Here is a 141,998-nt window from a genome sequence, read left to right on the forward strand (position 1 = left end):
ATATTTTTCATTCTTCTTCTGTTCTGAATACTGTTAAATTTAAAATATTTGTTGTAGGGTGAGGGGAACTAAATAAGCTGTTTATATTTACAAGTATTTTAATACACATATGAATTACATAAATTTATGTAGCCTAATTGTTTGCAATTACAAGGTTAACGGCTGTTTTTGGAGTAAGATCAATTTCTGTTTTAAGGGTGTGATATTCAAATGACGATTGTTTTCTGCCGCCACATTTATCAACGTGTGATCATTCACACATTGAGATTGGTGGCATACTTATGTTTCATGAATCACACGTGAACTCTGTCGTACTGTAAGTTGACTTGTTTGCACGAATCTGTGTCGTTTCTACGTTAGATTGATAAATGAGGCCAATTGTGTAGACAGCGAAACCGCCGTTTTTGGCTGGTGACATCGGAGCCAGTGCTGTTATGTCCCACTAATTGAAACTTTTTCAGGCTTCTGATTGTTCAACATGGCTTTACGGCTGAGATTATATCACCACCTGTTGGTCTGGCATGCTCTTGACAGTGCATCATAGCATGCATTTGCATTTTCACGTGGATGGAGATGTTTTTCAAAATGGAAGAAGGAAAACTGTTTATAAAAATACCCATGTGCACTCCACTGATCTATAATATAGACTCTTAACACTCTTAAAAATAAAGGTGCTTCAAAAGGTTCTTCACAGCAATGCCATAGAAGAACCATTTCAGGTATCACAAAGAACCATTCAGTTAAAGGTTCTTTAAAGAACCATTTGTTTTTTTACCTTTTTAGGACCTGAAGAACCTTCTTTCGTCAACAAAGAACCATTTGTGAAACAGAAAAGTTATTCAGATGGTAAAGGTTCTATTAATAGGTTTCAGTCACGTGACCGGCTCAAAGACCTGGAGGGCAAAACATCCATAGAACTGCTGCACATCAGTTTTCCATCTGTTTTACAGCTGCAAATATTTAGATCACCTCTCAGAAGTATAAAACAAAGGTGAACAAAATGCCAGTTTACATACAGGTAGGCAGATGAGGTCAGAATATGAATGCAGTCTGCTTAATGGTTCGGTATTTTCCTAATCATTTTCTATGGGAAACCATTTAACATGAAACTTTGCACATTGTGTTTATATTCTGGGTTCATATGCTTGCTTGTACAAAATATACATTATCAATAATGTGTTTACTGAATTTCACCTTTTAATATCTGCATATAAACTACATTACTACTTCATGCAAACTGTGTAAAAACAACTGGCGGTTAGTGAAGCAAAGTTTCATTTTGCTCTCCAGATTGGCTTTCCTGACGTCACTTGAAAACTATTTTAACTACCATTTAAACAAAAAGGTTCTTTAATGTCACCATGAAGCACCTTTATTTTTAAGAGTGTATGTGTGGACATGATCTAAAAGCTCTTAAAGTCCAGTATTTCTGGAAAAGATTCACATTATGTTTCTTCTGGATGTTACTGCAGTTCAGAAGTAAATTGCTAAGTTGTTGATTATATATTTATAATAAACTGTTTCCTGTGGTACATTGATGACTAAGAATTCTTCAGATGTATTCAGGTTAGGACACAAGTGTGAAATCGGCATAATCTCATGCTACTCTATTTTTATTGCAGTATATATCTAAGAATGTCCCAGCAACGGATCGAGTAGTACGACACGGAACAGAGACATCAGGCAATTTCTCGGGCAGCCGAATGTCGTCACAATCCCACCATACCTCCACAGCTTCTCATGCTTCCAGTCACCGGTACTGACTCTTCTGACCCTGACTGATTCATCTGTCAATACATCCATATATAGATCCTTTACATATATCATCGGTCCATCTGTCTGTTCATTTACTAACCCAACTAGTCAATGTTGCTTATATATATATGTGTACTTTGATCAATACATTTTTTACAAAAATATTTGAAATACAAATCTAACATTATACATGTTTTTCCGTATAATTACTTTATTAAATCCCTGCTGAATAAAGGTATATTTCAGGCCAGTTTCTATATATATATAGAATGCTTCTCACATTTCTCACATTAGTATTCTTCACTTCGTGTTGTTCCTGCCTGTCAGGCCAGAGGAGCGCACATGGAGTATGGAGCGGACGGACAGCATGCACTCTGACTGTCAGTCAGGGGCGCTCTCTTCCTCCGTTGGCACCAGTAAATGCAGCAGCCCGGCGTGTATGGAGGCTCGTGCCCGCCGTGCAGCATACTGTGGTTATCCTGACGCTACACAGTGCCCCCTACAGTATGGAGACTCTTACGATTCCCTGCGGGACTCGCCTCACAGTGACAGGTGAGTGAAAAAGGAAACAACAGCATAAGAAGACCTTCACAGAAAAAAAGAAACTGTGTATATTTGTTGTCAAATGAAAGCATGCTTACTGTCTTGTTGGTTAAATAAGTTTGTAATCTTTATTTTACCATGATATTTGGTGGGGATTGTAATAAAATTTGTGTGGCAAAATGTTTACTTGAATGCTTTTACTTTATTACGGTTTTCTAGGATTTCTTTTTTTATATATTTGGTGTAATTTATGTCTTTAGATTGAATGTCATTCTAATTGGTTGATTCATAATAAATAATTGATTCAAAAGCCCTATTTGCTAATAAATATTGTATATAAATATATTTATATAAATTATAATATGCAGTAGACATACGCTACCAATCAAAAGTTTGGGGTCAGTAAGATTTTTTTTTTTTTTAAAGAAAGTAATACTTTTATTCAGCAAGGATGCATTCAATTGATCAAAAATGACAGTAAATACTTTTGTAAGATTTCAATAAATAAAAATATATATATATATATTTTGAACATTATAATCATCAAAGAATCCTGAAAAGCACTAAGATTTTTTTCAACATTGATAATAAGGAATACAAAAGATTTCTATTTCAAATTAAAAAAGCATTTTGGTTTGTTTGTTTTTTTTTTTGTTTTTTTTTTATTGATTAAAATATCCGGGAAAAATGTTTTTGCACAAAAAATATTAAGCATTAATAATCAGAAATGTTTCTTGAGCAGTAAATCAGCATATTAGAATGATTTCTGAAGGATCATGTGACACTGAAGACTTGAGGAATGATGCTGAATATTCAGCACAGGAATAAAATAGATTTTTAAAGTATATTCAAATAAAAAAAACTGTTATTTTAAATTGTAATAAAATGTAACAATATACCTGGTTTAAATGGAATAATTTTGATGTTTTGATTAAAATGTCCCACCTCTCACCCCATGTTTTTCTGCATCTTCGCAGGTATGTGTCTGCTCTGACCACGCCGGCGCGTCTATCTCCTGTGGAGTTTCACTCCTCACTGCCCTCGCAGGTGCCTACCTTTCAGATCACCACGCCAAACGCCAGCCACGCCCTCTCCCTGCCACCCGCCGCCTCGGCCATCGTCATGGCAGCCTACTCCCCCGACGATGACCAGCCCCTCCTGCACCACTACCGCCGATCCCGTAGGCCATATTACGCGGCGGAGAGCACGGGCTCCCTCCCTTCCAGTCCGTACCGCTTTGTGGATGATGAGGATTATGAGACCACGCAGGAGTACATGTCCTCTCGAGAGCAGCCGAAGAAAAGCAGCAACGGCCGGCGTTGGCGAAGGAGGTCACGGGTCAATGGCCACGTTTCTCAGCGTACACCAGGCCCCAGGGACTATAGCTCTCAAAGCTGCCTGTCGGACAGCGAGTGGGAGGACGATGAGGTTGGCGACCTCGGCCACGGCGAGAGCACGCCGTTTCTCAGTATGCATAACATGAATGCCATTGAACCGGCCACAATCTACCAACCCAATGACACACGGACTTTCAACAACACGGGACGCTCGGCCTCCCGTGGCAATGTGCAGGCCAACAAACTGTCGCAGTCGTGGTCCAGACCGGACAATGCACCCCTTTAAAAAAGAAAGATGAGAGCAAGGATGAACAAACTTGCGTAGGCGCGAAAAACAAATGATATGCTATAGACCTGCACCTATGAGAAATATTTTTTATTTTATATAACAGACAGATATTCTAAACAAATGAAATATTTATTTTCATTTCAGCAAAAATTGTCTACTAGCTAGCAGCAAAGACTTTTTTTATAGGGGGAAAACTATTTATATGTAATTCCTTATTTTGATTTACAGCGTTACGAAGAATTATGTGCCAATTTTTTCACAAGTTAGAAATAGAATAATATTGTGGTGCCTTTTGCTGTTTGCCGACGAGGGAGGTTCAGTTGAATTTTTGTAGCCTTTCTTAAAAACAGACTCTTGGGTTTTATAGACACGTCTTCTTGTTTTTTTCTTTGTTCGTTAGTTTCATTTCTTCAGGATCTCCCCATTTTAACTGTGATATTTTTCAGACATCATGCAATATCGAATCACTTCTGTGTAAGGTGTTTGTTTACATGTCTAGGATTCACGCGCACATGTAACCGACGTCAAATCGCATCGGATGCCGATTCGTTCAAGCATCCGAGGGCAGTTTGCATTCAATTTTAGTTTCTACGTTCTAAGTTTTCTTTACTCTCAACTGGTTGTTGCATATTGTTTCCATAGAAAACAGAGGTACACAGGAGTTCACAGGGCATGGCGCTGGGTCGCAGTATTGGCCCTGGTTCAGGGTTTTCAAAACGGTGGTCTGTGCATCCAATGAATGTGTTTACACTTCTGTCCGTGTGCGTGAGAGTATCATTGAACCTCAGTGTATACGTACGTGTCTTTGTGCACGTGGTTTAGTGCGTGAACGTGTTTCGTTCATGCGTTCGCGTTGTGTTCGTCTTCAGGTTAGCGTTTCGAGCGTGTGTGCGTGTTGTGAGTTTCGACGTGCGCCTGTGTGTGTATACGTATGCTTGTACTCTTTTTAGGATGTTGGCTTTGTCGAAAGGGAGCTCTATTACGTCGTCAGGTACACGCTAAATGGTTAAACCTGAACCCCTTGTGGTGACACGAGCTCATTGCACTGTAACCTTCCTTCCTAGTGTAGTCATTGGCCTGCGGAGGAACCAATCCAGCCTGATTCTAGCCTACACGGACCTACATCTCTCTCCCACACCTTTCCATTCCTATGCCAGCAGCTTTAAGCCGCACTGTGTCTCAGGACTTTTCATTGAAAACTGCATTGTCCATTAAAACAGATCCATTACTGCCCATCGTGTCTGCATCATTCTGGGAAGACAATGAAGAACGATACGACCAGATGTTTGTGCAAAATGCTCCATGTTTTGTAGTTTTTCCTTTGTTTTTTTTCCCTTTTCAGTGGGGTCATTCCCAGTCCGTGCTTTCTCTTTTTGACACATATGTATACAAGTTGGAGACTTGCTTGAAGCAATGCGTGTTCGGCTACTAGACGTGCTACTTTAGATGGATTACAAAGTGTTAACCCCTACTTCCAGAGCCCAACAACCTACAACGACATTTGAGAAGATAAACCCTCCACACACACACTAACACCTTATACCACATGCAATGTACACACTTACACAAACACAGACACACATGCTCAAGATTAATTTTGTGTGCACACAGTCATTTAAAGCGCCGCTCGTCTCGCTGATTGATTTTCTTCCTGTCTTTCTCTCTGTTTCTTCTGTTCTTCCTCTCTGCCTGTGAAGGCGTCCCTCCCTCTGCATGTTCTAGTGGTTCAGATAGATGAGTGCATGGTAACCGCAGCAACTGAGTCGTATTCACATGGTGAAAGTGTAGTTTTCATTTGACATTCAGCAATAAATCCCCTTTTTTCATGTTCATTCTTGACTTGGAATATGCTAGAAATTTTTGCAAGTTTTCTCAAAAAAATAGTACTTGTAAAAAAAAATACAAATGAAATAAAACCACTTGTTCATATGGAAAAAATAAATCTTAATTCCTACCATTTTAAAAAATGAATTCATCAGAATGTATGTCTGTTTCTTGGCATGATGGTGACATGATATATGTTTTCAGGGCACCAGCAGTTTATTCTTTCCTTGACAGAACTTTGACAGAGATGTATCAAGGATGCAGCCATGTTTTCAGTTTTAGTTGGGACTGGAGGTAAAAATCTGACAACTGGACACTTAAAACGTATATTGATCAACAACTAATTTTAATATCAGACAGTATGCATCCTCTGTCTCTATGGTGATTACAGGTTTGGATAATATCATAAGTCACTTTTTCCTTGATTTTTAGAAATTAAAGTGCTTGAAAAGTTCTCAATCTGAAAAAAAGCATTTATTGAAACTAATTAGAAAAAAATTTGACATCAGGTGAATGCACTGAACACATGCAAAAAGTACACTTTCGTAAATGTATAGGTAATAAGCATGGGTAACTCTTTACAATAAGGTCACATTAGGAAACATTAGTGCATTAACAAAAAATAACTCAATGAGCAATATGTTTGTTACAGTATTAATATATTACATTTTCATTACCTAAACTTTAAATAAATAAATTTAAATAAACTTTAATTTGAATAAATGTATTAATAAATGCTTTAGAAGGATTTTTCATTGTTAGTTAATCTTAACTAATGCAGTTAACTAGTGGTAACTAATATGACCTTATGACCAAGAAAAAGAAAGAAAGAAAAGAAGTTCATATCTGCATCCATTATTTCTTAATTTGATTTTTTTTTTTATTATTATTATTATTTTTTAAACGTAGTGTAATTTTTTTTTCATCATATAAAGCATGAAATATTTTTCCAATATAGTAGGTATAGTATTTTTCTTAAAATAATAGCACTATTTTTTATGTCGTAAAACAAAGATTATTGAAGTACATTTTACAAGAAAAACAAAAATTTCTATTTCACTATTTAACATTTAATTCAATGTTGCTGTTTCTTTGTAACTAATTTTGAAAATTTCTAGCAATTTCTGATTTTTTTTTTCTTTTTTTCAGTGTACTTTCAGTAGTAAGATTACTTGATTAACTGTTAAAAACCATATAATGAAGCAAGACAGAAACAGACAGTTCCCCTACTTAACCAGCTCGAAGCGTCTGACCAATACTCTGTCGAGGGTTAGTTCTTCTAGTGGGGATAGAACACATTCATCAACAAGCAGCCTGAAGACAATACGTTTGTGGGCGAGCTGCCTGCATGGGGAGAAGATGAGAGCAATTTAAACAGAAGGTCTGGTGAGCTCACATTAATATCATCATCACAATGATGAAATACTTGATTATAATCTATTCTAGATTCTAATCAACATCAGTGATGCTGATATTGCTTTGTAATGCAGAAATCAACTGACCTTACTTGCTGAAGGGAGTAACTTGTTATCTGTGGGGCTTTCAAATGGCTTTGTAGTACACTGACAACTCACCATACTTGTCAAACAGGTCTAAGTGAATGAAACTACAAAAAAAAATAAAATAAATGGATGTGTGTTTTTGTATACTGATAATAAATAGGGGACAACAGGGCTCGGTGTCACAAGTGGAGGTTGTTATAGGCCTAGTACTTCAAAAATATTCTTAGGTCAAAAGATAGGTTTGATATTTATTTTACCGGTTTTAATAATTTACCTTTATTTAACCAGTAAAATGACTCACTGAGTTTAAATAATCTATACATATTATCTATACAATATTCACTAGAGTAAAAAAGTGTGACAACTAGCCCCGATCTCCTCTTTGTTACGTCACAGGTGAGTATATCGTGGGCGCGGCCTCGAGCGCTCACACCTGAATTTCACAACCGATGTTATTTGACGTTATCCACAGTGCACGAGCGACAAGGGGAAAGCGAGTTTACTTTAAAACAGTTTATTATTATTATTATTATTATTATTTTGTAAATAAGACGTTTCCACATATTCCATGTAACATGTTTGTCTTTTAGCTTGCGCATACATTTTGAGAATTATGTGAATGACTCGAAATTCATCATAAACTACATCACCAGGAAAACGTGGTAAGTTTAAAGCGATTTTAGTAGTTTAGTAATAGCAGTTTTCTTTTCATTTCGTTGTTGGAACAATAAAATAATGATAAAGATAAAAAAAAAAATCATCTAAACACTTATCAGCTCAACCTTTCTGAGTAGCACAAGTGAGAAACTGTAGTCTCAGTTTACGAGTTGGTTCGTTAAAGTTTTGAATGAAAAGTTTTTGGTTTGATTTATTTTCAATTTAATTATTTGTAAAACTAAAATAAAAATAATAATAAAGTTATAGAAGTATTTAAGTAGTATGCAGGTTACTCCATTTTATGGTAAATAATTTTATATCAAGTCTTATGTAAATAAGATGCTTATGTATATATAATATAATATGGACTTACAAAAATATTCCCTTACAAAAACGTACTATTCCATTTTAGTGGAGACTAGGGTTACGATGGGGAATTTGTAAAGATTTTTGCTGATGTCTGAATAATCTGCAATGCCTGCGTTGACATATATAGAAGAAAAAAAACATATTTACATAAAATACTGATCTGTTTAACATTCTTAATCTTTCTTTCCTCAGTTTATGGCTTCCTGTCTGTGTCGATACCGCCGGCAGATCTTGTTCTTCTGTTCGCCGTGCATATTGCTGCTCCCAGTCTACATATATGTCTCAATTGCTTTGTCCTATGTCATGAAGCATGGGGCACCTGGTGCACATGTTGTTCATTCTGTGCTGCCGACACATTTCACTGCCAGCGGTCTCAAACACTCCAGAGATCTGGCTCCTCATCCTGTCAAACCCTTCTGGAGAAACGAGCCAGATAGTAGCGCTCTGTGGAACATCATCCAGTTCAAGACGGATCTCCAGTATAACCCTATCCTAAAGCCTCATCTGGCTGCAAAAACATCCAGTGTTTCTTACAACACAGAAACATCCAGAAGGACTGGGGTTGAATGTTCTCCAAATTATGAGATTAACAATATAATGCATGATTATGCTAATCTACCAATCCAGATGAAGAATTTTGTGACCACTATGCACTGTCGAGACTATCCGCTGCTCATAGATCCTTTAGATGTTTGTGATGCTCAAGCAAAGAAAACGGCACCGTTATTGCTCATGGCCATCAAAACTCAGACTGCAAACTTTGATAACAGGGAAGCCATACGAGAAACTTGGGGGCGTTCAGGAAGATTAAAAACCAGAGGTGGACGGCAAAGGCTCGTTCGCAGGGTCTTCCTTCTGGGGAGGTCCAAAGACTTGCAAATTGAAGAGAAATTGCATTTGGAGAGTGAAAAGTATGGTGATATCATCCAGTGGGACTTTATGGACACCTTCTTCAACCTCTCCCTGAAGGATGTGCTGTTCTGGGACTGGTTTGCAAGATGCTGCCCACATGCCCATTTCATTTTTAAGGGTGATGATGATGTATTTGTGAGGACACCTGCTGTCCTGGACTATCTTCTAGCTGAAGCAGCAAACCAAAGCTTCTCAAATGGATCCAGGCAGGCAAATAAAATGGAGACGTTTGTTGTGGGGGACGTGATAAGCAATGCCGCACCTATACGCTCTAATGGAACGAAGTACTACATCCCAGAGAGTTTCTATAAAGGGCTGTACCCTTCATACCCTGGTGGAGGAGGGATGCTTTACTCTGGTTCTCTGGCACATAGGCTTTTAGAGGTGTCACAGAGGGTTCATCTGTTCCCCATTGATGACGTCTACCTGGGTATGTGTCTTCAGAGACTGGGAGTTTACCCTGTCCACCACCCTGCCTTCCTCACCTTTGACTTCCCCAAAGATGAGCCCAAGGAACCCTGTGCGAATCACACCATCCTGCTGGTGCACAAGCGAAGCCCAGCTGAGATGTTCCATCTTTGGACTGAAACGTCGACACCCAGCACTGAATGCAGAAATGCAACGCTGAGAGTCAAACCTAGGCCTGTCTGAGAGCCACAGACTCATCTTTTTTTTAAAGCAAGCTCTCATTCTTACTGAACACTTGAAAACTGATGTTATGCATTGTGAGGTATATTGTATAATTTTTTGTTTGGAATATTTTTTACTTTTATATGTTGATGCAATAACTGCCTAGAAGTTTTATAAACAGGGTTTCTGCAGGTTTTATGATGGTAAATTTAAGACCTTATTTTAAGACCAAGTAAAGAAATTTAAGGAATTAATTGAAATGAATAACCAAGTCTAGGGAGTTGTATTAGCGACATATGAACATTTAAAAATACAACTTTCAACTCTGCTCCCAAAAAGGTATAATAAGAGTATAATAGTCATAACTTTTATTGTACGTTTTTCAGTTTGCCGTTTTAAGTATAAATGTCTAAAAATCGAAATCTCATCTAAAGTCTTGTTTTAGGCATAATCACATTTAAATTTGTTAGATTTGTCAGAAAAAAAAGACAATGTTTTGATATATTTGCATTGTTTAAAAAAATTAAATAAAGACAAACTGAGACAACAGTTTATGAACTTTTTAAGGGCTTCATTTGCAGAAGGGTGAATTAAGACTTTTTAAGACCCACAGAAACTCTGATAAAGATAATAAAAATCCTTTCATGCTGACTTTGTCTATGATTTTACTTCTGACTTCAGTGTGTTACTGTAAATGAGTGTCGAATTAGCTCAAACTTGTGGGAAAAACGTCAAGTGTACAAAACAAAGTTTATTACAACACCCTATTTACAAGAATTATAATATACAATGTTTCTTTTAATGAAACAAAATGAATAAGAGATTTGAAACAAATTAAACTTAGGCAGAAACTTCTGAAAGCCATCACAGAGAAATCATTCAATGCAATGATAGCTCAGTCTCAGGCACCAGTGTAGTTTGTCCAGGTTTTTAAGCGTCCTAGAAAACTGTTTTTGGTCATGCTGTGGTGGAAGCATCTTCCAGTGTCATGCAGTTTTTAATGCTCTTCCTTCATCATCATCTTCCTCCTTTTCATCCCCATCATTGTCACCCTCCTCATCTTCATCAGTCTCTTCCTCACTCTCACTGTAGAGAACAGTGGCACGATTGGTGTTTACAAACAGATCACTGTCGTCATCCTCAGAGTCGCTGTCACCCTCTCCTTCCTCCTCCGTTTTTCTTTCACTTCTTTCTTTCGGTTTTTCCCCGTTCCTCTCACTGGATGCGCCATCCTCCTGGAATCCTTCTGGCCTGTGTGAAGTGTAAAACTATGCTTTACTGTTTACACATTTCAGCTTTGTTTTCCTGAACACATGATAACAGGTTTTAGTAAATAAGACCTTCAAAAATACTTAATTTCTGCTATTCCATCTATGCATGCTTATATTATCAGCTGCATTTTATTGCATTTAACATTGTGTTTTCCCACTTTTCTAGAAACTGCCGTGGCTGCAACATTTTTGTTATTGAAAACCTTTTACTGTTGAGTAATACATATCACATCAGGACTAAGTTCAAAGAGACCTCTTATCCGAAAAATGAAAATGTTGTAATTTACTCACTCTCCAAATTATATTTTAATAGTGTAAAATTTTAAAGAATGTAAACATTTTTGGTTCCCATTGACTTCCACAGTATTTTTTATTTTCCATACTATGGAAGTCTATGGGGACCATCAACTGTTTGGCAACAAATACGTTTTAAAATATCTTCTTTTGTGTTCAAAAGAAGAAAGAAATTCATACAGGTTTGGAACAACTTGAGGGTATCATAATATTCCATTTAAATAAAATATATATAAAAAAAAACAATGGCCTTACCAGACACCAATTTTTCTCAGGTACTGAATATGGTCCCTGTAAAGTATGAAACTTATTTCTCCTTTCACCTTCCCTCCTTCTTTAATGGGATCAACAATGACAAAGTCTCCTAACAAACATAAAAGACCATGAAAACATTTAAGTGTCTTTAATGTATTTTATACATGTTATATATATATATATATATATATATATATATATATATATATATATATATATATATATATATATATATATGAAAGGTTAAACAAACTCACCTCGTTTGATCCATATGTTCTTGCGGTATTTAGGAGGCATACTGACGAGGAAGCGCTCGCCGCTGCCAGTCACCGCTTCATGCAAGTTATTGCCATTACTTCCTAAGACCTGTGATGTGAAGGAGGCATATAATTATTAGTAGCTTGGTATAATGTGAATAATGAGTTCTCATAGCCTTAGAGGTCCCAAAATCTGGTGAATGTACCCTCATGATATGCTGGTCTTCAGTGGGTGCCACACAGTCCTCGAGAACTTCTTTGACTACGTGCTTACGTTTGGTTGCCTTTGACATGATGGATATAAAACTGGCGATTCTGTCACCTGGATAAAGAAAATATTTTGTTTTAGTTAAGAGTGGAGCATGCGGACTACAAAAAATAAAGCCGCTCTCAGGGAAACACAGTTTACGTTAGCTTTAAAATGCAAAACTGTACACATCGTGGCACCTTGCTAAAACACACATAACTGGAAACCCGAGGCGTGTATATCATAATCATTATAAATCCTATAATGTAGTATATTCAGATAAGCAAGTCATCTGACATGATTACGCTATTAGACTTTTAAAATTTTAAAGCATGGCACATAAACGTGGCCTTCATGCTATGTTGGTCTGGACAAATAAAACCCTTCGACGTCTAAATTTATTTAAACTGTAAAAGCTCATTTTTCATAGTCACCTACCTATAAACCGTATATGAAACTAGTTGTACTCTGAGTTGATTTACTAATAGCATGGAGATGAATTACTGGCGTTAACTCGAGTCTTCTTTACAGAAGTGTGCACTGTGAAGCGAAACGCGAGAGACGCAGCGGGTTTTGAAGATTACAAAATAAAAGCCACAATAACACAGGTGAGGGTGAGCGCGATTTGTGTATGACGGCCTGTTTAATGTATAAATTATTAGTTAAATCATTTATTTAATAATAATAATAATAATAATAGTAATAATATGATATATTTTATAGAGTACTATTTTGCAGACCTTTAATTTTGAAATGTTTATCACGGTTCACATTAATAAACATCCACAGCGAGCCAGGTTGATAAAACACTTTAAAATATTTGATGAGAGAACCAGATAGACATTAAAATAAAGATGTGGAGATTAAATCTGGCACGGAGAGACGAACAGCTCATCAGTAAGAGACTCCTGCAGAGTGTGGATGAGGAAGAGGAGGAGGATGAAGACTCCGAGGAGAGACTGGCTCCACCCCTCTGTCACCTGAAGAAATGCTCAAGGGTCCGTTTGCATAAACTTAGCCTCTATTTTAAGGATGTGTTTTAAGATTTTGACCAACTAGCAGTTATCAAAGGGCTAATCTGTCTTATTTTAGGGTTCAGGTTAGACTAATTTATGATTTACTGTAACTGAATAAAAAATAAAAAATATGGCCAGTCTTAAAGAAAATTGGATGACTAACTTGTGAGACTAGTCTACAACTTTTATGCAACCATCCCCAGGTTTATTTCTGTACTGTTTTTATTATTTACAGCACTTCATCATCTTTTTTCTTCTCATTTGTATTAAATTAATATATTTTTTATTTCAATTGTTTTATTGTTATTTTTATTTCCTAATCATCTTTTATGATTATTTTATGATTTTTTGCAATCCTTTTTTACTTAAGCACTTTGAATTACCATTAGGTATGTAATGCGCTATATAAATTAACTTGCATTGTGTTATTTTAGGAGGTCTACAAATTATATTTTATTGTGTTTATGTTTGGGTAAAAAAAATAAAAACATATTTCATCCCCAAATTTAACAGGAGAATATGTACATTCCAAGATTATTTTAGGAATATTATTTTTTTATTATTGTTTTATTTTAGTATTATTTTTTGCATTGTGCTTCATAATTGAACAATTTAATGACAGTTAAGAAAATGTCACATTTGCGCATTTTTCATTGACATTGAACATAACAACTATATTTATAGTCCTTATTAATTATCTTATAGTAAATATAATATACTTATATACTATTTACTTGTATTTAATATTTATCTATTTTTATTGCATATATTTACTTATTTTAAATTCTAATAATATTTATGTTTTTGTATTTTAATAAAAAAAAATGCAGAGCATAAGACGCTTTTTTCAAAAATATAAAAAGAAGATAAGATACTGCATTTACTAATGAAGTGCCTGTGTTTTTCTTCAGATCAATGGTATGCGCATGTTGATCAGACAGCTCAGCTCTCATAATGGGGTGCTGTCTGCATGAGCTGTCTCACTCCACTCACCCAGGTCAGGTCTGTCTGTCTGTCGGCCCGTACCTCCTCACTTAACTTTCCGGTCAGAGCACCAAGCTAACGGTCAGTGGGGTGTCACTTTAAAGTCAGTGTCAGAGGCATGCAATCGATCAGTCCTCATGAATTTGTCTCTTTTGTCTTTTCCTTTAGGAACTTTATACACTCTGGGAAATCTGTGTCCTGACAGTGCTGTGGTTAGAAGGGAATAGTTTCAGCACTATAATGGTATGTATCTGAATGCATTCTTACAGGCTGAGTCTCAAAAAAAAAAAAAAAAAAAAAAGTTATATTTCATCCCAAATCAAAAGAAAGAGACAAGAAATTACATTTTGCAAGACAAATGAAATAATAATAAGATCTTTTTTTTTCTTTTAGAAAATTTTTCTTTCTTTCTTTTTCTTTCTTTTTAATCTGAGGTGGAATGTGACTTGGACATGTTCTTGAGATCATGAAATAGTCATTTTCTTTTTCTAGAATCAGAGATTTAAGACAAATAATAAATTAAAATATGTCCTTTTATATTGCTTGGACAAACCGCTGCACATTTCTTTATGAATCTGAAATATATAATATGTCAAACTGTAAAACACACTCCGAATCTAATAAATAGGCTATATAATAGAATTAAAAGAAAACTCTTCATATTAACAAACTTAGGCTTTGCCTGTGCTCTTTTCATTTAAAATTAGAGCCAAACATTGTATTTTAATCACAGTCCAAACAAAGATGTTGCATGCAGCATGATAAGTTTTTTTAATCTAATAAGATTGTATAATTTCAAAATTTTAAGCAAATGCAGAATCTCGGGGTGCATCATTAAATCCCTACAAATATTAGGATAGTTATCACAAATTTTTCTATGCTTGTATAATTGAAACCCCAGAGCAGCTTCAGGAACATAGTCCCTCATGTGATCTCAGCTTTGACTCCAGATCCTGAGTCTGGTTATGGGCAAAGGATTGAGTGCACGTGGTGTTTGCACTATTTAGTCAGCGCGGTGTGGACTTTTCTCCTTATATAATAACTTACTGAACAATGACAAGACTAATGGAGAGTTGTGCTAAAAACCTGTTTAGTGACTGTTCTTCCAGATAGCATGCATTCTCTTTTAATCTCTATCTGGAACAAAAAGAGGCTTTTCAAACATCAGCTGAATTGTTACATAATAATATTGTGGTTTTGCAGTATTTGGGATAACTCGATGCTGATCGCTGAAGGCGCCCTCTCTCAGTGCAGTGCTGCTTTGAAAACACTAGGAGGCGCTGTTGCTCAAGGAAACATTGCAGCAAAACATTTTCTACCCACATCACGTGCAAACTGCACATCTGGGTTAAGATGAGAGTAATTTTGAATTAGTGTGTTCACTGAATAGAAACATTGCCTATTTATAATTAAATTCAATTATTTATAATTCAGTTGTTAATGCTTTTATAATCATTGCTTACTATTGGATTATTTTATGAAATTCACAAAACACAGATTTTTTGCATTGTGGCATTTTGCCCTCTGATAATGACACTGAATATAATAACCATATGTATAATCTTTATTAATAAGCTTTATTATATATTATTCTTAAATAAAAGACACCATACTTTGGAATTGTGTGTTACAATTAAGATTTCAGTTCTCACATAATTATTATTGTTTGTACAAGGCACTGAGAGTTCTGGGTAATATCGCCTCTCATGGCACAGAATGTTGTGTTAGTTTGACACAATGGGGGCTGCTGACCGCCCTCTGTGCCACACTCAAGATGGCACTTCATTTTACATCTTCGATCTTTGTAAGAAACAGGCTTAGAATCAGACAACAAAAACACATTTAACGTAAATTCTCCTGCGTATAACAGGTTGGTGGAGGAGTGTACAAGGTTAAATTGTGTCCCTCTGATGGAAGCCATTCAGTATAACATTTTCGATCATCACCTCCCTTCTTTCTTTGAGGTCATTGCATTTACCTGCTTATATTTATGGACATATTATATGTGCGGACTCACCATGATCAATCTTCTCAATCTTTTTTCTTTAAGGTGGAGAGGTTTTCATCATAACATATCCAGTGACAGAAAAAATATTTTCTATTTTAAATTTTCAAAGCAAACTGAATGGACTTAAACTGAATGAATACCTTTTTTACTGCACTTGTGAAGCATGTTTGTGTGTTTTTGCTAGCTGTTGATCTGACTGACCCCTGGTTGCACAGAACAGCTATTTAATGGTTTTGTAAGTATACTGAATATATCTGAATGTTGCCATTTCTCCAAAATTCACTAGGAGTTACACAACCCTCGCATGTGACAGCGGCACAAACATAAATACTGCTTACACTTTATGTATGTTGAATGGTAAAAACATACATTTCTAATTTGTTTGCAATCCTAAAACAATCTATGTTTATTTAGGATGATATTTATTCACAAGGTAGTCCACTATTTTTCCTAAAAATGCATACTAAAAGTAATACATAAAGTAATAATAAAACATTAAAAAAATGTTTTATTGAAAGTAAAATTTTTATTTTACGCCTTAGATTAATTCATGTCTAGTTCTCTCTCAAATGTACAGTTGTACTGTAGCAACACAATTATATTATTAATGTGAATAAAGAGTAACCCAGTGGAAACAGGTAAACAGTTGCTGTATGTCTGATATGCAACACTTTGTCCTTTATGTAACAAGCGTTATGAAAGCAGCAGAACATGACAGCAGATCTGCGCGTGTCCGTCAATGAAGGTGACGCCGATATTTGTGTTTAATCCGCTGATTTATGTCTCACTAATGAGATTTACAGCGAGTTTGAGCGGTGTTGGTGTGCAAAGCTGCACGCTTCCTTTAACTTTGTCGTTGTTGTTGTTGTTGTTTTTAGCATTGCAGCTAAGCTAACAGCACAGAAAGTGCATTAGAGTGTCACATAAACTGATAAAACACATTAATCAGTCGGTTAAATAAACTATTTGTGAACGTTTTAAGGTCGTGTCCTATTTGGGATGAAATTACACTTTAGATTATTAATGAACAATTACATTAGCTACCGTTACCGTGTGATTTCAGTTTCGCTGGCTGTCTCAAACCTAGTGAACTGACTTCTAGCTGCTCACTGTATTTTGACAGCTGCCAGATTTATTATTTATTAGTCATAGATTCCTGGTGGACTTGCTGTCCATGTTTATGATGTTAAGTTAATGTAGATGTTTGGATAGGAAACAAATGCATTACACTGAATTACACTGTGTGTGCTCCTTGTTGTTGTAAAATCCTGATGGGGACCAGACTTGATAACTAATGTCTACACATAATAACTATAAATAAGTCTAACCCTAACCCTAGATCAATAATTAGATCAATTCATGAATTTCAGATGTTAAAGAGTGGCCTAAACTATTGTATAAATTGTGTTTGTTTGTGTAATCTCTCATGTGCATTCAGGATCTCCTGCAGAGCTGCTGACCGGCTGCATTTCAGTGGGCTCCTGCTGAGCGGTATGTATTCGCAACAAAACTCAACGTGCATTCAACACGTAAAGCTCCAGTCAAACAAAACGTGCATTCATTATGATAAAACCTAACTCAAACAAAATGTGCATTCAGCATAATAAAGCTTTAAGCTAAAACAACATGCACTGAACACGATCAAACTTCATCCAATCACAGCATGCATTAATCATGATAAAGATTCATCCTAACACAACATGCATTCAGCTCGCTAAAATGATTAAGCCTCACCCAGACAGTACACATTCAGAATGCTGAAACTTTAATAAAACAGGATGCATTGAACGTGCTGAAACTGCAGCAAAAACTAAAACAAAACATCCAGAAAATCTAATGGTTATCTCTATAATAATCTCCATTAATAACATATCTCAACCATTCTTTAAATTCTCATCTGTATTATAATTTATTTCTACTGGAGCATCATGCTGTTGGAGGCTCATCTTCATCTCTCTCCGGGTTGTTTGTGGTTCTGTAAAAGTGCTCAGCGGCTGTTCTCACTCTGTACTGCGCGTAGGTATGCACGACCAAACTTTATTTATGTTCCAAAACCAAAATTGTTTAGCTCAAATGCTTAAAACAAATCTGAGTCCCTGTGTTTTCTGTTACTCGAGTCTTACTCTGTTTTTCTGGAAGCCCATTTTTGCCACAGAATAAAATATAAAAAAGGTAATTGTAACGTCTTATCTCTCAAATCTGACTTTTGGAAGTGTATGTGTGTGTGTGTGTGTGTGTGTGTGTGTGTGTCTGCGTGTGTGTGTGTGTGTGTGTGTGACCCTGGACCACAAAATCTTAAGTCTTTAGTCGCTGGGGTATATTTTTAGCATTAGCCAAAAAATGTCAATTTTTCCTTTATCCCAAAAATCATTAGGATATTAAGTAAAGATCATGTTCCATGAAGATATTTTTTTAATTTCCTACTGTAAATATATCAAAACTTAATTTTTGATTAGTAATATGCATTGCTAAGAATTTATTTGGACAACTTCACAGGTAATTTTCTCCCTATTTAGATTTTTTTGCACCCTCAGATTCCAGATTTTCAAATAGCTGTATTTCGGCCAATGTTGTCCAATTCTAATAAACCATACATCAATGAAAAGTTTTTTTTTTTTCAGCTTTCAGATTATGTATAAATCTCATTTTAGAAAAATCGACACTTAAGACTATTTTTGTGGTTCAGGGTCACATGTGTAATAACTGAGTTCATGCTGAAAAAAATCTGTCAATGATGTTAAAATATCAACTAAATCTGAATGTAAGCTGATATTCTTTGAAATGTTAACTATTAGTGCTGATCCAGAACAATTATGTAAATGCTTTCTTCAGCGCTGATGTTGTCATCTATAGACCAGAATATTATAGAGACATAAGTGTTGGATTAATTTGACATAATTGTTAAATCTGTTTTTGACTTATTGTTCTAATCAGGCTGTTATATCAGTTTTCTAATTAATTACATTTTGTAAATTATCATCAAGGGCATGAGATTATGAGATTTGGCTGCAGTCATATTTTTGTACAGTGACTGTTATTGTAGAGTTTTATGAATCTTGTCATTATGAATACAGTGTTGAGAAATTATGTTTTTATTTTCTCTTATTCTGTTTATAGGTCATCAACCAATTACTATGAACTTCTTGGGGTGAAACCAGATGCTACACTGGAACAAATTAAAAATGCATTCTTCGACCAATCCAAAAAGGTTCATTTGTAGGCATTATTATTATTTTGGTTAATGAGTCCAGTGTTACGATCACTTATATTAACCAGAACATTATCATCCCCCAATATGGACACTTTTATAGTTATTCTTGTTTTTTATCATCAGTTGAACTAATTTTATTTCAATTATTTTTGCCATTTTTTTTTTTAAATGTTTATTTGTTTATTCTGTCATCTGTACGCTTTGACAATGGAAAAGCAGGTAGTAATATGCGTATGATCAAAGCATTTTGCATTAGTTTAGTTTGTCAAAAATTGAAGCAGATCCTCAGAAGTTTTTGCTCTCTTGAAAAATGATGCCTATTTTTTCACCTCCTAACCCCTAGATGGAGCTGTTCGGTTGTAGCAGAGAGACCGTTGTCTGTTCCCATATTCTTAAATTCTTAAGCACTTATTCTTGAATTTTATCCCTGATTCGTTTCATCTTCGAGTTTACTAGGCACATTTATTTTGTTGGATAGTCAACATGTCAAAAACTAAAGCAATTAAATAAGTTGGTGAGACTGTATCAGGGGACGCAAGCGAAAGACGTGAAACAATTTTGCAGAGAGAAACACATCTGTTTACAGATGAAGGAGGCGGTGTGACGACAAGATAGGACCACTGCATGCCTGTGTGTGTGACAGGAGATGAGGGTACAAACTGGGGATAAGGGCAATTTGTTTCCAAGTCAGAAGCAGATTAAAGCTTTATGAGTGATGTGACTTACAGAACAAGTTGGAGTAAAAAAGGTGAAAAGGTCATAAAGATGAGGCTTGTGGTATTTTCTGTTCACTGAATATGAGACATACATTAATCTGGTGCTTTTATGAATTCAATGCATTAAGGATAATAAAAAAATTGTGCATGTGTAATTCATGTTCTTGGAATTGTTGAAATTGATAAATGTATATATATAAGTGTAATGTCATTGTCTTGATATGAACAAAAATGTCCGTCTTCTCATGTTCAGTTGCACCCGGACAGTGACCCCTCCAATCCCGGTCTGCACAGTCAGTTTGTGCAGCTGAACGAGGCGTACAGGGTGCTGAGCAGAGAAGGGTCCCGACGAGATTATGACCTCAGGCTGAGGTACCAGTATGCTGCAGGGCCGATCTCCAGCTCTTCCAGCAACCCCAGGTAACTGTTAGCGCCATAATCAATCAACCTGATCTTATTAAATGGGATTTTATTGAATTAGTAAAAGTGGGCATTTTAAACCAAAATGAAGGTTATAATATTTGATCCCAATTTTCATTAATTTTATCCTATGTCAAAAGTTAGGAACAATTCAGCAGAAACTGACCAAACAACCACTCAGAACACCCTAGCAACTCCAAGCATCTTCCTAACAAAGCCCTAGCAACCACTCAGAGTCAGATATCCTTAGCAGCTGCATAGCAATATGCTGAAAGCACCCAGAACAGTTTAACAACTGCATAACAATGCCCTAGCAACCACTCAGAGCATCCTATCATCACGGTGACAAGATTTGACAAGCAGCAGTCATGTTTTCTTCAGAGTGTGTAAAAAAAACAATTTTTTTTTCTGGTTAATATTAATATTCTGGGTCAGGAGAAAAGTAGAGTAATTTCAAAAGAAGGTTTATACATTTAATGTAATATTATAAATGTGAAAGCAATTTTTGTTGAATAATATGTGCTAAATATAAATATTTTTAAGAAAGGTTCATGTTGACTGATCATTTTAGGTATATTTGCTAGATTCTTAAAAGTAAAGGTTCTTTATTGGCATTAATTGTTTCACAAAGAACCTTTCCAGTGTACAAAAGATTCCTAAAAGTGTGTAATAATTGTGTTTTCACAAAGTTCTTCTAAGCACTGTCCACTTAAAGGCTCGAGGAGCCTAAATTTGTTCTTCTATGGCATCACTGCTAAAACCCCTTTTTGATTTTTACTTTTAAAAATAATTGATATTTTTAAGAATCACGTTTTAAAAAACGATTATGTTTCAGTGGCAAAGTGACGAGTGTTGTGTCTCTGTGTTTGTCAGTGTGGAGGCTGCAGAGAGCATGCGTTACTGGGAGCAGTTCAGACAGGCCCAGCCTCAGGAGAACACGGCCGAGGAGCGGGAAAAGAGAAAGAAACGCAACATGCGATTGGTTGGCTACTGCATGCTAACCATGCTACTCAGTCTCTCCGCACATTACTTTGGGTTCAGGTGAGCCCTAAAACATATCAGGCATACACAGTATTGACGTCAACATGCACAGTGTTCCAGCCTAATATTTTTCAACACTCTCTGAATGATGCTGCGCGGATAAGTGAGTGTTTTGCAACTGTTTGAATGAAACGCAGAGCAAAATGTTTTCGTTTGTTCATACGCCGGTTTTCTGATGAGTGTGTGATAACGACGTTTTGTTTTTGAAACGCATTTTGTCTGTCACATAGCCAGACAAACCCCAGTAGTGTGTGTTCACTTGGTTTCCCATAATCCCTGATGTTTGGTTATGCTTTCCAGTATCAGCTAAATGTTTTTACACCTTGATTTAGGCAACTGAGATTAAGTATCTTCTACAAACAGATGCTGCTTGGTTGAAGCGTAGCAGAAGTGCACTTAAAATGTTTTGAAAAATGATCAAATGTTTTATTGCCCTGTCAGTAACCATGTGCCCTTTTAAATGTGACCCTAAAGTTATGTGGGCACATCGTTGATGTCTGTTTACCCCTCCAAATACATATGTTGGCAGTAAATCTGTTCACCTTTGACCTCTGGGCTGGTCTGTCAAGCAGGAAACTGGAAGAGGTCCATAATAACTTCATGGATGAGAAGGATAGAGTCATCACTGATATCTACAACAAGTCCAAAGAAAGAGCCAGGTGGGGACCGCTTTGAAGTCGCACGTGTGACACATCATAGGCTTTGAATACAGAAGCTGGAGTGTTTGAAACCATTAGGGGACATGTTGTTAACATGTAAAGGAAAGATAAAGTAAGATGATTGTAGATTCATCTCATGTTATTAGACAGCCTTTATGGATTTGTTCTTTATTAGCAACTTTTTAGACCCCCTAATGAGGATGAAGAACTGAAGGTTAATGTAATTTGAAAGTCACTTTGGATAAAAAGTGTCTGCATTGGATAAAAAAAAGGAATTAGAATAATGCTAAATTGCATGATGGCACCATATAAAAAAACTTTTGTCAGCCAAACCCGATGTAAAATATTTACTTGAAGCACTCCCTGAGATTTTAAGTAAATATTTCAATATTTCAGTCAATGGTCACATGACATAGAGGTAACTAGTTTAGTTATTTAATAATGTTTACCCTTTTATTTTGACATTGTAGCTGGACTTTGGTGAGTTCATTATTAAACATTAACAAGAACATTATCTCATATTTCTAGCTAAGAATACATATTAACTAATGATCTGTTAAGCATTATGTAATTGTTTTTTAAAGAACTTTAAAAAAGATTCAGAACTCTTTTTAACTGTGATATAGTTTCAGTCAAAGATACATTCACAGTGTAAGAGATTGGCTGTGCATTATATATGTAAATATCAAATATGCATTATATGCAAATATGTAAAATAAGTAAACCTATTGCATGTTGCCTTCCCAGATGAATGTGAAACTCTCAGAGCATGCAGAGATGGCATGAACACTGAGACACTGAAAACACTGGATCATGAGTTGCTCGCATTTGCACTAAACACAGTGCTGCGCTTCCCTGGGTAACACACATGGACTATAGTTAAGAAATCACAGCCTGTGATTTGATAATTGCACTAAAATAGATCAGGATTATCTTGCAGCCTTATTATTTTTTTTTTTTTTTCATTTTACATTTGTTATAATTATTAGCTTTTCATCAACCCTATGCAGTTCCCCCGGCAACCCCTCGTTTGGTAAACCATGCCCTTGCATAATCCCAATGAGTTTCGCATGGGATAGCACATTCAGATTTTCTTCAGAAATTGTAAAAAAAAATGTATTTGATCAAGCTGCTGTCTGATTTTCCTCAGAGTGAACGGCTTTAAGAAGCAGCAGGAGATCTTGAGACAGAAGCACGCTGAGTTCCTGGAGAGATACAAGATCCGCAGTGATGGAGAAGATAAATAAAGCAAGGAAAAGACAGAGCTAAACCCACATCGCACAGTTATGGAGAGAGTGCAAGCTGTAGATGAATGTTGAAAAGTGAATAGTATTTTAGGGTAACAGTGTGTTAAATATAGGAATGCAGCGATATTTCAGCCAAAACTCTTTTTTAGCCCAGTTCTGTTTTTTCACCCAGCTCCATCAGATTAAGGTCACAGAGGGTGCAAGGCAAATCAGGCTGATTATAGGCCAGCATGGCTCCTCGTGAGGTGTTTTAAACACCTGTACATTTACTGTATTGCCTGCATTTACAGGCGACATTGTAACTGCACCTGGAAAGGGTGTTATGGAAACATTGCATTCCTGATAAAGTAGTGCATCAAAACACTGAAACCACTGTACATTATGCACTTTGTTAAGCTCAGTGTGTGTGTGTGTGTGTGTGTGTGTGTGGGGGGGGGAGACGGTTTCTCATGGAAGAATGTTATACAGATGGACAGGTCAGTGCTGTCCAGTGTGAGTTTTATTTCAGGTGCTGGTTATTTTCAAACTATATTGAGTGCAACATCAAATAATCTTATCTTGAATTTCTTTCACCCACGTTACAGATCTAGGCTGCATTATAAATGCGTTTCCTACATGTTATTTTACAGCTAGATTAAACAAGTCTCTTGTGCTGGAACCAAACTCTTTGCAGGCCTCTGCTGTCACAAGGCACAGATCCCAAAATGAAGTCTTTTTAGATATACAAATAATTGCATTATTTAAAGAATGGAAAAGTAATTTGGGGGTTTGAAATTTAATCTAAATTCTTCAAAAGATTCAAAGAGCCTTCATCTTTATAAATCAAATATTGATTTAGTTTCAAATCACTCTAATGCAAGCCCTAATGTCACTGGGTTTTGAAGTGATTAATAATTCAATATTTTATGGATCTCAGTTATGTAAAGGTTTCCATCTGCACGAATGTGTGTGTGTTTCTGTAGATTTTTGCTTCTCCGCTTTTCTTAAAACCATTTTTAATGTCATTGAAAGAAGTCTCTTATGCTTACCAAGGCTGCATTTATTTGATCAAAAATACAGTAAAAACACATTTTGTGAAAAATATTACAGTAATAACATGCCCCGCTTTTTAACTCATCAACAAACAAATACCTCTAACTACGTCATTCCCAATTTGCAATGTTCTTTCCAGACATTCTGGAATCTACTATAGTAGACGAATGTAAGAGGAGCCTCACATTACCGAAGCCTGTGCAGATGGTGACGATCTGGGCTGTTCAGTGACTCCACGTCCTGGGACTCAGTCTGATGTGGTTTACTGATATGGCATGGGCCCATATGCAGGTGCTCCTCTATGCTCAGATCTGATCTTGGAGATACCAGCTTTCAGGAATGAGTCAGGGATGATAATCTGCTTTTCTGTCTAAGAGCAATTTCTAAGTTTTAAAACACTTCAAGGGCATCGTCTGAAGAGTCTTCACTACTTCGGTACTAACAACACTGCCCACAGTTAAGCAGTATTGATGGGGAAATCTTGTGACCTTGGCCCAGTTTGTTTATTTGGATATGTGATGACTGGACCTTCTCTCCTGACCACTCTGGGTTTTCCAGAAGGCCTTTAGAGAGTTATACTCTGAAAGGGCTATTTGCGGTTGTCAGCTTTAATGCTGCTAGCAGTCCAGGAGAGATAGAACAGCCTGCATTCCTGAAGCCCACATGAATTTTATTTATTTTTTGCTTGGTATAACCCAAACATACCTGTGGCTGATGTTGAGGGTCTTCACATGCAAGCAAAGTCTAGTGGGTTCAGGTTTGTTAGTTTGTTAAATCAATCAGTTCAGATGCTGTTCAACTTATTTTACATCTGAATAGTAGTGACTTCTAAGGATGTGTTGTTTATAATAGAATCATTGCTGTTGATGAACAGAAAAGTCTTAGATTGCTTTACAAAATGGATTTAAAACCATTTTTTTCTATATCCAATTTATTTATGTTTATTTTTTTTATTTTTTGCATTAGCAAGCGAAAGTTTGTAATCTTTGACTATAGTTGGCTGTTGTTAAGCATGACGCACAGCAAAGTGTTAATTGCTTTAGAAAATGGTTTTAAAACAGGTTTTCTTTTCAGTGCTTCTATGTAAAAGTTGAGGGGATGAACTGTCCCTTTAAGTTCCATTCTTCCGCGGGAAAATATAGTCCCTGTTGACAGTATGGGTGCCGCCAGGTGAACAGGTGTTTCGCGTCATATTCGTTTTTACACTCTAAAAATGTTTTCTATGGTAGCCTAACCTTGAAATGTGATTTAAGTGTTTTTTTTTTCCAAGTCAACCATGAGGTTAGATCTACTCGGGTGAGATTTATATCCTTAAGGAAATAGCCGCGCAGTTTCGCTTTTAACTGTTTATCGCTGCTGTATGTTAACCAGTCCACATCCAAGAACGAAACTAGCTGTTTTATAATTATCACTCTCTCTAAACCCTTTGTAAAATGCACGTCTCCTTAAAAACGCCATGACAGGGAAAAGCACTGAAAAAAAGACGGGGGACGTCGGTTAATAACTGTTCCCCCTCGCGATGAGCGAGCATTACACCTGTGCCGGTTTACGCGCGAGCAAAGTCTGCGCGTCAGGAGGAAAAAAACAGAAAAGTTCCACGAGCACAACGGTGACGCGCACCGAGAGTTGCGGAGCGTGCGAGTCCTGAAGGGCAAAAAAAGAAACGACCTTAACCATATCAAGGTGCATTTCTCTAATTCGTATTTCATTTTAGGCGCACGTGCATTGCATTGCGCATGTTGACAATGTAGATTATGTATATGTAGAACATTTTAATTTGTATGATCTTCTGTCTGACAAGCAAAGCGTCATCATGTGTTTTGGTGGGCATGATTTCACTGGTGACCTACAGAAGCACAGGATGCGCCGCACAAAGCGGGTCTGAAATGCCGGATGGGAGACGCAGAGACCTTCAGGAGGCTCTTAACATCGATTCTTGAGGATATATTTATTTGTCACCGGATATATTTATCTGGACCATCAGGACGCACTCTAGTGCCACCGGGAATTTTGCTGCGAGGTAGCCGGTATTAATGAAATTCATGGAAAACTCTCCAGTAAAAGAACATATTGGGATCTATTGTAGCTATAGAGCTAGTTATTTTTAATAAATACACGCCACGACCATAAGAATTTCAAAAGCCTGTTTTTATACTCAAGGAGTCCATGTTGTGTCTATTTCTTAATTTACCTAAACTTAAGATATTTAATTTGTGTCATTTCATTTCCTCATTAAATCATGAAAGGGATGACAATTGCCTTGTTTTTTGAGAATCTACTGAGTAAATTATCACTGTATGGATCAAAGATGTTGGATTCGGATGTGAAAGTGGAATAATCATTCATAGACAATTATCAACTTTAAGGACTGGACGTTGGACCTGCTATACCTATATCATTTAGACAACTATTTCTGACTTTTCTTGGTGAACTCAAACAATGGGGACCAAGCTGCGAGTTATTCTGGGAATGTTTCAGTTCGTCTCATTGACCAGGATACCACCAACACAATGTGCCAAAACACCGGTAAGAACATGTTTTTAATTATAATAATAATAATATATTTTTGTTATCATTTAAAAAGTTGGACAGTAGCATAACAGTGCTCGTACAGTTACAGTACTTACTGTTTATTTAGCTGTTTTAAAGTGTGTGTTCTTTATAATCTTTAAGCTTAAATTTAATTAAACTACTCTGGTCTTCTTGACTTTTATCACATCAGATTTGATAAGTATCTTTTTTTATAGCAGATTCCTCTCTATTGCTTGTAAAATGAATTTTGTAGAGTTGAGTTAATGCACAACACACTCTTCTGAGCATTTTATGTGTTGAAATAACCTGCCGGTCATTGACGTTTGGGAGCATGAAAAAAGTGCTGCTTTTAAAGATGTAATGCTGTAAAAAAAAAAAAAAACACCAAATTAGTGATCACAACAGTGGACGTGTTTTGTATTTAGTGTTGTCTGAGAACACATTAAAGCGACCTTAGGGTATTCAAAAGCACATGGGGGTGTGTCCTCTATTATAATGTGATGCATTAAAATAATATTAGCCTAATAATATAACAATATAATATAACGCTAGAAGATTTTTAATATTTTTTTTAAATATTAATTAAATATATGTAATTTAATGTGTTTAAAATGTTTTATATATATATATATATATATATATATATATATATATATATATATATATATAGTAGCGTATATATAATATTTTATAGGCTAATATCTCGTATAGTACTAATGAGTGTTAAATAATATCTTATTAAATATGGTATTTGTATAATATTTTAATAAATATTTATGTATTGTAATATTATTATTTTTTTTTTTTTTTTCTGGGTCTCAGAAGGACAGACAGTGACGTACATCTTTCCTCATCTTTATCTTTAATTATACGAGCTTTTGTCAACAGACACCTATTGTTAGCACCAATAGCGTTGCGAGATGAATCTGAAGACTGGATGGCAGAATGCACTGAATTCGCGCATCTCCGTTATTCGTAAGCGCAGGGGTACGGGGTCGGTGTACGTGTGACCGGAGCTCTGCTTTATGGATGCATAACATAAGTCTTCGTAATGATGCAGCTTCACTCATCGTTTTTCCTGTTGTGTTTAGCTGTAACTTCGTTTATTTCTTTTAGCCTGCAGTTTGACTCTAGTATATTCGATGATGCTGAATGTGAAATGTAAACCTTCCGAATGTATATTTCATTGCATGCTGCTATTTGTAAGTGCACCTGAAATCTATGCTGAGGTATGGCATGATTTTCAAAAGTATAACCCTTTGACCTTTAGGTGTTTCTGTGTCACGTGTGCAGTGATGTTGAAGTTGCTATTGCCAGGTGGGCAGTGATCAGGGTTGCCAGGTCCCAGACAAATTTTCATCCCAAAGCTGACAACTCTGCCGAAAGGAATGAAAACTACACTGAAAAAAAAGTTTTCGTTTGTACACATCTTCACAATGAATACTTTATGATCTTTTCTTTTTTAATCGCTCTTGGCTCTTCTTTCCACAGTCAGTCTTATTTTGTCTTCATACAAGCATCGTTATGCAGTTAATGCCAAACTCAGTTAAACTGCCTTAAAGGGATAATTCACCCAAAAATCAAAATTATGTCATTAATAACTCACTCTCATGTCGTTCCAAACCCATGATACCTCCGTTCATCTTCGGAACACAGTTTAAGATATTTTAGATTTAGTCCAAGAGACACGGAAGAGAAGACAATGCTGAATAAAGTCGTAGTTTTTGCTATTTTTGGAGCAAAATTTATTTTCAGTGCTTCAAAAAATTCTAACCGACCCTCTAATGTCACATGGACTACTTTGATGATGTTTTTCTTACCTTTCTGGACATGGACAGTAGACCGTACACACAGCTTCAATGGAGGGACCGAGAGCTCTTGGTCTAAATCTAAAATATCTTAAACTGTGTTCCAAAGATGAACGGAGGTTTCACGGGTTTGGAACGACATGAGGGTGAGTTATTAACTACATAATTTTGAATTTGGGTGAACTATCCCTTTGAAATCCAGTTCCTGATGTTGGTGAAACTCATGTAATCTGTAGTTTGTGAGATGACATCAAACAGGACCCCCATCTTTTCTCTTGCGGTCCTTGGGTTCAATACAGGATCAATACACTTATAGTAAAAATAGCAAAACATAGTACATAATAAAAAAAAAGCTATTTTCATTATTCTTTGTCTACAGACAACATTTTACAACATATCCCAAAAAATCTTTTCCACAGCTGCATTTTCAAAATAGACCAATTGTGTGGGAAAACCAAGACCCTGGCAACACTGGCAGTCGCTGGTGTCTAGAATTTTCTGTTTGCAATCCAGAAAGTGCAGTGCAGTCCAGAAATCTGAGACCACTAGTGACAACGCACCTTTTTGCTTTTATTTTATTGTATTCTTTTTATAATATCACCCTAATAATGTTCGATTAGTGGCATAGAAATACAAAGTAAAAAAAAATATGTCTGCGATTCATTTAATTTGAAGTAATTAAACAGATTACTAAAGTATCTTTTAGAAAATACAATCTCTTTCTTTCTGCTTGAGTGTTTCATGTTCATTGTGTTTCTTGTTGTTTCTTTGTAATCCTTTGTGAATTTTACTAGCCATTTTTGAATTAACTTCATTCTAAATAATATCCTAAACCAATTTATTTATTTTTTTCAGTGAGGTGCGGAATCGTAAATATTTTTCTTCATTTTACATCATAATTTTTCTATAGTTTTAATGCTTGAACATCCTAAAACATTGTTTATTTTCAGGTTTAAAATAAGAAAAATCCCAGATTTTTTTCATGTGATCACGGATGAGATAGCAGTGCTTCAGACCTGCTGTTCAGATTGAAAACCTCAGTTCTTAATGCTCGAGTCCATTCACAGATGCCAGACTGATCCATGGGCTGCAGGTAGAGGGGAACTGTGGGAGAATGAGGCAGCTGAGCTGATGATTGGTGCTCAAACTCAACTGCTCTTAGAAAGAACCATGATGCAGCCAAATCCAGCCAACTGCTGCAAAATTAAAAAGCCTGGAAGAACTATAATTGTAGGTGTATGTGCATTTCAGAAAGAGAAAGTGAATGTTAATGTGTCTCCATGAGTCAGCTCTGAGCTGGCTGCTGTATTTCACAATGGCACCAAGGGAGGAGGTAGACGAGGAATAGACCGACTCAAACCTCATATTGCAACATGCAATCTGCGGACCCCTGCCTGCGTGCAATGATCTGCCTGTTTTCTGATAAATATTGCATTGAAACTTTATTTGATGCCATTGAGTCAATGTGAGGGTATTAACTGAATGTGATGGCCTAGAAAAACTACCCACACTGTAAGAAGTCAGACATGGTGCAAGGAAGCAGTGCATGTGTGTGTTGTTTGCGCTGCAGTGCAAAGTCTGCTTTGTCCCTCAACAGTGACCTTGTTCCAGTGCGTGGATCTCGCCGTATGAGAGGCATGTTTGTGTGAATGGTGCTGACATCCACCTTTATGCTGCTCTTGCACAAATAAACAGTAAAAAAAAAAAAAACATTATAAGCAAATGTTTTCAGCATTATGTTGACTGGAATCAGCCCTTCATGGCACCATATAGAGTGTGCGCTTTTGTTATTGTCTCTGCTGTATGTTGCATCTGACGCTTTGTCTGTTTCCTTTCCTCTAGTCAGACCATTGGGTGCCAACAGAAAGCCACAGAGCTGGAGAAGGTAGTGAGCCTTGCTTTCTTATGTTGTCTTATTCTCATAGGTGTACTACTAATTTAGTGAGGTTATATAATATGTAATAAAACGGAGTATAATCAAATGAATCATTCTGGTCCTCAGTGCTCATGGAAAAACACCTGTTTGGCAGATACTGTGTCATTGCATTGCACCCATAAAGGCCCATACAGTACAGTACACCTACAGTTTCTTTTTACAGAAATTAATATTTAAATTCAGCAAGGATTCATTAAATTGTGAAAGCAAAGATATTTACAAAAGATTTCTGCATTAAATAAAAGAAATCTGAAAAAAAAACACTGAAAAAAAAAAAAATGTCTTCCACAAATATATGCTGCTGTTTTTAACATTAATAATAATACAAAATGTTTCTTGAGCAGCATATCATAATTATTTCTGAAGTAAAGGTGGCATTCAAGACAGGAGAAAATTCAGCTTTGACATTTTAAAAAATATTCAGATAGAAACAGTTATTTTAAATTAGAATAATATTGCACAATATTACTGTTGTTGTCTTAGGGACTTTTACAAGGTAAAGTGTTAACCTTGATTTCAGTGATTATTTATGTTATTGGAAGTTCACTGTAAGAATCTACATAATAATGTTACACTTTAATCATCATATTTTATGTAGCAGTATATACTGTATATACATATATACATACTGTTTTTAAAGTACAAGCCACAAGATTTGAACATTAAACATTCACGTGAGACTGGTGTGTCATGATAGAAACAAATCTTGAGAAAAATCAAGCAACGGGAATTCTGTTGAGAACACATCTACACAAAACAGATATTGCATCAATAATTCAGATCCTTGCATCAATATTTATGTGTATATGTGATGTATAACCCATTTATGCGCATGTATAATCTCGTTTTCATATCATTATGAGGCAGGTTTTCTAATTAAACTTCCAGAATGTGTTAATGTCAACAGAGTCTTATACAACCGCATATCACAGATTCTGTGTCCAACCTGGAACTTTCCATAAAGAGTGAAGAGTAATTCAGTGTTAATCATATATTCTCTCTCCCTCAGTGGTGAGGTGGTTAGATGTGTATCAAAGAAGCGGCTGTCATCCCAGGGAGACGCTGGTGGAAGTTTGGCGGGAGTTTCCGTGGGAGACACATCATCTGTTCCTGCCGTCGTGTGTAACGCTGCGCCGCTGTGGAGGCTGCTGCTCCGATGAAGCGCTGGAGTGTGTGCCGTCTCAAACACACACACTTGTCATGGAGGTACACACACACACGCACACACTAATGCAGAGTTAACACTGGTGCATGTTCCTCAAAGATTTTACATCCAGTGTCTTTCTATCTTCATTTTGAACATTATATCTATTACTTTGCCATTGATAACCCAACAAAGTTATTTCTGTGAAATATTTTGCTTGAAAAAAAAAAAGTTCTTGAGCTACTGTACACAGTATGTCTTTACAATAAATGCTATTTGTTTTGTTGTCTAATGCCATGGCAGTAATACATTCTTAAATTTGGTTGAATTGTCCAAATACATTTTAGGGACCTCTGTATATCATTACATACACGATTGTTCAAAAGTTTGTGGCTGGTGAGATTTTATTTAATTTTTTATGTTTTTTAAAGTATTTTATGTTCACCAAGGCTGCATTTATTTGATCCAAAATACAGTTAAAACAGTAATATTCTGAAATATTATTACAATTTAAAAGAACTATGAATATAATATAATTTAATGCATATAAATATATATATGTAATTTATTCCTGTGATATAAAGCTGAATTTCCTGCAGACTTTGCTGATCCTTCAGATGTCATTGTAATATGCTGATTTGCTGCCCAAGAAACATTTTATCTTATTATAAATGTTAAAAACTGTTGTCCTGCTTGCTGACACCAAACTTTTGAACGGTTAATGTACAGTAAAATGCTCTTCATTTCACCCCCACAGAAACACTCATAGAAACCTTTCACACATACATCATGTACTATTTTACATTCACGTGCTTAATGTGGTGATATTCAACACTCACAAGCTTGTATTTATACGTCCACAATGAAAGATTGTTAGAGGCAAAGTACTTCCACACACAAACACACCCCGTATAATGCAAGATCTCAAACCTCATGGCTTAGAATGGTGAATAAAACATCCAGAAATAGACACACACACACACACACACACAGAGGACAAACAGCATGAGTTAATCATACATATTCAATGTGGCTAGATTGAGTCTCTAGTGTAATGGATCAGGTTGGATCCTGGTCACGTATTGTAAAGAGAGGTTGAGGGATAAAAGATGGAGTCATTACTATGTAGAACAGACTGTGCATCTGAGTATGTGTGTGTGTGGGGGGGGGTTGGTGCATTTTAATGCTGACTCCTGCTCTGTTGAACTCCACAGCTCATGAGGACCTCATACATGAAGCATGAACTTGTGCAGCTGCCTTTTATTGAACATAACCAGTGTGAGTGCAGGTGAGATACACGCTTACACACACACACACACACACACACAAACCTAGCAATGTCAATAAGGTCAGCATACCATAGACTTATATTATTTTAATATAAAGCTAATTATTATGACTTACAGACTAACCCAAACCCTAAGGGGGGAGTACACATATCTAGCTCTAGTGGTAAAAAAATTATTGAAGTAGCACTTTGAAATGGAATGGTAAAAGTTGAAGTGCTTTTAATTTAATGAACCATCTCAAAATCGCTGTGCCTGTGGTAGCAAAAACTGAAAAACTGTGATGCAACATCAAAGACCAAAGCATCTGAGCAGAAATGTAAAAACTGCAAGGAACGTGAGAACATGTTCTGAGTGAACGGCACCTAAACCTTAAATAAAAAAAATAAAAAATAAAAAAAAATTGCATTTGTAGAATGATAAAATAAATTATATGTACATCAAAATCCTGATTCCTAGTAAAGCAGATCATTATAAAAACCGAAAAACTTGAGGGAAAAGTCTTTGAAATAGTTAGGTTCTTCTCTGGTTTTGATATCAAAACATGCTGAGTAAGCAAAGGTTTTTATGGTTTTTATGGTTTATATATATATATATATATATATATATATATATATATATATATATATATATATATATATATATATATATATATATATATATATATATATATATATATATATATATATAGAAATGAATGCTCTTATTTAGCAAGGGTGCATTAACTTGATGCATTGAAGGGTCAATAAAGAGACAGTAAAGACTTTTTAATTGTTATAAAAAAATGATGCACTGAAAATATAATAGTTTTAAGTATATGGGCCCTATCTTGCACCCAGCGCAATTGACTTTGTACACCGACGCATGTGTCATTCCTATTTTGCACCCGCGCAAAGCGCGCTTTTCCCTCCACAGAAGCACGTCGCTAAACTAGTGAATGAACTTGCGCTCCCTGGGCGGTTCAGCGCAAAAAAGGAGGCGTGTTCCGGCGCAAACAATCCCTGGTGCTATTTTGCTGTTCCATTAAACAATTGCGCCACTGACCAGAAAAAACCTAGTCTAAAGTCAGTGGAGCGTTGCGCGTTGTTCATTATGCTATTTTAAGGGCGCATGCTTGACCATAATGTATAGCGTGCACAACGCGCATACACTTTGCTCATGTAATCTACACAGATGCAACAGTTATTTTTGCATATCATAAATTGTTACACTAAAAAAATATTAACACATGAGATGACGGAAATCATTGTGGTGTGCCACGAAGATGTGAACAAAATAGGCATAAATCTAGCTTACAAATTATTCAGGCTAATTATTCTCCCATCCCCGTACAACACAACTTCTCTGTCTTTCACTGCTCTTACAAGAACATCAGTCTCCTCGGCTGTGAACCGCTCCTGGCGTGCGCCTGGTAAATACGCCATAATAATAGCAACCCAAAATTGCAACTTGCGCACCTGCTTTTAAAGGGAATGCTGGATGACGCTCTGATTGGTTTATTTCACGATACGCCCAAACCACACCTATGAATAATGAAGCTGCTTCAGACCAACCCACTTTAGATTTGCGCCGGGCGCAAGAGCCATTTATCCCGCCGGGAAAATAGCAACAGCGCCGAGACCCGCCCACAAACTTACTTGCGCTTCGCGCTTTGACACTTGCGTTTCAGATCGTTAAAATAGGGCCCTATATGTTTTAAGTAATATTGAGCAGCAAATCATCATATTATTATGATTACTGAAGGATCATGTGACACTGACAAGACTGGAGTAATGATGCTGAGAATTCAGCTTTTCATCACAGGAATAAATGACATTTTAAAATACATTCACATAGAAACACATGTTTTAAAACACAATAACATTATTATTATTATCATCATGATCATTTGTTTTGATTAAATGAATGCAGATACTTCTTTCAAAAACATTTTAGAATATCTAACTGACCCCAAGCTTTGAACTGTAGTGAAACATGGAGCGGAACGGTTACTTGTCAAAAATCAATGTTTGATAAATGAGCACAGTTTACATGACCTTATTTATTATCAGCAATATTTATGAACAATTTTACCCTTAAAACACACTCAGAAAGAAGGTTTTGTCACAGTTTGCCAACTTGTGGGGGGAATTTCATGCCCTAAGAATATCTAAATAAACCCAACCAACCCACACACCCACACACACACACACCAATCCAAAGCCTATCTGACTTTCAGATCCCCCCTCTCACACAAAAGTGCACTTCCACCCAGTTTGTCACATGGGGAATGACCCCATCTCCCCACGGACTACTTCCTGAACCCAGTCACAGAAAGTTGTCACCCTCAAAAAACACTCTTCTGTTGGCGTCTAGCCAAGCTGTCAACATCAGCTCTTTATCGGGTCATTGTGAAGTTCTCCTCAAAAGCCTTTTCAGAGGTTGTGGGGTTCGGATTAAGGCCAGGGGTGAAGCAGAGCGTTCGGTAAGAGCATTCACATGTGCTCGCCTCTCTATCCTCTCTTTGTTATACTGATCTGCCCCATACAAACTAAACTCACCACTGTTGACCAACCCCGAGTTACTTAAACACCCACGCTAACCACACAGGCAACCGGCCAACATTATTAACTGTATCCAGTCTGATTCTTCCACTAAGGCTCACGTTATCATGCAATAAAACATTTATGTTACTCATAATGTGTAAACTCTCACATGCTAGGACCATTATCTTATGAAAAATGTATATGCACAATTAAATACTACTGGCATTTACACAATTCTGACATTATCTCATGCGAAAGTATGCAGAGTAATACATATGAATAATGTTTTGTATGGTTGTTATGCGGTTGCTTAAGCATGAAGCATTACTGTTTACCATTACTGGTCCAAATCATATCTTAAAGGAGTAGTTCATCTGAAAATTAACATTTGCTGAAAATGTACTTATCCTCAGGTCAGCCAAGATGCAGTTGAATTAGTTTCTTCACTGCCACAGATTTGGATAAATTTAGCACAATAATCCACAAGTAATCCACACAACTCCAGTCCATCAGTTAATGTCTTATGAAGTGAAACACTAAGAAACAGATCCATCAAAGATCCTTTTTAACTTTAAACTGTTGCTTCTGACCAAATCCATAGCACTTCCTCTAGTGAAAACCTCCATCCTCTCATGTTCTTTCATATCAAGATCCCCTGACATATTTGTTCAGAACGGTCTTGGACTGTTTTCACTTGTAAACGATGCTTGATGTGTGAATGTTTATCTCTTGATTCAGACAAGGTGACTTTTTCACTGAAAAAAAAAATATATATATTATGGAAAAAGTTTAATACTAATCACTAGGGGTTTATTTAAAATGATATATAAGCAAAAATAAATATATAATAAATAAATAAATAATAAATAAATAAGTACTTGAATATCCATGTGTATATGCTATGATAATGTTAAGATAATTAATTGTAAATTGTATTATCATTTTGTTTTTACGGTCTGTCTTTTCCATACAGGCTAAAAGCAAATCTTTATGCAGCAGAGCCAACCAGGTAAATTGTTTATTTGTGTGTGTGTGTGTGTGTGTGTGTGTGGGAGAGAGAGAGAGAGAGAGAGAGATGTGAAGGTTCAGTGTGAACAGCATTTGCCCGTGCTTGCCTTTGCCCCACTGCACACACGCAAACATGCACACACACACACACACACACACACACACACACACACACACACACACACACACACACACACACACACACATTAACTCCATGGAGATGGTTGCATGGTGAGTTAATTGTGTGTGAAAGGCAGAAGGTGTTTACTCTGTTCTGCTATGATACTAGTTTACGCTGATCCTAATGTTAAAGAGAACAGCTACTGCTTCTTCTAAATATCTCTTTCATAGTCCTGTTCAAGATCCTCCAGGCAAAAAACACAAATCTGATTGCTTTGAAAAGTGAGTCAAATCATTTGAGGCGTCATTTATGTCTATTGCACAAACCGTGTGCCTAGCCAATAAAAGTGCAACATGAAAAGACGTACTGATCAGTGCGACATGTTATGGAGGCGAAAAGAACTTAAAGGAATACCAGTATATGGGATTTTAAAGGAATTTATTGTCATCACATGCCACCTCCTCTTCTTTTAAAAAAACAAAAAAACATAATTGCCTTTACTATATTATCTTGCTCTATTTGTTTACCACTAGTGCATGCTGATGACATTTTTTTTCTATACTAAATTGCATCATATCTTAAAATTCGATATGTGTCATCATCGCACAATATATATATATATATATATATATATATATATATATATATACATATTATATTCAAGTAATAGATCTATGTGGCACAGTCACAGTCTGTGGAGGGCATAAAACACTGCATTTGTAATTTGCAAAAAAGATGCCTGACTTCTAAAAGACTCAATCAGTTGCTTTGGTGTATGTGAGTGAGTGTGTGTGTGTGTGTGTGTGTGTGTGTGTGTGTGTGTTTGTGTCCAGCTGGCGTGCGTCTTGCACTGTTGGAAGGGAGTCAGAACCTAGAACCCTCCTTTGTTGGGAAACGGAACAGAACATTTATTTTATTGTTTCATTTGGCCACTGGCCCCTGAGGAGCCTCAGAGAGACCAGGGTTAAAGGATCACAAGAATTAAGACTTGATAAAGTCATCTCAAGTCTCTCCGAATTAAATCTCTGAAGCAGAAATGTAAATGCAGTTTAATACTTTTTATGTTGACATACGACGTTTGTGGAAACACATTTTAGCTGAACTGAGTCATGATGATGTACTTTATCAATTTTTTTAGGCAAGGACCACAGAAAACAAGAAAAGGCAGAAAGCGACAAAGGGGTAAACAGAAACGAAAGAAACACATAGTAAAAAAGCTGTAAGTTCATAATTTGTTAATAGAAAAAAATACTGTGATGTAACATATTAAATATGTCCTAATCAGTTTTTTTCTTCTTAATTTCCAATAGAAACATCTGAATGTTCTTAAAACAAGATAAATGTACATGAGAAGCTAAACTGTGAACAATTTTAGGATGTTTTCAGAAAATATATATCCTGAATTAAGTTAATTAACCTCAGTGACAAAATGTAATGAGGTTTAACATAAAAAAAAAATTATTGATATTGTACTCAATTTTGCTTCTCAAATTAATCTTATTTTTGAATAAATAATAATAACTTGTTTTTATATTTTTACTTGGAAAAAAATAAAAAATAGAGATGAATTTATATTTGTTTCCTGAATTTTGTTTAAGAGCTACTTCAGTATGGAATTATTAACATTTTAATTTACCATAATATTTCAATTTCCACTTTAAGTTTCTTCAAAGAAGAATAACATGGCACATTTTGGTACCTTTTTGCCATTGTAGAAATTACTCTTGATGGACATTAAATAGAAGCTTTGCCTTCATTTATTTACTACCATCAATATTATTAAAGATTAAAACCTATTTTAAAGCAACAGTGTACATGAATCCCATGGATGAGTTTCTGGTCAACAAGACCTGAATATTTTCTTCGGGATCCCTCTTTTTTCAAAATTTGCACGTTTATGCATGCAACATTGAATTCTACTCAGACAACAATTAATTAATTCTGGTCAGGGAAAGAATTCAAAAGTTCCCCTCCATCCTTTTCTACTTTTCCCCCTTTGTCATTGTCATTGGTGAGGGCAAGTGGAGGCCACTTCTTTTGGACTTTCTTTCCTTCCCTGCTATCCATCATCTCCTCCTCCATGGATGGAGTCATTGTGAAATCAGGATCATTTGGCAGCCAGAACGCCCCTCCCTTTCCTCGGCCTCCCCTCCACTGGCTCTATCATCCTCTCAATCCACTTCCACACAAAGATTGATTTTCTTTCTTAATTAACTCTCAGCCATACACTTGTCTCCAGTTTTGGTTTAGTTAAACAAAAAAGGGGGAGAGGTAAAAAAAAAAAAAAACAGCCCCACCAGCCCACCAGAGATATCACAAGTGAGTCATCAAAGAACTGGTGGCCACAGACACTATCCAGAGTATATCTGTGGTGTGCCATCCAAAAAGAAGATCAGGGCTGGTGCATGATCAGAATGCATTATGGGTCTTTTAGTGCTTGCTACTGAATTTAATTTCAAGTCTAATGCGGAGATGCAGGCTTGGGTCTGGTTTTGCAAAGTTAATGATTGCATGGACCAACATGCTCTTTGTCCATTATAGCAGTTTTACATAATTCTCTTGGAGCTGGATTTGTCAGAATCAGTATTATAATCAGAACTGTGTTACTCAATTACTTGGAGGCTTTTCTTACTATTTTAAAATTCTTTGTGACTTTAGGACCTTTTCAAAGTTTTCACCACGTTAAACTGAGCTTAAAAATGTTTTTTTTATTTTTTATATATGTATTTTATGTTTATTGGAATCTCAGAAAAAAGGTACAAAAGCCATCAGTGGAGTGGTACATTTTCAAAATGTTCACCTTTGTACAGTATTTACCCCTAAAAGGTGCACATTAGTACCTTAAAGGTACATACTGTACAAGTACATATAAGTACAAGTTTAACACTTAATAAATAAAAACAAAATGTTTATATTTGGTATAAATTAATGTTCCTTTAACAGCTGATTTTCTGTCTTCTCGTGCCAACAGGACTCTAGTGCCAACTTCACCCCCTCCCCCTCCCCCTCCCACTCTACCACCTAGCTCCGCCCCTCCTTCACCTGTCAGAGAGGCGTGTCCTCCATGCCCCACCCACAGGATGACATCACAGCTTCCTTCTTGTGAATGCAGGTGCAGTTTAAGGGAGATGAGCTGTACAAAGAGAGGGAAGACACTTAACCAGCACAGCTGCCGGTACACACACACACACACACATAGAGTATACAACTTATTCAAATGTAGCTCATGGTACTAAAAGTGACATGCCCTTCATCAGGAAGTTTATTGCACAAGAATGTGTTTCTCCATTAGTGACCCGAAAAGAAAAGAAAAGGCAGAAAAGTTAAATAATTTATAATTTTCAGTCTGTGTTCATTAGATTTAAGGTTATCTCGTATGCTAGTGCAAACCAAGTTATCAAAATGTATTTATTTATTTATTTTTCACAATTTGATCTTTCTTTTCTACGAAAATGAATTTAAAATAATGATTGACTTTTCTATACAGCCAAATACAGAATTTTTTCATTCAGTCAAACTATGTTTAAAATGAGAATGCCAAGCCAGTTCTTTGGGACTTTTTAAATTATATAATGAATTTATATAAATGAACACTTCAAAAGGTGATCAAAAGTATTTAAGGTTTAAAGTTATCTCTCTGCTTCTTATCTCTATGATTTTTGATACAATCAAAGTTTGTTTAGAATGAGAATGTCTCGCCTTTTCTTATGGTTTTTAAATGATAACAAAATTAACAGTATCCACAGAAAATATTAAGCAACACCTGTTTTAAACATGGTTAATAATAAGAAATTCTTGAACAACAAATCAGTATATTAGAATAATTTCTGAAGGGCACTATGGAGTAATGACTGCTGAAAATTCAGGTTACCATCACATGAATAAATAACATTTTAATATAATACAATTGAAAAACAATTATTTTAATTTGCAATTATATCAAACTGTAATAAAATCACGTTTTTTGCTGTAAAATCAAATAAATGCAACCCTGGTGAACATAATAGACTTCTTTCAAAAACATTTTAAAATGTTAACACTCCTTAACTTTTGAATGGTGGTTTGAGTATTTTAATGCATTATCTTGCAGTTACAATTGTTTATGAAAGACTTCAAATAAGTGTTGCTCAGCATTTTCAACACGAGTAATCTCTTTCCTCTTCTTATTCTCTTTCAGATGTGAAACCCAAAGCGAATAGTGAAATCAAACCACCCGTATAATCCACTGATCAAACTTTGCACAGCTTTGAGGAGGTCAAAGGTTTGCTTATTCTTTTGTCATGGACTCTGAAGTTTGGGTCTTATCCAGAAAGAGGGTTTGCATTCAGGAACAAACCACAAGCCCACCCTCTGGCCCATCTAGCTATGTCCCCCACACCATTACGGCAGTATTAGATCCATATTCATGCCTTCTGCACTGTTTATCCATGTCTGTGCCATGTGTGCGGAATATCATCAGATATTCAGAAGCTTTTTGCCACTATGATCCAAACTTCAGAGCACCTTTAACCATTTGACACTGTATTGTGGACATTGAGTGTGTCAAGCATATCGCTGGAATATTTAATGCTCTAAAAGTACCATAGAGGTCTCATTGAGCTTTATCCAAAACCATTTTTGGGATTCTGTTCAGCTTCATTGGATCCTCCTAGGCACGGACACCCAGCTAGTGTGAGGCTACGGATGACGAGTGCGCTGAGAACTTTCAAGGGGAAAACTAAATAAGGAAGGAGTCTTTTTTCTACTAAATTACTTAAAGTGGAGAATTTTTGATGGGATGGATGTTAACAGACCATCAGAGTTGACAGAGCTCAAGTGTTTCGCCACACAAACAGAGTATCTCATCCTGAGAACATCCACAACATCTCCTGTGACCCTCCGCATGTGATAAATGGATGGATGGGTCAATTAGACGGATCGACGGGTGTCTGTGTGCTCTGAATTGTGCATTATAAGGATCTGTGCGTCTATCCTAATTTATTCCTGACCTGTATGAGTCCTTATAATGTGGTTTCAGACTATATCAATGAGTCCTTTTGTGTTTGTTTGATTTGTTTTGTTCAGTTCCTTCCTTCTTGGATTTGAAAGCTTTTCCCACTGGTTAGCCAGTGAGAGGAATGGCAATCGTATAGAAACCTGGCTATATTCCACTGGTGCTCACCAAACACAAGTCTTCTCTCTCCCACACCCCCCGATCACACTCATTTTTCATCTCTTTCTTTATCCCTTTTCACTTTTTCGTCTGTTGTTCTTTCTCCCTAACACACACACACACAGTCATGCGTACACATACAAATGCAGGCAGGTAAATATAAGCTTTTCTGTGTTGATACTGAAAGAAGAGTTTATCTTATTCATTCTGTAAAGATTATTAATGTTATTGTAGTATATTTTGTTTTAAAGGATGTTTTGTTTCGTGTATCTCTGTTAATCCAACCTATAGAGTCGGGCTGGTTGGCCGAGCGTGTGTTGAATTTGACTGAAGAAGCTCTGAGAAACTCTTCGGGAAAAGGGAAATGCCCAATTCTGTGTGTGTTAAGTCAAGTCTTAATCATCTCATGGGGTTGGGACTATGATGTATTTATTTTTTATATTGAGATGCATTTCTTTTGGGACATTTAATCTGCTGCTGCTGATGGTTTCGAGAATATTCAGTATTTTTGGCTGATTTCTACGGAGTCATACAGATCAGAAAATTTAGCTCTCAGTCAATGTTGAGGATTGTTCATTTCCATCGATGTCAGAGGCTGCGAACATGAAAGAATCACTCATTGTTTTTTAATGGTGGTCATTTAACCAAACACTTCTTTCCACCATATATGTAGCATTATTGAATGAAATATGATTTTCAAGAGCAAGGCTGACCTCACTTTAAGTGATTTCTCAGATTATTTGTTTAGTCATTATCTGCAACAATGTAAATTATAAGGATCCCTCAGCACCCTTTCACGCCTGATGTAAGATATCCAAGTGTTATCAGCATTCACAAGCTTCTGATCTTTGTTGAAGTCAACATGAAATGTCATTTGCAACCCAGAAAGAAAGACTGAAATATTATTTTCTTTAGAATGACAAGCATGTAGAGCATTGTCATTCTGTGTGAACCGGTCAAAATGCTGTCCTGTTTCCTCGTTTGTGATGACCGGCTTTACTTCAGATCTATTGCCGCTTTTAAATATCCTGTGCTATAAACGTAGCCTTTTCTCTCTCATCAGTGACATGCATCAACTACCTCTGTGTCTGTAAAGTTAAAGTAACTATCTTCGTTCCAAGAATTTGTGCATAGAACCGTATTTGTCTGTATGTATCCAGGTAGATCAAGACCCAACAGAAACCAGTCTATCACAGTCTATACACGATATAAGCTTTGAGTGTCTGTTTGAACGTAATTGTAATGGTTATTGCTGCTATACCATCTGTGCCCGATTCTCCTGTGTGTGGATGTGTGTATAATATTTGTTACAGAGAGACATAACCTGCTTTGCTCTGCTCTGTCTACAGTGTGTGTAAGTGTATAAATTCCAACGTAGGTCTGATCACACATACAGTATATAAAAAACACTACAGCCATAAAGCAATGTGCTATATATTCATATAAATAAAGTGAGATGTCTTATTTTTGAGATAGATTTGTGATGATTTGGTAATTCTGAAGTGTCACTTGCAGAAATGCTGCAGTATTACTGGGTGAATCTCACAAAAACCTTTTAGAAACATGTCTGGGTCATATTTCAAATCAAAGTTCTTTCAAAATCAATTTTTAAATCAAAAGAAAAATCTCAATGCTTTATATTGATTTTTTTATTGCATTATTTTCATGACACTGAAGAACATTTCTTCACCTTAATGCATATTATCATGACTGTATTGCAAACATATATATACTGAAAAAAAAAAATTATAAATGCAACACTTTTGTTTTTGCCCCCGAGCTGAACTCAAAGTTCTAAGACTTTTTCTATGTACACAAAAGGACTATTTCTCTCAAATATTGTTCACAAATCATTTATCATCGTAATGTGATTTCAGTTAGAAAATATGGAAAGTGTTAAAATAATATTTATAGTGCATAAAATCTTAATGGTCCTAAAAATAGACTTCATCTTTGTGGTGAAATGAGACCTGGACATGTTGTGAGATTGAATCTGTTGGAAATATGGTCTATAAGTGGACGTGTAATATGATTTGAGGAAGACCTTGACCTTGGAGTATCATGTAAATATGGTATATGTGTATAGTTATCTTTCACTGCCATTGTATAGGCCTATGCACATCGAAATACTAAAGTATTACCATCTGATACCATCACTATACCCTGATAATTCAACAGTTCTATTCTGTAGGGAATGCACATATTTGCTTTAGTCTTTGTTTTATTCTTAATTCAACCACCCTGTTTTGTGTCGTCCACCCCTTCCCTTCTCTTTTCCTGCTGTTTAATGATAATGAAAGAGAAACATTGTGATAATTATCACCTGGGTCTGGGAGTCTCGGGCAGAGGGCCGCCAGCACCGTAATGATGTGAGAATAATATTATCCCTCTCCCTCCTCTCCCTTGACTTCTGCTGAGTCAGAGTCACACACACAGAGACACACACACACTGCTTACTGCTAATGCTAATGCCAGCCCAGCACCTGTAGAACAGCACAAGCCTCACCTGATATCTCCCGTCTGATGATTCACGGATACTTGTTTTATTCTCACTTCGTCTTCACATAGGCCTTTAACAGAAGTGATAAAACCAATAATATGCCTCTAAAAATAATACATGCAGTGCTACCAGTGAATCAATCCTTCTCACAAAGAAATGTCTGGCTCAAATTCCCGAAATAAAATAAAAAATAAAGAAAATGAAGTCTGCTTTTATAACCAATAACAGTTTTCTGCACATTTGTTCTATTAATTAATAAAAGATTATATTTGATGATAGTGACGATGATTATTTTTAATACTGTTAAGGCAGTATAACAATAATAATTTATTATCAATAATATATATATATATATGTGTGTGTGTGTGTGTGTGTGTGTGTGTGTGTGTGTGTGTGTGTGTGTGTGTGTGTGTGTGTGTGTGTGTGTGTGTATAAAATATATATAAAAAAAAACAAGAGTGCTGACAGTTTTGTAAAGGTCAGATTTTATCATGCTGAGCGGCGCTTTTATTCACTATCTGGTCCCCTTATTAAACTCTCAAATGGGATTTTGTATTAATAGAGAGCCAGACATCTGATTCCAGTGACATTATCAAAATAGAACATCCTCTCCAGCGTTCAAAATGTTTGATGACTGTGCTTGATGCAGTGAGGTTGTGTGTGTGTGTGTGTGTGTGTGTATGCAGCAGTCTGTCTGTGTGGATTTATATACAAATTCAATGCTTGACTGTTTCCAAATGTGTGTTTGCAGTGTGTGAGTGTGTGAAGACTCATTTTAAAGCTGATGCTGGCCTATCTGTCTGTCAGGGCTCAGCGCCAGGACTAAATTTAGCAGTCTACCCACAAGATTACGAAAAAACGGGAGAGGGAGAAAACTCAGAGTGACTCATCCGTCCAGAAGATGGAATAAATTTTCTGTTCCACTTTCTGTCTTTCTCTCCCTATCCTCCCTCTATTTCTATAGGCAATATAGAAGGGATATTTTTCCAGGGCCGTCCTCTTCCGCTGTCAGACTCACCACTTTTTTTTCATTTCCAGCTAAAAACACACAGTCCTGTGTTGTTTTCCTGCTCTTGTGCGTATGAGTGTGTTGATGCCCAAAGTGGCACTAATGATAAAACATCAGTCGTGTTTTCCTTGCATCTCTTTGTTGAAGCAGCTGTGTTCTAGCAGGCCTGGGTGCTATCTGGATGACATGAATATGTGTGCATTGTGATGCTATCTGGCAGAGACAACAACATTGTCTGAGCGCAGCCTGTATGTATGTGTCAGCAAAGACAAAAATGTAAACCTTCACAATTTGGTTATAAAAGTGGTTTTCTAATGGGTTTTTATGAGAATTTCTGCTCTAAGGGGAACACTGATACTAGTGAATCTTGTTTTAAATGGACTGGGTCATCAATCTCAGTCCAAAATATTGCAGATCCTGTGATACGTTACAGGGTTTGCTGGATTCAAAGTGAAGTGGCTGATCCACACAAAGAAGATAAGGAGCACAAACAACTCTTACGCTGAGAGGACATCAAACAGGTTACATGCTGCTTCATGTTAAATTGCTGAGAATATGTATGTGTGTGTGGGTCTGTGGAGACCAAATGTTCACATAAGGATAGTAAAATCTAAAATGATCTACATTGTGCAAATCAGCCAAGGTTACAAATGGATAAGGAAACATGCTAAATGTTTCGATGAAAGCCCAAATATGTTTATGTGAGGTTAAGTATAGGGTTAGGGATAGAAAATGAAACAATAAGAGTCAAAGAAACATCCCAATCATAAAAACAGATGAGTGCATGATTGCTTTCTTCACTATTATGTTTCAAAAGCATTTTTGACCAGTGTCACTTGACCTGGTGATGTGTGCACTACGACCAAGTCTTATTGCAGTTTTAATCAGTGTGCATGAGTAATCTTTTAATCTTTAAATATTCACGTCAGAAAAATTATTCTTTTCATTGTTTCAAAGTTTCTCAATTTCAACTTTTTTGGCGACATCTGCTGGTCGTGTAGTGCTTTGAAACGTTGACCTACCTTTTTGCTAATAAAATTGTTGTGTCTAAAATGCCATAAAATGCACTTTGAACAAAATAAAAGATATTTATATTAATAAATAAACAACAACAATAATAATTATTATTTTGTTAAATAAAAATGAGAATAAACAGTCGAACAAACTAAAACTAAAATCAATTCTATGGCTCCAACTCTATTTTAAATATATTATTTTAGTTTTCATTTATTATTTAAAATCACAGATGACCTTTGGTTGGGAATATTAAAAGCATCAATAGATCGATGCATGAAGTGAATTTATAATAATAATAATTATTATTATTATTGTTATTATTATCATAATTATTTTATTATAGAACTAAAATAAAAGCGTAAACATGCTAGGTCTAAAACTTAATTTATGCAATGAAAAGTAAATAAAAAACGTAAAAATTCTAAATGCTAATAAATATTATGTAAAATTAGAAAATAAAGTGAAGTTTCAAGATGCACATCGCACGAAACTGATCTGCGTCACAAATCACGCTCGTGAGCATGCGCAATCGTGGACGTGGCAGTGACGTTACGCATACCGGAAGCGGTAAGGAGTGGAAGTGAAACCCCGACCTCCGTTTCATCGACAAGCCGGGAATACTGTGGGAAAAAACGACGAAATGATACGGTAACCGTAAGTAAAAAATTATAAACGACGTTAAGAATGTCTTAGCTAGTGGTTTAAGCTCAACTGGAGTGATTATGGTTTAAATTAAGACGGTAGTTGTCGAGTTTTGAGCCAATTAGCGCCCAGAGAACTGCGTAACGTACTGCTGGACTGAAGACGGCGTCAGACGTTATACTAACAAACAAACATAGCTGTAAACACCTTGAAAGATAGGTTTAGTCTTTAAAACATGTTAGTAAAAGCTTGTAATATATCTTCGCGAAGAATTCGTTTCCTTCATTGATTTGTGTTATTACGCGTCAATCTGTGAAGCCAGAATATTCTCGGTGGCCTATAATCCGATAGCATCCGAGTTCAGTTTAACGTTACCTCTCTGCTCAGATGACTGATGGTCCAGTTACCTGTACACCTCGTCTAGAGTGGGGTTCCTTATTCATTTTATAAAGAAGGTTGAGCTGAGGTGTTGGGATCAGTATATTAGTCAGTTATTACTGGATGTGGGAGTGACATCCATACCAGTGTTTAAATGACCTGCTTATTTTACCTGGATTCACAGCAACCATGTATCTATAGAAATGTCTAAGAATATCTTATGCATTATTTGTTGCCATTATCTGTGTTATTTTGTTATCAAGCGCTGTAGTATTTATAGTATTCGCGAGTGTGTAAGTACTTCTTAGAACATTGTTTAGTCTCTTCTCATAAATGACAATCAAAGTTCAGGTCATTGATTGATTGATTCTGTGATCCTCAGATGATGTGCGGAGTCGCTGGAGAACAGTCAACTCTTCCAAGCTTTTAGTAACATCTGAAGTCTGAAGTGTTTGCTTTGGCCTCATAAAGGCCCCAGCAGAGAGTTTCACAGCAGCTGGTTCCCCTCCGATTCACTGTCACATAAACACATCCTGATACTGTTGAGGGAAAGAGGTTCTGCTGCATTATCATGACGTGTCGGGACCGCACAATTGAGTTCCAGTCGGCTTGTAAGTCACTGCAGGGGAGACAGTTACAGGTATGACAATATTAAATACATTTGAAACTATGGTGTCATTTGTATTGAATCCACAATGCAGTGTGGTTTCCACAGATGCTTAAACTATGTGTTGCTTATTACATATTATTTTAGAGGATAGAATATCAGCACACTTTACTTTTAAAGTTTTTAAACTTCACCCAACAAATACATATTTTTGTCATGATTTGCTGACCCTTTTTTTTTGGTCATGAAAAATTATTTATACTAGGCAGAAAGTGAGATGCTCTTTTCATGCATCGAAAAAGTAAAAGGTGATTGATTCTACTAAACTTTAGAAAGGCACTATGCAAGCTATATAAAAGCTGTCTAAATCCCCATACACTTCCCTTGAATTAAAAAAAAAAAGGAAAGCTTTCTGCACTAATCCTCATTTTCTGTTTTATGCAAGTAAATTTTTATTATATTTGTAGCTTTTCATGTTACACTTTTGTTATTGGCTCGATTTACTCACTTTAAGGCCATAAAAGATTTTTATTTTTATTTTTGGAAATTATTTAGAAAAATCTAGTAATAAACTGGGGGCAATATTTATTTGGTCCCCTGCTGATTTAAGTTTGCCTACTCACAAAGAAATGAAGGGTCTGTAATTTTTATGGAAGGTTTATTTTAATTGATAGAGACAGAATACCAACCAAAAAAAAAAAAACACACACATAGACCGTTTCATTGGCCCCACGCACCTGGCCCTAAGTTAACTTCTGGTCTATGTTTGTTTCTTACACTGGCTATAGCACCGTCTACAAACACAGTTAAAGGTTAAACTTAAGGTGATGAGTAGACTGAAGTTGGGCTCAGTTGGTTGTGCTGTGGGATCTGTTTCCCAAACATTTATTTATTTGTAGTGCTCACAATATCAAAACTGACTGATTTTCCAAAAGGATTTGTTGGAGAAACATGAGCACGTACTGCAAATTTATAAAATCTAAATGAGGCATGGGTGTTTATATCACTATATTTCTGAAGGAAGACTATCTTTAATTAGTCTGTTAAATGTTCAATGTCATTTTCATTTTATCTTGCATGTTATATGCCTTCTAAAGTAGTGTTTGTAAGCTCAGCGCTCTTTTGTGTACAGCAGTTATTGGGGAAACCTCTGTTTCTTCTGCTTTAAAGCACCTCCTGCTGGCAGAATTAATTTACATTTTCAGTAAATCTGATTTATGCTCTAGAGGGACTACTTAGTTGTTGTTATTGATTCTATTTGGAAGTCTACAGGAAGTTAAATTAGGGGCACAAAAGCATGCATGTGCAGTAATGTTTGTTGTTGTTGCTGCCATTGAAACTGTCTAATATAAAGGTTAGAAATTGATTTGCATTTCAGTGAGTGAAATAAGTATTTGTTCCCATACCAACACTCAAGAATTCTGGCTCCCACAGATTGGTTATATGCCCATGAGGAGCACAGATTAGTCCTGTCACTTTAAGAAGTTACTCCTAATTTCAGCTCGTTAGGTGTATAATACACCTGTCCAAACAATCTGTATCTTCCATTGCAACCTCTACCACCATCATGGGCAAGACCTAAGAACTGTCAAAGGATGTCAGAGACTAGATTGAAGATCTGCACAAGGCAGGAATGGGCAACAAGACCATCAGCAAGAAGTTTGGTGAGGAGGAGACAACTGTTGGTCTGATTATTCGGAAATGGAAGAAATACAAAACAACATTCAATCGGCCTCAGTCTGGAGCTCCGGCAAGATCTTGTCTCATGGGGTAAAGATGATCATGAGAAAGGTGAGAGATCAGCCCCGAAATACACGGTAGGAGCTTATTAATGATCTTAAGGCAGTTGGGACCACAGTCACCAAGCAAAACACACTTCACCACAGTGTACTGAAATCCTGCAGCGCCAGCAAGGTCCCGCTGCTCAAGAAGGCACATGTTCAGCCCCATTTAAAGTTTAAAACATCTAAATGATTCAGAAAAGGTTTGGGAGGAAGTGCTCTGGTCAGATGAGATCAAAATTGATTAACTCAACTCTGTGTTTGCAGCGAGAGAAATGCTGACTATGACCCCAAGAACACCATCCCTACAGTCAAGCACGGTGGTGGAAACATTATGCTTGGGGACTGTCTTTCTGCTAAGGGTAAAGGACGACTTCACTGCATTGAGGGGAAAATGAACTGTAAAATCTTGAACGAGAATTTTGCTAGAACACTGAAGATGGGTCATGGATGGGTCTTCCAGCATGACAACGACCCGAAACATACCTACGGGGGAACAAAGGAGTGGCTCAAGAAGCACATTAAGTTCATGGAGTGGTTTAGCCAGTCTCCAGACCTCAACCTGTAGAAAATCTGTGGTGGGAGCTGAAACTTTGAGTTGCCAAATGACAGCCAAGAAACCTTAAGGATTTAGAGAGAATCTATAAAGAGGAGTGGATCAAAATCCCTCCTGAGGAGTGTGCAAACATCCTGACCAACTACAAAAAAAAGTCTTACCTCTGTGGTTGCCAACAAGAGATTCTGCACCAAGTAATAAGTCATGTTTTGCTTGGGGATCAAATAATTATTTTTTTTTTCTGGATGTTTTGGTTGGCTTTCTATCTCTATACATTAAAATAAATCTACTGTAAAAATTACAGACCCTTCATTTCTTCGTAAGTGGGCAGGGGATCAAAACAAGTCAAATCAAATCAAGTGGGCAAACTTACAAAATCAGCAGGGGATCATATAACCCCCCCCCACACACACACACACACACACTTTACAGCACTTGTACATTCAAAATGTAAATGAGTTTGTTTCTTGATGGGAACAAATTGAGAAATTTAGCATTACATCACTTGCTTACAAATGGACCATCTGCATTGAACTAAACCTATATATAATATATATATGTGTGTGCGTGTGTGTATGTTTATCATTTTTGGCTGAGTTATTCTTTAATCTCTTCTATTAGTGGAAATTAAATTCGATACATATAAAACATTTTCCTCTGTCTTTTCAGAATGGGACTCACAATAAACCTGCCATTAATGCCATTAAACAGCGCAGTGACTTCACTCTTATGGCCAAGTAAGAGTTCAGATCCATCCTATTTGGTCTTTGCCCACAGTTCTTTTCACTTCAATGTGCCTTGTCCTGCTTCCTCGAAACTTTGCCCCCCTGAAATGTTTTGTTTCTCTGTAACAGGAGAATTGGGAAAGACTTGAGCAACACATTTGCCAAGCTTGAAAAGCTTACAATTTGTAAGTAACGTGTCAGTAATACTAATAAGATTTAAGGATGCTCTTATTTTTTGTCATATTAGACTCTTGTTATGGTTGAAAAATGTGTATTTTAATTTTTAACAGTTCTGATGCTCACTTGTCCATTATTTGGTGGCTCCCTAGTTTACTTCGAGGTCTAATATAGAGTTATCTATTTCTGAAGTACACTGTGTGCTCTGGTGTCATTATGAACTTTTATTCTCCCCTTCACTCCTAGTGGCCAAAAGGAAGTCTTTGTTTGATGATAAAGCAGTGGAGATTGAGGAGCTAACATACATTATTAAACAGGTTAGTGATGTCTGTGTTGTCATTCTCCATATCAGTCATATGAAATCATATTTATATGAATCTCTGTACTTGCTTGTAGAAGTTACCTGTAGGAATCTTGGTATCTGTTTACCAGAATCCTTCAGCATACTGTGTAAGAGCAACTTCTTGATATATATTGTCTCTCCTCAGGACATCAACAGTCTGAATAAGCAGATAGCGCAGCTGCAAGACCTCGTACGATCCCGCAGTGGGCAAAATGGCCGTCACATCCAGACACATTCCAACACAATTGTTGTATCCCTGCAGGTACAGCATCTATCTGATGTTCCTTTAGTTCACAGATATAACAAACTCTCCAGGAAGCATCATCTCAAATATCCCCTGCTGTAGACAGTAGGGGTGGCTGATCTGGTTTTGATTGACATGATGACTTGACGAGCCACCACACCTTTCATTTTCCTGCTGTGATATAGTACATGCTGTAAACGGTCTTATCTGTAAATGTTTGTGTTGCAGTCCAAGTTGGCATCAATGTCAAACGATTTCAAGTCAGTCCTGGAAGTGAGAACAGAGGTGAGTTTTTATTTTATTTATTTTTTATGATCAGTGCCACACTTTTATAACATCCTCAATTCTGTGTCAAGCAGTTGTTAGACTTTTAAATATTTAATCGTAGCCTTAGCGAAGCAAAAACACACAAAGTGTGCTTCCTGTGCATCATGGTCCTATGAAACTATCTGCTCTTTCTTTTGATTTTCAAACTAGTTCCATGTAGTTTTCTGTTGTTTTAATAACATTTAGTTCAGTTGTTATTAGCGAACAATACTTTGTTTTAACTGAGGCATGTCTGTCCTGTTGTGTGTTCAGAATCTGAAGCAGCAGCGCAGCAGAAGAGAGCATTTCTCCCAGGCCCCTGTCTCCGCCTCTCCTCTGCTCACCAATAACTTCAGTATGACACCGCTTTCACCTTGTCACATTACTCAAATCATATATGGTTTTGTATGCACACTTGGTGTCTTTACTTTGCCTTTAATAGTCTTTTTCATTTCTTGGTTCTGGCAGACAGCTCAGTTCTGATGCAGGATGAGTCCAGGAGTCTTGGAGGAGAGGTGGCCATCGACATGGACTCTAGAGCAAACCCTCTGCAGCTGCAGCTCATCGATGAACAGGTATCAGTCCCTCAGGAAATTTGGAATGGATTGTAGTCTAGGCTGCTGCATGTAGCTGAAGGTTTGCATGTATGATAAATGTTGAATGTCCGTTTTCATTACGATATGTCCTTTTGTTATGTTTACGTAGGACTCGTATATACAGAGCCGGGCAGATACCATGCAGAACATTGAGAGCACCATTGTGGAGTTGGGCTCCATCTTTCAGCAGTTGGCACACATGGTCAAAGAGCAGGAAGAGACGATTCAGAGGTCAGACTACACACCACATGAATCAACATACTGCAAAACCACCGACTCCACAGTACATGCTGTAGAAACCACACACAAACTTTTTTTTACTAGTCAGCATCGATGTCAGTGCCAGAATTTCACTTGCATTTGTGTCTAAAAGTTGATGTGTGCAAACTGTCAAAAATGTGTTTAGGTGTATTTGTGCAAAAATAGTAGGCGCAATGTAGCTTAATGTGATTGTGACACTTCAAAAGCATTTGTGGAGAAAAAAAAAAAAAAAAGAGTAAAAAGTCAAAACATTTATTAAGACTGATTTAATCATGATGTTGTGGTCAGAGACTGTAAAGTCATAATCACTGTCTGATTCTGTTGATGACCAGGATCGATGCCAATGTGGAGGACACCCAGCTGAATGTGGAAATGGCCCATACCGAGATCCTGAAGTACTTCCAGTCCGTCTCCTCTAATCGCTGGCTCATGATCAAGATATTCCTTGTTCTCATCATCTTCTTTATCATCTTTGTGGTCTTCCTCGCCTGAGAAGGACATACCCGAGCATAAGGAGGGATGAAAACGGAGCCAAAGGGTTTGAAGGAGGGTGGATGGACTTATGGACTTAAGTCCACAGGCAATGGACTTATGGGCGAATGTGCAAAATCACAAGTGGACCGGACTCTGGGTTGAGTGGGGTGGGGTGGGGTTCTGATGCTCATTAGTGGGTTAGTCAGAGTATCTTGAGTCAGATGTTAATTCTGTCAACTGTCCGACTTCAGCTCTCTTACTCTGGAGGGAGATGGAGGAGGATGGTGATGCTGATGAAGGTGGAGATTTACAGTGTATTTAAATAGAGAGGAGGGTGTTCTGATTCACTCTGTTCTCTTTAAGCTTCATCTGCATTAACATTCAGGCCTTCGTTTCTTATTAATAATCGCATATTAAAAGAGAAGGCTTTTTCCCAAGTGGTTTGATTCTCCAAACTGGTTTAGTTTGTTCCTCTCAGACAGTGTTGTCCATAATCAGCGATAACATTTTTACAGTAAATTAAATGAGACCTGATTCTCCTTATAAAATAAGCCTGATAATAATACTTCCCCATTACTCTTTATTAATGTGTTTTTATATCTAACGCATGCCATTTATGGGTGAATCTCTAACAAATAAATATCAGAGTCCTATTTCACCCCAAAGGATGCAAGGGAAAAGTTATTTATAATTAATATAATTTATAATTATAAATTATTTTATAATTTATAATTGTATAAATTATTTTATAATTTATAATTGTATTTTTATAATTATATTTGTAAGACAAAAAGTGATGTCTATTTTAGGACCATTATGTCATTTTTTCATGAAAACTAAGTTCTTATATGTAATGTGAAATAATTGCTGTATAATAATGATAATGATTATATCTAGTGTGATCATTTTTATTATTAGTAACAGTATAAATTAAATTCATTACAACTAATGCAATCGTATACTCACCAATGTTCTTATAAATGAGTAAATTTATAATTTTATAATTTAATCTGTAAGTTTATCAACATTCATGGGAAATTTGGAGGAAATAGTGCTTAGTATTGAAATAATTGAAAAAAATATGTATGTATATCTTAATGGTCCTAAAAAATACTTATTTTTTTCCTTTTTGGGTGGTAAAATAGAAGTATGACATTTTCTACCATTTTCATGAGATTCTCTCTTCTAGTATTGAGGCCTTCTGATCGCAGGCCCTGTTAATATGGGGTCTGTAATATTATATATGGTTTAAAAACTTTCAGGTTCTTCTTTTTTAAGTTTGATTCTGCCAAATATACAAGGAGTTAGAAGTTGTTGCCTGGTCTTGTGATTTTGCTTAGTCCAGGAATAAACAAGATGCGAATGAAGACCAGTGTTTTATACAGTACTATAGCATTAAAAACCAATCGGTACTTCGAGAAACTGGATGCGTTTCCTTCGGCCTGATGAACTATTGGCCACATGCACACAGAACTGAAGATCAGCGATGCTGTGAATAATGAAGCCGGAGAGGGAGCTGGCAGAGATGATCTTTTCTTCATTTAGAAGCTGCATTTTCAAGGTCAAACTCTCGTTTTGTAAATCACAGACTTTCTTTCTCCCACACACGCCACATAATCTCAAATCAAACTCATGAACGATGTACAGTGTATTATTTAATGAGCACTTTCTACGAAGACTCTTGTTTCCAGGCTTTTTTAGCTGAACGGTCTGCATCTCTTGTATAAACTGGACACTGTTGTAATGTAAGGACAAACAGTACATATTAAAACACATCTGAGAAACGGATTATGGCTAATGTTACATTTTTTTTTGCAGTGGCTGTAGAGATTTTGTGGAGCGAAAAAAAAAAAAAAACCCTGCCAAAAATATGTTTCAGCAAATTAAAATAAAATGTTTTGTGTTAATTCAGCACTTTTCATCTCTTGATGGATTTATTATTTATTTATTTTTTTTATGGTCAAATTGTAGTGCTTAAAAATAATAACAAAAAAATGGTGTACGATTAACCAGTTGTGTGTTTGCAGTAAAATATAAACGTTATTTTATCTACGTTTTCCCACCACTTTTTGTGGTTTAAATATAATTTTTTTAAAAATCTTAGTTTGTTCCCTTATTTTAGAAATCCCCCTTCTTCCCCGTATGACTGCCCCCACCCCCTTTTCTCCAGAAATAAGACCTGGTCATACTCTGTATGTATTTTGTGAGCTCCACATACATTTATGCCAAATATTCACATCTATATTTACATCCAAATATTCAAAATATTTAAGCACACATTAGAAAGTAAAAAGGCTGTATATGTCTTACATATGCCTATACCCGTGTTCTTTGGTTTAAATAACAAATGAGTGTTTGTTTTACAATCAGAAAGCATAAGCTTTAGTCTTTCAGGATGTCTCCTAGAATCCGATTTTTCTTCCCTTCTCTTTTCTTCCTCTTCATTGGCAGCTTACCTTGAAGGCTGCATTTCCTTCAAGCTTTTCAAATTCTTCTTTCCTCTGTCTCTATTCATCTGGTCTTCCTCTTGTTCAGCTCTGGGCCTCCTGCTCAAGAGGAGTGATCTCTGGCATGCTGAGGCTCCGTCCCTTCCTGGTGCGTATGGCAGTTGCCTCCTGTTCGGCTGCTTCCTCGTCTTCATCAGACCACGTGTTTTCCTCTTGCAGGTTGTTGCGGGACCCCCCGAAGCTTCCCTTGCCACGGTTCAGGGTGCGGAACTTGGATCGGAAGGTGACGAAGGAGAGGCTCTTGCTGCGCTGTTTTTCCCAACGGTTCGCCCGATCCTGGAGCTCCGCGTCTCCCTGAAGCTCATCCAGGCAGTTTCTTAGGACGCCCCGGAACAGTTTGGGGACATCCTGCACCTCAGGCTCAAACTCTGACACCACTTTCCTGAACCTTTCAAACAAAAAACAAATATCAGTATCTATTAAAAGGTATTGTGTGACTCACCTCTTATTGGTCAGTACCTAGGGTGATTTAAGCAAAACTAAAAGCACAATAAATGTTACGTGAAATAAAATAATCCTTGACAGAACTAGAAAGAAAAGAAAAACTTTCTGCTAGTTAAGTAAACACTTCTTGATACAACTTGATATACTTAACTAAAACTGAATAAATAAAAAGTATATGGACATATTTAAAATAATTAAGCAAAATTAAAATCAAGTAGGAAAATCTAAAAATAAAAACATTCAAACTTTCAAAAAACGGTTTTTTTTGGTTTTGTTTTTTACAGTAAGTAAATATAACTACTAGCCATTTCTTTGTAATTAATGGTTAAATTTACAATAAAGTTTAAAATGTAAAAAACAGACATTTAAAAAAAAAACTTAATAGAAAAATACTAACTGGAATTAAAAGTAAAAAGGAAAATATAACAACAAAAACTAATTCAAACAATTAGTAAAATATATAGACATTTTTTTTTTCTGAGAGAATCGCAGTTAACATAAAATAAGCATTAACTGAAATAAAACACTACCAGATCTTATTTCAGCTAGTTTCCAAGGAAACATTTCTTATTTTCCATTTAGTTTTAGTTGCCTCCAGTTTTAGTTGCGGGTCCTAAAATAAATATATATAAATATAAATATATATATATATACATTTCCACTAAAACAGACTACCAAAAAAAAAAAAAAAACTTAACTAAAAATAATTCAAACTATTAATAAAATCTATAAGATTTTCTCAGTTCCTAATACTAACATAACCTGATACCTGATACCTACCTGACAATTACCGGCCCACACTGCTGAGGTGGGATCTGAGCGCAGAGGTCCTGCAGCTCCAGCACGTCTCCTGGCGTGAGCTCGTAGGGGACGTGTGGCTGAGAGCCGGCCAGCCAGCTGTAGTCTGCCGAGGACGAGCTGCGGCGTCTGCGGCTCGCTGCCGCCTTCTCCAGCCGGATTCGCTCGGTCCGTTTCACCATGGCACCCAGCTCCAGCATTAAAGTGTTAGTCACCAGCTCCTCTGGAGTACGCTGGCCGGGAACCTTCGGCTCCAGGGAAAACACTACTGACCAGGGAAACATCTGTGAGAGCAACAACCATTCAAATCTGAGTTATGAACTTCACGTCTTAACAGTGAGCACTTTAACAGGTGATTACCAGATCAGCAATTTCATTTTGAGACTTTTTTGTTGTAAAATCTAACATTTTGTTGTCTGTCTGCATATACAGTATACATATACTAATTAAAAAAAAAGTATTATTTCTATTATGATGATATTATTAATGAAAATATCATATTTTATTTTTCTAAGTAATTAAATGTAATATTATAATGTTATGATATTATTCAACTATAATTCTTGTTGTTGTTAGATTAATGATTTTAATTTCTTGTACAAGTTTTTATTGTTGTATTATTTGGGAAACTGATTTTTATTTTATTTTTATTTTTTTAATTCCTCAGATTATTTATGGTTTATATAGATATATTTAAATTAATATGTGACACTTTGCTTCCATGTCCATATTTAAAGGCCTGTTGCAGTACTAAATGAAAGTTTGCATTTGCGAACAACTATACTTTAAGGAACTATACTATCAGAGTTATATCTACACTTTGTCCCCCGTGTTTGTTTCTTCGCGTCCTGATCTTGGACTAAACTGTAGTTGAATTTCCACACTTTTTTTAAATTCCTCTAAATAATGCCAGCAACAAGGTGAAGATATTTGCACCCTGATAGTCTTTGCTGTAGTTTGGATAATTATTAAGTTGACTATGCAATTAATAGTTTGGATAATTATCCACATATGAGTGTGCAAACAGAATAGAGCAGTATTCACTCTATACATCACTGCCTACCTGGGAGGCAAACTATACATTAGAATTAACTTGTACTGAGGTGCAAATAACATCTGCTTGAATATATATTTATAAGTTGCAAAAAAAAAACAAAAAAAAAAGGATATTACCTTTCAAATAATGTGAGTTATTTTCCTGTTTTAATGTCAAATGTCTTCAAATTGGACCTGAAAAGCAAAAACTGCAGAGCCAGAATGTTAAAATCCAGGGTTTGGTTTCCAGTCTAAGCACCCATATGAGACAGCTCTCCTTTGTGTTGTTTTAGACACTGTAAATGTGTGTGTATGTAATCCTATATAAATATGCCAGCTGGTATTTAGCCGTCTGATTAGCTCAGTGAACACACACCTTGCATACGATGTGATCTCCTGCTCATCCGCTGGAGCTGATTGCACAATATCTCCTCATGCACAACATGTGAGCACTGAAATGAAATGTATAGCATCATGTTCATTTTTTTATATTATAATGGAATTCGTAATGAGTGACAAGGTAACTCGGATCTATTAAAGAAAAAGTTCACCAACATTTTTAATTTGCTGAAAATTCACTCACCATCAAGCCATCCAGGATGAACAGATTTGAAGAAATTTAGCACTACATCATCACTAGCCAGCAAATGTATCCTCTGCAGTGGATGGGTGCCGTCAGATTGAGAGTCCAAACAGCTGATAAAGACATAACAATAATCCATGAGTAATCCACATAACTGCAGGCCATCAGTTAATGTCTTGTAAAGTGAAAATCTGTGTGTAAAATAAAAAAATCCATAATTAAGATGTTTTAACTTTAATCTGTCTCTTACAGACCAAATAACAGCCCAAATTGTATTATATCGCTTCCTCCAGTAAAAAAGAAAAAGAAAAAAGTCCATCCTCTATTGTTTCCTCACATTAAAATTCACTGACCTATTTGTTTAGAACTGTATTGGATTGTTTTCGTTGTCCTATTTCTCTCCTGATTCAGATGAGGCAACTTTTCCACTGGAAAAAACAACATTATGGGTCGAGGAGTCATATGTTGGTTGGATGTTGGATTTCTTTCCAGCAGCTTTTTTTTTTATTAGTTTCAGGACTTTTCCCTACATGTTAACTGAATGACTGGAGCGGTGTGGATTAATATGGTGTTTTTATCAGCTGTTTGTCTCTCATTCTGACGGCACCCATTCACTGCAGAGGATCTGTTGGTGAGCAAGTGATGTAACGCTACATTTCTCCAAATCTGTTCTGATGAAGAAACAAACTCATCTAAATCTTGGATGGTCTAAGGTTGAGTAGTTTTTCAGCAAATGTACATTGTTGTCTTAACTATTCCTTTGCTAGACACCAACAGATGGTAACATCAGTTACTCAGAGGTGCTTAAGGAGTTGTGTAACCCACTCTACATGCACACGCTGTCTTAATCATTGTGTATCTGTACCCAACAGTCTGTGTCTGATAGGCCCAGAAGAGGGAGAGAGAATAGAGCTGTAGGTGCTGTGATGGTTTCCGCACTATTCAGCACTTCAGAGGTTTAATCTGCATATGTGTGATCATGGATTACAGAGCACTCCTACACGTTTCTCAGAAACAAGAGCCGTGGCGATGGAGATAATCTGATTATGCTGTTTATGCAGGTGTAGACCTGTGAGAGTGACCAGCAGTGTTACATAATGCATGGCTGATGTAGGAGCATCCTATTTCTGTACTTCATTTCTGCAGGTTTTTAATATTTGTTTTAAACTTCAAGATTATTTATATATATATATATATATATATATATATATATATATATATATATATATATATATATATATATATATATATATATTTTCATTTTCTAACTTTTTTTCATTGTTTATTAGAATTTTAGACAAAACATTGTGGAAATGTCCCATAATTGCAAACATCATTATGTTCTTTGAACCATCTGAAGCTAATATATAGTTGTTGTTTTTTTTGTTTTGTTTTTTAGTTAAAAATATTTTAAAAACATTCCATCAACAACATATCATGTTTTTGTGCTAACATCTTGAGAATGTCATTAAAGACCAGATGACTTGGAATAAATGTTGAACGCTCCCTGAATATCCGAGAACATTCCCTACTATAACCAGCAAATTTCTAGTATAGTTAAAAAAAAAGTAAAATAAAACTTTTCTAGGAGTTTGTGATCGAGCATAACATAAACCTTTTCCCCCTCAAATTTCTATGATTTTTTCTTTTCAGATCTGAAAACTTAAAAAATTTTAACTTAAATTGAGTAACTGTCAATCAAATTTTAAATATATATATATAAAAAAATCTTACTACTTTAAGAAGCCTATTATTCTTTCAGTCATTTTTCACCATGTCATGTATCGCCACAATCTCTGTAGAAGTAACCTATAACAATTTCAACTAAAATTAATGTTTCATCATGTTTCATTTGACAAAAATTTTTGTCAAAATTCTCTCATGCTTGTCATGTGACACATGGCAGCCACAAAATGAAATAGGTTTATGTCACTACTGAAAAAAAACAAAAAAAATAAATAAAACCATAATAGAAAATGTTGATAGTTTCCACAACAAATAACATTACAAACCATGACTAGTACCAATTTTTCCCCCTTCTTTGCAAATAATGTAAATGTAAAATAATGTGAGGTAAAACAGGCTGATATAAAGTATTTAATGATTTTATTACTCGATTAATTTTAAGCATTTGTGTGATTTAATTTTATATATATATATATATTTTTTTTTTGAAAATTCGAAAAAAAAATTGAAAGTGTGAATCTTGTCACTGTTCTGCGGGTGCCACTACTTCTGTTTACCTCTCAAGGCCCCGCCTCTTTTGGAACGTCACGGACCCATCGCACGCCTCTCGTCAAATCAAGTTCTGAGGGGCTCGAGACAGCGACCGCGTGCACTCTGACTGTTAAAATAGAGACAATCTGAAACCGTTAAACGGTCAAACCCCTCACATGTAACAGATAAACATATCGGATGTGTTTCATTAACAGCAACGTAAACGGGGTTAAAGACGTCAAGATCGCTGTGTTTCAAAAAGATCAACATATCAGAAGTCCCGGTGAGTGAAGTCACTGTTTGATTTCACTGTAGCATTTCGTTTTTTTCTGACTGACTGTATATTGCTCTGCGTTGGTCATTCTCAATCAATAAACAATTTTTATTGCGCTGCTAAAAGTCTACTAAATCAGATTCAAATTTACGTTGCTCAAAACCCGCCAGCAAATTTACCGCGGAGGTTTATCTCATGAATATTAATTTGAGCATTTTTTAAATAGCATTCATTCCCGAAACTTAATTGATACCAATGAGCCAATATTTCATAGTCATAGTAGGATTCATAAATTCGCTAAATTTTGTTGTCGTAAATATACAGTGTATATTGATAACGTTACTGTAAACGTAAGGCAAGACTGTTTTTGACCGTCTCGGTAGCCAACACGGTTATTAACGCAGCCTGGCGTCAGCTGGATTTGAAAGCGCCGTCTATGATGCTTTGTAATGGAAATAAAGGTGCATGAAGAGATCTGACCAGGATGTTCACAGTTTAACAGCTCAAAGAGATTCATGGCCCGGATTATCCTCATTATTTTCTTTCAGCAATCCAGTTCTCACTGTTATTGACTGGGTAGAAAAACTAAAGACAGGAGGCTGAGGGTTAATGTAAATAGATACTTTCACTGTGTGTGTGTGTGTGTGTGTGTGTGTGTGTGTGTGTGTGTGTGTGTCTGTGGGACTATCCAAACCTTTGCTTTAATGGAATGATATGCAAGTTTCCTTCAAAGAATAGTTCACCTAATAATGAAAAGGTCTTTATTTACCAACCCTTATGTTGTTATATTGCAGAACAAACATCAACTAATTAAATCTATTTATGTATGTGTATATATACCATAGACTGTGATATATACTGCTTTTCAGTAGTTTAGGATCAGTAGATTTTTATTGTGTTTTAAAGAAGTCTCTTCTGCTCATTATGGTTGCATGCATTTGACCAAAATATACAGAAAAAACCCTCTTATTTTGTAAAATAGTATTACCATTTAAAATGCTGGTTTTCTATTTTGATATACTTTAAAATATAATTTATTGCTGTGATCAAAGCATCAGCACCATTACTAAATTCTTAGGTGTCATTAATATGCTGATTTATTATTAATGTTGGCCAGTTTTGCTGCTTCATATTTTTTTCTGATCAAATGAATGCAGCCATGATGAGCAGAAGAGGCTTTAAAAAAAAAAAAACTAAAAAACTTACTGATCCCAAAACTTTTGAAATGCAGTACACACACACACACACACACACACATACACACACACATCTTTTAATCTCTAAAATTACCAAAAAGGTTATCAAATCACCAAATATCATACGACTCAAGCTCTTTAATCCAAATCTTATGAAAATGTTGTGCACAAAATCAACCGAAATAACTGATTATGCTCAAAAAATCTTGACATCTACCTCAGCTCAACTTCGCCTGTTCATTCTGTGAATGAATTGTTCTCTCGAGTCAAATAGTTTCATTTCATTTATTGATCTATTTCATAAAAGGCAGTCTGAATGATTCATTCATGAATCAGACTGATCTGTTTTATTGTTTGTTTAACTGACAGTCCCCGTTCTTTGTAATTGCATGGATAAAAACAACCAGTACAATTGTCATTATTTTTTATTTTGTTGAAGTTGAAAATAACGTCATACAGGTTTGGAATGACACAAGGATGAGTAAACAATGACCGAATCTTCTGTTTTTGGTTTAACTTGTGGTGTTTTGGCAGCAGAAGTCCCTTAAGAGTGGCTCTATGAACACACTGACAAACACACACACCCTAACCATCACTGTGATTTACCTTTATATAAAGATGTGGACACAAGGATTAATCTCATGAATGTTAAATCTATGTGAACTGATATTTCTGGTCTGAAACACGTACAGCCAGCTGAGAGTGTCTCCCCTTAGGCAGCACACCAGATCCTCGTGAACAACATTTCAAGATCGTTCTGTATCTTTTCTCTCTCAGCACCGGAAGATGTGCAGCCGAGCTTTCTGAAGCATCAGTCTGTCAGTATCTGCGGCGATGAGCTGGGCCGGAGACGACTGGACCGTGGGTCTGACGGGTCACGTCCTACAGAAGGTTCAGCAGCTTCAGGCTCAGAATGAGAAACTGGGCAAGGAAAGACAGCAGAGGCAGGTGCAGCTGGACAACTCTGAGGCAGCTCTGCACAAACAGAAGCAGAAGGTGAGTTATGACAGTTTAATTGAGAGATATGTACATGTGGATTTTAACCTTGTAAAGCCTGACATAAAATAATAGTCTGAAAACTTTTTTTTATTTTTATGAGTAAGGTTATTTAACCTTTTTTGAGTATGGTACATCATGACTTATATAATAGGATATAATGAGAATATGGTGCTCAAAAAAAATATGAATATGGTGCAAAAAAAAAAAAAACTGCAAAAATACTCCATTCAGTTCAGTTGCCGATGTTTATATGGGCAGAAAGTAAGATGAAATTCTTATGTAAATCAATTTATATATTTATAACTAAATCCGCAAAAGCCTAATTAATCATATTTGATTAAATTTGAATCATAGTTACATTAAATGATTTCCCACAAAAAAAAAAAAAAATGATGTATGGAAAATCAATAAACCCTAATTTGCTTCTTAAGGTGTGTGTTTTTACAGCTATACTAAAATGCACTTTGCTTGCTTAAAAGTATGAACTATCAAAACACAGAAGGCATGATAATATCCAGGCTTTAGAAATTCATGTATCAAATATGATACAGTAGGCTTTATAGGGTTAACAGAGGCACTCGGGCATTGTTGAAAAGCTGCCTGGAGGGACACCAAATGGAAAGTTGGCTGAGAGTTACACAAACAGTGCGGGATGAGTTCTGTGCCGTCTTCTTCTCTGTCAGTATGAGGAGGTGCGTGTGGAGCTGGCCACAGTTCACAGGGAGCTGGGAGGAGTGCGTGAAGTGGTGCAGGTGGAGGTGCGGGCCAGAGAGCTTCTGTCTCATGACCTGCAGGTCAAAACGGGTCAGGTGCATTCGCTGGAGGGACAACTCGAGTCTGCCAGAAAGCTGACACAGAACCTCACACAGGAGATCAAACGGTGAGAGCGCACACGCAAAGAATCCTGTCTGTTTACATACCAGACTGAACCAAATCAGTTGAAATGTCATTTTCTTCTTACATTGATCCTCACATCACTACTGTATTTATATATTCAAAATGAAGCAATGTTCCAAATTAGGGTTGCTGCAAATTTTTTGAACTAATCTTTAAAATCCTTTAAAACCACAATTAAAAAAATTGGTTTTGGTTTTCATTGACTCCCATGTATGGACAAAAAAAACAAAAAAAAAGGAAATCGATGGGAGTCTTGCTATCCTAAAGAGAGATCAACCAATCAGAGAAGTTGCTGTTATAGAAACGGCAATATCACACACTCCGAGCAGTCACACACACTCAAGTGTTTTGTATTAGGAAGTGGATCATGTAAGAGCCACATTTTGCAATTTCATTGGTTGTTGCTGTGAATTTGCATAAAATGTAACTCCTTGCCAAGGGATTCTTGTTTGGTTTGCCTCATCACCCATCATCCCTGTCAATATATGAACGTCCCTTAAAGAAATACTTCACTCAAAAATGAAAATGAATTTTCTTTTTTATGTGGAGTATGCCTTTAAAGTGGAGATTTCCTGTATTTTTATTAAGTTCTTGGTTATTGCTGTTTTCTAAAGAGAGAACATTTCAATACATTTGTTATTTAACCCTATTATTGTGTTTTGTTAGCAGTTAAAAACTTTTAAATAAATAAAATAATTTTCTTTATTTGTAATGAAGCTGAAATTAAAGAAAAAATTGATGAAAACCAAAAAAAAAAAAAAGTTACAAATGTAAACAAAAAATAGAAATGTTGTCCTGAACTGAACTAAATGAAATGAAATGTTTCATTTGAAGTACTAAGAGTGAAATGAAAAATAAAGCAAAATTGAAATGACAAAAGCACATAACAAAGTTGGTTAACCTAAAATTTCTCTCTTAAAAGAGAACTGAGAAAAAATAAATATATAAAGCTAATTAAAAATATTAATAAATAATATAATACTATAAACATAATAATAAAATAGTGTGTGTGTGCGTACTTGTTCAATACTCACTGCTGTGTGTGTGCTCTTTGATGGGTTAAATGCAGAGCACAAATTCCAAGTATGGGACACTGTACTTGGCCATGTCACGTCCTTTCCTTTCCTAATTTTACAGAATTTAAACAGAATTTAAATGAGTTTTTGTGAAGCCTGTTTGCCCCTTTACTCTGTTGTATACATCAACCTATAACAAGCACCATCCTTTTCTCTGCACATAGGCTTGAGGCAGAGCTGGAAAAGCAGCAGAAGGGAAACGGCTCTGGGGAATCCATATTGTTTTCCACACCTCGTTGGAACATGAGCTCTCCTTGGGACAACAACGGTAGCACCCCTCACCCTCAATCCATTCGTTTTTATTTTTTCTCACTTTTCTGTCTCTGACTCTACTTTATGGAATGGAAAATGTATCCCCTGACTAAGCACGGGGAAAGAGTGTTTTATTATTCTGAAGCTCCTTAAGGACTGATTGTATGATACGAAGTGTGATTGCATTGTCTCTTTCTGATTTCAACTTCCAGAAAGATCTTTTCATCTATATTCTTTTGCTGTTGTTATAACCTGTTTAACTCTGCAGGTGGTTTCAGATCGGAGAGTGAAAGCAAAACACAGCATGCTAGAGTAAGTCACGTATATTTTTAAGAGCAACCTCTTAATAAGAAATATGTTGTTTATGAATATAATTCCTGACTCATTTGTCTGTCGTAGCAGCTGGGCGGGACTTCCTCCCCGTTTCCACAGCAACCTCATAAATCCCCACCCCTTCAGAAACACATCCACCAATCAGAACCATCCACCCCCTCCTCGGTGTTTCCATGGGAACGTGAGGATTTGTGGTCCACTCCCAAAGGACGACCAGCTCCATCTCTGTCCTCCAGTGATGTCATAATCAAGAACAGTGACTCAGGGATGGAGGAAGCCTTGAGGAATGAGATAGATGGTGAGCTTCTCCGCACACTATTGGGTTTCAGAAGTTTTGCTCTGAAAAGCTATATTTAAATCAGTTTTTCAGGCATCCCTGAGTAAAATGATGCGTCTTTAACAATGCACTTTATTGCTTAAATCCTAAAGCACAGATTGAGTTACATTTCTCTCTCTGGGTTGTTGAATCCAGGACATTTGCTTGTCTGCTCTGTAATAATCATCATGAAAGCAGTCCAAAGTCACTGTTTACAGTGTATTGGCCTGTTTGCCAATGAGATCAGCCTGGTCCGTGGCATGAGCAGATTTGTGTAGTATTTGCATGTTTTTTATGATCAGTCATAGCTTCAGATTGTGCTGGAAATAAATTGGTTGCATACCTACATTTGCCATAAGAATATGTGTGTTTGAGGTAGTTGAAGTGTAAGTGAAGTGAAGTGTAAGGAAATGAAGTGTAGTTTTATTTATTTTGTACAGCTCTGTTTGCTCATTTACCAAGGGAGAGTATCATGTTTATTCATTGAACGTCAGGTGTATTTACATAAGCATCCTGATTATTAGTGAGTGAAGTAGTCAAGCTTCCAATAATAATGTCCCGGTACATGGGGCACTAAACTAACCCGTCTACAGAATTGAACCCAAACACAATTGTGGGGAAATGCGTTCTGTTACCAGATTGTGACATTAAAAGGCAGGGATGCGCCGATATAGAAATTCTGCCAAATATAAGCGGCCAATTAATAATAATATTTTTTTTTTTGCCAGTAATTAATAAAAGGACATATACTACTGTTTAAATGTGTAGGGGCTGTAAAATGTTTTTATAATTAGTCTGATGATTAGAAAGTTAAGAAAAACAGCATTTATTTAAAATATTAATCTTTACTGTCTTAACTGTTACTTGTAATTTAACGCATCTTTGCTTAATGAAAAAATATATATAAAAAAAAGATAACTCCCTTACCCCAAACTGTGGAACTATAGTATGTTTCTACTTTTCTACGATTTTACACTAAGGGCCCTATTTAAACGATCTGAAACGCAAGTGTCAAAGCGCAAAGCGCAAGTAACTTTGTGGGCGGGTTTCGGCGCTGTTGCTATTTTCCCGGCGGGATAAATGGCTCTTGCGCCCGGCGCAAATCTGAAATGGGTTGGTCTGAAGTAGCTTCATTATTCATAGGTGTGGTTTGGGCGTACCGTGAAATAAACCAATCAGAACTTCATCCAACATTCCCTTTAAAAGCAGGTGCGCAAGTTCCATTATGGATTGCTATTATTATGGCGTATTTACCAGGCGCACGCCAGGAGCGGTTCACAGCCGAGGAGACTGATGTTCTTGTAAGAGCAGTGAAAGACAGAGAAGTTGTGCTGTATGGGGATGGGAGAAACCCACCCAAAATAGCGTCATGATTTCCGTCATCTCATGTGTTAATATTTTTTTAGTGTAACAATTTATGATTTGCAAAAATAACTGTTGCGTCTGTGTAGATTACATGAGCAAAGTGTATGCGCGTTGTGCACGCTATACATCATGGTCAAGCATGCGCCCCTAAAATAGCATAATGAACAACGCGCAACGCGCCACTGACTTTAGACTAGGTTTTTTCTGGTCAGTGGCGCAATTGTTTAATGGAACAGCAAAATAGCACCAGGGATTGTTTGCGCCGGAACACGCCTCCTTTTTTGCGCTGAACCGCCCAGGGAGCGCAAGTTCATTCACTAGTTAAGCGACGTGCTTCTGTGGAGGGAAAAGCGCGCTTTGCGCGGGTGCAAAATAGGAATGACACATGCGACGGTGTACAAAGTCAATTGCGCTGGGTGCAAGATAGGGCCCTAAATCTTTGTTTTAAAATGTTATACGTTTTAAGGGATATCAAGCATCAAAACATCATCACATAGAGATGAGATTGGTATCTCTTTAATACTTTTGGAACATTCAATCGAAAAGTAAAGACGCAATTGAACTTCATTGTTGTCATTTTCCAATATTCATATAAATGCACTGATAAATAGCATAGGTTAGCATAAATGCTTATATTGGGCAATACCAGTGTGCAATACTGACCATTGTTGCAGTGTAAAATGGATAAAATAAGATGAGTGACTTGTACACACTGACACATGCTGGTCTCATCTGTTGCCAGAATGAGACACATTTGTGAGGTTGGTTAGTGAGAGACTGGGTGTGTGTATGTTGAGCAAGAGAGATCAGTATTACTGTGCGTGTGTGTGTGCGCGCGCATGGTATGACTGTTCTCCATTGTTTTGTCTTTTTGTGTTGGTGAGTCATCAGTGAGGTCATCTCCACAGACAGCTGACACTGACAGCTTTCTGCAGCTCTACAACACATTATCATTATTCCTCTAGAGAGGCTGTGATAAACTCACTGTAGCAGGTGGTTGAGAAGGGTTTTATAGGGGTGCTATCCAACACTTTTGAAAAATGTCACTTATATTTCCTAAGTTAGCCAAGCACATCTGGCTGACCCTACTATGATGGCAAAATGACCAAATAAAAAATATACTCCTTTAAATTTCATGTGAAGTCAATGGAAGCAAAACTATTTTTAGGAAATATTTTAAAAAGAAAACTTTAGGATCATTATAAGTAATTAGAATTTGAATGGTAATAAATGCTGAATTGTCATGAAAATAATGTGGGAATGAGAAAAAAGTTTTTTTTATTACTTATTTCAAAATATATAAGTATATTTTTATTTATACTTCCTTTTAATTTTTTAGAAATACTTTCTTGTATTTTTAGTTGAAATCTGATCCAGTGTTATTTTAGAGCCATTGAGATCCTATTATATTTTCTGTTTTCATTTGAATTTGATGTGCTGTGCTATGTTATGCTTTTGTAGTTTGTTTTTTTAGTACATCAAGTTAAACTAAAAAACATTTTTTTTGTATATTTCAGTTTATTTCAAGTAACAAAAGTGTTTTTATAGTTTTTTTTTTCTGATATGAATCAGACATATATAATATACATAAATGTAGGCAGTCATGTTAATTAGTTTGTGATGTCATTCAGGAATTTAATGAAAGTGCATAGCTTATTTTCTGTAGTGTTCTTGGTGGATTGGAGAGGAAGCTATGCGCTGTGAACTTCAGTAGAGCCACATATATCAGTCAGAATGATAACAAATCATTTTGTGACTGTCTGTCTCTCTCAGATCTGCGTGTGCGTGTGTCAAATCTACAGCGTGAGGCAAAGCTGGAGTCCGAGCGCTTGAGAGACGCAGAGTCTCGCCTGGCTCAGGCTAACGGAGAGATCAGCACCAAAGAACAGAGTCTGACACGCACGCAAGACCAGCTGACCCGCGCACAGACCCGCATCACACAAGAGACTGACCGGGTCATTTATTATTCTTTTATTTTTGTTCAAAATCTGTGTCTGTATTGTGCATTAAATGGTTAGAACGTGTCATTTGTAATACCTGTCTATAGGCTCAGGCTTCTGAGCAGAAAGTCAAGCACCTTCAGGAGGAGCTGAAGTGTCAAAGGCAGAATGCTGAAACCAGCCGCTGTAACGCAGAGCAGCGCAGGAAAGACACGGAGAGAGAACATCAGAGGGTGAGACGGAGTGCATGGACACACTTACTGCCCTACTGCTAAATATACAGCTTCATCACTGTTGTGTTTTTAGCTTTGAGTTATGATCTTCCTATATCGCAGATGGTTGTTTTGTTGCATTAACATAGCTCTTTTCACAGTGTTTGTTGGGAGTTCAATGCAAATTGACTTATCCGTGATTTGTTTTTTTGTAGGAGCTGTTGGAGCTGCAGAGAGAGAGACAGGCTCTGGAGAGACAACACCAGCAGGAGAGCAACAGACTCAACCAGGAGATCCAGCAGGCCAGAACACTTCACAACACGCTGCAGGCTCAGCATGACAAGGTACTCGGGCTGAGGAGGAACTAGATCGAATAGAACAGTGTACGAGTTGCTCAGCCTTTATATAGTGTAGCTTTGTAGTGAGTTTCATTTGAGTTATTTAGAGGTTGTGCTATTACTTTGCTAGCAATCAAAACACAGAACAAAAATTCCACTATCTTTAAAGAGCAGAACCCAAGCAAATTCCTAACAAAAATTTATCTCCGCCTCTTAACACCTTAGCAACATGCTAACAACCACTTAAAGGGATAGTTCCCCCCAAAAATGAAAATGATTACCTAATGTTACACCAGCTATAGGTGGAGAGGAATTGGTGGTAATATTCAATAGCGGTGAAAATTCGCGTGAAAACATTCACGTGTTGCAGTGGTGTTCTAGCTAGAGATTATGGTTTATAAAGTTTTAAATATGGATATTTGTAACCAAACATCGACATGGCATCTGTTTTTATTTGCGTTTTCAGTATTTTGTTAATACATCTCTTCCATTTTTATTTATTTATTGGTGAAATAATGGCCAGGCCAGTGTTCTTGTGGACCATTTAATTATTGCAAAAAACTGTGTGTGTACAGATTCAGAACATGTGCACTATGCTGATTATGAAAAGAACATCACATGTACTGTATGCACACACTAGTGTATATGTAAAATAAAATAAAATCAGTACACTTTGGGCTCTAGAAAACTCATAGCAGTGCTCCGGTAACCGTAGATGTGTTTAGATTAGCACCACTGGTCTCTGCTCGCTTCTCCTATTTCCTTAAATAGCTTCAGTCCGGTCAGCTACTTTTTGTTTGTAATTTGCAGAAACTAGATGTTTCCAGAAATCTAGCCTCTACTTTAGATTAAACTGCAGCTTCTGCTGTCTGTCCTTTTCCTCTGTCTCTCTTTTTTTCTCTCTGGCTCTCGTTCTTTGGCTCATGGGAGCTTCAGTATGGCTGTCCGCTGGTCAATGCACTAATGTCACCTCTCTCTTTCTCTCATGCTCCCACTGCTCATGTTTTCTCACACAGTTCTATTCCTTTTTTCTCTTTCTGTTTTTCCTCCTCAGAGGACACTAGAGCGAAGGTCAGTGTTGTAATCTCACTGTGATTTGAAATTTCTAGCATGTCTTTTCTTTCCAGAAATGCCTTGTATTCTTCAGAGACTTGAGTACAGGAAGAAGATATGAATATGACCTAGGGGTTTGGTGTGTGTGTGTGTGTGTTCATAGTAAAATATCACTCTCGACACATACAATTCATTCATATTTCACCAAGTCTTTATTTTTTTTTACTTTTTTTTTTTTTATATTGGTGATAAGATACTGTGTCTTAAAATAAATAGACATGTGATGCAAACATGTCTGTCAATACAGAGATCAATAATGGTGTTTCTATGCTGACGGGACACAAAACTGATACCGTGACCTGAACTGAAGTCATGGAATGTGTCGTTTTGAAATTCTGAGTTACAGATTGTACAACTCTGCTTATGGCAAATCTTGAATGTTTTACATAACCTTGCATGTTTTACACATTCTCTATTTTTATAGAGAGAAATAAAAATGCAATGTGAGCATAAACATTTCAAATGTGTGCTTTGCATGAATGTCCAATATACAAGAATAAACCTTTGGATTCAGTTCTGTAAATGCTGCATGGTTTGCACATCATCTGGTCAAACTGCAAGACACGTCAAAGGGACTTTTTGCATTTTACATTCCATAAATAAATCTCATCATTTGTTTGTCATAGTTCCCATAACTTGGGTTTGTGTGGCATCCTGCATGGAATTAGTGCCACAAACTCAGTTTACCACACTTGATGAGGATCCTTGCTCTTTCTCTTGGCACATGCTGAATGTATGTCTCTCTCTCTCAGGTGTGTTTGCAGAAGCAGAGTTTGGAGCGAGATCTAGAGGATGTGAGAGGAAAACTGAAGAACACAGAGTCTGACCTAAAAGAGAGTCAGAAGAGAGCGACACAGACGGAGGCCAAACTCACGGTACAACAACATGAGAAATACAGTTTAGGAAATTAATACTTTTATTCAGCAAAGATGCATTAATTTGATCAATTGTCACAGTAAAGACATTTGCAATGTTACAAAAGATTTCTGTTTCAAAACAGATGCATTTCTTTTGAACCTTCTGTTCCGTGTGAGAATATTTCACAACATTACGGTTCTAATCATGTAAATGCAGCCTTGGTGAGCATAAGATACTTATTTAAATAAATAAATAAATAAATATATATATACACACACACACATTTACAGAGCCCAAACTTTTGGACAGTCTTTTGGACATCTAAGTGATGGACTTCCTTTTTAGTTGTGGACTTCCTTTTTAGAATTTGAGATACTGCGTCTAAATTAAAAACGTAGAAATTGTGTGGATGCTATTTTTTCAGATCAACTACAAAAATTAATTTATTTAGAACAACGGGACCAGAGATTCACTGACTCTTAACCAATCTGACACGTACCTCGCCATCTTTTCTTTTATATTCATCAAAATATAACAAAGTTTGTCATGTTATCTCAACAAGAGTGACAAGAAATGCTGTTCAGGAACAACACCACAAAGTCCAGGTTGAGTCACAATGTCTGGTAAGGCAGGGGTGTTTCAAGTTATGATAGGTTGGGATTTTTTTGTTGTTCTTGCTAATTTTCTTACCGTCAAATACACAAATTGATCAGAGAGAGACCCGTTCAAAAGAAAGAGACACAAACCAACGCTACAGGTTCAGCACACAACATTTACCAAGCAGTTTAAATGGAGTCATTTTAAATTAAGCTTATAGTTACTATAGACTGTTGCTCATACAGGTTTTATATTATTACAAAAAACATAAATAGCTTCTTTATTTCCATGAGAATGTCCCCAAAAGTACACTACCGCTCAAATATTTTTTAAAATTCTTATGCTCACCAAGGCTGCATTAAAAAACTAAATGCAGTAAAAACTGTATATTCTGAAAAATTATTACAATACATATTAAAATGCAATTTATTCCTTCAGTCTTCTGTGTCACACGATCCTTCAGAAATCATTCTAATAGGATGTTATTCGGCTTAAAAAACATTTGTTATTATGATTGTTGAAAACAGTTATACTGATTAATATTCTTGTGGAAACCATGATGCATGTATTCAGTATTTCTTGATGAAGGTTCAAAACAATAGCATTTATTTAACACAAACATTTCTGAATAATGTAAATGTTTTTCTTTTGCTTTGGATTAATGCATCCTTGCTGAATAAAAGTACTCATTTGTTAAACAGTAGTATATAACTATAGATCATAGACACACACACACACATAGTGATCAGAGAGACCCAGTCAAAGAGAGAGACAGACAGACAGAGACACACACACACACTGCAACAATCCTGTTTCTGACTCAGCAGAATAACGTCTCAGATATAGCACCATTATCTCCTTATGACTTCAGTTTCACGCTGGGGCTTGGGTTTAAGCTGTTTATTTTTAGACAGTGTGCTTACAGTGTGAGAGTCAGGTATTATTATCACCAAAAGCTTTTATGATATGTAAATGCATTGTAATGTTATATGCAGATCAGGATCACAGTTAAATAACCTCTTTGTCCTCTTGAATGCTTTTTTGTGTGTTTAGGTGTGTGCTTGCCTCACCCTGAACACTTTGAGGATTCTGGATGCTTTACTTTTTACTATTAAAATTCTTTACACTGTAACAATACAGTTGTATAATGTAGTTTTATGGTTGTTCAAATGTGGTAAGTGTCTTTAATCTCATTTGATAAGCCTGTTGTGCTTTGTTCTATACGTGCACATCTCATCACGTCCTGTAGGAGGCGGTGAGAGATTGTGAGAGTCTCACTGTGTCTCTGGGCCAGGCGAAGAAACAGGAGAAAACTCTACAGGAAGAAGTAAAGCGGTTGACTGAAGAGCTTGCAGAGGCTCTCAGGCTTATTAAAGAACTGCAGGGTGAGTTGGGAAGAAATCTCGTCCGCACAGAGAACTGTGTTTGTGTGTTTTGGCCCCGCTCTGTAACACACATCCCATGTGTTTGCCTCCCTCTTCTGACCAAACTTTGACCGTGCACTTTCAAAAATCACTGTACAGTACAAGATGTCTGTGATGTCAAAGCATTGGACCCCAAATCCTCCCAACCATTATTGTTTACATTTAGGGTTTATAAGACCATACATTTTAGAAACCTGGATACGAGCATGTGTTATGTAGTTGAATACATTACTACTACAGTTCTTGAGTTTCATAGCATTGAACTATTATATGAAATCAAATGTATATATGGACAATTCTCTTAAAGGCTTGTAAACATGTTCAAGGTTGTTTTACTGTTTTGTCCATTCTGTTTGACACAGAGCAGTGTCTTTGACACTTGTGTCGTACATAATAAACAAATAATTTTACAAAAATAGCATTGATCTCATCATACCATCAACATGCCCCAGGATCCCACTATAATGTAAAACAAGTTTCTAATTTCTTGATGATTCTGTTTCCTGTAGCTCAACTGGCTGCTCCTCCAGCTGTGTCTGCTCCTCACTTCAGTTCTGCAGGAGACTGCTTCTCTCCCTCTGTTTCCCTCCATCGTGACCGCTCTCCTCCTTACAGCCACTCCTCTCAGAGAAAGAAAGCCCCTAAAACAGGGCGAACAAGAGAAGAGGAGAGAATGAAGTACCTCTCCGGCAGAGAGCCAGGAGAGGGCATCGACTCGGAGCGCATTGGGAAATTTGAGTCTGAGGAAACACTTCTATTTAAAAGAAAAGGAATCCGAACACATCTAAGTGACTCTCTGAAACTGAGTGAGACTGATGTAGAGACCACAGTGACTGAACTAGACACAGGTATTGAAGACGTGGACACAGACTCGTTCACATCTGAGTCAACCAGCGGCACAATGCCTAAAGGTGAATCAGACATCTCTTACAGCCTGCAGGTAGATGACACATCAGGCCAAACAAAAACACGTGACTCTACACCTCTAAAAGTTCTGAAGAGAGAGAACATGGAGCTTCGCAATGAGCTTAGAGATGTGAAATATGAGCTTCAGGCGCGACTTGAAGACCTCGAAACCCAGAGAAGAGCGGAATCTGAGGCTAGGACCAAACTGAAACAGTTGAGTCGGAAACACTCGACACAGACAGAGCAGCAACGCGCCAAAGCTCTTGAGCTCAAAGATAGCATGACAAAACTGGAAGCCCAGCTGGAGCAAGAGAAGAAAGAGAGCACAAAACTGAGAGAAACTCTTCAAGTGCTAGAAAGAGAAGCTGAAAAGAGGCTGGAAGAGCTAGAGAGAGACCAGGAAGAAGGTTCCCAGCTGAAGAACGTCTCGGCTGAGATGGAGCAAAAGGAGACTTCCATGGAAGAAGAAATGACACGAATGAAAAAGGACTTACAAGTCCTTCAGCTCCAGCTTGCACAGGAACGAGAGGAAAAAGAGAGGGAGAGAGAAGCGGTAAGGAAGCGGATCAGAAAAGAGGAAGTGGAAGGTCTAAAGATTGTACAGCTTCAAGAAGAGCTGGACAATTTAAAAAAATCTCAGAGTTTGGGAGATAAGTTATCAAAAGACAATCTTCCCCTCACATATTCACAACTAGAACACCATCCTAACACTGATACGAATCCTGCTGTTTCAGAAAACAAAGACTTGGTTTCTTCTCCCAACAACCAAGAGTCCATCTGTGACTCTGTGAACCTTCAGAACAAAGTGGTCTGCAAAGAAACCAGAACAGTGGAACTGATTACTGATGGAGCACAAACTAAACCACCAGAGGACAAGACCTCTGTCGAAGAGATAGGTGGGACTCAAACATTGAGTAAAGGTGCCTCAGATTTGGACAGCACTTCTGTTTTAGTTTTAGAGGTGGAGCGTCTGAGGGCAGCGCGAGACCGAGAGTCCGAGAAGGCGAAACTAGCTCAAGGAAAGCTGGAGGACCTACAGAAGCAAGTGACCACTCAGACCAAGCACCTTACCCAAGCTTTTGAAAGCCAGAGCAAGCACATTGAGAACCTGTTGAAAGAGCTGCACGACAAAGACTGCGCCCTCCAGAAGCAGAGCGAGGAATTGCAAAAATGTGAAGAGAAAATCGGCCTTCTTGAAGAAGAAAAACAAATTAGGATGACCATTGCCCCTAGTGAGGTCTATACGCCTCCTGAACTGTCTTCAGAGATCTCAAGAGAACTGAGCTGTGATTCAGTCTTCAGCAACACAAGCATAAGTGACTCTGAATTGTTTAGTGATGATGCACAACCAACTTTTTTTAAGGAGAAGTTCTCACGGCCTACTGTACTGCTTCCTATTATTCAAAACACTGACCAAACCAACACTAATAAGATATCTGATAAGCTGCAAGCAACTGAAGCCATCAAGCCACATGAATTATGTCTTGCTTCAGAAATAATTCTTTGGGGAAATGCTCCGAATTCTTGTGCTGTTTCGGAAGCAGCTGGACTTTGTGAAGTAATTGATGAGAACGCAACTTCTCTTTTGCAAAATGAGCAGCTGGACGCTCTGAACTTCCAAAATCATGTTCCAGAACATTCCACAGGTGATCCCAAAGAGCTAGAACGAGTAACAAAGGAATTACAGGATGCGCAGCTTGAGCTGAATGTGTTGAGGGCTCAGAATTCAGAGCTTGCTCTACAAGGAGGTGTGATACAAGAAGAGATTCTGACTGTTAAACGAGAGAATGAAGAGTTGAAATTGAATCACTTGGGTGCTACACAAGATGCTGCCTTACTTTTAGAGAACACTGAAAATGAAGAATTGACAAGCACAAAGGAAGGGTTACAAAGTGGCTTCCCAATGGGACAGGAGTTGACCGTCCTTCACGCAAAAAGCTCCAAGGCAGAGGTTCAGTCTCTTCAGGAGCAGGTATGTTTTATTAAAATTGATTTTTTTTTTGTTGCAATTTTCGAAATGCATCTTAATGAAATAATTTTGAACATGCATATTTAAATTTTCTGCATTTTGCACTTAGTAAGTAGTAAATGCCTCCATGTTAATTAGTGATCATGTCTTTATCAGCTATGAACACAGTAACCCATTTATTTTATTTTCATTTTGTGTGTGTGTTGTGCTGTGTATCTCCTCCCATAGTATAATCAGTTTTTTTCTATTCAACTAAAAGTATGTTCTGACTGGTTGTGATTTTTATATTTCATGCAGCATTTTTACTTTGAATGAGCGCACTAAATGACTTAATGAATAGCTGATTTATTCTTTTTGATTCTTATTCTCTTTGTCCTCCAGATTCAGGCACTACTAGAGCAGATCCAGCACCTCTCTGAGGAGAACAGGACACAAGCTGAAGAACTAGAACTCTGGAAGTTTTCTGAAGAAACAGTGGGCAACAACTCCCCTTCCGTTGTACTAAAAGAGTTTGAGCTGTACCTCCCCTGCAGTCCAAGAAAGCTGCACACGCAGTCCCAAATTACAAGGTAATGTCCCGTGACTGGCATTTGTTGAAGATAAATATGTGATAAGCAACATAGTAATGTAAATAGTGTTTGTTCATAATAATTACAAAGGCAGTGTTGAGGTACTTAACGTGAATTATGGGTATGTTGATCCTGTGATGGGGGAAGGTAAACATAGGTTCAGTAAATGAGAGATGTTTATGTAGGACCCTTAAAGCAAGACCCTTCAGTCTGTGCTCTGTCTACTGTAGAACCAAGATGCACCAGTGCACTGTTAGAGAGGGGACACACTGGTCCCCATTAGCTGACATGAATGACCAGACCAACTTGGGGAAGCACGTGTCACCAGAAACTCAAATGACACGCGATGTGAGAGAATCACAAGGATCTGTTGAGGTAAATAATGCTTTAATGTGAGTCATTGTTTACATATGGAAAATTGTTGAACTATTGAACTGTTGGAAGTGTGGAACTGTACTTTTGAAGAGAAGTTTTCCTTAAATGTACTTTCCTTTATTGCACTCTAGTCCTGTATAAAAAAATGTATTGTATTATCTTTTTTATACAATGAAAATGATTCGAGAAAGTTACAATTAGTGCATTAACAACCCATTCCCCATTAATTTTTATTGTATGGAAAATGGCTACGTGAACATCCTGCTTAACATAATCGTTTGTGAATATAAACTGAATAAAGGGCTGTATGATTAATCAAAATTAAACCATAAGAGCTCTGAGGTCTTCAGACCAAAAAAAAAAAAAAAAAAAATATATATATATATATATATATATATATATATATATATATATATATATATATATATATATATATATATATATATATATATATATATATATATATTAGTGGTGGGCATAGATTAATTTTTTTAATCTAGATTAATCTCACTGTGATCTTGAAATTAATCTAGATTAAAAAGGCTCATTTGAATTCTGCCGAGGGCATTCAGAATATGTGTTAACCAAATAAAATTGACAAACAGTAAGTCTTTGAGAAGGGGTTTATCAAGCTAGATGGTGCATTAGAAAAGGGGCTCATCTCCTGTTTCCAAAATGCATCACAAAGTGCTTGAAAAAGCTGTAAACTAATTCCACATTGCACAAGGTGCAAACAACATTACGCCTGTTTCACACCAATGTTTAAGTTTTTTTCAAGTTTGTTGGTGTCAAGGTACAGAAACCAAATAATTAAATGTAAAATAGCACTGGATAGTCTTCAATGTAAAAATGAAATATACAATCAAACCTACATTTATTCAGACACCTTCAACATTTCTCACATTATTACAGTTTTGCTATATATATCAAAAATTATATCTGGTGTCTGAATAATTTTTGGTTTGACTGTTAAAAGTACAAAGTAAAGAGCAGTGAGTGATTTTCTTTCATTTTCTTGAATTAACATAACAGCAGCCAGTAGCTAAATTAGACGCAGTCCCTTTAAGAGACGATGAACGCATCCAATATAATACACATCCCATTTCCTCAACTGTTTACTTTCACTTAAGAAATAACCGACAGTTTTTTCGAGCATAATTTCCAAGGTGGATATTTTGACATATTTTGTATGTATTTGTCGGCACAAGAGCAAAAATAAGCAAATTCGATGTTCAAGTGTTTTGAGACGCCTTTCTCTTCGCAGAAGAGAGCTCGGTTCAGTGTTGCTGTCTGTGAGACGCGTCTCTCTCTCTCTTTCTATCTCTCTCTCTCTCACTCTCTCCGCACCGCACAGCGCGAGTAACCAGCTACTCTGTTCAGCTTTTGGCGTCTTGTGTTTGGATCCTTTAATGTTTAAATCGACAAGCGGTAAGGCGTAAAAACATGTGAAAAAGATAAGCTTTGTGACGATGCGCAGCAGTGGCCGTCAAATGTCCTGAACATCTTTTTAGGCTGTCCTCAGCTAGTCAGTTATATGAAATATCAAGGTGAAAGTCATCATAGCTTGTTTAGTATATAGACCCAGCTCCCAACCCAACTTTGAGAATAGATTAACGGCGATATTTTTTTATCGCCCGATAAGAGTCTCGCGTTAACGCAGCACGTTAACACCGATAACGGCCCACCACTAATATATATATATATATATATATATATATATATATATATATATATATATATAAAACTGATGGATTAACGTTTGCAAATTAAGAAATTAAAGGGGACATGAAGTGCCTTTTTATTATTTTGTACTATTCTCTGAGGGCCACTTACAATGTTATAAAAAAATAAATAATCATAATTTAGAAGTAACATGCTATTTTCTGTCCTGTTTTTAACCTCCCTCATCTGGAGGATTGTTGACTCGCAAGTAAACACCCACTGACATGATCGTTTCAAACTTAGATCACTGACATGATGTTTGACTGATCATCACTGATCTGTAATAACAAAGCAATAGTGACCACGTAATAAAAACAGTAACTCACACTTGTGTTGGTATGACATTACTGTCTGATCCAATATATTCGGCACAGCATCGTCTTTAGTTTCAATCTTTCTGAAAATCCTGCGTTGAATTGTGCCTTGCTTGTAAACAAATCTGTGGTAAAATGAGGCGAACAAAGATCAAATTCTTACTGATGCAGTCTGGAACTTCATTAAAAATATCAATATACTGATATTCAATATAAGCTGTTTTTAGACTAACAAGCCAGTTTTGAGTTCTGAAACTTACAGGATGTTTTTATGACCTCACTAATATGTCAAAGGATCAAGGGAATTTTGACAGATTTACTTTAAGACAGCCATAAATATTATGCTGCATCTCAATTCGCTTACTTATACTATGCCCGAAAAGTATGTACTCTTTTTGTGAAGAAAAAGTACATACTTTTGAGTGTGTAGCAGAATAGTAGACAAGCTTTGGGACATACTACTCATAACTGCATCTTTAACGGTACAGTACAGTACATCTTGTCAGTTTAAACTGCCCTGTCAAGTCATCTTGTAAAAATTGACATTATCCATATTTCGTTTAATTTAATTTCATACCTTATTGGAGAGAAATTAAGAGGCACGTTGATCTGCTAGTCGCGGGTCTATCATGCCGAGAACTCTGTTTGCATAATGATGCATTTAAAAGTTAATGATGAAATGTATCATTATAAAGTTCACAGTGTTGCTGCAGATGAAATATAATACGCAAACATTAAATTAAAAAAAAAATTCAACAGGTAAGATATTATTTATCACTCTTAACCTCTTTCTCTACCTGTCCGTCAGTCTCGCATATCTGCTATGTTTGTAGCTTTTTTTTTTTTTTAACACTTTTCTTGTGTGTTTATAGTTTTAATCAAATCCTTGTTCATTGCGCAATGTATTGTGGGCAATAGAGTATGCACGGATCTGCACTTCGAATTTCTACCGGAAGCAGTAAACCATCTGGAATTTTTATCTGAAAAATCACAATAGGATTTCTTTCCCCCCAAATTGTGCAGCTCTAATGTAGTCATAATAAGAATTTGGTAAATGTTGACAGACCTTTCTTTTTGTCTGCACTAAAATGCCATTCAAATGACTATTCATTTAATTGTTTTCAGGATCTTACAACTGGAAATGAGAATGTAATGACCAAAGAACATGCTGAACACAAATGTGAACGCAGCTCTATCTACAAAAGCAACAAATGTCCTCCTGTCTGTGTCTCAGATATTATGAGTAGTAATACTAAAGACAAGCTGTCACCTCCACAGACCAAACCAACAGATTACAGTAATTCAGATTCTCAGCCGATTGCCTTAGTGTCTCCCGAGGATCTGACCAAAGTAGCAGATGCCAGTACGGACAGCCAGGAAGATCCCCTAATCTGTGTTTCCATCACAACCAAATATCAGACCGAGGTCATCAAGTCAAATCCAATCACAGAGTCCTATGGGACTACAGACTCCCAAAATTCGGATGTGTTATGCACCGAGCATAATGAGATTGAAACCATGGAAACTGTTGATTTGGATAAACATGGACATTGTCATGGAGAAACAACAGATGAAAAGAACAAAGATGTGGAAAATCCAATCAAGAATGAATCGGCACAGTGTCAAATGGTAGAGGTCAGCAAGGTCCGAACAGAGGTGAAGAGTGTATCCACTCAGACAGAGGAGAGCCGAGAGCTCATTTTGGGGGACAAGCGGCCATCCGTCCATGCCTGTGCCCCAAAAGATGGAGATCAGCTGGAGACGGTGCAAAATAAAGACCCGACCCCACAGTCTGTTACAAACCAACTGTTATCCAGCGTATTCCCCATCAATAACCCAGCTCACCTCGCTGAACGCATCCGGCAAAACCGCAGCCGCATGTCTGCCGCTTACGACGAGACCGAATACGAACCGTATGGCCTGCCAGAGGTCGTTATGAAAGGTTAGATACTACTTTTAAAAAAAACGGAGTAGCGCAAACAATCTTCAAAATGAAAATTTCCTAAAAATGTACTCCCCTTCAGGCCATCCAAGATGAGTTAGTTTTTTCATCAAAGCAGACTTGGAGAAATTTTGCAACAGTTTGAAGTTAAAAATCCCTTGTGTTTGATTTGTTTCTAACAAACACCGCTTTTTCACAAGACATTAAGTGAAGAACTGGAGTCATGAGGATTACTGTTATGTCTTTATCAGCTGTTGGGACTCTCATTCTAGCGGCACCCATTCACTGCAGAGGATCTATTGGTGATCAAGTGATGTGATGCTAAACTTCTCCAAATTTGTTCAGATGAAGAAACACTCATCTACATCTTGAATGGCCTAAGGGCGAGTCAGTTTTCAGCAAATAAAAATTTTAGGATGAACTTTTCCTTTAATGGTCTTTTTTTTATCTCCTGAAGGATTTGCTGACATTCCCAGCGGGCCGGCTTGTCCATACGTCCTGCGCAGGGGGCTTCTGGGAACTGATGCAGTGCCCCTCCCACGCAGAGATGCCACGCCTCAGGAGGATGATGATGACATCGAGCCATAATACTCATACACACCTGATATCTCCCATTGGTAATTACTGCACATGCTTTGAAACACATGTTTGTAATGCATTAAGAAAAGCATTTAAAGTCATTTCCACTGGTTATTATAATATAACTCATTTCAGACGTCTGTGTTTGTTCTCAGGTTTCCATGCTGAAGGAATTTCACTGCCTCTTTAATCCTAATGTTGTGTCAAGGGTTTCTTCTGCACACTGCTCACAATGACACTTGAGAGGATTTGAGCATTGCCTGTGTCATGTGATGTCGAATTTATAGACCCAATTTGTAGTTTTGTGATCTCTTTTTTTCCCCCTTGATTGTTCTTAGTACAAAAGAAAAGCCTTATTGTGCATATTTAAGTTGTTGGGGCCTTTTATAATTTAGCTTTGAATTTTTTTTTCGTAGAGGTGTTGTTTCCCCCCATTTTATGACACTTGAATTTTGTGAATAGTCTTATTTATTGGCTGACACGTCTTGAAGACTGTGCACTACTGCGAGAGTGTGTGTTTGTGTGTCTGTGGTATGACTCAGATCAACCTGAGCCTGTTTCCGATCCTTGTATGGCAATTCACTGTCAGGCTGTTTCTTTCTCTCTCTCTCTCTCTCTTCTCTCTCTCTGTCATCTAACAGCTTTATAATGCACAGTGGAGTATTTATAAGATTGTCCATTTGTAATGAAGCATTTAAGAAGCTTGGATATGTTTTTGATTAGATTCATCTATTTATTTGATTCACTGTCATCTTGTGTATTTGTGTATACTTTTGCTTGAATATGTTTCTTCTAAATGTCAAATGGTCTGTAGGATTTTCAGTTTGGAATATTTACATTTATTAAACGTAAATGAAATCCAAATGTGTTGTTATTGTTTTTCCCACTGTAGAAATCTGTACCAGCTAAATTTGGAGTTTACTTGGTTACAATATTTTTTGTATAATATCTGATAAACTTTATGATTGACTATAATCTACAAAGCTGGGCTTGTTTCATTGGTCTCATTTACACTCTATTCTCATATTTAAGTCATTTTAGCTCATATCAATATCTCATGTCCTTTTATTGATTTGTTTGGTAATTAGCCATGCAATGCAGTCAGCCAGTCATTATCGCAAATTACACTCAAATTAATTCAACATTGCTTTAGTATTCGTTATTTTCCATTACATAGTGCTCACATCCTAATGCCATTTTATTCCTTTGTGTGTTTTGAATTTTTTTTGTTTTAACATAATTTATTTGTGGATCTTTATTTAATTTCAATACATTTTATTTGTGAATTTGAAATTACATTTACACCATAATTTTGTCGCATCATATTTTTTAATCAAATTTGTAAGATTTACGGGCAGCAGATCTATTCACCCTTTCTAAAAAAAGTGGATTCAGCGTTAAGTTAAGTGCAAGCGAATGTTATCCAAATTTTGGTCACAGTCATTTATTGTGCATCACTCCATTTGTGTCTTTTGGCTGAACAGGTTGTTCAATGGTGGATGCGTTCCTCTGGTTCACAACATTTCTACTCATTTGTAAGAAATCTACTTCTGGCATAATGTCATTAAACAAACCTCCTTCAGGCACAAGTCATTTCACAGTTAAAGTACAACCTGTTTTGCGGAATAGTGTAATAGATTTAAGATAGCTCATGAATATGGTGTTATGCCGTTGTGTTTTCAAAAGCCAAATGTTAGTCATTGTTGGAGCAGAAATCAAAGGCATGTCTAGGAATGTGATATCACATATCAGAGCTTTTAAAGGATTTGAAGGCCATTTGGTCTTTGCATCAGCTCGGTCAGGGAGTGCTGTTTATTCTCTCCTGAGCTTTGGCTGGGTCCAGAAGGCCCACTGCGGTCCTTACAGTGAATGTTTTGAATTCTGAACTTTTAAGTTTGACGTTGATTTAGCATTGCACTTCTGTCCACAGATGACAGACGTCCAGTCCATTTAGAGCTTGATCATTACTATAGCTGACGTCATTACTTAGTTAAGAAGGTTGTGCTATTTTGTGAATATATATAAATACACACACACACACACACACACACACAAATGCACAATCTTGACAGTCTTATTGTTTTTATAAAATGATTAAGACAATTTATGTCTATTTATACTGTACATATTTCCATTAAAACAGTATTATATTGAGGTTACATAATTCAGGGAGGGGTAGGCCGTTTCATTTTTACAAATAAAAACTAGGCTGTAAGCTACAATCCATTCAGTAGGTTAGGTGCAATTTTGTGTTTAATGAAATTGGTTCAATTCTAATTAATATGCGTGTAATTAGTATTTTATCTAGACAGTGTTTTATAAATGCAACACTACTGAAGAACTGTTTACTGTTGAATTATTTACGATATAGCACTGTTTCTCGACTCGAAACGTAGGCTATAGGCCTTATGCCCAGAGAAACAACGAGGCAGCCATCTTTAGAAATGTGTCTTTGATTTTCTGTTTTGTGGTAGCATCACTGTTGAAGAGTATTAGCAGGTGAAGTGGATATACTTATTTTAGAGTTAACGAAAGTTATCACGTGCAATGTAAAGTTCGAAACAGATGTCGTAACAAATTTGAGTAGACCGGGGAGATTTTTAAACGTGCAGTTAATTCATAAATTCGTAGTACCTTACCTTCAGACTACAGAAACGCAAGTTGTTTTGACCAATCAGCATCCAGAATTATAATACGCGATCAAATCACCTGCATTAATTTTATTAGTCTTCAAAGCATATAAAATGCGCGCAAATAAGTATAGAACTTCTGGAGGATCTCAGATTATAATTCTGGTGAGTGGACAAACATTGAAACCAGCTATTAATGCTGTTTTCCCAAAATGTAGCCTACTGGGAACGTCGTTTTTCTGTTTACAAAAGAACCTTCAGAGAACGTTCCTAGAACGTTTATAATGACGTAACCCCAGTGGGTTACATTCTAAGATGAGAGAAGAGCGCTCAACAGAAATGTTTTAAACACCTGAAACAGATGAATAAACTGTCGGCTTTCATTTGTGTCTCTCTGCCAAACAGTCCTCTCTCCTCCCCTCCTCTCTCCGTCTTTTTCTTCTCTCGTTGGCAGGTTGGGAATGGGGAAAGTCCTGATGTGTGTATGTATCCTGTCTCTCAGTGGTCTGCAGGAGAGAGGGAACTCCTCACCCACCGCGAGCTGAGGTAAGATCACATTTACATCTATGTTTATGTTTTTTTTTGTTGTGAACTATTCAATGATGAAACGAGTAGTTAACGTTTGAAAGAAAACATTAAAGTGAGCAGTAACTTTTTAGTCCCTGCTGCATTGCAAATAATCAAAAATGAAACGATAACAATAGTTCCCTTTGCATGTGAAACACTCTCAGAAACAGGCTGAGGGTACATAAATAAAACTGTCTCTGAAATATGTATCATTTGGGTACTATGTGAGTACTAAAATGTACCTTTGAGGGACTGATATGCACCTACCGGGTAAACAAGGTAAAAAAGGAACCAACCCACTGAATGCCTTTGTACTTTTTTTTCTGAGAGTGAAGATAAATTATGAATTATTATGAATTTGCTTTCAATGTAAATCTTAAGCAAATAGAGACATTGTATAGTATGAAAGTCTATTTATTATAGGGTGTATCAATTAGGCTACTTGGTTAATAAAGTAATGTCTGAGAAACATCTCTTATTGTCATTTTAATTGAATAAATGAAAGGCTTCAACCTGACCTTGCGATACCTTTTTTTATTTGAATAATTTTACCCATCTATAATTATCTATTTTGTTCTTTTAATGTTCTTTGCAACAACAAAAAAAAAAAACTTATTCTTAATTTCACACATGCAAGTTTTGCATATTTATGATCATAATAAGTGCAATGCAAAACAATAAATTATTGCAAATACTGAAAGTGACAACATAATGTATACCATAATATACGCTATTATCCATGCGTCTACAAAGCAAGCCCTAGAGAGCCCTGGTGAGCGTCAAGATCCTGTCAAAGTGCTGTAGAACAATTTGTTTACATAGACCTCTGCCAGAAGTTCTGTTTCAATGCCGTCATGTGTTGTCTTCTTACTTCTGTGCCTTAACCACTCTCCTGTTATGTGTCTGGACTGGGTCAAACCTCCATAAAGGGTTGGTTCACCCAAAAATGAAAATTATGTCATTAATAACTCACCCTCATGTCGTTCCAAACCAGTAAGACCTCCATTTATCTTCGGAACAGTCCTTTCTGGACATGGACAGTAGACTGTACACACAGCTTCAATGGAGGGACAGAAAGCTCTCGGACTAAATCTAAAATATCTTAAACTCTGTTCCGAAGATAAACGGAGGTCTTACTGGTTTGGAGCGACATGAGGGTGAGTTATTAATGACATAATTTTCATTTCTGGTTGAACCAACGCTTTAAGCTCAAAGCTGATCTGGAGTCAGTTTCAGGGTGTTCCCAGCATTTTCTGACCATTATGTCTCACAGGTTTTTGTGAGCAGCAGTGGAAGAGGCTGTGACATGGAGAGTGTATAAATGACTACACCAAACATTTGATATGGAGGAAATGGAGAAAACAGTGGATCTGGAAAAACTTCTTTGATAAGGTATAATTAATCTCAGTTTTCTATTACATATACAGTGGCCCTTGAAATATTGTTACTTATGCACTATAGATAATAAAATATCAAAAAAGCTGATATTTATTTGAAAGAGAGGGAACTCAAACACTTTCAAGCAGAACATTTCTCAGAAAGAAGTGATGTTTAAAATGAGACAATGTTATATGATTTGTTTTGCAATGACATTCTTACTTTTAAGTGATCCTAAATATTTTTGGTGCCACTTTACTTTGACAAATAGTCAAACCACACTCACATTTCCTCATTTGTTGTGATAACCAGAGATAATTTCATTATTGTGTCTGTTTCCCTTGATGTTCTTCTTTCTGCTAACCTAACCTGATTGACATATGATTATGAAAGTTTCCAGAACATTTCTCCACAGCATGTGACATCTTGTTTGACGTCATCAGCACCTCGTAGCCATGCGGTACACAACACTGTTGACCATCCTGGCAGCTGTGCTGCTGTATTTGGTGTTGGGGGCTCTGGTGTTCGGCTGGCTGGAGTCGTCCAGGGAGGAATGGGCTCACCGTGAGCTGCTGATGTCTCAAATGGCTTTCCTACAGAACCACAGCTGCGTCACTCCTTACAGTCTGAAAGAGTTCACAGAGGTCAGTTTGAAAACCTAAACGTAAAAAAACTTAAGCGAAAGTACAATTTGTTACACTGAATTTTTTTTTTTGACATAAGTATGTTTCACAAATAACTACAAAGAAATGGTAAGTAACACTCGAAGTAAAACTCGTGTTTAAAACACAACTGTTTTATTTGCAGCTTTAAAAATTTACGGTGTAAATAATCATTAATTGTCTTCATTCAAAATGACAAAAAATTATTCAAAATTTAATTTTAATTATAATAAAGTATACGTATTAGATATAAACTTACTGAAACTGAAATAACTTAAAATATGTTTAAGTTGAAATATTAACTAAACTTACAAAAAAGAAAATTAAAAATAAATAAAAAAGCTAAAAAATTATAAAATGACAAAAGCACACAAACATTTTAAAACTTAAATCAAAATATAAAACTGATAACTGGAAATATATAATAAATTATAAAATAAATAATACAATTGTATTCAAATACTATAGTAAATTTTAGTTTTACAAATTTTGTTTTCTGCATTTTTATAAATTGTATTGTTGTTTTAAATATTTCTATTTTATTTTACTTATTACTTTATTTCAACAAGAGAACAATTCTAATTAAAAATGTTTGTGTTAAATTAATTTTTAATTTAATTTTAAATTAATTAATATTTTAGCGTAATTTTAATTAACATTTAAAATGTAATACAAATTGTATTGGTTTTAGTTAACAATAACAACAGGTATTTTATGTAAAATACTGGGGCATCGTCGATAAATTGCTCAAATTGATCAAATATCATCTTTTCACTTCAGAAAGTGGTGGATGCCATTGAAGCAGGTGTGGATGGCAGAAGCACATCAAATTATACCAGCAGATGGGATCTATCCAATGCTTTCTTCTTCTGTGGTACCATCATAACCACTATCGGTGGGATAAACACATTTATCACTTTAGAATATCACCATTGTAGGAGCTTGGGTTCACATGTTCTCCTCTCCTCCAGGCTTTGGAAACATCTCGCCCAAAACTAAAGGTGGTCAGTTGTTCTGTATATTTTATGCTCTGGTGGGGATCCCCATGTTTGGGATACTGTTAGCAGGGGTTGGAGACCACCTGGGGACCCTTCTGAGGAGAGCGGTGGCAAAGACAGAAACTCTGTTCTTGGTAAGTGACTTCTCAATATTCAGACCATAAGATTAGATTAATAATGTAATAATTGGATTAAGCATTTGCAGGATGAACTTTTGACACGGAATATCTGTCTTTGTATTACAAAACATTTCATAGTAATTTAATAATACTAAGTGCTAAATATTCTTAAGGTTGTTCTAAAGACAGTGATGAAGGATAACTTTCAGCTTGAGCTCCATCTTGAACCAGACTCTTTAAAAAATATCTGTTTAAAGGACAAGACAAGCGCTGGACTCTCATTAAACCAGTAGCTATGGAAATAGTGTGCCGACTTATGGCAACAGTAAACAGGTGAATAGAATAAAAAAAGAAGAAGAATAAAACTTATATCACAATACTTGCCCAGATGAATGATTACATTAGGGATTGCAAAAAAACAAAAACAAAAAATCATATGATTTACATATGTAAATGATCCATTATCTAATAAAATATATACTAATTTGTACAACTTCCAGTAGGGATGCAACAATACAGTTAGGCCACGGTTCAATACATAGCTAAGTTTTTTTTATTTTTTTATTTTTTTTAATTAAGCATATTTATAATCCATTGCTAATCGACAGTTCATTCAAAGTTCATTCAAAATGTTTCAAATGTTTCAATTTGTTGACATTTTAGACGCAAAGGTTTGTACAGAGTGAATTTTAATCTTAAATCTGATCAGTGCATGAAAACAAAACAAAACCAGTGTTATTGCCTGTAGTGTCTTGCCTTATTATGATTATTACTGTAAACTGCATGCAGCGCAAAAAGACGGCCTTGAGTTGTCATCCAGCAATTCTTCAGCAAGAACCACCATACAATCAGAAGACACTTAAGCCTGCCAAAAAAAAAAAAAGACTTCTTAAGAATTACACTTAGGAACATTCTTATGAATTTCTTAGAATTCATGTTGAGTGATTTCCTAATTTTAAGATTTTTGAGAATCCAGCCCCTTGGCATCAGATGAGATAACTGTATTGTGTTGTCAGGCTATGTTGAAAATCATCTGGGTTTTCATCATGATTTTTTTCCCCCCTGCTGAACAGCGCAAGGGTGTGAAGCCCACCAGTGTCCGTGTAATCTCCGCTGTCTTCTCCATCCTGATTGGCTGCGTAGTCTTCCTCGCGGTGCCCACCATGGTGTTTCAGGAAGTGGAGAGCTGGAGCCTGTTGGAAGCGGTGTACTTTGTCGTGATCACCCTGACCACGGTGGGCTTTGGGGACTATGTGGCAGGTGCACAGATATATGATGTCTACATACAATAATCATTACATATGATTTAGTTTACTATGTCATGTGACCCTATGATAATTCTGTTAAGGAGCTCAGTATTGTATTACGCCTGGAATTGCAGGATGTTTTGTGGTCATTGGATCCAGACAGACATGAAGTTACAGACATTTACATCATCTGATTATCTGTTTTTAAAGCCATAGACATTACCTGTAATAGAGTTAATTGTGATAGCTGTAATTTTAGACGAGAGCAGGCACTTATCTCTTGTCTTTGAAAATCCTTTGAGATGTTAGTAATTTGTCATTTAACAGATAAAAAGAACTGACTTACAGCAAACCTAATAAAGGAGCAGTTTCATGAACTCAATTTAAATGAAGTCTTCCCACTGTATTCATGTAATTTAATCAATAATCAAACTCCAAACTAAGCCTCTCTGTTTTTTATTTTTATCATACTTGTTAGTCTTTTGCATTTAGTATTTCTTTATGCCATATTCATCAAATGAATTTTCCATTTTTCTGACTACATTATCTGTTATTTTAGTCAGTGATACATTTATGTAATATTTTTTCTTGTACTAACTTTGCATCACATATACGTACACTACCTGTTGGTGGTGTGTGTGTGTGTGTGTGTATACATTATTTGAAACATATTATCTTCTGTAACAATCTAAATGTCTTTATTGTAATATATATATATATATATAATTTTAAAAGATGTTAAAATAAAGACATTTAGATTGTTACAGACGATAATATGTTTCAAATAAATGCTATTCCCTTGTTCTTTCATCCACATTAAATCATCAAAAAAGTGTATGACAATTTCCATAAATATATTAATCAGCACAACTGTTTTCTAAATTGATTATAATCATCAAATCACTATATTAGAATGATTTCTGAAGGAGAATGTAATGGCTGCTGAAATTTAGCTGTACATTACAATAATAAATGACATTTAATATATTAAAATTGAACACACACACACATATATATATATATATATATATATATATATATATATATATATTTTTTTTTTTTTATTATTATTGTTGAGCATAAGAAACTTCAAAAAGACCGAAAATTGACCCAAAACATTTGAGTGGTTGTGTATATTTTTGGTAGAGCTTAACTTGTATTTAACTCTGAATTTTTTCTTTTTTGCTCATTTGAACAATGGTGCTTGCCCATGGCTCAATCTTCAAACCAGCAATCTTCCCATTATACTATACCAGCCCAGAGCCTTTAACCACTAGGCCACACCACCCCTGTGTCATTATCTTTCCTTTTCCTCTGTTTCAGAGAACAGGAGAGATGGAACGCCCCTGTACAAGCCCTTGGTGTGGTTGTGGATAGTGTTCGGTCTGGCGTATTTTGCATCCATCCTCACAATGATTGGAAACTGGCTTAGAGTGCTGTCAAAGAAGACGCGTGCAGAGGTGAGACCGAGAGAATCAACAACTGATTCATCCATTTGAGTTTTTCCACAGTGGACTATTTAAAATAAATCTAAAAATAAAATCAAAATCCCTAATTTATATGCAAGATATATACTACTGTTGATTTATTTTTAATTTAAATTAAAAAAAATCTACAATAAGAAATTGTATGGCAACATTTTTAGGGTGTCATTAACCACCTTCTTACTATTGTATTGCAAAAAATCACTTTCTTACATTTTTTTCCCTATTCCTGATTTTTTTATTGGTACTGTGTTTTTCCTTTAGATGGAGGAGCTGAGAGCCCATGCAACAGACTGGACTCAGAACATCCAGAACATGTCCATGGACTTCCGTATTCCCGTGCCACTGGATCTCAACGACCCTTTTCAGCTCCAACGGCGGCGTAGACGGAAACGACACCGCCATCATCGCCATCCAAGACTGAGAGCGGCGGGATTGTCTCATGGGATCTCCCTCGATGCCGATGTTGTCCGAGAGAATGGACACTTGATTCTCGGATGGCCTGCATGTAAGTACACCCCAGGGTCTGATATCAGGTCTGAAGCGCTGTCCCGATCCAGGTCCTGGGGTAGGTTAGATGGGGCGTATGAGGTGAGACCAGGATCGAGGCTGATGGTGGGACCAGCGTCAAGATCCATCTCAAGGTTAGAGCTGAGATCACCATCAAGACCCGGGTCCAGAACCATTTCCAGGTCCCCTTCAGAATCTGGAACAGGATCAGTCTCTGGATCCGAGACGCCGTCGGAATCCTGGTCTGAATATGAATATGATTCAAATTCCCGTAACTCAGAAGACCTGGAATCTGGAGCTGAAGGGACCGGATCACTGGGAAGTCAGAAGGATGTTCCTGCCGTCGTGGTTGATAGCTGCAGTCCACCTCGTCCCTCCCTCCTGGACTTCTTTGGAGAGAACCTGGCGTACATTGATGAGTCCTCAGACGCTCTGAGTGATCGGATCAAACCGGCTGGACAGAACCGCCAACGCAAAGCCAAGAGGAGGAGCATGACGAGACAGACTCCCCACTCAGATCCTGTAGGACTGCAGAGGGAGATCAGTAATGAACTACAGCCTCCATCACACCCTCCAACACCTCCACCTCCAACCTGACAAATAAGTGTTTGACCACGAGCTGTTAGCTTTCAGCATCACAGTTTGAAGATGCCAAACGTGACTGATGCAGACCATCACAAATACACATATAAATAGAGCTTAAATGAAAATTATTTGCTCATGTACAAAAAAATGTATTTCCTCCCATGCAAACATAGTGGCTTTGTTCAGAATAGCTCACTACCATTTGTGCAGGATGTACTTGTGTCAAAAGTTTGGGATAAGACTTCTTTTTTTTTTTTTATGTCCAAGGCTGCATTTATTTAATCAAAAATACAGTAAAAACAGTAATATTGTGCCTTTTTTTTAATTCAGAATAACTTTTCTATTGTAATGTATTCTAAAATGTTATTTATTTCTGTGATGCAAAGCTGAATTTTCAGCATCATTACTCCAGTCGTCAGTGTCACATGGTCTTTCAGAAATCATAATAATATGATGATTTGCAGCTCATATATATATATAGTTTTTTTCTCCAGCGTTTATTTGAAATTTAAATGTTTGTAACATTAGTCTGTAAATGCTTTAACTGTTGCTTTAAATCAATTGAATGCATCTTTGCTGAGTTAAAATATGAATTTCTTTAAAAAATAATTTACTGACCCCAAAGGCCTACCGCATTTTCTGAAATGTGCAAAAGACAATAGAGCACACTGTAGTGCTGCAGCCTATCCCACAATGCAATTTGCTTACATTTTCCAATTTGAGGACATTTCAGCAATGTGATTATTCATCAAATCAGATGTTTGTTTTAATGTTTCATTCGTCACTGCCACCTTTTGTCATATCTTAGTCATAATATTGAATATTATGAATTCACTGTAAATTGTATGTTGTCAGTGAGATAGCTTACCATTTTGATTTGAAACCACAAAAATGTTTTTAGGAGTGATATTTTATTTGAACTGCTTGTTAATTTTTCCCTAGTAGTTTTTGTAGTATTATATGATTTAGATTATTTTTTTTAAGTTTTTATTTTGCATGATATACTTTCAGGAAATAGGATACAATTTGTTGTAAGATTAGCACATTATTTATTGAAATGTCATTTTATTTGTGTGTGCCAACAATGTTTTGGTGGTTTATTGACATTTCTTTTTTTTTTTTTTTTTTGTGATTTTAGACAAAGGAGATCTAGAATACCTATAGAAAATTGCATTTTTCATATTATTACATTTCTACTTTGGAACCTCCATCCATGATTTATTTTCTATATATATATATATATATATATATATATATATATATATATATATATATATATATATATATATATATATATAATTTATTTATTTTTTTGTTGGAGGATGTAGTTTCAGAATCTACCAGTAGGAGCAAACTCGCGCCAAATGAAGCTGGTTAACACGAACCCATTAATTAGCGCCCTCTTGTGGTCTTCTGAACTGGGCAAATCTCAAAACATTTCTTAAACCGTATTAGATTATAAAAAACAAACAAACAAAAAAAGCTCAACAGAGCATAAATCAGTCGGATGTTTGTACAAATGTTATATTTGCCCTGCAGCTTGTGGCTTACACACACACACAGACCTGCTCTTTGCAGAGCGGACGTCTATATATCCACCCAAACACATTTTACAGCGTGTACACAAACAGAATGTTTACACAAAGAAGCAATTTCGATGGTGAATTTGCGCAGATGGAGCTAGATTAGCATTTAAATGCCCTTGGTGTGGGAAGACGAGGCGAATGAGAGGAAGCGAGTATGTTCCAGCGTGAGACGGATCCAGGAATGGCTTTTGTAAGGCCCTGGCTGTGGGGATAAATGCCGGTTGCAGAGTGAAGGGGGTATTTAGAGGGAAGAGGACAAACACATGGTGGAGGTTTACAGAGGAGCTTTTCCACAGGGCTTCCAAAGCACCATTAAATTCTACCTCTTCACTTCATCTCCGCCTAACACAAGTTCTACACCCAGAACACCGAAGTCTCGAAACGGAAGCGGTTTCCTTTCGTTACCCGTGCGTGACTGTAAACGATTTCTGAGTGGAAATGCATTGACACACCGGGACTTGGATAATTTTTGTCTGGGAAAACATGACAATACGTTTTAATGTTGAATAAAAAAATATTTAACTATATAATTATGTTAAAAACCGTTTATGAATAAAGGCTGTGTGCCATAAATCTTATACAGAGTAAGGTTATGATAGAATGAATGAATCGCAGGTTTAGGAACTTAAAAAAACTCGTGAAAACTCCCAAAGAGTTTAAACCAGGATGGAATTTTTATTTTATTTTGAACAACAAACATCAATATCTGTTTAAAGAGAAAGTCCAGGAAAGTCTTCTAGTACATTTACTATGTAATTTCCACCTATGGCAGAGAAAATTCTCAGTAACTGCATCATTGTGTTCTCATATATCTTTTTTTGTCTTGAGTTGATGATGTAAGAACAGGATGCAAGACATGTTCAAGTGACGTCCCCCACACATCACATCACACACACACATCTCATCAGCTTCAGTGCATGAACATGACATCAGATCACATATTCAGTGACTGTGTTTCGGATTTGTTCACTTCCATTTGTGTGGTTGGAGATTTTGCATTCTGAATTGAAAGAATACAAAAACCTTGGCGTTGAGGTGGTGTGCTGGTTTCTATCTAGAAGGACATTCTAGAATTATTCGCTTTACTGTTTCTAATACCACAAAATGGAAAATTCAAGTTTAGGCCACTATATTTGGACTTCTGAAAGGTCAAGATCACATTCTTGATTAGCTAAAAACCACATTTATAAAGAGAGAGGCTAGAAAAGTCCAAACAAATCTAACTATGAAGTTGTCTAAGATGACATCAAGTCATTTCTTAACCACTCAATTGGTGTTTCCATGCTGCGGTTTCCATTTCAAACCTGATTCACTTTTGGCCGGAGTGCTCATCCACAGATTGGCTTCTGGGCATAATGGGTCCAAAATTTCAATAACACCAACCTCTGCGTATGACGTGAGATGTCAGGAAAACACAAAACACACACTAAATGACATAATGCTTTAATTCAATCAGTTATAGCTTTCCTAAATGCTTTCTCTGTTCTTCTCTTTCTAGTTTTTTTTTCATTGGCAAATACGGTAATCTTTGTCACATTCCACAAACACAGTGTTTTATAATATTTCTCAAAGCATGAGCTCAGGGCCAGCCCTGATCAATTTGCTGCCCTAGGCAAGATTTTACCTGGTGCCCCATGCATCACAGCCCATTTCACCCTGTCATTGTGTTCATGATTTAGCATATATATATATACACACACACACACACACACACACACACACACACACACACAGACACACACACATTACAGTTTCCAACACATAATAAATCATCATATTAGAATGATTTCTAAAGGATCATGTGATAGACTGGATGTCACATGTGACACTGAAGAATGGAGTAATGATGCTGAAAATTCAGCTTTGCATCACATAAATAAATTACAATTTAAAGTATAATAAATTGAAAACAAATTATTTTAAATTGTAATAATATATCACAATATTACATTTTTTCTGTACTTTTGATCAAATAAATGCAGGCTTGATGAGCAGAATAAACTTCTTTCAAAAACATTAAAAATAGTAATGTTTCCAAACTTTTGGCCTGTACTGTATCCCCCCCCCAAAACCGCACAACTGTAGAGTAAAACATTAATAAAAAAGTGATAATAAAAAATGCGTCTTAAACTGACATGATTGTACAAAATCACAGTCTTTGGACTCAGAACTCAGAACAACTGCTAACATTAAGTTTAAGGTAAAAATAACTGCCATGAAATTATATTATCTTACTCCTATGCAATAAATTGTTCTTTCACTACATCTATCGCAGACTATGCTCATTTATAATGTGTCATGTAAATTCGGCCTTCCGTCCCAATCAGGAAACTTTCACCGTGTCTAGAACTGGCGCGAGCTGCCAGGCCCGTTTCTACGAGCTGTGTGTTAACAAAAGCAGTGCTGTCTATTGGATGCGGCGTCGGGCACGCTACACAACAAATTACCATAGACAGTAAAGCAAATTACCAACAACTGATCGTGCGCGCGCTCTGTTTCTGACGCACTTCAAGCACTCGATGGGCGGGGGAAGATTGAAGAGCCGGACTTTTTTTTTTTTTTTTTTTGCTTTATTTGGTAGTATTTCGAATTAATGGTTTTTAAATAGTAGACTATTATAAAAAAAAAAAGATGTAAAAAAAAAAATCACTCTCATTCTGGCGCCCCTATGGATGAGTGGTGCCCTTAGCATTTGCCTATACCGCCTATGCCGCGGGCCCTGCATGAGCTGGTGAAAACTACAGTTTGATAAACTAGTATATCACATAAAACTAACCTAGCATAAGTTTGAATCAGGGTGGCATCCTCTTTTTGACAGAGTTTCAGGTTGCATATTGTGGCAGCTTTACATTAGCTTTATAAATCTTTATAAATATATAAATAAATTGTGTTGTCAAGCGCAAGGTTGGGGGTTCGATTCCCCGGGAATACATGATAGGTAAAAATTGATAGCCTGAATGCACTGTAAGTCGCTTTGGATAAAAGCGTCTGCTAAATGCATAAATTCAATTTAATTTTAATTTAAATCCCTGTCTCCTCTAGACTCTACATATATAAACAAACTATGAATAAGAGCTTTTTGCATTCATGTATGCATTCAGAAGCCATATTGTAACTGCTGCAGTGGACGCTTATCTTCAGCATATGTTTTTATAATTATTAAGGTCTGCTGTATGAGTACGCACACTCTGCTATGGCCAAGAATATTCCTGTTTATATCTCCATCCAGACTCTGATTCAGACAAAGACAAACACAGACTCAATCAGTAATGCCAAAGAGATCATCTGAAAAGTTATTATTACTGATTAGAGTTTATAAATATTTACTAGCTTTTCAAAATCCGTGAGTGCCCCGGGTTCTGGAAGAAGATAAGTGGTCATGGAGCCCCATAAAGTCTAGTGTAGAACATCACATCTGGGATCTTGGCTTCCTTTTGTGCTGAAGTTTGCAAATTTATAAAGTAATTTTCATAACCTGTCTAACCACCTTGAACAGAGCAGAGTTTGAGGCAGGGTTATTTTAGAAAAGAAAAAGAAAGTTACTTAATACTGAAATAAAAACGAATAAAATCTACATAAGATACTGTATAAAATACACCTACTAAAAATTCAAAACAGTACAACACAACAAAATAACGTTAGCTTGAAATGAAAAGGGAAATATAAAAATAAAATCTGATTTAAAACATTAATTAAAAAATGAATACCCAGGTAAAAAAAGAAAAAATACACTGATGTTGTACTTTTATAATTATACAACTTGTATAAGTTGCACTTATTATATTTTAATTCTACTATACTAAATTCATGTTAAGTGTGTTATTTTGGAGCAACTTTTACTGTATGTTAAGTGTTCTTTAAGATATGCTTAAGATTATAAGCTAATTGCAATATATTTTAATATATTTAGTTGTTAAAGTGCATCAAAATGTATATTTTATTGCAGCAAATAAATAAATGCATATATAAAAAAACAAAGCACATAAAGTGCATTTTTACAAACCCAAGTTAAGCCTGGAAATAGCTGAACCAAACAAAGAAACAGAAAATTTGAAACCATCTTCATCTTTAAGTGGATGATCTGATGTTGTTTAATATTAAATAACTGATATTGTTATTCAAAGCGATAAAGCAAACCATGTGTATTACAGGCTGCATTATTTTATAATCCAAAGTTATTATGACACTCAAGAGCCCTAAAAGTCACTTTATAAGAAATATGTCAGCCAGAAAGAAACGTTTGAGATTCATTGATATGAGATTAAAATATACAGCTCTGTCCGTGTACTTTTGCGTTCATTCGTTTTTCATTTTTAACCTAGAAATGATACAGAAAATGTTATTTCTTCTTTTTTGGTTCTAGCACTAATTAATATCATAAGCAGACAAAAACTAGCACAAACAAGCAAAACAGGACAACACTGATTTTAGGTATGGTTACTAAGGCATAGTTGACTAAATTATCTAAATCTTATAATACTAAATTATAAATTGATACAATGTAAGAATTCACTTGCATAATTTATCGCTGTAATCTACAATGTTTGTGAATTAATATACTTTACTGTTGTTGTTTTTTTCACATTGAAAAGCAGACTGAAGCACATGCTCATTACATAAATACGTAAAATATATCGTAGAAGGTCTAAATATGGTAATAAATAAGATGCATATACTTTATGAAAGTATGAATCATTTTATTACGTTTTTACAGAAAGTAAACATAAAATAAGTATGGTTTCTGTACAAACACTAAAATGTTTCAAAAAGTATTCTTGTGTTTTAGCACATTTCGTAACTAAGAATGAACCTATTTCCAAAGTACTCCTAAAATAAAAAAGTCTAAATGCATGTACAATTGTATAATGAATATACTACCGGAATTTCAAACGCATTTTTAATACATTTAACAGTAATTCTTTTTCACCTGGTTATCAGTGACACACACACAAACTGCTCTCGGTCATACTGGTTTTGGATAATATTAAATTCAATATTTATGATTCGGATTCGGAGCACATTCAGCTTCAGAAAGGATTCAGCCAGTGGCTGATCACAGTCTGCTGTGTCTAGACTCAAGTGTAACTCTCACAACACTTGTGCACATTCACACCCACTCTAAACCATGTGTCCCGAGGCTGCTCTCACTCCCAGACTGCTCTCCCCAAACCACACGGCCCTCAGACGGCAGATCGTCCTCTTTCATGCCCTAAGGTTTCATATTTGTGCTCCACCAGTCAGCCTTTTGCAGAGGATGCTGAGTCAACATTGCGTAAGCGACAATAAGTAGTTTTGTATATTCGTTTTAAAGACTGTTATGCAACAACATGCTCTCCCTCTCTCCCTTTGCATCCCCCATTTCCTATCAAGCTATGAAGGTTTTATTCGCTGAGCGAGAGACAGAGGAATTTGCTCGTTTTAGCTCTGGTAGCCACAGATAAACATTTAAGCAGTGCTTTTCACTCAAAAACAAACTTTTAATGCCTTGCCAGCAGCTATAGGTTTTTAAAGGACACGTTGAAGCTTGATAGGAGGAATGAAAACAAACAGGCCGATGTATGTAGGCCAAGTCAACATTCCTTCCGACTTCCCACACATCAGACAAAATTATATCGCTCAGCATTATAGGGTGTGGATGGCATTGCCAGATTATACAAATCAAAGCCATCACGTGGTGCGTTTGAAACGCGTCCTGCAGGCCATTTGGACCCAGTGGGTCGCCCGCTTTTCGCCCACTTGTTCTTTCTGCCATGTCACCACAAACCCTGAACCCCAAGCGTTTAAATTTGGCGTTCCATGAGTGGTCGGTGTCTGGAAATTGTTCACATCCTGTTTACATCTGAGATTTTCTAGCCTCGAACTACATCTGGCCGTTGAGTCCACTAGTCAGATCTGCATTTTCAGCAAGTGCAGACCATACAGCTATCGTTTGAAGAAAAAAGGAAACTTTGAGAGTAGGCCACGAGAGTAGGCTGTAGTGAATAAATATAAAGGCCACAGCCAATGATCTACTTTGAGAAACTTCCAGAAATGTGACAAAAATGAATCAAAAGGCCACAAAATATATATTATATAATCAAAATTTATTGTATTTAGCAAATAAACACATATAAACGTCACCAAAAACTATTTACATTTGCAAAAATATAAACTGATCTACAGTAAACTTCGTACAAAATCTAAAAAGGATGCGCTGCTGGTGTGTATTTTGTGTGTCACTGAAAATGCGAGGAAATATTAGACTAAAAAGCTTATTTATTAGACTATTACCAATGACGGTTTTCGCTGATGAATGATTATGCGCTATTCCACGTCCCACAAGTTTGTAGGTGTAGTTCACCCAAAGATAACATTTCACCTCTTTCTTCTGTAGACCATAAAAGAAGATATTTTGAAAAATGCCTCAGTGTCACATTGGAGCTCCAATGTTTGGTTCCCAGCATTCTTCAGAACATGGTCTTTGATGTTTGCCAGAAGAAATCAATGCATACAAATTTGGAACGACATGAGAGTATGTAAATGATGACAATTTTCATTTTTGGGAGGAGCATCCCTTTAAGATGCATTCTATCGAGATGTTAGTTTGCACCTGTGTCCTGTCCTCCGTCTGAGATCTTTATGTCTTCGCCCTCCACCGCTTCAACGGCACTTGCAGGACCGGACCACCATGTTGGAGAGCTGTTCCACACGGGGGTTTCGGCCTAGGTAATAAACAATGGGGAGGGGCTCCAGGTCTTGAGGAACACAACACGGAGATGCTGATGCCTCTGGATTCATTTTATTATACAGCGGGAGAATCTCAAAGGAAGACAGACAGAGAAATACTGTAAGCAGACATGGAAAGCAACATCTAAAGGCAACATTTTAGAGCGAACTCTGTCAACCACTGCACAAGTTTGAAGAGAAATCTAGTTTAACTATATTTCTCAAATCATACACATGTATCAGCTATAATGCACTTATCAAAATAAATAAAGTGACAGAGGAGTATTCAAAATGCATCATTTAACATGCAATCTGCAATAGAGTGAAAAAGGGGGATTTAGGATTTTAGTCATAAAATTATGTTTTTAGATCCAGTTATACAACATACATGTGAAAATGGGCTGAGAACTGAACAAATATTCAGTTTTGAAATCTATAGGAAGAAAGGATTCACATTATAACAAAAATGCTACAAAATCAGATTTTGTGAGAAAGTGTGATGTGCTAGAGCAAAACAGATATTACTTTTGCAATCAGCAGCCCAAAATTTGTAAGAAACAAGCACTGGATTTTCCTATTTCCTAGCAAATATGATGCAGGGTGGTGAGATCTTTGAGCTGGTAGTCCTGATCCTCTAACATCCAACACTTAACTGATCACTGTTTTTGTGAAACATGCTCAGCCTGATCAATATTCACCATGTTGTAGTGGTTGTCTGCGCTCCATAGGTAAGGACAGTTCCCTGCACAGAAATTTGCTTTGTACCCTTTTGGTTCATGGATCCACTTCCAGTTCAAGTCCCGACGAAAATCAATATACAGAGACCTCAGACAGCAGCCCTGATCAGTCCTGGAGAGGAGACAATGATTTGCTGCAATGCATCACGCTGTGTTATAAGAGAAGTTTACCTAAAAATGAGTGAAATTATTTTTTTTTTACAAATTATTTATGTGAACCTTATTTGCTCACATTCATTTTAAACATATTACTTGTCTACATTACTGTCTTCTATGTAATATATTTTTAATTAGATTCTAGTTGTTCTTCTCTATGCAGTTACAATTAATGGGGAAAGAAAAAGCACCGTAAAAATATCATAAACGTAGACAATAACTTTTGCATATTTCAAGTGTTCTGAAGTCAAATGCTTTATAAGAGCAGTAACGTTCAGTAACGTTATTACTGAATAACGTTAAAGTTTTGAATCTAATATTCATATTTTATTTCATTTTTATTTCTATTAACAATTCATTATAGTTAGCAATAATAGCTCTGGGCAGGATATTCTTAAAATAAATAAATAATTCACCCTTTGTGCTCCGTTGAAGAAATCAAGTCACTTTGGAATGATTATGTGAGTAAATGATGAATTGTCATTTTTTGCTGGACTAACCCTTAAATAATTGCTGTCCAGTTTTGTCTCCAGCAACGAATTCTGATTTGACTTAAATGTGTCCCTAATTACCATTTCTATGTTGCTTAGCACAGAGAAACCACTCCACATAACAAATACACATTAAAAGAGCATTTACTCCCGGGATAGACTGAATATCAGACGTGACACTCCCTGGGCGAGTCCCAGCATGTGTTCTGTGGGTGTGTGATGCAATACAATCTAGACCTCTATTTTACATGCACACACATTAGGATCAGTCTCATCCAGTGCCTCGTTATTGCTTCTTAATTGGTTTTTCATGCAATGCTTTTGGTTTCTTGCATTAACTGGGGACTTCTGACAGACACTATCAGATGAGAACAAAACTTGAATTAACTGACACAATTGTCTTCCATAGAGCTGCTTATAGCGGAGTTGAACTTGTTTCATAATTGATTCGCTTTACACAGTTATTGAACAGAACTGAACCAACACTGAACAGGCTTGAGCTGAATATTGAGACGGTTGTCTTTTTAGAGCTGCTTCACAACAGAATGTGGATTTTTATGAAGTTTGTATCATTGATTCGGTTATTTTCCTGCTTATTATTGTGATGCTGCTTTGAAACCATCTGTATTGCATATAGTGCTTTATAAATAGTGGTGACTTGACAAAATACTGTAAGCACAAAGCCATTTGTACTGGATTTTTGAATCTGTTTTTATACTTGCATTCATTTCTTAGTCTCATCTTAGCTTTTCTAATGCATGTTGGCATGGACCATACAGTCAAGCAAGCATTACACAAAAATATCTGATTCCAAGTAAAAAAATCAAGCATTCCAGAGAAAGTAATAATAATAAATAATATTTTCAAACACACATACTACACACACACACACACACACACACTTCAGCACTCTTTCTCTCTGTACCGTGAGCATACGGATGTGTCTGCTGCTGATCTCTTCTTGCGGTTATTCTTGGTGGGACCCTCCAGACGGTCGGTGGGCAGCAGGGTTAGTATCAAATGAGGAGTTTTTGTGCTGAATTCAATCTGTCCTTTAGTCATGCCAGGTCTTCGGTTATGCTTTATTAGATCATCATCAATGCCTGGAAAGGAATCAATCAAAAATATCAATAACAACAAATGAAGCAATGCATTTCCTATGACACTGAAGTTGGCCAAAACATCACTGTTTTCAAGGGATTCAAGTCTTTTTTTATTGCAATTTTCTTCTAAAGTTCGAAACTTTCTTAAATAAATATTGTGCTTGAAAATGCGCTTGTGCTGTCTTTAAAATAAATTCTGCTTTGTTTGATATTTTATTATCTAATGCAACGATATTCATATTTTTAAAAGTGTAACTTAAGCATCAACATACTTTTTAGGGGTTCACGGTACATGCAAAAAATCTAACTTCTATTGTAGCATTGTGTAACTCTAAATATAAGACAAATAAATCAAATAAAAAAAAGCTATTTATTTTGTGTGTGTGTGCGTGTGTGTGCGCGCATTATATATATTTATGTCATTATTATTATTTATATATATTTATTTTTCACTATTCTCTGGCATGTTAGGATGCTTAGCTATTGTTTGAGTTTAATGTATGTAGGCACTCTCAATTTTTAACCAGCAATGATTGTATGTAGTACAATTTGTTTCCATACACAATGGATTTGGACACTGAAGTAGGCTGTTAAAAGTCTAAACGCATAATTTTTTACAATTTAGCCTATATTTTAAAAGGTTTTTAATTTTCTATTATTGATTTCCTTCCTTATTTTTCAGAAAAATTTAGAGTGATTAGAAAATGACCTGCAAATCTGGCTTCCAGCTCTTCACTCTTGTTAGGGACAATATTATTTGTGGATGGGACGAATGTACAGCAGGGACAGTGAACGCTGATCTTGAGTCCGAGATTTCTCTCTAAAAGAGAAAAAGATTATTTGACTTAGAGAAGGAAATACTTCTCATTTTACTTGCTCTTCTCCTTCATCGTGCAGTAAATATACGTTCAAACCTCCGGATGAACTCACTGACCTCTGAACGCCATCCACTCCTTCACAGTGTCTGTGACATCAACAGAAAGCCACGCCCCCTTGGCTCGAGGCTCAACTGTTCTGGAGTCGATGTACCTCTGAGACGGTGCCGTCACGTCATCAGATTTGAGAATCTGTGGGTGTGAAGGAAAAAACCACAAGCTTTTTTGCTCATTCATGCATCTGCTGGTCTATATCTTGCACTATACACCATTAAAAAATATGTATATAAGGAATCAAACCCTTTCAAGTGCTGTCTCTTGCTGCTCATCAATGAAACGACCCAAGCCTTTTGTCTGGAAAAACCACATGCGATTCTCTCACCTGGTATATTTCCACACGCTGCTCTGTGGTGCGCGCCTGTGGGTTTGGCGCTCTGAAGATGCGAAATTCTGCTTTGACCAGAGTACTGGAATTTCGCTCAACGTTGGTGACGTCGAAGCCCACTATCCTGAAGTACGGGCTCTGAGGAACAGGGTTGATTGAGTCTGTGGAACAAAAGCAGGATTCACTTTGGACTTGTTTACACTTTGTGGTCTGTGCGTGGTTTTCTGAGGGTCAGCCTCAAGAAAATAAAACTTGCCTTGGTGCCAAAGCAGCAGAGGTAATGACTAACCCCTTTCAGCTTCTCAGAGGCCTCACCAAACTCAAGCTGCTTTATTATTTGCAACAAAATTGTATATTATAGGTACACTATATAGCTGTTAGATCAGATATATGCCTTGTGATATGCTCAACACTATACCTTTATTGTGAATAAACATATAAACTATGAATGTAAGAGAATGTCACAAAAGCTTTTCCTGGTCATATTTCACCCAAAATCAAAAGAAAATGGATAATTATAATATCATAAATATTATATTATCTAATAATATAAATATAATTATTTTGCATGAAACAGCCTATTTTTTAATTAATTATTTTTTTAGGGCAACAAGAACTGTGACATTGTAACATTATTATAATGAAAATGAAGCACATGTGATCTGCTATTGACAAGGTACATTTGATTATTAGTTCAGCAATACATGATTTGTGCAGAATAGAAAAATCGCATTAGAGTTAAAGTTACTAAATGTATTAAAATCAAAAGACGGAAATAAGCTTGACAATTTTGATTGCAAACAAAAAATAAACTGGCATAGGCCTAAAAGATACTCATACATTACATGTTATTGTGTCTATATAATCATCATTTTGTTTTTAATGGGTTAAAAAGCTAAATAAAAGCAGAAAACATTGCATAGCCTATCGGTTATCGGGCTTAAAAAAATGTGCAACATATCGTCATAAAAAGGCAATACTGGCCTAATAAATACTATTATAATTAGAATTTAATAAAATATAGCCCAAATCATGTTGTTATCATTGTGTTAAAAAGCAGAAATAAACAAAAAATTAAAATACTGCATATCGGTTATTGGGAATAAAGATATTGTAGCCCACCTCATATTTACACAGTTTGACATTTCTTTTTTTTTTCTTTTTTCTTTCATTAAACAAAATATAGGTTTAATTAAACATCCACTACCACAATGCATTCTTTGAATATGCATTAATAAACCATGTGAGATAAAACTATCACTCACTTGTATCTGTGCGCAGTGGGATCATATTGATCCGCTGCACCTCTTTAGCGTAATAGTCCTCCTCGCTGCTCTCCCGCTCGCACGCGGCTTCGGCCTGTCGCGCGCGCTCCTTCAGCAGCTCCTTCGTGCTGTTGTAAAGTAACATCACCTCCACCGGTACCGACTCCGCTGGCGGGCTGGACTCGGGATCTGGAGGACTCCGGATGCGCAGCTTGCTCAAAATCTGTCCGCGCACCGCCTCGATCCTTTTAGATTTGTGGTCGTCCAAATTGTAGGACTGGCACGTGGAGAATCCCTCCGCAGACACAGACAGCTTGAGAACGAGCAAAGTTAGATTGATGAACCACATGTTTGATTGACAGATGAGAGGCTCGGGTGCGCTCCTCTATAACGAACGGGCCGCTGGATGACGTCCTCGGGGGAGCGCGCACTGAGCGCGTCTCTTTCAATGGGACAAACCCAAAGTGCGTAGGCTGCTCTGATCGCGCTCTGTGTTCTCCAGGTGAATGAACCGCTCTGCTGTCAGATACGAGTTTATACCTCCCCTCTGCCTCACATGTAATTTATGTATTCGTGTAGTCTATTAGGTTTTTTTAAAACAAGGAAATAAGATTGCTGAGCTCAGTATGTGAACGTGTGAATTCCACGTCAACTTAATGGAGATCCGTTTTTTTCCTAAAGGTAGTTTTCGAGGCGCAAACGTGTAAGGTACTTCTTATGTAACGTATTTGCCAGATTTTTGTGCATATTGTGATGACAAACAGAATACACACCTGCATTATTACAAACCATATGGAATCTATAAGCAGAGCCTTTCCATCATGCTTCCCCGGGTTTTAAGTATTTACCGGTCAGGAAATAGACAGAAGAGTTCCTCATGCTCGTCTGGTATCCAGTGATTCAGAGTGAAACTCCAAGTGCTGCTCTGAATTCTTGTGGTTTGTCTTGGAGCTTCAGTGAGGACCGCTAGAACTTTCTTTTAAAGTGACTCGCCAGCTCCTCTCCCATGACAGCTATAAGAGATCAGGTCAGATTTTATTCTCTTTTCTCACAGCCTCAAGTCAAGAAGCAGATCTGCCGTCCAAATGTTCAATCAAGCCCTTGAAGTTGCTTTAGGAAAATACAATTATCCCATGACAAAGACTGACTGTCTACAGCAGCATGAAGTTGAACTGGATTTAATATAAACAAAACGAAAAAATGCTAGTTTAGGCTTGGCCTACCAAAATAGAACTTTTACGAAGAGTAATCCATTTAAAAGGAGAGAGGGGAAAAACAAGAACATCAAAAAAAAAAAAATTTTATAAAAAAAAAAAAAAAAAATCTGACGTCAAAAGAAAGTTTTTGAAGGTGTGAACTTAACTACTCTGCTATATAAAAATATACATATATATATATATATATATATATATATATATATATATATATATATATATATATATATATATATATATAAAAACTCTTAGGTTTTCAGACATATCAAAAACATCTCGTCAACAAAACAAGCCCCTAAAGTTTTTGAAAGGAAGAAAAAAACAGCAGCTGTGTTTGGGAGAAAGGGAAGGAGGGAGGGAAAGAGAGAGAGAGAGAGAGAGAGTGTGTGTGTGTGTGTGTGAGAGAGAGAGTGAGAGAGAGAGATGGCAAGGACAAGAGAAGCACAGAAATTACTAGGATGTCTGGAATGATAAAAAGGAGAGATCTTTTGGAAATTAGTTTGAAACGTCAAGTTCTTAGAACTCAGGTCAGCTGGTTTAAACATTGAAAGAAAGGTTTTAACATATTGCACATCTTTATCATTTTTCTACTTTATCATTAATTTTATATTTTCATAAATATCATGAACTTTTGAGTCATGAATTATTAGGAGTTTTCCCAGGGTCGCTCCATTTAACCTGAGGGAAAAAAGGCCATATATTTCAAAGCATGTGGCTCATGACTTTGACTTGGTTGGCAAATGTTAACCTTACTGTTTGTTGTGAATGAAATTATGGTAAAATATTATTTCAAACTATTATTATTAAATAATATTTTATTTGTCAAAAATGTAAGTCAACGTTTTAATATTTATTTTTACTATCTCTGGACATTTACACAACCTAGACATTTAATCACCACAAACATATCTAAATGAACTGATTCAGAAATGAAAAACGTGATATTTTTGTTTATTTATATGAATTACATTTGAATGCATTTTGAATAACTTCATAGATATTAATAGAAGCTCTGTTAAGCGTTATATAATAAGTTTGGTAGTGCTATCATAAAAACTCACCAAAACAAAGCTGCAGAAGTCTCCTGAGCAGTTTTCCTGCAACATGTTATGTCAGGATTTCTCAGACTTTTCCAGACGGCATCATTGCATAACAATGGTGACACTTTTTTGGAATCTCTCCTTGGGAACCGTGTTTACTTACTTAACAAAAATCTTTACAAAAACGGTCAAATATCCACCACAGCAGGCTGAAGTTACTGACTGACTGCCTCTTCATTAGTTTACCTTGGAAATAAGACAATGTGCTTTTCCAATCCAATATTTCCCTCATGCATTTAACCGACCCAAGAGACCCACTGGACACATTTAAAAAAGACTTACTGGATATTAATTCCACCTTCCATTTTGTTTCCTGGAGAGAAATGATAGCTATCCAAGGCGTCAGTCTAGGTTTTCCCATCCATTCATTGTAGGTCCTTACTTTACTTCCACTCCCTATCTTTCTTCTCTTTGTTAATTACAGTTCACCATCTACATGACCGTTAATCTTTAAAAAACAGCTTTATAGCTGCTCTCTCTCCAGCTCTCCATTATGACATAATTATAGCTTGGCCAAGAGGGCTATAATTGAAATTTAAGAGAAAGCAGAAGGTATCAGACACCAAAGGCCTTGATGAAATGAGATATTAGGGACTAGAAAGAGCCACCAGAGGAGAGGGAGCCTCGAGCGCCTTCAGGCGGCCGCGGACGGTTCGTTGCGGTATTGCAATTTAAGATTTAAACATAGAGAGCTCGAAAACAGCTTATCCTGTTTTTTTCCTTTTCACCTCCCTCAAACTAAATATAGTCTCGGGCCTGCCACGTCATCTTGTGCTCAGAGGTTTCTGTGTGATATGAGAGAGTCCTTGGCAGAGCCATGAAGCTCCAGTACTACAGCTGACTACAGTAAGGCAATGCTTAGACAAATATAATGTAGATATACCTTAGCTACTGGGTTATTATTGTAAATAAAACTATTAAAACATTGTTGTTCAATGAAATATAGCTGAAAACCCCCCTAATAAAAAAATAGATGAAAAACCTTGAATTTAGATGAACTGAAATGACTGAAATGTTGACTTGACAACTAACTGAAGTAAATGTATGTTAAAGCACTAAAATTGCTAACTGAAAAAAAAACTAAAAAAACTAAAACTGAACTAAAAAAAAAAATGAACCACTCTCTCTCTCTGTACACTGTATATTGGCCAATCTGTAGTTAATTATTTTAGTGCTTTAACTTGGTGCTTAAAATTACATCCCAAAAAAAATGACGCATTTTAAAATATGAATATATAAACATCATATTGGCATAAAATTTAGGGACAGATGGAACATAAAAACATATTTCAGCATTAATTTCCATAAAATAACTTGTAGCCATTAGCAACTGAAAAATCATATACACACATTAGTATTATACATTTTTTTTTTTTTACATTATCATTTACAGGTCGCATCAACAAGTAATTAATAAGATGATTTGTATTTTATAAAAGAGCCTTCTGAAGCCTAACTTAATACAAATTTATTTAGTATTTTACAATAACAATTTACAATAACAGAAACAACAAAAAGTCACTTCTCATAACCAAACGCAAAGCAGCCACATGTTTGGAGACAGTAGTTGAACATGACTGTGTTAATCAGAATTACTTCAGAATTATGGTCTTGTGTTTCTCTCCACTATTCTTTAAATAAAAATGGACCCCCAAAAGTTTCTCAAATAAACGTGGGTCTGATATTCTGTTCTTCTGGGACGTATGTAGCAGCTTGATCTACTCGTCTTCAATGAGTAACAAGTTAGGAACACCGTTGGAGATGGGGAACTCTCTGCCTGATTCAGGACACTGTAAACATCCCTCTACAACCTCCACCTACGAGGAGAGAACACTCATTCACTTCATATGAAATATTCATGTTGAAATTGGGTTTGAACCAGGGTTATTACGGTTATATAAAATATATATATAAAAAAAGTGTTACTTGAACTAAAGCTACATACATGTGTGTGTGTGTGTGTGTGAGAGATATATATATATATATATATATATATATATATATATATATATATATATATAAACTAATAAAAATGACAAAAACTAATATATATAACATAACGAAAACAGTAACACTAAAATAACATTGGCTTGAACAGAACAAATATTGAATAGCAGAAAACAATGAGGCACAAATCTAGTTTTATTGGTCACACATCATAAATAGCTTGCACTTCTGCTGTATTTTTAATAATGGACCCTTTTCACAAACTGTGATGTGTTTTTAAACACTGTAAATCTACCAAAGAGTTTTTTTTATTTTTCCATCACAAAATGTTTATGTACATTTATAACACTATACTTATATACGTTTTACTTATATACGTTATATAAGTTTTCTTACTGTGGCATTAAATTACAGAAAACAGATTATTTGGCAAATTTGACATCTTTCTCTCTTCTGACCAACATAATCTTTCAATCCCCCCGGAGCACCGGAAATGTGAAAAGGGTCCAGCAGAACTTTCTGGAAGTTGAGAAATTAATTTCTTTGAAAATGTTGTTCTTCTGATGCGTCTCACCTCCAGAAGAATTCTGTGAACTTTACGCAGGAAGTCCTCAACACTTTCATAGTTTGGTTTGGGAGTGCTGGGCAGGTCTTGAGATTGCCCAAGCTGTTAAAAACAAATAAACTGATGCTCATAGATACTCATATAAAGTGGCAGTCAAATAAGGGTTGCAAGTTCGAGTCTCGGGCTGGCAGGAATTGTAGGTGGGGGGAGTGAATGTATAGTGCTCTCTCCACCTTCAATACCACGACTGAGGTTATCTTGAGCAAGGCATCGAACCCCCAACTGCTCCCTGGACGACGCAGCATAAATGGCTGCCCACTGCTCCGGGTGTGTGTTCACAGTGTGTGTGTGTGTTTACTGCTGTGTGTGTGTGCACTTTGGATGGGTTAAAAGCAGAGCACAAATTCCGAGTATGGGTCGTCACTTTCACTTTCATATCATGCACAGACAAAACACCTCCTGCTTTTTAAATCATACTTACTGGAAGGCTGTTCAAATCCACCCTCCTTAATAAATATCATTGAAAAGACATGAAACTTCCCTCACCCATTCTGCCGCCTGGATCAATGCCTTCCACTCCAGCTTAGGGATCATCCGGCTCACAAACTGAGCATTGAACTCCAACTCATTCACCTTCACTTCTGTTGCCTTCATTCATGAGCCAAGACAGAACTCATGTCAGATTTGACATTCGAAAGCATTAAACACACACACATGCACAGGAGATTAAAATTAGAGAACAATCCAAAAATACTTGATTCTTTCTGAAATATTGTAAGTTTGGCAACCGTAGTGGGTCTCTTAGCCTTAACCATGTGAAAATTGGAGGAATTCTCCCAGTTAAATATTTGTTTGTCATATAATTAAGGAAATTAGCAACAGGTGCAAGATTAACAACAATAACTTGGGAGGTATCTGTAAGTGAATACTTTCTCAAATATCTCATTTAAGTTTTTATACTTTGCTTTAGAATACATAATATACATAATATTCTTAAAAAAACCTGATATTCTATTAATGTTAGGATAACTTCAAATAGGACCAAGCAGTGACCTAGAAATTTAGGAAATTGTAGGTTTTTGTATAGGTGCATATTAATACGTAGCCTATTTTTCTTGGCCAGGTGACATTTCAATTCTCACGTTCATGTTAGCTCGCGAGCGTAACATTTGTAACGTTCATGCATAGACAGTAAAAGAAACAATGTAACATTTGCACTTTTAAACATTAATAGCGATAAAAAAAAATACAAGACATAAAAACACACTTTCCCTTATTCTGTCTCATATCTTAATGGTTTAAAAAAAAAAAATTCATGGATATTTAGGTTTCCTGTAACTTTCTGAAATTATTATAAAATGTGATTTTTGAGCGAGGAAGGTGAAGGCGGTTTGGAATTCGCACTAAATTACTGCTGCATTAATCTGCATCTCAAAAATAATATTGATTAATAATGGAAACACTGTATCTCACCTTAATAATAAGTGGGTATCCTTTAGTCACACCTTGCACGTGAGATGTTAGCATGTTATGCGTTAACAGCTTCATCTCGGCAGTATGTGGCTATATTTTTCTTCACAAACAAAGCAGGAGCGTTTGAGTTACAAACAGAAGCATCACACACATGCGACTTCACGATGACTGGATGCAGCTACTAAAACAAGCAACCTCAGAAACAAAGCGTGATGTATTTGGTTCCGCATGCACAGCTAACCGGCTAAAAGCTGTATAATATCTTTACAAGTTGAATAACTGTAATAACTTAAAATTAAGGTGTACTATTATGGCTAATTCTCAGTGGCTTTACTTAATATTATACAATATGTGTTTCTCTAATGGTTCTGAATGTGTCAAACGTCTTGTTCAAAAAGGTGCTCAATTTTCATAATGTCCTCCAAACTCAAATTTTGTATCTTTTTGTAATATCGGCTGGGTAAAACAAACACAATAAACCAACTCGTTTTTTTTTTTTTTACACGTACTAACATAGATTATACGATGGGTAAAACAAGGGTTTGATATAACCCAAATCATTTGACATTTTTGCTAATTGTTTAGACTTTAATGGCAGCCTCCAAATTTGACATTTTTACCCCATTTTATAGAATAATTGAATCTCTTTAAACATGCAAACTTGTAATTACTTAGTGTGTTGGTTTTAGACTATGTACGTTTGAGAGAGAGAGAGAGAGAGAGAGAGAGAGAGAGAGAGCATAAAATGTATTTGTTTAAATCTATTAATGTAATTTTCTAGGATGGTACAGAAATAAAAATCTGCCTTAAGCTATATACAATGCTTTACACTATTGCCTATGCTGATGCAACAGTTACAACATGAAATAGTAATAAACATTTTTCAAATGCACATTTTTATTCCTTTTTTTGTATTAATTTGTTTACACATCATCTTGGTGCTATACAAGTAATTCTTACAGCGTATGATATAGTTGTAATAATTACAGAAGAAACAAACACACACTGATAGCTATGAATCGCATAGCCAGCCAGTCAACCATCAATAAACAAGCATGCATGTCCTGTAACTCACTCAAACACACGCTGTACAGATTTTTGACTAATAAAAACACGCAAAAATCTCACTTCCCTCACATGGTTATGCAATTAACAAAAAGGAGAATGTAACATTACCCATGAGCCCTTTGTCAACCGACCCGCTCCCAAACGCTTCTTCATACACAAGGACATCAAATGTTCAACATCTTCAGTTTTTACATTTCAATAGCTGTTATTACACATATGAAATAAAATATTTAAAACATGTAGGAAGGCAACTAATGAGACGAAAGCAAGCATGCTGGATTTAGGAGTAAATGACCGATTAAAGGCTGAATCTGACAAGAACATGTCTAGGGCATATTTCAACACAAAACAAAAGAAAATTAATATTTTACCTAAAGAAAATAAAGTTTGCATAATGCATATTTTTTAAAACGACAATTTAATTATATATATATATATATATATATATATATATATATATATATATATAGTTACAATGAAGGAAACCCTAAAATAGGCTTCATTTTCTTTAGGTAAAATCTAATTACTTTTATCTTTTGATTTCTGAGTGAAATATGACCTGGACATTTTGCAAGTTTCACCCAAAAAGGACAAGACCACAACTCTTCATCAAATTCTGAAAGACATAAAGATGAATAGAAAACGTGAGTGACCCCCCAGAGAGTGACTGCCTCACTCAAATTACAAACGCATTAATTTAGGCTTTAAGAGTTTAAGATCTTCATAATATCAGTGAAGTAGAATTATGGCACAAAGACATCAGGATAGAGAGGACAAAGAACCACTTTCTTAGTGTTAAATGAAAAGTATTGTAAGTCCACCTCAATGCATTTATTGAGTGTTTCATCTTACCTAGATCAGTAATTAACTTCAACATTAAGTTTGAAATACTTCAGAGGGGGAATAGCGATTCAGTCAGATGTTAAAAGAAGTGTTTCGGAGAGGGGAAACAGAGTTATAGACTGATATGATTGCATACGTTTCAATACGACAAGATGAGACTGAGCTGCACTTAGCTGTGAAGACCACTCCACTTCTAGCAAAAGTGCAAGAACAAAACATTTGCATTGCATGAAATAATGTGTGCAACTATGTGGAAGCCACGTAAAAATGGTTCAGTTTCCATTTTTTTGTCCTATGTTTGTGCATTGATATTCACAGATGAACTCGCATTCACTCTCTCATATTCACACTAACAAAAATTAGACTTCATTAACGCCAGTCAGTTTCATTCTTGGCCATCTTCGGTGCGCCATTTCAAGAAGTCCTCTTTCCGCGCATCTGGTTTAATTTGGTTCCGCATTCCTCCCAGTAGGTTTGAAGTGGCCTCTGAGGCAACTATAAGTGGACGGACCACGGTGGGCGGGATCTGGCGCAAAACTCCGCCCACCGCTCCAGGAAGACCTTTCTGCTCGTGTCCACGAGACGCAACATCACACAGGGTCTGAGCGGTGTCGATCACTCCCTGGGAAAGGCAAAGACGGCATGAGGACGTTAAATTAAATGATAACAGAATAGAGGTAAACACTTGATATTATACATTTACTAAACTGAATAGTCTCAAAGATGAACATGTTTTCAATAATATAGGGATGTACCTCTCTGACAGTATCATAGGCCTTGGCCACGCCCTCTCTGAGGTCAGCTGGTTGAGGGGTGCGTCTGGGACGGGGAGCGGGACGTCCCTCAGTGATGTAACGTGTCAGAGGTGGAGTCGGAGATAAGATGTCATATACTGTCTCCGCAGTGGCCTGGAAATATACATAAAAAAACCAAATAATAAATATATCAAATAATACCAAAAAATATAGTAATATATAATTTAAACATTAAAATATAATAAATAAACAATATATTTAATAAAAAAATAAATACTTAATTTACTGAAATAAAAGTAATAAACATAATAATATAATTATAATTTTAAATAAAAATTATAAAAAAAAAACTACCAATAATTTTTTAGTAGTAACATGCTAAACCAGTATCAAATATAACAGTAATTAAAAAAATATAGAATTAAACTATAATAAACATAACATTCTACATAATAACAAATAAACATACAATTATTTAAAATATAACATGATTTTTTATTTTTATTAAGAAAATCTACAGTTAAAAAATTCAGATTATCTGGTAACATGGTAAACCAGCAACAAATAAAATAATATATCATTTAAATATATAATTTAATTGTAAGGCATATACAGTATATAGAAAAAGAATAAGATATACTAAACTTTATTAAAAAACAAAAGCATTTTTTTTTTATAAGTATCAAAAATATAATATAAAAATAATAAATAATATAAAAAAATCTATCAGCAACAAAGTAAGGAACACATTAGTTTAGGTTTATATATATATATATATATATATATATATATATATATATATATATATATATATATATATATATATATATATATATATGTATATATATATATATATATGTATATATGTATATATGTATATATATATATATATATATATATATGTATACACACACACACACTACGGACATATGTGTGAGTGTTTGTACCTGGATTGCCTGCACTAGTCTGTTGCTGAGCTCTAGAGCAGCAGAGGCTGTAGACGTGCCGAATGATGCCGCTCCCCTCTGGAGGCCTCGGATAATACGCCCATCTTTCCGGTACTGCTCTATCGGCATCCAGAACAAATCACGCACACCATGGACTGCAAAAAAAAAAAAAAAAAAACCTAAATACAGTACTTTATTGAATTTACTTTACTGAAAACAGTATTTTCCTTTAAGTAGCCAGATCGGAAAAGACATCATACTCACAGAGTTGTACGACAGAATGCATAGGACCAACTCCTCCCAGAATCCCTGGCAGCTGGTTCTTCCTGATGTCTGTCAGCCACTCATTCACAGCATACTGAATCACCTTATCAACACCCAGCAGCCTGAAACAAAACAACAACTCACTTTTCAGAACTAGATTTAAAGGGAAAGCAGGCAAGCAGAGATGAAGAGTTGTTTACCCGTGTCTACAGCACAGTCTCTTCAGCTTTAGTTCAGAGCAGTTCAGCTGGGCCAGTCCGATCAGGATGCCTGCAAACGTTCCCTAGGACACCAGAGATGATATACATTAGTATAACAGAAGCTAGACTAAAACAAACCACTGTTCTTATTCAGAAAAACGTAGTTGTTATGTTTAAGCACTCAAACTACAGATGACTTTATGACCACATGAACATAAAGCATCAGTTAATTTATAATGGTGATCGCCAACCTGCTCAATAACCACATGCTTCCCCTGATAGTCCAGCCAGATGGGAACTTCAGAGGTAAAACGAAACTCTCTTAAAGAGAAAGGATATTAATTAAATTACACATTTGTTTTGTTGGATATTGTCATGTGGTGCGATGGCAGATCGTCTACCTGAAGTAGATGGGCTGGTCAGAGGAGGACGAGGAGCCAGCCGAGGAGGAACTCTGCTCACTATAGGTCGTTTCTACAGAAGCAGTGAGATCATGCCCCAATCCGGAGCCAGGATCTGTGTCGTCTGAAGCCTTCTGAGGAACATCCGTCCTCACTGGGAGCAGAAGATCAGAAATACAGACGATGAATGCCCATACACAATTACAGTTCAAATAAATAGGCTAAATACATGTGTACAATTATAATTATACTTTTAAATTCATTTTTTCGTAAATTTAAAAAAGCTGGTAAAATAAAATGTATTTTTTTAAACTAAACAGTAAAGAAAACGAATTAAAAATAGGCAAATATAAGTAAAGAATAAGTAAACCTAAATAAACAAACTTAAAAATATATATAAAAACTAATGAGACCGAAATAGCAATGTATAAAAACTAGGCTAATAGAAAAAAAAACAGAAAAAAACCCACACATATATATATATATATATATATATATATATATATATATATATATATATATATATATATATATATATATATATATATATAATGATTAAAAATAACTATATTTAAAATCAGAACTGGAAATATAAAATAAAAGCCAAATGATAATATTAATAAAAAATTATAATAAAAAAACTATAAATAAAAAGGCACAAAAAAAATTAATTAATTAATTAATTAAATAAATACATGCATACATACATAAATTAATTCATTAATTAATTTGTTCATTTATGGGGGGGGTAGACATACCCTCAGCTGCAGGGTCGATGGACAGGTAAGGATGAACTCCTGCAGCCATGTTACTGAAGAAGTCCTTCAAGAAGAAAAGTGCATCCTAGGAAATAAAAAAACAAATGTGGTTTTTACTGAGCCTGGTATGAAACATTATTTGTACGGTGTCAAAAAATAGTTCATGCAAAATCTGTACCTGGTCAATATTGAGTCGCAGTGGTAACAGACTGACTCTCAGACAGCATTCTGGTCCACCCAGACCCGATTCAGGCATCAACTGCAGCGCTTTCACCGTCAACTACAGCAACAATCGGACTAGGTAAGAACATAATCACCAACCGAAACTCCTTCTCTTATTCTATCCCGCTCTATAACTCACCATGTTGGAGTGGGCTCTGCGGGGCATGCTCTCACTGGTGTACAGGTACAGGAACTTGTTCATTTGAGAGGAAGCCAGACGGTCTCGGACCTCCAGTTCCTGGACGATAAACACTTGGCGGGAAATAGGCTGCTCTCCGAGGCCCAGCCCGTCTGCATCTGGTCCTGCAGCAGGGGGCGCCACCACTGGATACGTTTCATGCTGGAAACTGACCTGAAGAGAGAGAAAGAGGTTATAAAACTACAAAGAAGGCTTTTTAAATCTTCAAACCGCTGATTAAAACGCATTACACCTTTGTCAGTTGTATTTCCATGAGCAGTGTGTGCTGCCGCGCACTTCCTCCAACCCACCGCCAAGAGTTTTGGGGCCGCGAGGGCCCTGCTGAACGAGAGGGAGAACCACGGGCTCCTGGAGCAGCTGAACGAACCCTGAGAGACACAAGTATTTCATAGCATGTGAATTCAATGCTAGGACGTTTTCACTAGGGATGCACCGATCATGATTTTTCATGGCCGATTCCGATACCGATTTCCGATTTGTTTTATTTATTTTTTATCTTTAAGCAACAAACAGGAAAGAAGGAAAGTGTGCATAAACAAGATGTTTATTTGGTATTTAATAGGCCAAACTGGCTTTTGGCTATTGAAAACAATAACTGCAACCATCTGAAATTAACAGCTACATTACAGACATCAGCATTTAGGTTTTGTTTTTGAATTGGGTTGGAACTACAGAGAACTGGCCTTAAATTTAAAGATTAACTGTAACCATGTGAAATTAAAAGGCAATAACGGCATAGTTCTACAATCCAAACAACACAATCAACACACATTCAATAAGATGTTTCTTAATCAGCATTCAGTATTTTAGTTTTTAAATTTGGTTTTAAATAAAAAAAAAAGGTCTTTACCAGTGTCTTTATTTACAGACTAAATAAAAGTATGCTATATAAATAATAGGTGCGAATAAAACAAAGATGCAAAGTGTTTTCATTCATCCAATAAAAAAAAAAGAATTAGGGTAACGATTCACATCTATATTTTTTTCACTTGAGCCAATGAAAAATAAATAACTATTCTCTCAAGGAAAAAAATATAGATGTGAATCATTACCCTACATTTTTTTAAATTGGATGAATGAAACACTTTTTCTCAGAGTGCTACAGCAGGTGATTTTTAAATCAAATTAAGTCAATGTAATTAAACTAAATTAAAAAGGTAAAATAAAAATAATCAAATGTCGTTTACTTCTGGCTTTTCAAACGTGTATGCAAGTTCCACTTTACAAAAAAAAAAAAAAAAAAGTTGTCACAGTTTAGACTGTTTTGTTTCTCATCCAACATGTGAGAAGTTGATCTGAACATCTCTTCACGGTCTACTCGTGTTCAGGACTCTGACCGGTAACAGTAAGCTCGTGCAGCTTTAGTGCGCGCAGAAAAGGGACTCTTTTTTTGTGCGCCAGTACACCAACGGCTGATCGCTTCCTGCTGCTATCTGTGCGTCAGACATGTAGCTCTGCATTTCCAGTGCTGAACGGCTGCGCGTGTCCTGCGCACAGATTTCGATTTTCGGATTTTCAGATTTTCGACTTCCACACAAATGACATAGCGAACGATTACAATGTAGTCTGTGCACGCGGCCGCACTTCCGGAAAAATCGGCCTAAAGAAGACCAAAAACCGGCCGATTCCCGATCGCGTATTTTAAGCAAAAACCGGCCGGTTCCGATTTATGGCCGGTCAACCGGTGCATCCCTAGTTTTCACACCTGTTAGTTTTAGAACCATAAAGAAAATGCAACACTGTAACAATCTGTGACATGTCCCTGTTTCAAAACAAAGCACACAATCTACAGACATCCTCAAAACCTTGGCTTCTCAGGAACGTCTGCTGCACTCACTTATGGCTGTGCAGTGTGTGGGCCGAGCTGGGTTTGCCGCCAAAGTCTTTGCCACCATACAGGTGCCAGACGACAGACACTTCTCGGAGCACCACTCTGTTCTGAGGCACTGGGAAGCGTGCCGGGGCGCGCAGCAGATCTGAACTGCCCCGAGGCCGCGAGTAGTATCCATCCCGAACCTTTATAGGATCCTGGGAGAGCACTGTCACCACAGGCTCACCATCTCTAGGCTGTCAGAGAGAGAGAAAAATAGTACGGTAAAAATAAAAAAAACTGTAAAACTGTAACCAAAAATCTGACAACTGTGGGTGCATACTGGGATGCCCATCCCAGGAGCCTCTAGGATGCAGAAGTCGTCGTTGTCGGTGGAACCCTCTGATCCTTCCTCTGACATCATATCTGCATGAGCTTCCATAGCAGTGCTGACCAGTCCATCAATATCAGACTCCTCCCCTTCTAGAACAGAGGGGCGGGGCTTGGGGGCTTCTCCCGGGAACAGATAGACTGAGACAGGGGAGGCTCGGCGGATGGACGGAGAACCTGCTTTACAAATACACAGAAGTAAGTAACAATTAATCTTCAACACTGAAGTTTTGTTTCTCTTTGGTTATACTTTAATTCATCAAGGACGCATTAAACTGATCATAAGTGACAGTACATAAATTTATAATGTTCTATTTCAAATAAATTCTGTTGTTTTATAGCTTCAACGGTTATTTGAAATTCTAACAATATTTCACAATACTATAACAATATTTTCTCAATTGATTTCACTGTATTTTAGATTAAATAAATGCAGCCTTGGTGAGCATCAGAGACTTCGTTCAAAATTATACCAACCCAAACCTTATTCCCATAAAACGTTGTCATAAAATAACAACATTAGCTTCTACAAGTTTTGCTGTGATAGATATGCCTTGTATATATAAACAACTTCCAAAGTCTCACCAGAGTCTTGGGACTCTTCCTGTAGGATTCTCTCGGTGTCAATCAAGGCATCTGTGAGGTCACATTGGTTGATCTCTGCTGTCTCTGCTGGTGGGCAGGGAGGAAGGGAGGCGGGACTTTCTGAAAGCTAAAAGACACATTATTTTAGAGCCGTATACAAATGGGATAAAGAAGCTATACTATCAAGAGAAATTACAGCAATCGAGAGAAGCATCAGGGAATGGTCTGAGTACCAGCATGTCTCAAAGCAGTTGTTATCATTCCAGTGCAAAAAAAAAAAAAGCTGAATATTAGCTGCTTAGATTACTAACTACAGCTGTTTTCAAAATCTTTGAGCGATTGGTACTTGGGGATTTTAATTTATCATTCTGTCTGGATTCTTACCAATTGGTCTTCATTCAATTTTGCAACACCTTGAAGCCCCTCATACCTATGTCAGGGCCATCTTTGTGGACTACACATCTGCATTTAATACAATCATCGCAGTTAAACTTTTTGATAAGTTGAAGCAATTGGGGGTTCAACTGTACTGTCACATTATTGTACTCTGTGTACACTAATGATTGTGTTTCATACTGATTGGTCTAATAACAGTATCTAAAGTTGGCATGTTAAATTTTATAGAGCTGTGATTGAAAGAGTGCAGACTTTCTCAATTATAGCGTAGTCTGGTAGTTCCAGTCAGTGACAGTATACGTGCTGCTTCGAAAATGATTGGTTATGATCTTCCCAATATTGTTTTGATTTATGTCTCGCATTTGCAGAAAAAAGATAGAACAACCCTGAAAGATCCCTTAGATCCTGCAAGATGCCTTAGAGCAATTAAAACAAATTCTACATGTTTTCTGAACAGCACTAATTGTAGGACAGTTCATGCTCTTAATTCCTCTGGTATTTATGCATCTGCATTTCACTCTCTGTAATTGATAGAACATATATGTATGTATGCGTGTTGTTTTTTCTCAGTGTCTGTTTCTCAGTTATTGTTCATGAACTCACCAAGCAAAATTCGGAACAACTGAGTTGTTATGGCAATAAATAAATAATGAATATAACTGTACAAGAAATCATACCAGAAGTTTCTGTCCGGCGATCTCTGTGGGGGATGTGTGGCGTGGGGGAGGGTGAAGATCACCCTGGGACACCAGGTACTGCAGCATGTTAACCAGAGCAGCGCACGAGTCGGCACAGGTGTGCACGTGAACTACATTATTAGAACAACGAAGCTCGAACAGCGGCTGAGTCTGTAAATAGTTATCAACAACAAAAACAAAAAAAGTTTTAAAAATTCCAACATGAAATTTTAAGCAGATACTGCATTGTGTTAGGCTACAATTAATCTGAAACAACATTTTATGTAATTATTGCATAATTTTGTAACCTTAAAAGGAAGATATGCACTTATATTTATTTGCAGTACAATTAATGTCACATCCCATGATTAAGACATTTGTAAGGAAGACAAAATGTGGAAAAAAAAATATATATATGGTAACACGTTTATGCAATATTAAATAATACATTAACTCAAAATTGGTCTAATAATATATTAAAGATAATAATTAATATAAAATATAAAACTGAGACCTGTCACTGGTCAGCTACCTATGTAACACTTACATTTATATAAATTAATTCACTTACAAAAAAAATATTGAAATGCTATGAACTCTTTAAGCCAGTGAAGGCTGGAATGAAACTAACCAGTTTACTCGCATCAGTTCCTTTCCAAGTTGTTATGGCCAGTTCCAACAGATCAATGTCTAACACACACACATAGTCTTGAGACAGATAAAAACAATATGATTAGAGGTGGCCCATCTATAGATATCAATGCAAAATACGATTTTGAAAGCTAAGCTTGTTCTGTACCTCGCCTCAAATCCACAGTATCACTTTCACATTTATCCGACAGGTATAACGCAGAGTCATCTAAGATAAACCTAAAAGAAGATTTCAGAGCTGTTAGGTCTTCTCAATTATCCTCAGCACAACCGTTTAGGATCACATCACAGTGAGCAGTACCTGAGGTGAAAGGTCGCAGTGTCCACAATGATGTTGCTGGATAAAGAAAAGGACTCAGCTGTAAACAAAACCCGCAGAGGAAGATAAAGTGGCCTGGAGGGAGAAATTAACATGAGGGTTGACTGAATGAACTAAGAGTATTTGTGAGACCAGACATTCGGTGTTACTACAATACCTGTAGTCTACTGCACAGGTGGCCAGGTGAGTGTGAAGAACGGTGATGACTGCAGGTGGGGTGTAGCCTAAAATGTCGTCATCAATGACATCAAGGAAATCAACAATCTGTATAAAAAAAACAGTGTTGTTATAGTTGACTTAAACTAAGACCATAACAAAAAACATTTGAGTTATTTGAATTCAAATAATGACTGAAATAAGATTAAATATAGAAATAAAACACAATTTTATTTCAGCTAGCTGCAGCATAGTAGCAACATTACTCATTTTAATTTAACATATATTATTAAAAATACACATTCATTACAGATCCATACTCCTATTTAAAGGTTACATCTAATCTAGTTACCAACAGGTACCTGCTCGTGCCAGCTATGATTGGTCAACGCCATGTGATGTCGTAAAGTAGCACCATGGAGTCGCAGCGCGACCAGAAACTCCTACAAAGGAAATTAGATGAATACTTATAAATGACAAACAAGAAAACAACCATCCCATAAACAACCCAACTGACAGGTGTCAAGCAGATGAAATAACACACCAACCTTCACATTCCTCTCAAGATCTAATGTGATCTTGATGGCAGTCGACAGCATCTGAACGTCAGTTTCTCGGCCACCAACACTGCTCACCCCCACCTCTGTGGGGTAAATGGTAGGTTCCAGATGAACCGGGGAAGTGAACCTGGGCATTTCCAGTTTCACAGGAATAGGGGAGTCTGGGACCTCGGCTATATAAAGAGCCAAAAAAGCAAAAACAACATTTTGCAATTCAGAACAGGATAATAACTTTGTCCCATGCAAAAAAACAAAAACAAAAAACAAACAAAAAAAAAACAACTAGAGGTTAGATGTAACTGGAATGGTTTAACAGCTCACCTTTATGGTACAGCTCTACTCTTCTGCTTTCTATGGTCAGGAAGTTGAGATTGGGATTGTTCTGGTGTTGCGACACACTAAAAATCTTCCCTCCTTCCAAATCCAAAACAAGTTCTCCATGACAGAAGTCCATTTTACGTCCAGCTTCATTCTTAGAGTGAACGGTATCAGAATTTGATGTGAGTAAAGGGGAATTTGAGTGCCACTGGTGTTGAGTTGTAAGATTTTGCTATTGCGACAATGCTACAACAATTTAGCATGCAATTTTTATTTTTTATTTTTTACCTTGCAGTCTGTCATGGCTTGGAGGCGACCTTTGCCAATCAGCACCGTTAAACAGAGCAGACTGAGGGCATGGCTGGACTGAGGATCTAACTGATTTTTTCTTTTTTTTGATTGCTTGGCTGAGAAAAACTGAGGCTCCTCCTCCTCAGAGTCAGATTCTGGAAGGATGAGTTAAAATATTAAGATTCTTGAACTGAAGCCAAATCAGTATTGTTAAAATGTTTTACAATCAGTATTGTTAAGATGTCAGATGGAAGCAATATAAATAAAATCTATTTAAGCTGAAACTAAATATGAAAATCTGAAAATATAAAAGTTACAGCAAGTACAAAATATTAATCAATGCAAAAATAGCATATAAAACAAGACACAATGTTTAAAACTTAAAGTATGAAACAGATGAGAATGACTGACCCAGCCTTAAGGCAGATTTACAGAGGTAAAATTCATCCTCCTCAGGTCTGTGCTGGTGGGAGGGGCTACGAGAACTTTGAAAAGAAGAAGGAGGAGCAGGAGGAGGGGACGGAGGAGGTGGAGGAGGTTCCCACATCAGGAGATCATTATTAATCCTGGGGAGGGAGAAACAAACAGTGGAGCTTGACTTCAGTCAAACATGCCTTTATTTTATTATTTTATGGCTTGCTTGCCAAAAAAGCATTATTTATATACACAACACAGCATGGATTTAATGTGAAATGACCTGAAATGATCATTTTTTTAAAGTTCATTGTCTTAACCCTCTGGAGTCTAAGGGTATTTTTTGGGCCTTGAGAAGTTTTGTCATGCCCTGACATTTGTGCTTTTTTCAGTTTCTTATAAATATCTAAATGGGTAAAGTCTAATATTACTGTAATCAGCACAAACTGGGCTATAATAATATGTGAAATGCATGCATGTACATGATTGTATTTTTGAGAAAAAAAATGTTATGCATGGTTAGTGAAAAACAAAAAATGTTAAATCACTTGAATAAGGCAATAAAACACATACAGAAAATTGGTTGCCGGAAAAGTTGAGAACTGGAGCTTGTAGCCTAGAATTTTTCTTTCTGAATGATGTGAAAATCATCTTGTTTACTCATTCACAGAAAACAATATATTGATTTACATTTTCTAAAACACTTTTTGTTGGTAAAAGTCATATGCGAGTAGGCGTCAACTATCATGAATATCATTGTGATTTACACCTGAGAAGACAAAGGACCGCATAATGAGCTGCATAATGAGCCTCTCATTCAACTGTGCCACTGAGGGAGGACTTGCAAGAAAGAACTTGAGAACAAAATAAAAGTATATAATTTTATGTTTGTAGTTCATTAAAAATATATTTAATTATCCCACAACATAATTTAATATCCACTTGGGGGAGCAGTTAAACAGTTTATTAGGAACAATCAAAGCTGACTTTCAAACAAATTTTTTGGCATCCTTTCTCTAGTCACACAATCCTTCAGAAATCCTTTTAACAATCTTATTTTCTACCAAATAAACCCCATTTATTATCATCATCATCATTATTATTATTATTAATGTTGAAAAGAGCTGATAATATTTTTCAGGTTTTTTTAGGGGGAATAAATCGAAAGAACTGCATTGTTTTTACATTTGCTAGAGTTATCTCTATTTGTCACATTTATATTATTTACATCAAGCTTTTGAATGGTATAGTATTGTATATTGTTATTGAAACTTCAGAATGTTTCACTTGATTATAAATTTAGTCAGGAATTATAGTTTGGAAAAAGTATTTGGAAAAAGTCTAACTAGTAAAATGTTTACACGTTATGTGAAAACTAGTACAAATAAATAAAAAGAGACTTACTCATGTTTATGATCTCTGCTGAATAAAGTGCTTCATTCTTTTTTCTGAGGAAATCCATTTCTCAAATCCTCAACCACATCACATCTTTTTGGGGTGAATTATGTCTTAGTCCTCTCATCGCGAAGCAAACAGTAAAATAAAATAAAAACTTGAAGAACAGTCTCGCTGCTTTTTCTTCTGTGTGGGCGTATTCAAGCCGCACTTCAGTTTGAATCTGAATAGCGGGTTAAGCGCGGGGGCGTGGTCACATTAGATATAATGAGCTGAGATATGAAAAATAGACATCGCGTTGTTTTCATATGGATTACTTTATCTCAGAATATTTGTTTTCGGCAGCACTTGTTTAGTTTAAAAGTAGACATTGCAGGCTTTCTATAGATATCTCTCTCATGTCTCTTCGTTGAGTATTCACGGAGTTACAGTTCATTTTAATGAAATGTTTGTACATGACGATCAGCGGAGACAAAGACTGTAGACAGCGCACCTTGTTTGTTATCTTTATTTTCTAAGTGCACAAAGGTGTTTTGTTATTATGTCTGTATCCAAAAAAAACTAGACCCTTTACGGATTCGATTGATGTATTGCTCTAATCTGTACGATTAAAACTGAGAGTGTAATTTAAGTTCTTTTCGGGGTTATCAGTAGAAAATGACTCAAAACGCATATATGCGTTAATCGACTCGAAAGGGTTAAAGTGTTGAGCAGTACCTGTTATAGATGCTCAGAAAAGCCTCTTTGCTGGGCAGGAGAATGTAGGCTACGGGAAAGGTGATATCCACCACATACTGAGACTGACATATACACTGAGTCTGAAACTCCTCCATCTCCTCTGGGTCTGCTGGGATCACCATCTGAGACAGAGAATGAGTCAAGTACAGGAATGAAAGAAGGACAGGCAGATGGGCGGCGGGGACTCACCTCTTCTGTCTCAAACATAGTGCGGTTTGAGGAGAAAGGAGAACTGTTCTTCTCTCGAAGTTCACAGGGGTTCTCTAGAGACACGGAGCCCAGCCCCAGATCCCTGTTCACCCCTTCACACACCCCTGTACAGTCAGAGCCTGCTCCTTCATTCACTCGCACCTGAATCCTACAGAAGGAAAAGAGAGGGAACCACAAATGCTTTCCCGGGATTCTCTGTTTTTATCCAACTGGAGATTTGTATAACATATTGTTTTGTACTCAGAGCTAAATCTGAGACACTCATACACTCACAAACTCACCTGGGAATGCCGTCCGGATCTGGGCTCTTTTGCACACGGATACAGGGAAACGCCTCTCCCTCCCAGCCCTCATACACTCCTAAAACACACATTCACACTTCAGGTGAGTTTAGAGAGAGAAAAAACACTGTATCCTGAACACTAGGCCTTAAGATGAATCCAAACAGACTGAATTTAATAGAAACAAACAATATAAATGATTTTATTCTTCAGGATTTGATCAAATCTTTTTATTTTTCCTAAACGGATAGTAAAGAAGAAATTTTATGGAATGTTGGCAACCAAACAGTTTCTGGTAGACACTCACTTCTAAAATAAGGAGAAAAAAAAAAAAGTCAATGGGTACCAGCAACTGTTTGGTTACCAACATTCATCAAAATATTAATTTAGTGTTTTGTGTTCAGCAGAAGAAAGATTCATTCATGTTTGGAACAATATGAGAAAGAATAAATGATGACTAAATATACATTTTTGGGAGAACTATCATAGCGGATATATTATTTCTAATATTTGATTATAACTTCAACAATATTTTAAAAAATTGCTTTGTTTATATCAAAAAAACTATAATATTATAATAATGTGCACTGAATACCAATATTTATAAAAAAATGTGAATTGGAATTTGATTTCATGATCTCATGTTAATATATATATATATATATATATATATATCTCAGAGTTTCCGCTAGAAAGAAATGGTGCCGGTCACTTTTCCGGACATTTTGATGATATGCCGGTCAATTATCGCCTCTTAATTAGTCAAGGTGAGGAAAACTGGAGGCAGGCTATGTAACGTAAAAAATGACATAATCAGGCCCCCGAATGCAACAGGTTTATTAGCCTAACTTTCAAATAGACGGAAAAAAAAACATTTTCTACTATGGTTCATTTCTTCATTCGGATCTATTTGCGATCCATTCCATTCTAAACAAACAAAGCATATGTTTCGTCCTTGTTTCATTATAGATTAAGATAATAATTCATAAATGCACGCATAATTATCAGTGAACTTGATAAAAGTTGCAGATATGTTTTACATGCATGCACAAACAAATGCCTTTCAACTTATGTGTGCAAAATTCAGAATGAAATTAATGTGCAGCAATTTGTACAAATAGAGATTCTAGGTCTACTATACATGTTGTAGCCATTAAATAAGCTTATTTAGTTTAATATTTGTTAAAATATTATAATGTTATTTTTTTATTTATGTTGATTATGAAAAGTGAACCGCACGAGTAAGATAAGATGCGCAATATCGAGAGACATGGAGCGGGTCAGACATGATTTTGACCACTTAATTAAGTTTTGTTTAGTAGAAATACTTTTTTGAAGTGAATTTCGTTTTGTATAAATTGTATCTTAATTTTAATAATTTTTTTATCAACCAATTGCCTGGATTTAATACATAAGAAGCAAATATAGCAGACGACAGGCCTAATCATGCAGGCGCCCTCGCGGCCACTTGCATTGCTAGTGAACTGGAGTGCATCTTATCCTAATTTAACGAAACTCAGCGTAGGCCTCACAGACATGAAATATATCTTAAGAAAGCTTGAAATGTCTTTTTAACAATTTAAAACGAATTTTTTTTTTTTTTACCTATGCTAATTACACATTAAATTCAGGTAGGCTACTGAGTCGCTGTCCTCAGTGCCCAGAAAAGCGCTGAAACGGAGATGAAAGGGGAACCCGTTTTTATTTATTTATTTATTTTTTTGGCTTATTTTAACTGGCCCATCCAGTTTTCTGGAGGCCCACCTACAATCAAAATCCTGGCGCCGCTAGTGCTTCGCAGCGGTCTGATATCAAGAAATAACAGACCGCATTCCACATTGGAATTCAACCAAGCCATGTAATAATGTTTAATAACTTTCAAACGAGCCTGTTCCTTCATAACATAGCCAAAGTTCGGTGTATTTTTGCTTTATACATTTTAGGCTTATTATCAAATTCTGATTGTGTTAGGTGGGGTGGGATTATTAGGCAATTTTATTCAGACAATTTGATCGGAGAGATTTAATTTTGTCGGACATTTCATTTTTTTTCCGGCCAATGTCCGGCAATTACCGGACAACGGAAACCCTGATATATATATATATATATCAAATAATTTGAACAGAATTGTTTGATGAAAATAAAGTAACATGAAGAAAAGCATTTATTTGAAACAGAAATCTTTTGTAACACTCAAAACTTTCACTGTTGATTGACTGTATTTGTCCTTGCTGTATCAATTTCTAAATAAAAATAAAAAAAATCTAACTGACATCACACTTTTGAATGCTAGCATATATGATAACTGAGAAAAATAAATGCTAGTTTTGATCTTTGGATGCCTCACCGTGCATATCAGTGAAACAGGCCTCCAGTAAATTGATGAGTTTGGCCCCTGGGCTGCAGGGGCCGTCCTGCTGAATGTCTGGCCCCTGCTGAGACTTCAGCTCCAGATTAGAGATCTGCAGGCTCAAGAACTCATTGCGCACTGCACGCTGGCTCAGGGGCCGTCTCAGCCCCGGGGGTCGAAGGTCAGGGATGGGGAAACGGACCTTCAACACGGCATAAGGAGATTGAAGCAGGAGAGAAGAATGGAACTCCAACAAATGAGACTGCAAAGAAAAAGAGAGAGGTTTTTTTTTTTGCTGAGGTAGGGGTATTATGTTGTTGTTTTGGATCAAGAGAGACTGGTGACCTCTGCAGCCTGTGCTGTGTTTCTTTGAGGCGGTGGACAGTGCCTCAGGGCTTGCAGGACGTCCTCCAGTCGGCCTATAATGTCCAGGTCCAACTCAGAGTTGAGCTCCCCGAGCTCAATCCGCAGAGAGCTGTCCCTGCGTATCACACGACGCCTGCTTCCCTTCTATAGGAGAACAGGAAAAACAGTTTCATATAGATCTATCGCTAAAAGTATAAAAGACACAAACACTTCTTGCAAATGAATGCCATAGGACTTTGTCAAGCTGTAGTACCTTACGCATGTGCTTCTCAGAGAGACTGTGGTGGAGCTGGGCACAGGGTCTGGCAGTGGTGCCCATGGTGAAGAGACCGGCTGACTGGAACTGCAAAAGCTGGGAAAAGAAAATGTGGACACACATGCACATTTTAAAGGAAGCCTTTCAGAACCTTCATCGGCCCGCATGATGTCACCTGCTGGATTTGCAAACTTCTGGCCGTCTGACTTGTCGTAACTCAGACTCTTCACATCTGTTTAAGATTCTCCCTGAGCAGCTGGCAAAGCCTCGGACATGTGACTGTATTACACCCCTGTAATAATTTGGTGACCAACTGGTAATTTTCTAATAATAAGGGCTTGACTGTTTTGACAGTCCAGATTGTGATCTAGAGTGCAACAGGGGTTAAAAATGATGTGACAAAAGTGTTTCAAGATAATGTCTAATGAAAAACAGGACTTTACTTGCTTTTTGCTTTAAGTAAGAGAGTTCAAAGTTATTCAGTTTTCATCATTTGGCCGGTATGTGGAGGCCAGCCAACCACAGCGGAGGTCATCTTCAAGATCCAACTATTTCATCCCAATCTTATTATAATTTTAAGGGTCAGAGAGAGTAACACTTAACAATAAGGTTCAATCCCTCAACATTAGTTAATGCATAAGACTACATGTTTCTATTTGGCTGCACAATTTGAGGAAAAACATAATTGTGATTTTCCTGATAAAAACTGTGATTGTGATTTCAAACATTTAGATTTGCTGTGTTTGTTGGTAGGGCGGAACAATTATTATTATTATAAATAATAAAATCCTAATTTTTTAATTTTTAATGTTCAAACCATAATGCTTATATATATATATATATATATAGAAATCGGCAGAGAACTATAATAAAGCAGAAAAGCAATTTTGTTCTGCACGTTACTGTTACTAAGTTAACACTGTTTCATTTACACACTTCGGCTGAAAAAAAAAAAAAAAACCAAAAAAAATTGGTTTTACAATCTGCACTGTAAATCAGATTTTGGTCCATTTTGGTAAATCTGGATGACTCACCAATCAAATTAAACAAAAAACAAACCTACTTATTTTATTACTGAGTGTTAGGGGTCAAAAAAGCTCTGATAAATAATAACATTTGGGAGCAAGAGTTAGCAGGTATGCCGTGTACCTCTGTGTACTGTGGACTGCCTGACCCCCACAGGCACTCCAGCAGTTCCAGCCTGCTGAAGGAGAGGTCAGAGGTCATAGCTCGGCTGTGCCGCCCTGCGCTACGCATCTCACATGTCAGCTGCACTGCTGCACCGGTCATCCTGAAGACCATAAGTCAGAGAGAGTCAAAAAGAGTGTGTGTGAGTGTACATGTATATACAGTAGGGGAGCACAGCAGGTAAATCCCACCATACCTGATGTGGGAATGGGGACATGCTTTAGCAAAGCTTCCTCTCAGATTGTGGAAGTCTCGCTCACTAAACATCCCGTCCTTAAAGAACGCAAGCTCCCGGAAAAACAACTGTGACACCTCAGCCAATGAGGAGAGCCCTTCTGGCCCAGGAGGTGGGTCCTGCTCTAAAAGAGTAAGCGTGACTCCGCCCAGAGAGAGGCGGAGCAAGGAGTCTGGTTTCAGTGGCTCTGATTGACTGCTTCGGGATGACCGTTCTATTTGAAGAAAAACAAAGACTGATGATTGATTGCAAGAGAAAACACAAAAGGAATACATTGACACACATACAATGTGTTGTTTAAAACAGGGTTAAATACATACTGGGAGGTCTGCTACATTGAGGCAAACTAGATAAGGATCCTGGTACAGGATAACGACGAGGACAATTGAGCATTCCCTGTAATAGACATGTAAGAGTGCACATTAATCATACACACTGGACATAGATAGCTGATGCATAACAGGTCTATTGACTTAATCAGAAAAACAATATTAAGTTAAAATGTATATGTAAGTACCTGTGGAGACAGAGGGTTTGTTTGAATTAGGCTGCTCTGGCTATGAATGGACGATTCCATATCACTGTCAGATAATTCACTTCCAGAGCGTGTGGACAACACACTGCTGGTCATACCAGGACCCATCGAATAAAACATCTCTGAGACAGAAGGACAGTCACAGATGCAAAACTCAGAATGACAAGCACAGACAAACTTAAGAAATGAATGGCAAAATACTAAACTACAGAGAGTTTCAGAAGATAAAAACTGACCAGCATCAAGAGCCTGAGGCCTCATTTATAAAATGTACGTTAGATTGGATTTAAACCTGCATTTCATGGATTTGATCTAATGTCAAAAGTGAGGAACTAATTGGCCTTAATTAAGGCAGAAACTGACGTGAAAATGTTCTTATGTATAAACCCAATGTACAACTTTTTTTGGGACTCATATAACACTTATTCAGTAACTTAAACATTGTCTATGAAAATGCTAATTAGTAATCACATTAATAAATAGGTGATCCCATGAATTAGTTGAGTGTTTTCTTGGATTTCCTTGCACATTGCTAATGAGTGAGTGTGGTACTTCTACCGAAACATAAAAAGATGTTTGTGGCCGCTCTGTAGGGCGAGTTGATTTGCTTGTACACACTGCGTTAAATTTAAGATGATCTGAGATTTATAAAGAGGGATGTATTTAGGAACTTTTTTGTGCATATTAACCTTTTTTAAATCGTTCATAACAACATTTTGGAAACGGCTGTACATTCACATGTAGGATCATTATACACATGTCTTTATAAGTGAGGACAATGGAGAAAACGGCTGTACAAGGCCTACTATTTATAAAAAAAAAACAGTATGTGAAATAGTGTGTTTTTTTTTCACCAAGGGCAATCCAGTTTTCATCTGAGAAATATTTTATATTTTTATCAGAAAAGTATCTATAAAGAGAAATGAAATATCCTAACTCTCATTGCTTCCTGGCATATTGATACTGTTACAAATGAAACTGAAGGTTAGGTGGAGTATATTGCATTGTGGAATACATTATTCCATACTCTGGTAATACACTACACAATTTAGCAAATGTTGCAAGTCATACACATGCATGATAAAACTGCATGTACTTGCTGCAAAAATAGCAGTACAGTAGTATGCCAGTCTGAACCCATAATTATAATCAATGTTCTATAATAATCTCAGTGAAACATTGACTAATCTCATCTCACCTCCGTTCTCCATGCTGATGACGTAGGGCTCTGTGTCCAGCTCCAGATCTCTGTCATACATTTCTGAGTTCAGCTGCTTACCGAGATCCTCTTCGATCAATCGCAGATCATCAGAATCCAGAGGCCTAGAAAGACCCCCACCGGACACACCACCACTGCCCTCTGACAATCAGAGAAAGAAAAGGCACAGTCATTCCATGGGACACTGTCAATCAGGCAAAAACATCCAGACACAAAAAAAAAAAGGATTGGTTTTTTTAACAGGCGATCTCCAATTCGAACAGCTAGTACACCCACCACCATCCAGCTGTTTTTTATAAATCAATATCCTTATGGTGCATACGCAACCTTAGGGTTAGACAGTAGAATCTGTTTTATAATTTTAATAATTATAGAATTAATTATTTAAATATTATAATTTGTATCATGCAAAACATTTTCTACAGTATACTAAATAAATCATAATGTAAAAAAAAAAAAAAGTAGAATTAAGTTAGAAAAACAGTTGCATATATCAAATTCCTTGTGAGTTTGTGCAAACTTGGCAAACAGAGAACATTCTGATTCTGATAAAGGCTTTAAATTAAGGCTGATGCAAACAACCATATTATGATTTATCTTGTTTGAAAAGGAAGAAAGTGAGAGACATAAATCATATTAAAAGCAATAAGCAAACAGAAAATAGATGTGGCGAGTGGGGCGGGGCCGAGAGGCGTGGGAACGAGGAGTGAGGCCAGGTGTAGTGATTGGAGATGAGCTACACCTGCGCCCCACCGCCGGTTTTGAGTCCCACGTAGGAGATGGAAGGATATAAAACTGGAGCGACGACCGTGAAGGACGAGAGAGGACCAGGCCTGGGATATTATTTTATGTTTTGGCTTTTATTTGTGCGCACCAGTCGTCCGTGAGGGGCTGGTGCGCCGTTTTGTATTTATTTATGAATTATTAAAATGCTTTTTGATTGTGCGCCGGTTCCCGCCTCCTTCTTCACGATGAATATGGAGATTTGTTTGTTACAGTGGTGCCGAAGCCCGGGAGAAGGAGGGACGCGCTGCTGAAGATCCCTCGCCACTGTGGTGAATCCGCGGTGCCCTCGAGCTGGCGAGGTATGTGCCGCCAGGGACGCTCGAGGCGGTGGGCTGGAGCGAGTTGCCGGGGACGGGCGAGCTCGCTGCTGGCCGCCCACGATATGGAGGGGCGGCTGCCGTCCGTGAGGGAGCGGAGGAGTCGGCGCCGTTCGCCAGGGGGCCGGAGCCTGCCGCCTCCGCGAAGGAATCCGGAGGGGCAGGGAACGGGGGACTCCTGCCGGCTGCCCAAAACCGGAGGAGCCGTCGCCGTCCATTGGGCGGCGGAGGAGTGTCGCGCCGTCCGCCGAGGGCCGTCCAGTGCCACCGCCAGGCACCGCGGAGGAGATCACCCAGCTGTTGGAGGGCCGAGCAGCAGTGCGTCTGGGAACCGGATTTTTATTTATTTTTTTCTCTCTCCCCTCTCTCGTCCTTGTCGCTCCTCCTTCCATCTCCTTTTCTCTCGCCTCGTCTGTCCTACCCCCAGGTTCCTGCAGGTCCCCGTGAGCGGTCCCCCCCGGAGGGAGGGGGGGGGGGGGAGTAGAGCGCAGTCTCGAGGGTACCCCCCGGCCTGCGAGGGGCGATGGGGGTATGTGGCGAGTGGGGCGGGGCCGAGAGGCGTGGGAACGAGGAGTGAGGCCAGGTGTAGTGATTGGAGATGAGCTACACCTGCGCCCCACCGCCGGTTTTGAGTCCCACGTAGGAGATGGAAGGATATAAAACTGGAGCGACGACCGTGAAGGACGAGAGAGGACCAGGCCTGGGACATTAGTTTATGTGTTTGCTTTTAATTTATGCGCGTCAGTCGCCGTGAGGGGCTGACGCGCTGTTTTGTGTTTATTTCTGATTATTAAAGTGTTTTTGATTGTGCGCCGGTTCCCGCCTCCTTCGTCCCGATGAATATGGAGATTTGTTTATTACAATAGAGTACTCATGTTACCTGATGTCTCGATGCAGAGTGAGGACAGGAGGTCCGTCAGGTGTGTGATCTGACTGGGGCACAGCAGCAGGTGGAGACACCCTACTTTACCATCCAACTCCAACTAAGATGAAAAAGAGGAAATTCCACTCAGTTAACAATGAAAGGAACATAAATGTCCTGTTTTGGACTGATCAAACTCCTTTATTCATGATGAAGCTGAATAATTTACTCTTTGATCTCACTGATTCGGAAGAATCATGAACATCCATAAAATCTTCCCATTCAGTCTTTTTTTTTTGTTTTGTTTATCATGCAGACAAACCTTGGGCCCAGGCAGCATTTCATTCTGTTTGATTTTGACAGTTGTCTCTATGAATCCGGAGCATTGTCCAATCAGCAGAGGCTCTGGGGGCTTTGGGGTGGGATGCAATGATTGAGGGGCTTCCGATGCATCATCATCATTTTCATCTGTCTTACCCATCTCCTTGCTGTTTGCCATGTCATCAGAATAAACCAGCCCCTAAATGGAAGAGTTGAAAAGACACAACCCATTAAAGACATTGGGCCCTATCTTGCACCCAGCGCAATTGACTTTGTACACCGACGCATGTGTCATTCCTATTTTGCACCCGCGCAAAGCGCGCTTTTCCCTCCACAGAAGTACGTCGCTAAACTAGTGAATGAACTTACGCTCCCTGGGCGGTTCAGCGCAAAAAAGGAGGCGTGTTCCGGCGCAAACAATCCCTGGTGCTATTTTGCTGTTCCATTAAACAATTGCGCCACTGACCAGAAAAAACCTAGTCTAAAGTCAGTGGCGCGTTGCGCGTTGTTCATTATGCTATTTTAAGGGCGCATGCTTGACCATAATGTATAGCGTGCACAATGCGCATACACTTTTCTCATGTAATCTACACAGATGCAACGGTTATTTTTGCAAATCATAAATTGTTACACTAAAAAATATTAACAAGTGAGATGACGGAAATCATTGTGGTGTGCCACGAAGATGTGAAAAAATAGGCATAAATCTAGCTTACAAATTATTCAGGCTAATTGTAGTAATTAAGGATCAGACCTGTTGGCCAAATAGTGGCAAGATATATGTGTATATAAAGACATCTGACAAATTGTGGCTATTTCCTCCCACGCCTGTTTAACCGACGCTATTTTGGGTGGGTTTCTCCCATCCCCATACAACACAACTTCTCTGTCTTTCACTGCTCTTACAAGAACATCAGTCTCCTCGGCTGTGAACCGCTCCTGGCGTGCGCCTGGTAAATACGCCATAATAATAGCAATCCATAATGGAACTTGCGCAACTGCTTTTAAAGGGAATGTTGGATGAAGTTCTGATTGGTTTATTTCACGTTACGCCCAAACCACACCTATGAATAATGAAGCTACTTCAGACCAACCCATTTTAGATTTGCGCCGGGCGCAAGAGCCATTTATCCCGCCGGGAAAATAGCAACAGCACCGAGACCCGCCCACAAAGTTACTTGCGCTTCGCGCTTTGACACTTGCGTTTCAGATCGTTAAAATAGGGCCCATTATATTTATTCATCTGGCAGATGCTCTTAACCAAAGCAACTTACAAATAAGGAACATCACAAGCAATTTATCATGAGAGGCAACAATATTTACAGTACACTAATTATGGTAATTATTAATTCAAAAGCTGGCATGTACGTGAAATGCATAAAAAGGGAAAAAAACTGAAAGTGCAGAGCCACTAACTAACAGTTTGTATAATTTCCCTGACCTGTGAACCTCCGAGAGTCTCATAGAGGAGCTGTACGGAGTTGAGCTGTAGGATTTTGTGCAGGAAGGCTGGTGGCTGGTGGATGTCTACAGGCACTGTCTGGCTTGAGTCTCTCACAGCCTCATCGCAATAGTCCACCCTGCAGTATCACATGTTACCACCAGGGGCAGAACACAGATCAGTCACAAACAATGGAATGCACTCTAGGAAATTTAAGCACTCGTGGATTGTTTTGGAAGGATAAAATATTTAACAATATAAATGTTTCTACAATTTTGGATGTATAAATACAGCCTTGGAGAGCTTTCAAAAACAGAAAAAAAATCTGACCCCAAACCTTTGAACATTACTGCATTTTTGAGTAATAATCAGATTGAAAGTTTTCAAGATTCATGGCATTCCTTAACGGGACATCTACCCAAAATACCATATCTGGCACACCAAACCAACCTACTTTATAAATAAAGAGAAAAAAAACTACCTAATACATCCATAAATGTGCAAAGATGTAATTCATGGCCTCACCGTTTAATGCGCATCTCTAAGGCAACCCCAGTCTCAGCGTCCAGGGGATGATGTTCTACTCGCACGATGGTGTCCAAAAAGGTGACTTTTATTCGACGTAGGACTGCAAACAAACAAACATGCCAAAAAATTTAAAATACACCAAGTTAAAGTTTTGCAATGTTGATAAGTTTGTGATAATACACACTCAGCCAGTCATCTAACGGTTTTACTTAATGACTCAACAAAGCAAATGTACAGAACCACACTCCTAGACACAAGAAATGCCACACACCCGTCTCGATGGTCTGTGCAAACATTTCCAGCCCCTCCAGTGGAGCAGGCGGCTCTTCTGACGCCTCGGGTGGGTCCTTCAGGCACTCCTGGGCCAGCTGCATGCTGGACGTCATGCATGTAGACCACCCTTGGGAATCCCAATTTCCATCTAACAGAGATAAGAGAAAACACAATTGAGCAATAAGTCAGTCTCGTATAAACTATGTTTATAAGCATCAAACCAAAAGAGCACACAAAGAACAGTCCGCAGAACTCACTGGTTCTGTATTTGGGTCTGCATGTTATCTGCAATCCGGTGATTTCAAGGGTGCAGTGTTCTGTTACGAGGGCTGCCCAGGGAATAGTCACTGTGATGCTGTTCACAAAACCTTCAACAATCTCCAGCGGCGCTCCCAATGACTCCAACAACTCGTTCACTGCCTGAAAAGAGGATTCAGAGTAGCTGAAGAACAAGTGATCACATACAAGAACAGAAGATGTCAAAATAACTGTGAAAGAGGGGAAGGATGATCAGAATAGCAACAGAATAGAATCATTCTCATAGTGGGGGAGCAAGTTTCTGATGGGGCTTGACGGGGCAATAGCCCCATCAAAACCCATGCTTCCCCAAGGATTTCCTAATGATGTTCCTGTTTTTTGGTGGCACTTTCATTAACACTGAAAAATAAACATTAGAAACCAAAAAAAAAAAGAAAAAAGTGCCCAATATGTGGCGTATAAACAACTGATATTATGGGGGAGGGGTCAGGCAACACAAGCCAGCAATGCGGGATAATTAAGGAGCTTTCTAATGCTTCATTAACGGCGCATATTCTCTGAGACAATGAGAAACGAATATAAGCTGATAACGGTATTTAACCATCTTAAATTATTCCCTTAATATTTATCTTGTGGCCCGTATAGTGAAAAGCATGAGAAGAAAGGAATTTTGTGTGAAACAGGTTGCTTTTGAAAATTGATGCACGAAATAAAGCTGCTTTTAATTTTCAATGACTGCAGTGTTAATATATATATTTTTATTATAGGCCTATAATTCATTGTAAAAACTAATTGACGTGTAAAAAAAAAACAAAAAAAACCTTTTAAAACATTTTCAGTGAGGAGTAAGCTATTAGCCCAAACTTTATCCTTACAGCGCGTCATGCGGTGATGTGCTACGAAATTATTGTGGTGCAATAATTTATAATAACTTAATAATAATAATAATAATATGCATAACAACAAGAAGAACGTAACAGATCTACATTCATTGGAAATGCTAAGTCCTCTTAATATTGCACATTTCTGATGCTTTTAACAAAATATATCTGTCTATCATCGACACATGATAAGACGCATCTCAGCACCCGGAGGTTATTGCGGGGCCCCACTGCGTGCCCATCTGCTATGCCACTGTGTGGAAATAGTTCTATAGTTTAATAGAGTTGAAATGATGTCGGCACTTTATCTATTGTAAAAACTGGTTAGAATTTACCATGTTTTCCTGCCAGTTGGCATTGAGAGTGAATGACAATTGATGTTCAGAAAAAATGTAAAAAATAAATAAATAAAAAAATAAATAAAAAAAAACTTACTTTCTCGCTTTTCTATTTGCGTTCATGAATTGTATTCATTTGTAAGTGTCATATCTGGCATTTAGCGTTAGAAGTTATATTACAAATAACTGGCATATGAGAAGTTTAATACCACAGATATTATTGCCTTTTTCGAAACTGCTGTGTGTGTGTGTGTGTATGTATTATAAATGTATGTGTATATATATATATATATATATATATATATATATTTTAATATAAATATAAATATATATAAATATAACTATATATATAAATATAACTATATATATTTATATAAATATAAATATATATATATATATATATATATATATATATATATATATATATATATATATATATACACACAAAAGGTGTCTGAATTTGCATGCTATTTAGATAGCTGTTAAACCCTTCTTTAGCACCCCCAACAAAAAAATCCTGAAGCTGCCACTGATTGTATTTATTTAGGCCCAATATATACAGTAAAAAGTGTTTACATTACTGTTTTAAATTACTTTTGATACGTTTGATTTCTTTAAAAAAATATTTTTTTTTATTAATTGAGTTAGATATAATTATTATTATATACTGTTTTTTACAGACTTCTTAGCACTCCCTCTCAGGCCCAACTTTGAAAAACTAAATGACAGCACCACAAAAAATGTAAAAAACATAATAAATTAGACTCAAATGTGAAAGCAAAAGTTGGTAAGCTTTGATCACTGTGACTTAAGACCAGGAAGAGGATCTAAGATGCAACCTTTTCTGCTCAAGTCATCAAACTCTTGGAAACATGAGTGTTCCTCATAGACTTTACGGTGTTCCTTCAACTAACAGGATGTGTTGATCTCATACTCAAGACTAGATATTACGAAATACTGGAAATAAGGGCCACTCGGACAAGGTATCTGGCCTGGGCATGTCTTAACCCACACTTACCCAAACATCCAGGTTAATTTCTCTAATGACCCCACTGCCATTGTACAGGTCCAAGCTCAGCTGGTCCAAACTGAGTCTTTCCTCCAAGAAGTGGCCCAGATAGTGTTGCAGGAGGTACCGACAGGCCCGTTTCTTTATCGAGCCCGACCAGGGGAAGAGCCAGCGAGACATAGGGCCAGAGCAGACGGGGAGAGGGAGCAGAGAGGCGGCGGAACAAGACACCAGTCCTGCATAACAGATTTAACCCCCCTCGGTAGTCTGTGAAAATGAGAATACAATAATTCAAGCGTACTACGATGGACAAGAAGGGTCAAAACCGTCTAACTTCCTGTCCTTTGACACTAAAATCCCCTGGTTCTTCGTTTTTTAGACGTCAGGTTGTCTAAGGCAGCGTTTAAAAATGATATCTATGTTGAACCGGGTCACTCCGGTTCTACTTTTAATAATAGATGTCACTGAAATATGCGACAGGTCCTCTATGGTTCCTCTGGCCAACGGGTTGTTTATTGTTTTCATACTCTTACTGAACGAGTGTGCGTCATGACGTCACCGTAGCTGAAGATGCCGGAAACTGGAAGCGTCAAATCGCCATGTTAGGACGGTCAACTTGAATTCTTCAACCAGATTTAGACATATGCGACACTGGACCACAAAACCATTCATAAGGGTCATTTTCTTTTTAAATTGACATTTATACATCATCTAAAAGCTGAATAAAAGCATTTTATTTTCAATTTTATTTTCATTGATGTATGTTTTGTAAGGATAGGGCAATATTTGGTCAAGAAACTATTTGAGAATGAGGGTGTAAAAAAATAAAAATCTACATTTTGAGATAATCGCCTTTGAGATTGTCCAGACGAAGTTCTTAGCAATGCATATTACTAATGCTAATACATTTTTGATATATAAACGGTAGGAAATTTAACACATATCTTCATGGAATATGATCTTTACTTAATATCCTAATGATTTTAAGCATAGAAGAAAACTCTATAATTTTGACCCATACAATGTATTTTTGGCTATTACTAAAAATATACCCCAGCGACTTAAGACTGGTTTTGTGGTCCAGGGTCACATATGACTCGAACTTGCTGTACCCAATCTTAGATTTTTATTATTTTTATTGTGTTCTATTGTAAAGAGTTAATTAAGTAGCCTATCGTTTCGATACAATAGAACTACCATGTAATACCATCACTGGTGTGGTATATAATAAATTCAGTGTATTAAAAATACACTCATTCTGTATTATTAATAGTCTTATAAAGAAACTATTTTAATCATGTGTCCACAAGTTTACCTTTCTGAGAAAAGCCTGAATAAACAAACTTTATTGCTGTGACAACATCACATTTAACAACATCAACAAAGCTCAACAAATACTTTAAAAACCATAATAAAAAAAGTTATTTATTCAAACATAAACCTGAGGTAAAA

At 36.7% G+C, this 141,998-nt stretch overlaps 12 protein-coding genes across 19 annotated transcripts; 7 read left to right on the forward strand and 5 right to left on the reverse strand.

Annotated features, from left to right (window-relative positions):
- The first annotated feature begins 1,521 nt into the window (after nt 1-1,521).
- LOC113045107 (pro-neuregulin-2, membrane-bound isoform-like) lies at nt 1,522-5,755 on the forward strand. Of its 2 annotated transcripts, XR_003275955.1 has the most exons (4): nt 1,522-1,756; nt 2,083-2,307; nt 3,276-4,843; nt 4,961-5,755. XR_003275955.1 is itself a non-coding variant. In XM_026205281.1 (3 exons), exons 1-3 carry the CDS (start codon nt 1,704-1,706, stop codon nt 3,919-3,921), a joined length of 924 nt encoding a protein of 307 aa, XP_026061066.1. In that variant the 5' UTR covers nt 1,522-1,703; the 3' UTR covers nt 3,922-5,755. The 2 variants fall into 2 exon arrangements, 1 of the variants encoding a protein (XP_026061066.1); XM_026205281.1 differs by having other exon boundaries at nt 3,276-5,755.
- A 1,147-nt stretch (nt 5,756-6,902) lies between these two features.
- LOC113045106 (N-acetyllactosaminide beta-1,3-N-acetylglucosaminyltransferase 2-like) lies at nt 6,903-10,405 on the forward strand. Of its 2 annotated transcripts, none has more exons than XM_026205280.1 (2): nt 6,903-7,129; nt 8,469-10,405. In XM_026205280.1, the coding sequence occupies exon 2, from the start codon at nt 8,472-8,474 to the stop codon at nt 9,837-9,839; it is 1,368 nt and encodes a 455-aa protein (XP_026061065.1). In that variant the 5' UTR covers nt 6,903-7,129; nt 8,469-8,471; the 3' UTR covers nt 9,840-10,405. The 2 variants fall into 2 exon arrangements, with proteins under 2 accessions (XP_026061065.1, XP_026061064.1); XM_026205279.1 differs by lacking the exon at nt 6,903-7,129 and adding an exon at nt 7,559-7,912.
- Nucleotides 10,406-10,549: 144 nt separating this feature from the next.
- On the reverse strand, nt 10,550-12,713 carry LOC113045109 (probable RNA-binding protein EIF1AD). The gene is made up of 5 exons (XM_026205282.1): nt 12,581-12,713; nt 12,102-12,217; nt 11,896-12,004; nt 11,639-11,747; nt 10,550-11,069 (listed from the first exon to the last, which is right to left on the reverse strand). The coding sequence occupies exons 2-5, from the start codon at nt 12,186-12,188 to the stop codon at nt 10,805-10,807; spliced, it is 570 nt and encodes a 189-aa protein (XP_026061067.1). The 5' UTR covers nt 12,189-12,217; nt 12,581-12,713; the 3' UTR covers nt 10,550-10,804.
- Nucleotides 12,714-16,785: 4,072 nt separating this feature from the next.
- On the forward strand, nt 16,786-23,819 carry LOC113045111 (dnaJ homolog subfamily C member 4-like). Of its 2 annotated transcripts, none has more exons than XM_026205286.1 (8): nt 16,786-16,895; nt 17,589-17,641; nt 18,040-18,170; nt 19,268-19,358; nt 20,331-20,497; nt 21,371-21,538; nt 22,111-22,197; nt 23,348-23,819. In XM_026205286.1, exons 3-8 carry the CDS (start codon nt 18,079-18,081, stop codon nt 23,442-23,444), a joined length of 702 nt encoding a protein of 233 aa, XP_026061071.1. In that variant the 5' UTR covers nt 16,786-16,895; nt 17,589-17,641; nt 18,040-18,078; the 3' UTR covers nt 23,445-23,819. The 2 variants fall into 2 exon arrangements, with proteins under 2 accessions (XP_026061071.1, XP_026061072.1); XM_026205287.1 differs by having other exon boundaries at nt 18,075-18,170.
- A 424-nt stretch (nt 23,820-24,243) lies between these two features.
- LOC113045110 (vascular endothelial growth factor A-like) lies at nt 24,244-43,449 on the forward strand. Of its 2 annotated transcripts, XM_026205283.1 has the most exons (8): nt 24,244-27,002; nt 30,659-30,701; nt 31,762-31,958; nt 33,111-33,184; nt 36,681-36,716; nt 37,975-38,055; nt 39,808-40,011; nt 41,014-43,449. In XM_026205283.1, exons 1-8 carry the CDS (start codon nt 26,916-26,918, stop codon nt 41,033-41,035), a joined length of 744 nt encoding a protein of 247 aa, XP_026061068.1. In that variant the 5' UTR covers nt 24,244-26,915; the 3' UTR covers nt 41,036-43,449. The 2 variants fall into 2 exon arrangements, with proteins under 2 accessions (XP_026061068.1, XP_026061069.1); XM_026205284.1 differs by lacking the exons at nt 39,808-40,011; nt 41,014-43,449 and adding an exon at nt 37,670-37,874 and having other exon boundaries at nt 37,975-38,056.
- A 3,586-nt stretch (nt 43,450-47,035) lies between these two features.
- On the forward strand, nt 47,036-55,461 carry LOC113045112 (syntaxin-5-like). Its single transcript, XM_026205288.1, has 11 exons — nt 47,036-47,168; nt 47,917-48,174; nt 51,148-51,215; nt 51,333-51,388; nt 51,627-51,697; nt 51,869-51,985; nt 52,196-52,252; nt 52,547-52,628; nt 52,742-52,848; nt 52,979-53,100; nt 53,463-55,461. The coding sequence occupies exons 2-11, from the start codon at nt 48,106-48,108 to the stop codon at nt 53,620-53,622; spliced, it is 909 nt and encodes a 302-aa protein (XP_026061073.1). The 5' UTR covers nt 47,036-47,168; nt 47,917-48,105; the 3' UTR covers nt 53,623-55,461.
- Nucleotides 55,462-55,772: 311 nt separating this feature from the next.
- Nucleotides 55,773-58,820, reverse strand: LOC113046341 (protein RD3-like). The gene is made up of 3 exons (XM_026207229.1): nt 58,527-58,820; nt 57,336-57,637; nt 55,773-56,499 (listed from the first exon to the last, which is right to left on the reverse strand). Exons 2-3 carry the CDS (start codon nt 57,635-57,637, stop codon nt 56,136-56,138), a joined length of 666 nt encoding a protein of 221 aa, XP_026063014.1. The 5' UTR covers nt 58,527-58,820; the 3' UTR covers nt 55,773-56,135.
- A 2,383-nt stretch (nt 58,821-61,203) lies between these two features.
- LOC113046233 (centromere protein F-like) lies at nt 61,204-83,134 on the forward strand. The gene is made up of 17 exons (XM_026207177.1): nt 61,204-61,471; nt 63,436-63,654; nt 64,341-64,537; nt 65,795-65,898; nt 66,151-66,194; nt 66,285-66,513; nt 69,670-69,851; nt 69,944-70,069; nt 70,264-70,392; nt 72,252-72,374; nt 74,204-74,339; nt 74,888-77,256; nt 77,635-77,822; nt 78,053-78,197; nt 81,359-82,175; nt 82,633-82,792; nt 82,910-83,134. Exons 2-16 carry the CDS (start codon nt 63,493-63,495, stop codon nt 82,761-82,763), a joined length of 5,082 nt encoding a protein of 1,693 aa, XP_026062962.1. The 5' UTR covers nt 61,204-61,471; nt 63,436-63,492; the 3' UTR covers nt 82,764-82,792; nt 82,910-83,134.
- Nucleotides 83,135-85,402: 2,268 nt separating this feature from the next.
- On the forward strand, nt 85,403-93,221 carry LOC113045113 (potassium channel subfamily K member 4-like). 2 transcript variants are annotated; one of them, XM_026205290.1, is made up of 8 exons: nt 85,403-85,930; nt 87,225-87,343; nt 87,772-87,972; nt 88,771-88,885; nt 88,962-89,122; nt 90,181-90,367; nt 91,678-91,814; nt 92,103-93,221. In XM_026205290.1, the coding sequence occupies exons 3-8, from the start codon at nt 87,784-87,786 to the stop codon at nt 92,943-92,945; spliced, it is 1,632 nt and encodes a 543-aa protein (XP_026061075.1). In that variant the 5' UTR covers nt 85,403-85,930; nt 87,225-87,343; nt 87,772-87,783; the 3' UTR covers nt 92,946-93,221. The 2 variants fall into 2 exon arrangements, with proteins under 2 accessions (XP_026061075.1, XP_026061074.1); XM_026205289.1 differs by having other exon boundaries at nt 85,405-85,930; nt 87,729-87,972.
- Nucleotides 93,222-100,587: 7,366 nt separating this feature from the next.
- LOC113045114 (transforming growth factor beta-2-like) lies at nt 100,588-107,494 on the reverse strand. The gene is made up of 7 exons (XM_026205291.1): nt 106,237-107,494; nt 104,969-105,132; nt 104,646-104,778; nt 104,421-104,531; nt 103,534-103,711; nt 101,923-102,073; nt 100,588-101,317 (listed from the first exon to the last, which is right to left on the reverse strand). Exons 1-7 carry the CDS (start codon nt 106,583-106,585, stop codon nt 101,159-101,161), a joined length of 1,245 nt encoding a protein of 414 aa, XP_026061076.1. The 5' UTR covers nt 106,586-107,494; the 3' UTR covers nt 100,588-101,158.
- Nucleotides 107,495-109,927: 2,433 nt separating this feature from the next.
- On the reverse strand, nt 109,928-112,735 carry LOC113045115 (multifunctional methyltransferase subunit TRM112-like protein). 2 transcript variants are annotated; one of them, XM_026205292.1, is made up of 4 exons: nt 112,536-112,735; nt 111,609-111,710; nt 110,956-111,164; nt 109,928-110,367 (listed from the first exon to the last, which is right to left on the reverse strand). In XM_026205292.1, the coding sequence occupies exons 1-4, from the start codon at nt 112,608-112,610 to the stop codon at nt 110,355-110,357; spliced, it is 399 nt and encodes a 132-aa protein (XP_026061077.1). In that variant the 5' UTR covers nt 112,611-112,735; the 3' UTR covers nt 109,928-110,354. The 2 variants fall into 2 exon arrangements, with proteins under 2 accessions (XP_026061077.1, XP_026061078.1); XM_026205293.1 differs by having other exon boundaries at nt 111,072-111,164; nt 112,536-112,731.
- Nucleotides 112,736-113,414: 679 nt separating this feature from the next.
- On the reverse strand, nt 113,415-141,083 carry LOC113045117 (autophagy-related protein 2 homolog A-like). Of its 2 annotated transcripts, XR_003275956.1 has the most exons (43): nt 140,556-141,083; nt 138,318-138,480; nt 138,059-138,208; nt 137,785-137,887; nt 137,260-137,398; nt 135,820-136,017; nt 135,516-135,618; nt 133,512-133,673; nt 132,296-132,435; nt 132,099-132,174; nt 131,740-131,992; nt 131,505-131,646; nt 130,353-130,451; nt 130,079-130,243; nt 129,731-129,995; nt 127,384-127,462; nt 127,082-127,250; nt 126,872-127,014; nt 124,757-124,911; nt 124,343-124,500; nt 124,058-124,208; nt 123,725-123,909; nt 123,539-123,619; nt 123,178-123,284; nt 123,003-123,095; nt 122,850-122,920; nt 122,682-122,758; nt 122,051-122,221; nt 120,978-121,104; nt 120,346-120,572; nt 120,030-120,259; nt 118,425-118,560; nt 118,133-118,345; nt 117,950-118,051; nt 117,772-117,856; nt 117,014-117,167; nt 116,864-116,933; nt 116,613-116,695; nt 116,413-116,534; nt 116,149-116,303; nt 115,202-115,354; nt 114,131-115,068; nt 113,415-113,974 (listed from the first exon to the last, which is right to left on the reverse strand). XR_003275956.1 is itself a non-coding variant. In XM_026205295.1 (42 exons), the coding sequence occupies exons 1-42, from the start codon at nt 140,724-140,726 to the stop codon at nt 114,832-114,834; spliced, it is 6,060 nt and encodes a 2,019-aa protein (XP_026061080.1). In that variant the 5' UTR covers nt 140,727-141,083; the 3' UTR covers nt 114,389-114,831. The 2 variants fall into 2 exon arrangements, 1 of the variants encoding a protein (XP_026061080.1); XM_026205295.1 differs by lacking the exon at nt 113,415-113,974 and having other exon boundaries at nt 114,389-115,068; nt 120,346-120,569.
- Nucleotides 141,084-141,998: the final 915 nt, after the last annotated feature.

The sequence above is a fragment of the Carassius auratus genome, chromosome 27 (genome assembly GCF_003368295.1).
Source record: "Carassius auratus strain Wakin chromosome 27, ASM336829v1, whole genome shotgun sequence".
Taxonomy (NCBI): Eukaryota; Metazoa; Chordata; class Actinopteri; order Cypriniformes; family Cyprinidae; genus Carassius; species Carassius auratus.

Coding starts and splice junctions, on each gene's coding strand:
- LOC113045109 (XM_026205282.1), bottom strand. CDS start 12,188: ATGTCAAAGGCAACCAAACGTAAGCACGTAGTCAAAGAAGTTCTCGAG. Junction 11,748..11,895: donor GAACATATGGATCAAACGAG/GTGAGTTTGTTT, acceptor TATGTTTGTTAG/GAGACTTTGTCATTGTTGAT. Junction 11,070..11,638: donor CTGAGAAAAATTGGTGTCTG/GTAAGGCCATTG, acceptor CACTTCACACAG/GCCAGAAGGATTCCAGGAGG.
- LOC113045107 (XM_026205281.1), top strand. CDS start 1,704: ATGTCGTCACAATCCCACCATACCTCCACAGCTTCTCATGCTTCCAGT. Junction 1,757..2,082: donor TCTCATGCTTCCAGTCACCG/GTACTGACTCTT, acceptor CCTGCCTGTCAG/GCCAGAGGAGCGCACATGGA. Junction 2,308..3,275: donor GACTCGCCTCACAGTGACAG/GTGAGTGAAAAA, acceptor GCATCTTCGCAG/GTATGTGTCTGCTCTGACCA.
- LOC113045117 (XM_026205295.1), bottom strand. CDS start 140,726: ATGTCTCGCTGGCTCTTCCCCTGGTCGGGCTCGATAAAGAAACGGGCC. Junction 132,436..133,511: donor CATCAGCATGGAGAACGGAG/GTGAGATGAGAT, acceptor CTTCTGTCTCAG/AGATGTTTTATTCGATGGGT. Junction 118,052..118,132: donor GCAGAGCCCACTCCAACATG/GTGAGTTATAGA, acceptor TTGTTGCTGTAG/TTGACGGTGAAAGCGCTGCA.
- LOC113045112 (XM_026205288.1), top strand. CDS start 48,106: ATGACGTGTCGGGACCGCACAATTGAGTTCCAGTCGGCTTGTAAGTCA. Junction 51,698..51,868: donor TAACATACATTATTAAACAG/GTTAGTGATGTC, acceptor GTCTCTCCTCAG/GACATCAACAGTCTGAATAA. Junction 52,849..52,978: donor TGCAGCTCATCGATGAACAG/GTATCAGTCCCT, acceptor ATGTTTACGTAG/GACTCGTATATACAGAGCCG.
- LOC113045114 (XM_026205291.1), bottom strand. CDS start 106,585: ATGTGGTTCATCAATCTAACTTTGCTCGTTCTCAAGCTGTCTGTGTCT. Junction 105,133..106,236: donor CCCACTGCGCACAGATACAA/GTGAGTGATAGT, acceptor TTTGTTCCACAG/ACTCAATCAACCCTGTTCCT. Junction 104,532..104,645: donor GGAGTGGATGGCGTTCAGAG/GTCAGTGAGTTC, acceptor TTTCTCTTTTAG/AGAGAAATCTCGGACTCAAG.
- LOC113045110 (XM_026205283.1), top strand. CDS start 26,916: ATGGGGACCAAGCTGCGAGTTATTCTGGGAATGTTTCAGTTCGTCTCA. Junction 27,003..30,658: donor CACAATGTGCCAAAACACCG/GTAAGAACATGT, acceptor CCTTTCCTCTAG/TCAGACCATTGGGTGCCAAC. Junction 36,717..37,974: donor TATGCAGCAGAGCCAACCAG/GTAAATTGTTTA, acceptor CAATTTTTTTAG/GCAAGGACCACAGAAAACAA.
- LOC113045106 (XM_026205280.1), top strand. CDS start 8,472: ATGGCTTCCTGTCTGTGTCGATACCGCCGGCAGATCTTGTTCTTCTGT.
- LOC113046341 (XM_026207229.1), bottom strand. CDS start 57,637: ATGTTTCCCTGGTCAGTAGTGTTTTCCCTGGAGCCGAAGGTTCCCGGC. Junction 56,500..57,335: donor TGTGGGCCGGTAATTGTCAG/GTAGGTATCAGG, acceptor TTTGTTTGAAAG/GTTCAGGAAAGTGGTGTCAG.
- LOC113045111 (XM_026205286.1), top strand. CDS start 18,079: ATGCTGTTGGAGGCTCATCTTCATCTCTCTCCGGGTTGTTTGTGGTTC. Junction 20,498..21,370: donor AGCTCTTCCAGCAACCCCAG/GTAACTGTTAGC, acceptor TGTGTTTGTCAG/TGTGGAGGCTGCAGAGAGCA. Junction 22,198..23,347: donor AAGTCCAAAGAAAGAGCCAG/GTGGGGACCGCT, acceptor GATTTTCCTCAG/AGTGAACGGCTTTAAGAAGC.
- LOC113045113 (XM_026205290.1), top strand. CDS start 87,784: ATGCGGTACACAACACTGTTGACCATCCTGGCAGCTGTGCTGCTGTAT. Junction 88,886..88,961: donor TACCATCATAACCACTATCG/GTGGGATAAACA, acceptor CCTCTCCTCCAG/GCTTTGGAAACATCTCGCCC. Junction 91,815..92,102: donor CAAAGAAGACGCGTGCAGAG/GTGAGACCGAGA, acceptor TTTTTCCTTTAG/ATGGAGGAGCTGAGAGCCCA.
- LOC113045115 (XM_026205292.1), bottom strand. CDS start 112,610: ATGAAGCTGTTAACGCATAACATGCTAACATCTCACGTGCAAGGTGTG. Junction 111,711..112,535: donor GATACCCACTTATTATTAAG/GTGAGATACAGT, acceptor TCATGAATGAAG/GCAACAGAAGTGAAGGTGAA. Junction 111,165..111,608: donor TGATCCAGGCGGCAGAATGG/GTGAGGGAAGTT, acceptor TGTTTTTAACAG/CTTGGGCAATCTCAAGACCT.
- LOC113046233 (XM_026207177.1), top strand. CDS start 63,493: ATGAGCTGGGCCGGAGACGACTGGACCGTGGGTCTGACGGGTCACGTC. Junction 65,899..66,150: donor CTCTCCTTGGGACAACAACG/GTAGCACCCCTC, acceptor TTAACTCTGCAG/GTGGTTTCAGATCGGAGAGT. Junction 66,514..69,669: donor CTTGAGGAATGAGATAGATG/GTGAGCTTCTCC, acceptor TGTCTCTCTCAG/ATCTGCGTGTGCGTGTGTCA.